The sequence below is a fragment of the Larus michahellis genome, chromosome 12, assembly GCF_964199755.1.
Source record: "Larus michahellis chromosome 12, bLarMic1.1, whole genome shotgun sequence".
In the NCBI taxonomy this organism is placed as follows: Eukaryota; Metazoa; Chordata; class Aves; order Charadriiformes; family Laridae; genus Larus; species Larus michahellis.
Window position 1 is genome coordinate 3,556,840 of NC_133907.1, and position 142,377 is coordinate 3,699,216.

The following is a 142,377-nucleotide window of genomic DNA, read 5'->3' on the forward strand; positions in this document are numbered from 1 at the left end:
TCAGCTGGCGAAGCAGGGCAGAGCCTGACCTCCAGCTCCATGGATGAGTGCTTCGCTGGGACCCCTGCTGAGCCAATGTGGACCTTCAACATCAACTCAGAAATTGGTGTGATTTGCCTGGGAAACCAGCAGTCATAGAGCAACTGGCCTTGACAAGATGAAGAGGAAATGTATAGAAGACGTTTAATGGGTCGCAAAAGGAGGAGGGGGGAGAAACCCAGCCTGGAGTGCTGCATTTATATCTTTGGAGGGGCCCTTCTGCAGGAAAGGAAGAAGCAGGGCTGGGGAAGGGAGACTTTCCCAAGTTGGGCTTCATTTCCCAGCCACCAGAAGCCATTTGGGAATGCTCTGCCCTGCAAAAGGTTATTTCCTTGTCCCTGGCTGGGACTCGGGCCCGGGCTGGGCTTCCAATAAAAACGGTGATTTCTTTAATGTCAGTGAATAGCTGAAGGCAGGCCGGCTGGCGAGGCTTTGTACATAGACGCACTGGGCTTGGATTATGCACGCCTAATCGCCTAATTTTCTTCGAGTGATCTGGATGCCGTACTCTTGGGCTGTGGAACATTTTATAAATAGCTGTGCTTGGAGTTAATATGATTTACTGGAGAGAGACCGGTTAAGCAATTCCCCACCTAAGTAGAGCAGTAATGAACAGGCTCTGGAGAAGATGCCTTCCCCACCGGCCTCAAGAGGGGGTGGGCAGGGAAGCAGGGATGCAGAGGGGTGATGTTTATTTGTGTGCGTGCACAGAGTGCCATTGATTTTTAATTGTATTAAAAGAATTGCAGTAGCCACAGGCTGCCTCTAGGACTGGACTTTTCCCTCAAATATGTACAGTGAAGCCATGGCCTCCCCCCTCCTGCTAATGCTTGCTGCCGCGGCAAAACCCCAGGGCAGGAGCGAGTGGGGACACAGAGCCCTGTCCCCCCCGACCCTTGCAGACCCCTTCCCTTTCCTCTTCCCTTTTCCCTTCCCCTTCCAGGAAGCCAAACCAAACCAGAAGATGCCTGTGCTATCCCGGTCCCCACTGCTCCTGGCCGGGGAACCTCCATCTCTGCGGGGGGGAGGTATCAGCAGAGCCAGGCTGACCCCTGAGCACTGGGAGCATCCCTGGGCCTGTCCCCATCCACCAGGGAGGGTATAGTGGCTCCAGGCTTGGCCAGAAGAGTCAGCAGAGCCTGGAGATCCAGGGGAGTGGGGGGTGATGAGGGTAGGGACCCCACATACACGGCTGCTGAAGCCCTTAGTCAAGCCCTTAACCGAAGACACTGTGATCTCAGTGAAAACGGCAGTGGGGTCTCCTGTGCAGGGACCTCTCTCCTCCCCATCCCCAGACAAAACCCATCCTGGGACAACGTCGTGAGGCTTGGGGGAGCATTGCTGCGACCAGGGGTGCTCCCCGGGGAAAGAAGGGGCAGAGGCTTAGAGATGATGAAAGCGACTTTCTGCACTTAAAAAACGGAAAGAAGAGACAATATATAAGGCTCAAAAGAAAAGGCAGTGGCGGTGCAGGGAAACTGTGAAAAGGCTGTCCTCCCCCTGGCTCTGCGCAGCAGCTGGGGGAGCCTGGGGACAGGGATGAAGTGTTCGGGCCTGAGCCACCCAGCCTGGGCAGGCAGGGAGAGGGCAGCCAGCCCTGGTTGGGGCCAGCGTTTTGAGCGTGGAGGTGGTGGCTCATTGCTCACATCCCACCCGAGAGGTAGGAGACACCCCATGCAGGGACAGAGGGAGGGTCCCCCATCCCCGCCAAGACTCACCCCTCACCCTGGTTGTGCCAGGGAGGGGCCACATACCCCCTGTTACAGCGTACCCCCCGTTACAGCAAGGCGGGGGGCCCCCCGGGGCAGCCCCCGCTCTCCCCACAGCGGGGGGATGTCGGTCCCCACTCCCAGCCCCGCTCGCACAAGCGCAGCATCCACGCTGCACCGCAGGCACACAATAACCAGGAGCCTTCCTCCCCCCACCCCATCTCCCAGCCCTCAGCCGTGCCTTCGCGAGGTGACTGGGAAAAAATTAGGCTGGAAACCGTCCTGGTGATTGATACAACCAAATAAACATCTCTAGGGAAAGGGGAGAAAGGGGGGAAAAAAAGCCTTTCTCCAGCGCAGAGCACTGAGAGGGGAAGCAGGTAATTAGCTATGTGATGGAGCAATCCTCTCCTGCAGAGGAAATTCCTGACACCAGAATTCTGCCCTGCGAAACCATGCGTGACCCAAGTGAGGAATTTTATTATTTTATTTTTTTTTCCTTTCCCCTTTTTAAAATTAAGATCATTATATGTTTTTTTAAATGTCAAGCCCAGGAATAAGTGGAGGGGGTGGGGGTTGGGGGAGCTGCGGGCATTCTTCACTTCAGAAGCTTGAATGTTTCAAAGTTGCTGCTGTGCTGTTAGCTGACGGCTATTGTGTGTGTTTAAGGCTGGGGGGGGGGCGTGAGGAGGGGGCTCGGACCCCCCGTTGGTGTGGATTTGCTGTCCAAAGACCGTTAGAAAGAGGCAAGAATGAATGAGATTGAATGGAATTGTAATGCACAAGGCCCTCCTCCTTTCTCAAGGAGCTGGGAGGCCAGGAAAGCGAGTCGTGGGGAGAGCAGGCAGCTTTTCCTCCACATAGGAAGAGGCTTTGCAAATCAGCAAATTGTATATTTCTAGGGGAAGAAGGGAGGGAGGGGGGTTATTTATTTTTTTCTATTACAGATCTGGGGGAGGAAAAAAAAAAAAAAAACCCTGCAGCAGCCAAGAAGACCAAAAGGAGACAGAGAGAGGAAAAGAGGGAGAGGAGACTTGATAGAAAAATCTGATTCCCAAACCTCTTGTAAGTGTAATTACTTTCTAAGAAAATGAATTGCTTTCTAAGAAAAAGAAAAAAATGTAGAAGAATGCCTGAAATTATAGCAGGGACCAAACTCTGTTGATCTCTTTTCTACGCAGCGAGATTTCCAGGGCAGAAACCAGAGGCCTAGAATCGGCAAAACCTTTCTCTGAGATTTGAAAGAGATCTGGGCTTCATTTTAAAGAGATTTTGCTTTCTCCTCCAGGCTGCGGGGCAGGATGCAGCATCGGGATGCTCAGGATGGCGACGGGGCACTGGGCGCTGAGCGCTGCTCTGGTACCTGGGCCACATCCTGGTGCAGACAGACAGACAAAGGCTGTTTTGTTATTGATTTATTCAGCAAAAATGAGGAGGGAAATGAAATATTTCGGGTGTTTTGTGAGCGCTCTGCAGTGTATGCATGCATGTGTGTGTGTGTACGTGTGTGTCACGCTGCCCGGGACAGGGCTGAGCGTAGGTTTTCTATGGTTTGTTGTGCCGCAGTTGATTTCGGGTTCAATCTTGTGTATTTTTCTAATGTGGTCATCTATGCATGGCGGAGTCGGAGTTTGGAAATGGAAGGAAAGTGGAGGCATGTTGCTTGTCTCTGGGATTTCTTTGTTCGGGGAACAGTAGGTGGTAGGTTTAAAAAGGCAGAGAGCAAAAGAGGGGGAGAAGAAGAAAGAAACGAAAAAGAAAAAAAATGGCCTTTTGCAAATCATCTGACTATTTTCTTCCGGGATGTAGAAATGCTGCATTAGAGATTAAGGAAAGGCCGTGCTTGAGACAAAATGTCTCACTGGAAGTGTTAATAAAATAGCAGCCAAACCCCAGCCTGCTTTTAAAGCCTGCAACTCTGGCAGAGGCTGCAGGGCCGTTGGGGGGGGGAGTGAGCTGGGGGGGGGTATTTCATGGTAAACTTTGGAGGGGTGAACTGTTGGTGGGGTTTGTTTTAAAGCAGAAATAAAGCCCTGCCGTATGACATCGCACGGGGCTTCGCATTGACAGGAGAGGGTCAAAATCTCCCATTCCCGCTTCGCTCTGGGGTGGGGGGGAGTAAAATAAAACCCGCGGGCTCTCGGGGGGGATTCACCGTGGGGGGGGAAGAGGCTGGTGAAGGAGGGCACTCTGCCCGCACGGGTGACAGACAGACAGAGCCCCCCCCGCAGCCCTTCGGCTGAGTAAAGACCTCTCCGGACGGGGGCACGAAGGAAAAACACCGCCTGCTCTAGGGGGAGAAACAATCCCCATCACACGCCACCCCCCCGGACTGAACCGCGCACCGCCACCGACGCTCCGCTCCTTCAATACCATGGACAGCGAAAGCGGGGCCGGGGGGGAGCCCGGCGCTGCGGCCGGTACCGGCGCCGGAACCGGGGCCGGGGCTGAGACCAGTAACGGGGCTGGGGGCCAGTGCCGGGGCCAGTACCGGGGCCGGGGGCCGGCCGGAGTCGGTACCCAGGCCGGCGGCCGATACTGGGTTGGGGGGACGCCGGTACGGGGCGGGGGGGAGGCCGGTACCGGGGAGAGGCCACCCCGCACAGTCCGGGCATCCCCGGAGCTTCTCCCGGAGGAAAGCAGGCCTGGTGGGAAGCATCCTCGCTCGGGGCTGGGTGTGGAGGCCGGGTCCGAGTCTCCCCCGGGGCTGGGCCCGGTGCAAACGGTAAACCCTCGGGATAAGGAGAGCGGTTTCCTCCGTGTTAATTTGTTTAGGTTGTTTTCTTTTAAATCGATAAAAGATTGAGAGCCTTGGTCTGTCGGAGTAAATAGGTCAATATGGAATAGGCTCTAAATAAGCAGATTTATTTTTTTGTTAAGTTTCAGAAGACGAAAAGCTAAGGGAAAATTCCCTTCACTGCGTAATGTCAAATACTGATTTTCCCTGGTTTGGTGCTCATGTCCTCAACTGCAGTGTTATAAAAGAGGAAGAGAAAAACCTACACAAATAGGGATGGAGGCTCACAGTGCTGTGGCTGCCTTTTAAATATGGCTCTTGAGTTCGGAAGGTGATATTTCACCTCACTGCAGTGTATTCCTGTTCATTCGCCGGTAGCCAAACGTGGCCCACCAGCTTTTTACGAGCTGCTATTTGGAGGCAGTTTCCCCCTCGGAGCCTGGTCTGGTGTGGCACAGCTCTTGGGGAGGGAGACGCCATCCTCAAAACAATTGTTTTGATATAGTGGGGAAGGGAACAGATCTCTCTTCTAGAGGTTATTACCCAGCTGTCCTGGAAATGCTCACGCTGCTGGGGCAGAGAGAGACTTACAAAGCTGGAGAAAGATGCCTTCCATCAAAACAATTGCATCCTGCCTCCCCCCACCTTACCCCCTTCCTAAGAAGAGGGAAAATACCACAATGCATGGAAATACACACAGGCAAATAAATCCTTGCCTGAAAGCTGTTCTAGAGAATACACATAGCGCTGCTGGCCATAAAAGTTACTCTAGACGGGGAATAAGGGTGTGTAGAAACCCACAGACCTGCACCTCCCATCACAAAAATCAGTGTGAGTGTGTGTGTATACACTTTTTTTGGGGGGAAGGGGGGTGTCTGGAGGGGGAGGAATGGGTAATTAACAGTGAAGAAGCGGCTTGCTTACCGAAAAATTAAACACACGCAAGGCTTCTAAGCAAGAACCTCTTCTAGCTGGACGTAGCCTGCTTGTTGTTAAAGATGTTTTCTCTCCCTAGAGATGAAATTCGGGTGACCCTAGATAAATAAATAAACCCCAGTGCCCATTTCCACTCTAACAGCTGCCCCATGATCAGGTCTGTAAATTGAACCAAGAGCCGCAGCAAACCCATGTCTGACTGCTTTCCAGCTCGCAAAATGGATGTGGTGGAAGGATGTAGTGAGACACCAGATAAACTGCAAGCGCAGGATGCCCGAGAGGGACGGGGCGGTGGGGACAGCCACCTGGATGCCACGGCATAGGTTAGAGCAGGTTGAGGGCAGCAAATCTATAGGTGCTTTCAGCGTTTTCCAGGGTAGAAGTCTTAAAAAAAACAAAAAAAAATTACTCTCTCGGTTTGACACTTGGAAGTCAAAGCCATTTCCTTTCAGGTCCTCACTCCTGTGAGTCTGTGCTTGTGTAGTATTAAGAAAAATCTAGCATTAAACCCCAAAATATAAAATTCGTATTGTATATTTAAAGGGAACCTCTTACTTTATATAACTCAGGACACATTGTCTCTTCTTGGAGAGAACGGGGGTGAAATCCTACACATTTCTTAAATTAAAAAAAAAAAAAGAAAACACATTTTAAAATTACATCCATGTCAGCTTTAAAGAAAATTATTGCTGATGTCTCTTTGAGCTTGGAAATATAACTGTAGGATGCAGCTTTCCCCTCCCCCTCTGCCCCTCCACCCCCTCCCTTCCCAACCAAAAAAAAAAAAAAAGAGAGAGAAAAAAAAGAAAAGAAAAAGCAACAGAATATATAAAGCTCCTCTGATTAACAGTTTAGTTGCAGAACCCTATTTATAGGGCACGCGCTCTCTATAACGCCTCGGTCTTCCAGCCCGTAGCAGCACATTATTGATGCAGCTGCAAGTGCTCAAAGCTTAAACAATATTTTTTTCCGAAAGCCCCAGCAGCCTGTCCGGGAGGAAGGTGGGGACGGGCTGGCGATGGAGTCCTGAATGTTACTCCTCCAGTTTCAAGGACATCTTGCTGATGAGGATTTGGTTAATGGAGGAGAACTTATGTCCTAGCGGTGACGTCATTGGGTCCCAATGTAATCCTCTTGTGCTGAACCCAATCAGCAGATGTGCTGAGAGCCGGGATGCGGAGAAGAAGCTCTAATCCCTTAGACTGGATGAGATCAGCTGAAACAGCCAGGACTAGACCCCAAACCCCTCTGCTAGGAAGATCAAGAGAAAAGGGATAAATTGAGAGAGACGCCTCATAACCCCTTTAAAGAGCTTTGGAGAAGAGAAGAGAAAGATGGGTGGTGCACCAAGTTCATCTTGCTTTTAAAGCCTAGCGGGAGCCTGGTTTTCACTCTGATGAGGTCCTTCTGCATTGTTCCAGGGCAGGAGGAGAGAGAGAGGAGGAAAAAAAAAAAGGGAAAAGGAAAAAAAAAAAGAGAGGAAAAAAAAGTCTGAAATTCAAAGATAATGAGAGACTAGGCGCCTTTCTTATTCATCTCCAGCTTGCCTACACAAAAACAAGCGTCCTGAGCCACGGGAGGGCGTTTGCACTGGATCTGAGCGAGGCAGCGGAGTTTGTGCCGCCGGAGCCGCCGAGCGCTGCTTCCCCTGGAGTGGGTAAATCTGCTAAGAGCTGTAATTACGGGGTTTGGGCGACAATGGTGGGATAGCGACCCAGCTCTATTGCTAACTTGGAAGAGCATCAGGATTTTTTTCTCCCCTTGTGCAAGCGACCTTAATGGGCTTGTGATTATTTTTTTTCTTTTCTTTTTTTTTTTTTTTTTTTGGACAAAAAAGAAGGGGAGGAAGGGGAGGGGGTGAGGATTTTCAGACGCGGTATCTAGAGAGAGAAATCGTCCTAAATTCATAAGGCGCCTCTAAGTCCGACGGCGATCAACGAAACCGGTTTAATTGCTTTACCCCTTTTCGATCCCTCTCAATTTATTTTTTTTTTGCATAATTATTTTTTTTAAAGTGGAGCGATTATTGTGCCGAACCGCGGCGGAGCGGAGAGCTGGGAAACGCGTGTTAAACCTCCGCCGGTTTCCCTTCGAGAGGAGAGAAATCGGCTCCTTTGCCTTGCGAGCAAAGAGAAACGCAGGAGCGGGATTTTCCTTTTGCTCTGGGGAGGGAGCGGGGGTCTCCTGCATGCCCCCCTAACCCCGCCCCCGGGCTACCCGGGGCTCGGACGGCGGCGGCCCGGCGGGGGGATCCGCTCCCGCAGCCCCGGGACCGGCGGGGGCTGTGAAGCATCTCCGGGCGCTTCGCCGCGGCTGCTGCCTCCGTGCCGGGACGCGTCGCAGGGAGGTTTGTTGCGAGCTGTCCTCGGCGCTATCGCCTTTTATTATTATTATTATCATTAATTATTATTATTATAACCAGCCGCATTTTTATGTCTAGTAGGGCCGGAGCTCGGGATGTGTCCGTCTGTCCGTCCCTCTGCCCCCGGGGCTGCTCCGCGCCCGGCGCTCAGCATCTGACCGGCTGCGATGCAGCGGGGCGGCTCCGGCGGGGGGCCTGGGGGGCGATGCTGACCCCAGCAGGACGAGGAAGGGGCGGGGGGGGGCGGGGGTGGAATGGCAGCGGCACCCGGCCTCAAGGCACCCCCCCACACCCCCTTCCCCGCCCCACCGGCCCCGGCCCCGCCGCGCCTCCGCGGCCGCCCCGGCGGAGGGGGGCCCCGGGCGGCGGGGAGGAGGGCGGCCGGCGACCCCGGCGGGGTGGACCCTGCACTGACGGCCTCTCTCTCTCTCTCTCTCTTTCTCTCTTCCCCCCCACCCACCCCCACCCGCCCCCTCTCTCCCGCAAGCCCCGCTCGCCGCCTGCCCTGCTCTGAGCGGGGACAGCCCGAGCCCCTCTCTGCGTGTTCACAGCGGACCTTGATTTAATGTCCATACAATTAAGGCACGCGGTGAATGCCAAGAGAGGAGCCTCACAGCTTCATTTTCATGGAAATTGGGGACATAAACCCTCTAATTACACTTAACAACAGCCACGGAGCGATCTATGGAGCATCCTCGGCCTTTTGACAAATAGGAGTAACAATGCCGGCAGCGCCCGGCGGGGCAGCTGTCTGCCCGCATTACCGGGGCAGGGGGGGGCGGCGGGGGGGAGGCCCCGCTCCGGCCCCGCCGGGGCTGCCGGGGGCTCCCGGCGTACAAAGGGCAGGAGGAGCGGCAGGACAATGCGGGCAGAGCCGAGGGGGCCGCAGGCAGACAGCGCGCCGAGCAGGGGGGCGGGGGCGAGGGGACGGAGCGGGGGGACAAGCGGCCCCACGCTGCAGAGCGAGGGATCCCCCCCTCCCATGCAAAAGGCCCCCCCCCAGAGCAAGGGACCCCCCCCTCCTTCCCGGTGCTATGAAAGGAGCGCTGGGCTCCGCAACACCGTTCAGAACCTCCCTGAAAAAACATCCCTTTAGAGGATTTTTGGGAGGGGAAGTGCTTTTCGCTTTATTTTTTACTTGCTTTTTTTAGTTTTATTTTTGCCGTTGTCCCCTGCAGCCCTGCTCCCGCATCCCTGCACTGCTCCTCCCTTGTCCGGGGGCTCGGCCATGTGGCCCCCGCTGCGCTGCGGAGCCGCAACACAGGTCCACGGTCCCATCCTGCCTGACCACCCTCACAGCCCCTTTGCAATTCAACTATTCACGGAACTAAATTATGAGCCTTTTTCCCCCCAAAAGGTCCAGCAAGGCGAGGGGCTGCGGCACCATAGCTGCTCCCAGTGACACCTCTGTCCCCATCGGGCTCCGTCACCGCAGCCTGCAAGGTGGGATGCGTCCCCTTTTGCGGTCTCCAGCAAGCCTGCAGTAGCCCACATCGGTTCTTAGGTTAGGCTTTAGACCTCAATAAATCTCTGTTTTAAGACTCGTGTTTTCAGCTTCCTAAAGACACGCCAAGCCCCGAGTTCTGAGCCTCCTGAGAGCTGTGCTTGGGCAAGGGAAGATTTAATTATTTGGCTGCAAAAAGCCATATAGCTGGATTCAGCCGCATACACACAACTCTCTCCACCCCCTCCCCTCTTCATCTCTGCTCCACTTTTATCAGCATTGCGTCTCTCCAAGGAACCGAGTCCATAGACATCTCCATCCTCCATCCCTGCAGTGTTTGACGTGGGACACACGACCTTGTCTGCAATGGAGATGTCGGTAGCAGAGCACTTGCCTTGTTTAGGAGAGGGGAAAAAGAGAAACCTTACTGTACTTTGTGGGATTGCTTGATTTCATGCTCGCCTGTGAAAACCAGGCACTTTTAGGTAGGGCTCCTGGGGGAAGCAGGACAAGGAAAGGGAAGAAGCAGAGGACGCGGGCCTCGGAGGAGAGCAGCGTGGTGTTGAGGAAGGTAGCCGCCCTTGCTCTCGAGGCTGTTCTGCAGCAGATGCGTCGCAGCACCAAGCAGTTGAGAATGGGGCATGCCTCCAACCCTGGCAAGAGGCAGGAGTGAGGAAGCACGCAATGCCCATACGGCTACATCGAGCGGTGCAGCAACCCATTCCTCTCCTGCGGACCTGATCCTGAGCGTTGCTCCAGCAAGGCCAGGTACCGTGTAACTGCAGAAGCTCACAGGGCAAGAGGCTGCGAGGTGCAGGAGGGCCCAGCTTCATCAGAGGGCCCTAGAGGCACAGAGATCCTTAAGAGAAGCTGGATTTTTCCCCTCCCTCTTTCCCAATAGATCAGCACAAGTACCAAGCTGTCGGAGACCTGCTTGCTCCTACGTCCATCAAGCGCTCCAAGGTCACAGGACACATTTTGACCTCGTTTGCCCCCACCGTAAGTCAGGGGCGATGCAGTGACTGGATTCACTGCTGAGGGAAGGGACAGCCGTACCACTCTGATCTCTTCCACGCAGCCCTGCGGGGACAGATTTCCAGCCATGGGGCAGTTCTGCTCTTGAACAAGTCCTTGGTTCTTTGCAAAGCGGGTAGCGAGGGATAAGAAACCAAGCACAGGGAGCCAGACCCCAGTAAACCTGAGCCTGGCGCTAAGAGACAGAAGGGAGCAAGTCACTCCAAGGTGATCTGCAGTGCAGCAGGCAAGCTGCTGGCTCCCTCCAGGGGCCACCAAGATGCCAAGGACAGCTCTGAAGGAATGCAGGTAACTGGGGGGCTGTGATGCGTGGGGCCCGATGTACCACACCGGGCCTGGTCCCCAGACTGGGGCACGAAGGGAATTGAGAATCAAGATCAATCATGCCAAGGCAGCGCAAGCCAGATGCTCATCCTGGACCAGATCCCTCTCCAGCTTTGCAGGGGAGGGAGTTGCGCAGACTCTGCAGCAAACAGGACTGCCTCAATTCTCTAATGGTCTCTCCTCTCTTGGGCTTCCAATGTGCCCCTTTCTTCTTAGTCAAGAGGGGATTTAGGAGGTTAGATCACTTAGATGTAACCCTCTTCCCCCACACAAAGCCCACTCCAATGCAACCATGCGTATTGCTCTAGCGTGCCTGGCAATAGCAGTCCCATTCCCCGGCTGCAGCTGGGGCTCCACAGGAGAAATGCCCCAAACATGCTCCCCGCTGTGTGCGCATGAGCCAATGGCTGCAGCATGGCCAAGGGGGGCTGGTTCACATACACCCCACCAGGCACGGTCACGGGCCCCCAGGCTCTGGGGCTGCTGCATGGCAATGAGCCTTTCACCCCAGTCTGAAATGAAGGGAGACAAGCGCGCGAGCCAGCAAGAGGCAGATCAGGTGGATGGAAAAGAAGAAAGGCTGGTGATGGGGCTGGCCATGGTTTCACTTTGCGTGTTTTCTGCTCATATACTGACCCCTATTTATTTCGGTAAGTCAAGACTCAAACACCTGGGAGCAGAGCCCTGTGTGTATCCATAAAACTGCCCCCACCTTGCCTCCTCCATCGGGTTTTCTGCTCAGTGGTGGGATCCCACGTTTTCAGGGATATGGTCCCACTTCTGCGTCAAAGCCAGCTCCTTAGCCTTGGCTGCCAGTGATCCCAGCTGGCTCGGAGGCTTGCTTTGCTCAGGGTCCAGCTGGGGCCACCTCTTCCAGGAGGTCACACATCCTGCAGGCTGGTTAGACGACAAAAGCCCCCAGAGCAATAGCATTAGTCACACAGCAACCACAGCACCACCACCAAGTCAGCTCCAGTCCCAGGCACCACCTCCTCTTCATTTAGGAGACCCAAGATCAGACGTACCCCTGTGCCGGTCATGGCTTTAGTGGAGTCAAGTCCAGTTTCCTGATGGAAAAGCCTTGGGGAATACAAGCTGGGCTTTGCAACAGTGGGTCTGGATCAGGCTGTTCCATGATGGAATCACCACAGAGGACAAATTAACATCTTATTTCCCCTGTACAGTTCCCCCACTCCCAGGAGAGCTACACAGTTTCCCCGTCGCAGGGAAAAGCACACCTGGGTCCAAATTGCGGTGAGAAGGAAGATTTACCTTCAACCCTCTGAGCACCCTGTCCTTGTAGACGTACACAAAGCACCAGTCTCCACTCCTTATTTATATGACAACTCGTCAGGGAATAACTATGACTGCCTCATCCTATAAAAGTCAGGCATTAAGGACAGGTTAAAAAATACATATATTTGCTCTCAAATCACCACATGGCAGATGGAGCTGTCTTGTCATCCCACTGCGTGTGCCAGGGAGGCCTCGGGTTTGAGCTACGTCGAGAAATACAGGGATTGCTTGCAAATACAATAAGGAGAAACAAATCTGGGCAGGTGCCCCTTCTGAAGGGAAGGTTTGATGATATGGGTGGGTAAATCTAAGAAAGAAAGAGGTTAGGGGAAAGATGATAACAGTCAAGTGCATAGAAGGCTGCTGTAAGGGGAGGGAACCAGGTGATTTCCATAGCTGTGTAGGTAGTAATGGGCCCGACCTACAGCAGAAATCATTCAGGCATTAGGAAAAGAGCTTTCAGGCGGCAAGGACAGAGAAGCACTGGAAGAACGTGGGAAGGAGGAAAAATTCCTGCCCAGGGAAGATACTGGAGAAGCACCTAGTAGGAGACCCATAACAACACTGGTCCCTCCAGCCCTAAGCAGAAGGTGCCATAAGGAGAAGGTGGCATCACACGTCTATTTCCCCCAGAAGAATGCAAAAGCCCAATGACCTTCATGCCTTTTCCTAAGCCCAAAGGGTTCCTCTGTGTCACCACAGAGACCTGGAAAGGTACCACTGCTTGAGTGACGACAGAGCACAGTGTCTATAAAAGCCCAGGCTTGTCATCCTCATACAAGAACAAGGTTGAAGCATCCCCATAGAAGCGATCAAACTCAAGGTGTCATTTTTTTTCCCAGAAAGGTAGAAATGGGATGTACCTTCATCAATCCTATGGAAATAATCCTATTTGGGATTACTTCCTCACCTGCTTTTTCCCAAACCAGCTCAAAACCAATTGACAGCATTACCAAGGTACGACACCCCCAGGTGACATCCCAGAGGTACTATTTTCTTTCACCTCCTAATAGCTCCTTTTTGATGAACCGCACACTTTCCTGGGTATGTTTGCAGAAATAGAGGAAAACAGTGATAATATGATGTGTACAGGATTATATATATGCATTATATAGCTGTATCTGCAGCGTTTTGTCCCCCTGAAAAGAACACGCACAGGGGACTTGCAAAGCCAGACAGGGAAAGATTCAAAGCACTCACTCCGGGACCCTGAGCTCTGCCTGCCCAGCTCTCCAGGGAGGGAAGAGGGGTTTTTTTTAGGCTATCAGGACAATTCACCTCACCTGTAGCACAGCTTTCCCAGCCTGGGCTGCCAGAATTTTGCTACCAGCAGGTAAGGGACTCTGTATGTGCCCTGCAGCAACAGCCTGTATTTTAGAGCAGCTTTCCCCGTGCCATTTGCAGCATGGCTGTAGGACTATGAGAGTCCAGGGATCGTTTTCACAGGCTGCTCTCATAACCCTCTAAGTAACCCCATCATCAGCTGCTGCCCAGCTTAAGCAGGCAATACCTGTTTAAACTTTTATCACCCTTTTTACAAAGACACAACCAAGATAAAACCAGTTCCTGCAGAGGCAGAGAAAACAACAGCGGGACAAAGCCATTCTGCCTCTTGCAAAGGCCCAGGTGGCCGCAGGATGGCACTACCGCCACTTCTCCTTGAGGGACACCACGGCCTGTGCCAGGAACTGGAATCAGAGAGGCAGGGGCTGCTGCAGGCAGCACCGGGGTTGATTAACAGGGCTGATTAACTACCCAGAGGTTTGACCTCTCGGGTGGGGTTTCTGTCACTGAACCACCGACGAATGATTCAGTATCCTGGATCTGTGCAGGTGCTGAGCTACGAATTTAGTTTCAAGGCTGTGGCTTGAATTTTCATTGTGAATTGGGGCAGCAATTCTGTCTCCTTCTGCCAGTCCAGCTTAGCTTTCTCGGTGGCGAGAGCCACTTCTCTGCTCTGCCATTTGCAGTAACAACCAGAAGTGATGTTCTACCAGATTCTCTCACCCACAGCTTTTTAGGCCATTGTGCCTGTCCCCCATCGGCTTTGCCACTCGGACCAGCTCCGAAACCCTCTCGGCCAGGAGGAAAAGTGGCCGAGCATCCCGCAGCCAGCCTGTTACCCAACACTTCTGCCTCCTGGTGCCTTCTGTCCCCTCTGCAGAGAGCAAGAGGCTGCTGGGGAAGAGGCAGGCAGCTCTCGCCCAGCTTTCCTTCGGGTGGGAGGCATGGCTGCTGCTGTGCACAAGGTGGCACTAGCTCTCCATCTTAGCAAGAGCCTGCAGGAGCGCTGCTGATGGCGAGATGCAAAGCAGGTGTTGGATTACTCCTCTGTGTCAGAAGATATGCGCTCCGGTCCCTTCCCTGCATACCCTGACCCCTCTCTGGATACTCCAAACGCCAGCCGACCTGCTCATGCACAGGTCCTTCATCTTACAGACAGCACGACTGGATGCCAGGGCCATCACTCCCACGGATGTGCTGAACATTGGCCAAGAGCTCGTGTTGAAAATGTCAAGGCTGGACGTGTGCAAGGAACATAACCTTTCCTGCTGGTCTGCAAATCAGTGCTGAGACAAAGCAGACCATGTGAAGCCCTTTCTCTCCGTAAAGGTGCAAGGCTACAGCCTTCACCTAGCTTACCCTTAGCTGACCAACTAGTTCTCCCTCCTTTCACTTATTTCCACAGGCTTGCCAACTGAGAGCCACATGAACGTGTTCCTTCTCCCTCCCCAGAGCCCCAGACTCAGCCCAAGCCTCCCCTTCCCCAGCCCTGTCCCTCCTGAGTCAACTGTGGTACGCAGTCTCCAGGGAGACTGGATGGCCTTTGACAACTCCACTGCACAGTGGTAACCTGCAATCTGCGCCCCCCCGCCTTTGTTCCAGGAAAATTTCCACGAAAATGTCAGCTGATTTAGAGATATTCATATTTTGTGCAAAGAAGTGATCAAAGGCTTGCTTGCAGCTGCTGAGCTTCATTTTAGCTATTGCACAACAGAAGCAGCTTGTTCCTAGTTCACCTTTCTCCCAATAGCATCTCCAAATGAGAAGTGAGATTTAAATAAGATCTTCAGAAATCATCTAATGTGATGTGTCAAATCTTGCATTGAGAGCAAAAAAAAGAAGTAGAAGCAGGCGAAAGGAGTGGGAATGGTCACATGGGATAATTTGTCAAAAGCTTGTACATCAGCTCACTGGGGAGAGGACCTGTATCACATGCTTGTAAGTGGGCAATGTCCCTTTTAGAGGGGTTACTTGTAGCTTGGTACCCTCGTAAAAGACATCCCATGGGGTCCTGCAGCAAGAGAGGATGTGCACTGTTGACGCAAAGGCGCAAGGCTGCCAAATCTGGGGGCAACTAAATTGCAGGCTCAGACTGTAAGGCAGGAGAAGTTGACAACCTAAGTGTCTGGAAATAAAATAAGGGGGTCGGGGAGGAATTGGGATGTAGCAAAGAAGCACTGGAAACCAGCCAGTGGAAGCAGGAGGACATGGCGGGGCTGATTTACTGTGCTGCCTGCAGTCTTACACTGCACGCTCTGCTGGCGGCACAAACCCTTCACACCAAAGACTCCCCATCTTCCCAGTGCAACTAGAAAGTAATGGCTAGACAAAGTCAGGAATTTACACTACCAAAATCCTGATGCAAAACTTTACCTCCTGGAAGCCCATCATTTCGCAGCTAAATTCAGGTGCAGACCCCAGAGATAGAGAAAAGCTTTTGGCATCATTACAGGAAAAGATCTAGAAGTGCTGTAGGAAGTTACGTTCCAATTAGCTTCACGTCAACGGTGGGGTAAGCATTACAAAGCATTTAAAAGATCAAATGCAAAAGCACAGCTTGAGTAATAGGGACCAAGGTGGTTTCAGCTAGGAACAGTTGTGGTTAATCTGATGGAGCTCTTTGAGGCTGTAACTGCTACAGGAGTCAAAGCGGAGGAAACAGGCAGAGCACAATTAGGTTTGCAGCATGCAGTGGACAAGGCTTTGCAAAAGAAGCTAATGACTCAGATGGGGAGTCCCAGAATAAGTGGATGTGCTGTGGCTTAATGCTCTGGAAATTGCCCAGAAACAAAGATGCAAGCAGGAAGGTATTAATGGAAACCTTCTATGTCAGAAGGAAATGATTCCTGGGACGGAGCAATACAGTCAGCTTGTCTGGAGCAGAACAAAAGGCAGTAAGGTAAGACAGAAAGCTCCCTAGGGCAGGGAGCTGTATTTCGGTTCCGAACATCATGTTCCATGACCCGTCATGCCCCAAACGAACAATTCTCTCCTTTTTTTTTTCCCAAACAGAGCTGCTGGAATTCTGCTTTTTGTATTTTCTCCCTCATTTTTCTGCTCTAATGGTGTTGGGTTTGGTTTTGTTTTTAAACAAAATCAGAAACTCCTTTCAGAACAAACAGCGTCAGCAGCACGCACAGGCCCCATCTACGTGGGGATGGAGCAGTCGTACAGCTGCGATTGCAGCACAGGGAGCCCAAGCCGAGCTATGCCAGATGGTGCTAACAGGGAGTTATGCCCCCCGCATCCTTCCCTCCATGCACTCTGCAAATCTGCAGGCGAATGGGAACAGCAGGTGAGGAACAGAAAGGCCTCATTTGGTTCCTATTATCTTTGGTAAGAGTTTTGCAACTGATGCACATGGGAACAAATTCCAGGCGAATGGCACCTAAAAACCAGCTAACTGCAGGGCTTTGTAACCCAAGCGCAGGGACATAAGAGAAAACTCCAGTGTTAGTCATGTTGGAGTAAAGACGAATTTTTTAGCCGTACTCCTTGAATTCACTGCTTGGTTGTTATACTGATGAGACAGACTGATTCTCAGGTCTAGGTACATCAATTCAAAGGCCCCAGTCAGGGGTTTCCCAGCCTTCTGGAAGTCATCTTACTGCAACAGCCAAGATTCACGTTTATCAATCCATGAGCTACTATTATCAAGCACGGTCTGTGGTCTATGGTCAGCTAAGAAAAAAAAAAGTAAAATACGCTTGACTACTGGAGGATTCATCAGAAGGGAAAAAGAAACCCATCCTGATCCTAGGGCTGCAGAGGCCACACAAGTTAACGGATCTATTTGCCAGAGAAGGCTGCAAAGCACGGCGGGAGGTCACCAAATAACTCTGTGACGCACTCATACAATTTACTACAAACCAGCTTATTTTCATGTGAACTTACTTCTTGATTCAACAGGTGTTTAGAACGCTTGGAACAATCTACCAGTTATATCACCTCAGAGTGACCCATACATATCTATAAGTTTAAATGAATGCAAAGGCCCTGCCCTGTCACAAACACATCTACAAAGGCATCCTAAATACACAGTTGGACCTATGGAAAGAGGCAAAGCACTGACCAACTCCCTCTGGCTCATCCAACTGAGCTCTACTGGTGGCCACTGAAATGGCAACGCTGTTAACTGTATCAGCAACGACCAAATTAGCACCGCTCAGACGATCCGGATCTCTGCAGTCGGGTTCTTGGCATGCAGTTTGCTATTGCATTTTCTCCAGCTTTTCTAATTCTGATCCTTTACCCTCCACTAGCTGTACTAACTGTACAGCCTAGGGCGCAGATCCAACCACTGAAATAAGGCATTTTGGTTTTTACAGTTAGGGTTCCATTAAAAAAAAAAGCATGGGCAGGACAGTAAGAGGAAGGGGAGCAGCCCTCAGTGACAGATAGCTGGTGCCTTTAAGCCAGCTTTACTACTAGAGAAAAGATGTAACACTGAATAAAATCCTTATCTTATCAGTGCTTTTACATTGCAGAAGAACCACAGAGCTCCACAAACCACTGCTTTTTTATTTATCTGCAAATCCTTGCAGGAAGGAAAACCCATCCTTGCAGAACCCCCTTCTCACGGGTGGGCTGTAATCACCCACCGTGGGATGTGCTTTTACAGCACGGGCAACTGGGCAGGCGTCACACCACACCACTCCTCTGGCAAAGGTTTTCTAAAAATGTGAAAAAGGGGTTGGTTTCCCTGTTTGTATCTCTGAAAACAGTCTCTGATGTACACTGCGCCTTCCAGACCTCCTCCCACCTCTGCTATTTTATTTCATTTTTAATCATCCCACTTTTCTCTTTGTTATCATCATTAACACTTTTAATGCATTTCTGATAAGAAACAGGGCGAGATTGCCAGCTAGTGGAAATCAGCAGTGTCTGGGGCCGTGCCAATTCCCTTCAGCTCAGACACACGGCAATAGAGTTACCACCTTTTCATTCGCATGGAGAAAAAGCAGCACTATTTCTCACCGTACCTCTCTTTGAAGCATACAGATACGTATAAGTGTATACATATCTCTACTTACATAAACACTCATATACATAAAAGCTACTATCTAGTAGAGAAATCCCAGTGTTCATTCCTGAGTGCAATTTCTTTGAAAAACTAATGGTTTATTATGTGCAGAATGTTCTTATTCTACCGAGGATGAAAAGCGCCTTGTAGAATGAAGCCTGAGAAAGCGGCACTGGAAGTGATGACATTAGATCACGAAGAAAATCCATTATAACTATCCAGGACTGTGGGGGTCCTGTTTGTACAACATGTCCTGCGGGCAGAGGCGTCAGAGAGGTACTGCCAATAAATCCCCCTTTTTCTGTGACATGATGGCTCTTGTAACTAATCTTTCAAACGGACTGAACATTTGCTGCAGTCACCAGGCTAGAGGTGCTTTCTGCCTCTGGACAAACTTTACCAGCCTGACTAATGGCGCTGCGGGCTTCCTGGTAGTAATTCAAATGGCTTCTTTATTGCTATATGAGCAACAACTGGCACATGCTTTAATAACCACGAGCCTCTTGGGAAAGCCCGTGTGTGCTTCCCACTGTAGGTGTGTTGGTGAAGCTGATGACCACATACACACTGTGCCATCACCTATTTTCCCTCCCCTCCTCCTATCTTTCCATTTATCTCTAACATAACCACACGCTCACACTTTAAAAACCAAATAAGAACAAAAATCACAGCATTACTTTCACATTTTCCACCTTTCCCTGCATTTTCCTCAGGTTTAGCTTCCCCAGCCCCCAGTGTGCCCTTCTGCTCACGCTGCAGAACTGCTGGGGAGGCTCTCGTGTGCCCCGCTTCTCCACAGGCTTCTCACTCCTAACGACACCTCAATGCCCGGAGTATTTCTGAATGAAAAACCGCATATGTTCAATGACTGAAAAGCACAAAACCACTGCTTCATAAACGCCTTGTATCTTTTTACTTACCCTCTTCATTACCTCTATGGGTAACTTACTTTCTAGAGCCTCAGCCCGTCAGGAGGAGGTGCTGAGAGGGAAAGGGCTGTGTGCTCTCTCCAGTCGTCACACGGGTCATACTCACCGGAGCAGATGGTCATTTTGTGTATGGTTCTGAGGATGGTTATCCCTCACAACGCACTCTCATTTCACCAGGAGCCTTTTGAAATTTAGCAGGAGGAACCTCTGTGCAATTTGCCATCTGCAGCCTCACATCCTTGACTGTATTTATTATTTAAAATAAACCCTAACATATTAATAATAATAATAACAACTTAAAAAACCAACTAGTTGAAGATCACCCTGTCTGCCAGTCTTTTATGAATATTCTCCTTCTAGGATTTATCTTTCACTATTGCATCCTTTGAAACAACTGAATTAGCAACATGCAGTGTTTTCCCATCCTCAGCAAGGTCAGGAAGTTAAGGAAAAATCTGAAATGATACCTGGCTCATAAAATCCCTCTTTGTCCTCATCTAGCATTTTACTCACTATGGGCAGATTACATTTCCCATAGGAGCTCATTAGTGCTGCTCTTTGCTCAGCATCAGGAGATCTTTTGGAGTTGTCTTTACTCCCAGCTGGTAAAAATTGCTTTTTGTTTCTTCTCCTGACTTACTGCCCACCGCCCCCCAGGTCTGAAGTGGCATTTTTGGACCAAAAAACCCACCGTGCTTCTAAGCTTGATGATGACAAATGAATGAACTGTTAAGTTACGTGAACCAAGTGTACAGCCAAGGAACAATGAAAGATAGCCTTGCCGAACTAACAGGTTAACACTAGGAACTCTTGTTCCTCGTCAGAGCAAACAAGGAATTATTACAGTGTTAGTGATTTAGTTCTAATTTCTGCTTTACAGAGGTCAAACACATAAAATTAGAGGACGCAAAGCAGTCGTCTTTGCCTTCACTTTTAAAATGCTGCAGGCCTACGGGAGTGATGCAACATGCTGATACACCTCCTTAATTGTTTCTTTTGTTCCACATTTCTATTAGCTGATCTAGCATTAATGCAAAAACCATAAATCACTACAACACCCTGGCTCTAAAGACTGAACACCGTGCAATAAGCTAGCTTAGTTAAGCAGGTACTACATATAAAACAAGGTGTAACTAAAAAGCACTGAATTTGGTGTGATTAAGTATATCGCCACCCAACTGCTGCACACTATTCAGTTCCAGTACACTGCAATTTAGTATTTTGCTTTAAAGGGAGATCTCAACAAAGTTAAGCAGCCACTTGCATGTGGACCAAAAAGGGTAAAACATGAAAAACCTTCCCACAACTTGTCAGTGGCTTAAGCCAGAAAACCTGCTTTGGTATCTCAGAATCTAACGCTGTCCCAGAAAGGGAGTCCCTACTGGTAACTGCTTCTCCTCGCCAGCGAGCAGCCTCCATCCTCAGCCACCGCCGACCGCCTCGTTAGCCTGTCACCCCTAGTCACTGCTCTATCTCAGAGCACCTACGGGAAAATACAAAATATCTCCTTTAAGGATTAAATCATGCAATCTTTAAGCAGAACAGTTCAAAAGACCAATGCAACGACACGGTTTTGTTATCGGTCCTAACCTGCACCTGCCTCCCAGGCTTTGTCCTATCTCAAACCTGAGCAGCAGAAATGGGAAGGAGCACAGCTTTTGTGAATTCCAGAGCACTAGAAAGGCTTGGCACGAGTCAAACATTGGAAGAGAGGGCTAGAAACTTTACCAGACAGTTACACTTAACACATTTCTATTCTTTCATGCCAGATAGTGATAAACGCCAGGGACGTATTTATGAAATAAAGTTATTGGAGGCCAAAACATCAAAATACCTTGCCCTTCCGCAGAAGTGTTTTTGAGGGCTCCTGATAATCAGCTTATTTAAACGCGGCCAAAAGCCTCTGCTGACAGATTTTGAGCTTACAAAAGCACTGGTTTGTTACAGATCTCCGAAGAGTTCTTCCCCTTGAAAATGAGACTATCCACACTCACATAACTGTATTGTGCCAATATTTTACACATTTATATGAAACAGATTTATATTAGAAAAGGATTTCCATATGCACCAATGGGGTAAAAAAGCCAAATAGTTGCCATAAATGCCCAGACCTTCCAAAATTCACTCTCTTCCTGAATATGCCAATTATCCAGAAGTTTCACCCCAAAGGGGGTGAAAAGGAAGCCCCTCTGCCAGTAAGTCTAACTTCAAACTTGGTAAATCTGGGCCTACTACATGGCACGTGCACTAATTAGAAGGTAAATCTCCAGCCAGGTGTAGACATCGATCTGCTTTGCTGCTTCGTTAGCCTAATGACACCCACCTCCCGCAATGGTTCATCAGAAGCAGGGTAAATACTGTTTCAGCAAAGTGCGTTCGGTTGCAAGAATCAGTTTCTGATGTTCAGTCTCTTTGCCATCAGCGTTTTTAGGGAACTAAAACATGCTGCTCCAGGGGAGCCAACATCAGCAAGAACCTTTATGTCAGTGGGTTTTAACTTCTTAAGAGGGCTTGCAGACCACTAACTTTCAGGGAGATGCTGAGCTCTCTCAGGGAGTTGGATGTTATCAATAATCCACCTGCTGAAGTAACAATTTGTAGATGCAAAACAGCAGTTCACAATAACGCTGTAAATGGGAACATAACAGCACAGCAATACTTTAACGGAGGGACTACACAGAAGATAAAAAGGATGAAAAAAGCTCCCTAATAATATACATATGGATTGATATATCATTTACTGACAAAATTTACTTTCTCCTTATTTTTACCTCACAGAATGGGGGGGAATCTCAAAACGGTTGCTTGAGATATGTATTACTGCTCAAGGCGTTGCATTAGTAATCTAAAAATACCTGGAGAACGCAGATTTGGCAAAACAAGTATTTACACCTCTTTCATCCTTTCTTCATTATTGAAACCACAGCAAAACACCAGATCCTACTGATTTAGCAGCAGTTGGACAACATTAGAAACGCCTTTGGTGAAGACTTTACCAACTGTCTGTTGTCATGGTAACATCCCAGGTAAAAATAATTTCTTGAATAACTTATAAACAGACAGATGGCAGAAAACCTCCTACGCTCTTCAAATTAAAGGAGATTCAGTAAAAGACAGTGTTGATGCCAGCCCTATAAAGTCCTGCATGTTGAAGAAAGCACGTCTCCAAGGTCTTCCTCGCACTGTCAGTAACTCACCTCAGGAATGTGAACAAAAGGGAGATCAGGGATGTCACAGAAAGCAAAAAGATGCTACAGAAGTCAAGTCAGCACTCTTTTTATGTAGGATTTCCCAAGGGATTACAAAGGTGCCCTGAAATTATGATCCTCCATAAAATAAGGAAATTAATCCAGTATCATTCCAGGGGACAAAAGCTGTTCTTGTAATTCCTAAAGCCCTGCCCTGCTTGTGCTCTTGCTAGGAAATGAAAAATATTATTATAGACTGTCATCACATCGCGTACGCAATATGCAAACCAATTTAAAAGGATTTGTTTCAACAGTTTTCTGAAGCCAGGAAAGCCGTGAAATCCGTAACGTTCAGGCACAAGGCGACCCCATTCACCCTAACATTAGGTCACGGTGCTGATACGTGTGACCTGGAGGTAGCGCCATGGGAACGATGCCAGCTTTGAGACGGTCCACGGGACTGAGCCACGTTACTCCCGAAATCCACAATCTCCCTCTGCCAAGTCACACCCCAACCCCACCACACACCACCTCAACATTTTGACTCAACTCTCTTACTCCTAAAAATAGGCTGAACAAGAGCTGTTCCTTCTCAAAGGAGCCGTGGACAAGGGGGGCTACAGCCAAGGTGGTTTATCACAGGAAAAGCCACAGCTCACACTACTCCTGGGCAGTAGCACAAATTCCAATTAAAAACCTGCACTTTCCCAAAAATAGCGAACAGCTTTCTCCTAAAATGAGCAGATGCTGAGCACTGTTGTCAGAAAAAGCCAGAGCTTTTTCCAAGTGAAACAGATTGTTCGGTATAAAGAATTCAAAGTAACTGAGACCAGGAAAAGGAGCATTTGATCAAAACACACTTTCCCCCCCATTAGATATTATTTATGCTTCATTTTTGCATTTATCTATCACTTTAACTAAGCTTCCCTCACCTCCCTCAACTACTTTTCTCAACAGGTGTATAAGAAAAGGGCAGTAACATTACAAGAGTTATTTTGCTTTCGATACTTTTGTAATATCTTTGCCTACAGTTGTTTTTTTAATGCTCACATTTACTGGAATTTCCATCTTGCCTGGCCAAATAAAATCACTCAGTATTAAAAAGGAAAAGCAAAGACACGTTCTGTTACAACTTGCTCATGTTCTCTAGTGCACTATGGTCAGTCTAATGATAAAAATAAACACCACTATTTTTTTTTTAAGCTGAGATCTCACTAATATCTTTGAATAAATCCATTATTAAGTTCTCCAAATGAAAATGAAGTATTTTGTGAAGAAACACTCACATCTTTTAATATTGATGGTTGTTCAAAGGGTGAAAGGAAAGAAAAAAATTAGGATTTTAAATTTTACACCCCTTATTTCCACCTCCCAAGAATGAGCAAGGTAAAAACCAAAGTCTGACCTTAATTTACGAGCCCGTTGTGTTACAGCAGAGCAGTAACCACGAACATGAATTTGTTTATTTTTGTCTGCCTGTGTCTGTGCTTACATCTCAGTGTAATTTAACTTTTCTCTACAAGCTCAAGTCGTTTAAAACCATCCTACACCGCAACAAATATAATTCCATAAAGATTAAGTATTCAGTACTATTCCTTTTGGTGTGACTACCAGCAAATTAATATGGTTTTTTTTCCCCTGATGATGTAACACTGCCAGGTTCAGAGCAGCACCACGTCCTGCCATCGCTGACCCTCATCGAACCAGAGAATTAATTTCCCTTAACTCTGCAATCAGTACTTGGTACCACCAGCTACATTTGGCTTAAAAGTGGAAGGCAGCAGGGAAACTGTCACACACACGCAGAAACATCAAACAAAATCACTCATTTAAGGAGTGAATCTAAGCACAAATTCCAAATGCACACAGATTCTTTCAGAATTATTACTTGGGTTGAATAAAGAATAAATAAGACACGAAGTTATTCTACAATGAACGCTGGAAGAATGCTTTCTTCCCCTCGCAGTGTAATTTGAACACAACAAAACGAAAAAGTGAGGCTTCTCCTTAAATTGAAGTGGCATTTGATTGAAAATTAGCACAACCAGCAGCCTGCACGTCAGTTATCTTAACATTCAACATGATCATAATGAAAACAATTACTTTATCCTGTTTTCTCCCCCCACTTTAACTCAGCGCTGTGGCTGGGTGGTATGGCACTACACTATCTGCAAGGAATCTCCGCATGCTGAAGCTGTTACGCATTTTTTCTACTACCCACAAAGCCAGACAGCAGGTTGAGACACATCGTAACTTTTCTTAAGGATACAGCCAAACCAGTTTCAGCTAAAAGTTCTCCATTTGTTGGGTTTTTTGTTTTTTGAGGGTTTTTTTTTGAAAATATTTACCTGAAGTCTATAGGTATATCACCGCAAAAATACTTTTTTTTTTTTTTTTTTTAAGATCTAAAAAAAGAAATAAAAATTGGATAACTAACTTCTCTCTTCAGGGTCCAGATGGAGCTGAATTCATTTTGGCTCTGGACTCACCACTGCAAGTGTCCCGCCTTAACAACCGAAACTAACAGCAGGTGCTTTTATTAGATGGCAATGTGTTTATGAAATGCAGTATTGCTTCAAAAAGTCTGTTTAAAAATGTTAAGATATCAAGTCAAATCACTAAAGCTAGAGTTGGGAAATACAGCCAACACTGCTGTTAAAGAAGCTGTTCAGAGCTTTACTTCTATTTGGAAAGTCCTTTTCTGATCCCGGTGAGCCATGGCTGTCATTGCCTTCTGAAGGCTACAGGGCAACTTCCAACTCTTTCTTCGGGTTCTCTCCCATAGAAGGGGAAAGGAAAGTAGAAGTGACAGCCACTGTACACACATGTATTTCCTTTGAGGAACGGTAACATTCAAAGCAGCTTGAATGTCTTCTGCAGAGTCCCACGAAACCCTTCTGCAGTCATCAAGTGTGCTGAGCACAAACATCCAAGTTATTCAATCCAAACACTTCTCAAATTAGACTTAATTCACGAGTCGCCATAAAGGGTGATTATAACCTAGGAAGACAACTGAAAATAAGGGAAAAAACGAAAATGACATCAAACTTGCTAAATATGTATTGTTTATTAAGGCTTGTATTCTCCTAGAGGAAAAAGTTAATCTGATGCTGTCCATTACCCTTTACAGGCAGTAACAGTCCAGAGACAGAGTTATACGTTCTAAATACAAGTCTAAATGATACAGATTAAACTTTATTTAAATTGGAGGTCCTTTTGGAGTAAATAGTATTCAGAAGATACTTGCTTTCTAATATAGTAAAAGATCCTCTACAATAAACACGTGCAGATTCAGTGTGCTAGAGCAGCGGACATGAGCACCATTTCCATGCTTAATTGGAACTCCAGTTGGTGACAGGTTCTCCGACGGTCCCCTCACTCCACAAAAACATGACAGCAAATTCAGTTTCTTAAAACAGGTTTTTTTTACTCATCCAACAGAAAAAAATTAGACATACACACTGTCAATTTTAGACATCTGAGGCATAATCCATCATATTATCCGTACTATTAGTTCCTACGTTAAAGCTCAGCATTATTGGTATAAAAACTTTAAATGGCATTAGGATTTGGGGGGCGGGAGGGAGTAATGAAGGGAAGGATTAAAAATGATCTGCAATTAACTAATAACACCTGAAAGCTGAAACAGGTTTAAACACATTGTCCAAAACCCCTGCAATGTTGATAGCATCACATTATTATTTAATTAAGCTACAAAAACCGTAAAGCAGAATTATGGCTGAGAGAAAGCATCTCGCTCACTCTCGGCAGGATATGGTATAACAAATGCACACTGAAGCACTGGTTAACAGAATGTGGAAGGGAAATATTTTCCAGAGAAACAATTTCACTGACAATTTGATTTTCTACTAGACAGAAAAAACCAACATGGCGCATTAGCGATTTTAAAAGTGTAATTGTACAGATAAATAAAGAGGCATAGCAGCTGCGCAAAGTGATCAGAAATTTAGGGTTTTTTCATTTCAAAATTCTGAAGTGCAGTATCTTAAAAGTTGGTTTTTTTTAAATGATTAAAAAAATAATATCAATGCATGGTTTCTTACTTCCGCCATGGAAAAAAAAAAAAAAAAGGGGGTTTGGAAGGAGGGTAAAGGAAAATTTGTCATGTATTCTCCATAATCTCTATATCTGGCTAGGAACATAATTTGTGCCAAAATAAAGTCTTTGGGAAGCATTGACACTTTAGTATGCTCATGTATAGGTCCACATTAGGTTAATATAACTGTTTACCAACTTAAAAAAATAAAAACAGACACACCTTTATTAATGATTTCTACAGAATTTTACATAGAAAAAAAGATACAAATTAATGCAGATCCACTTGGGCAAAAAAACCCTACAATGTACTTAAAGATGCGACAACTTAATTTCCCCTGCACGAGAAGATATATTGGAGCTGAAAGCTTTAGTTTGTCCTGATGCCAGGATACAGCACCAGTATACTTAAATTTTGTTTCTCATAGTCGAATTTAATATCAGTTCTAGTATATATATCAAACTGTATATGTTTATTCTTATTGTTTGTTTCGATTCTGACGTTCCTGCAAAGACAAAAAAAGTTAAAAGTTAAGAAAGATTTCAGTCAAATGAAAAAGCAAAAAGTTTTCAGCAGTAAAACAGCACTGATGTGATCCCAGACAATTATACACTTTGTTAAAACATTGCTGCTACATTTTATAAATACACTGTATATACCTGACAACCCAAGGACTCGGTAACTTAATATTAAGCGCAGCTTCAAGTGGAACTGCTGAATGAATACCTACAGTCACTTCAAACTGACAGCAGATGAAGGTCACAGTAAGAAATGTATGGAATATCAACATTCCTAAGCAGCAACAGGACCTGCAATATTCTACTTTCTGTATTATTGCAGTTACTGCCGTAGCACAACCCATACAAGAGCAGAAAGGAGACGGTAGACAAATGAACTCCACAGAACTGGTATAATTTTGAAGCACTCAGATGACTTTGGAGTTTTAGTCACATTCAATAAAAGCAGGATTTAAGCTCTCTAGAAATTCTCTTCCTATCTGTTGAACTATTCTGGGGAGGCACTGTGAAATAATTGACAAGTCAGAGAAAAAAAAAATAAAACCACCAACAAAAAACCCCCCAAAACCAAACATCATCAGGTGGAAGAAAAGTTATGTGCTTTTGCATGGTCTGGTAAAAGACCAGCACAGCTAGACTAAATAACCTGAGACTTTCTAAAAGCGTGCCAGCGCAGAAGCCAGCAGGCTCTTTGGAGACTCTCTCAAAAGTTTCCACTAACCACAAATACTGAGAAGAGCTAAAGGCAACCTGAAGGCATCCCTCAATTCCTGTAAGTCTTCATCTGACCAACTTGTGCTCTCCCAGCAGCAAACAGTCATGCCTCCACTCCGATCCCGAGCAGAGGCTCTGCACAGGGCTTATGCAGTTGAGCAATGTGATAACAAAAAACGAGGGGACTTTTTCAATAATTGTTTCAGGTGCCCCATAGGTTGCAAACATGCAGAAGACAGCAAGACGAGCTGAATAAAATACACTGTTGTATCTTTTGCTCAGGGCATTTTTCCAGCCAGGATACCATGCAGACTGAATAGAAGAGGTTCAGCCTCACTGTTTTCCATTTCATCCTAATGCTGTTTAAAACAGACTGCAAAACAGGCATGTAAAGACTCTACTGTGTGTACTGTACTCGAATGCATCAATATGCACCAAATCCTATTTCAAACAAGAAAATTGTGAAATAGCCTAAGCACAAACAACAGTCAACTCCTAAACTAACACCTTCAGATTTTACTTGTTTTGTAGAATCTTTCTGTATAAAATTCATCTCGGAATTGTTTCTCTTGTCATGTAAAGCTTATTTGCAAATATACCAAAGATTACAAATGTAACAGACTGTATTTGCTACTTCAGCTGGTCACAGCATAAAATCAGAAGAGTTATTTTTAAATGGAGTATATCAATTTCTGCCTCCAGGCAGAATAATAATTTTAATATTTCCATAATAAAATTAAGTCAAAGTCTAGTATAAATTCTTAATCTATGATTTAAAACAGAAGACAGCAAAATTTTTACCAAATCAAGAAAATAGTGTAGATTTTTTTTAAAAAAAAAAAAAGTATCTATATTCCCCTATCTTTTAACTGGTGACTTATGATGAACTGTCAATGAAAGTAATTTCTGAGTGGTAGAGTATCAGAACATATTAAGTGTTTTAAGTTCTTAATGAAAAGAACTTACAGCTGCCTGACATTTCAAACAAAAGGTGGTTAGAAAGAATCTAAAAGTGAATCATATCAGCCCTTTTTTCCAGGCTTCTAAAGAAGCAGTTGTTCCACTCTACTTCCATTTCCAAGGTGGCAAATCCCCTTTACTCTGCTTCATTGTCCTACCATGTGCATCAGCCCGTTCTTTCCCATTGCCACCTCGTATCACTTATTTTTAGTTTTGTATGTAGTCATCCGCTGACCCTCACAATCCCACTTTCTCCGATTCGCATGGACTAGTTCCACATAAGCAGACAACAGGCTAGAACATGAGACTTCTACCTGCTACCCAGAAAGTACACCCATGGCATTCGGACTCAACTCAGGCTTTATAATTCCTAATTTATAATAAAAAGTGCTATTTATTGAGCAAGTTATTAAGCAGTTCCTCCTACCTTGCTGGTTGCTTTCTCTCTCGGGGACTAATCTGAGTCTTCCTTTTAAAAAGTGTCTGAAACCATATAAACTGATGGGGAGGAAACTGATGTAACAATTCTTCGTGCTCTTGAACATGGCTGCTTTTTAGAAGCTCTAACTCTCAAACTCTCTTCCTTACTGCTATTTAGCACTACTGCAAGCAAGAACAAGCAGTTTTGTAAGCAACTAACAAAGCTTTGGTCATTTTGGTTCTGAAGATCCATTCGGAGCCTTCATAGTTTCTCTTCTCCAGGGGAATTCTCTGATATCTCAGAGGGGAGCTCCTGCTGCATACTTCTTCATGACATTAATACGTATAGTCTTCAGACACAAGAAAAACTGGTTTTCACAAAACCTGCAGAAGCTTCCATTTTCGAGATATGTCCCTGTCAAACTTCTTTTCCCTCCACCTCAGTCTGAAGTAGCTGTCAACCTTCCTACTAAACTTCATTTGTTAAGGTCAGTGGGATGAAAGCATTCATCTTCTGACACAAAAATTTAAGCGTTATCTTTGTATGAGGAAACACAATTAGTATTAATCTTAAAATATAAATGTTTTTTTAATTACAGTTTTGGAGGAAGGAAAATATTCTGTCCTTAGGGGTTCTGTGTCAACGAATGTGTTCACACAAAGCATACTAAAAGGAAATACACAATGCTAGAAGCAAACAAGTATTTCTAAGTGCCAACACGTGCTAGCTAACACTTTACAATATTAATCACCCAAAAGGAGAAATGGTAAGCTTGGTGATTCAAGAGCTTTCTGATATAAGACTACTCAGCTCCTCCAGCACAACACCAAGGTGTAGACCTTGGAATAGCCGAGTGCCTTGACACACACCAGAGGTGACAGCACAGCAGTCCACCCCAGTCACTACGGCCATCCAGTTAAATACAGATCTATGAAGACGAGCTGCTGACAGTAGACCAACCCACCTGTCCTACCATGAGAGATGCAAACAAAAATAACAAAACCTGCAACAAGTTTATTTTCTTTACAAGCTTTTAACTTCAGAAGACAATTTTGTTAAGACTATACACACACGTTTCTAGAGATCGTTAATAATTAATGCCACATTATACTCTATTTTCTTTTTAAAGACGCTCTCTCACACTTGTTGCAACTTTTTCACGTTTTAAGAGCATGAGCTTTGATCACAGAAGTTGCTCTCTTTGTGGACACTGTAGCGGCCCTGGAAACTGCCTGAGAAATGCTCGGAGGCTCAGGAGACATCTCATGCCGCTCACTTTTTTGCAATTTCATTCCAGACACCAATATCCTTCTATTACTCCTTTCCCAGGTTCTGGGTCACCAGACCAGCCTTAAATAGTTTATTACTAAGGCAAATCAAAAGCTGGACTTACATCCCAGCATGAATAAGTCTTCCCTCAATTCTAGACGATGATACAGCAATGCTGGTAACATTGATGAATTTTTGGCACTTTAGTGAATGTCACCCAGGATTTTACCCGCCCTAATCCTCACTTGATGATCTGGTGTTAACACAGAGGTTCCTGGATCAGTTAAACGCAGGGAGCACACACTAGTGCTCACACTGCACACATTAGTTAAGGAAACACCGGCTAGCAACAAACTGTAACCATCGAAAGGAAGGAACTGAAATGCTGGTGGGTTGCATTGTACGGATTACATGAAGTTTTTCTTCCCTACTAAATATTTGTGTATAAATAAAACTAAAGTATTGAGGCCTTCCACGTGTAGACTTTTAAGAATTCTAGCCCTTTGTAATTACAACTGTGGTGAAATGGAAGCACCAAATTTCAAGAAGTAATTTTACTGCTAGACAGAGTATAATGAATGAAAAACACAGCAAACTGAAAACCAGTTAATATGGCACATATACAAATAACCATCTGAAAACGTCAGTTAGGTCATAAGGTACATTAACTGGCAGTAAGATTCTTCAAAAATTATTGTTACAGGAAGGTAAACTTTGCATAACAGGAAGGCTTTAACTTACATAGCACAAACTGCTCAACAGTAAGAACTTTACGTGCGTGCATATCCTGCAAAGAAACTCTTCCAGTAATCAGAGGGACTTCTAAAATTCATTTAGTCAACGAAGACAAAAATATTAACTTTCTAGACAAGTTTTATAGAATGCAACCTGACAAGCAGTATCTTGCTTTTCACTCCCTTCCTATTGATCTGCTTTACCTCTCTAGCTCTGTTATCTTCCCCAGTGTACTTCAGTTGTCTCTATATTGTCCTATTTTCTAAGCTATTCAGAGAAGTCTAAGAAATGTTAAATTAGCCTTCAGAGTTTATTTTCTGAACATGTCATACAAGCTAGAGCCTTGGTTTTAAATGAGGCAGAAAAACTGCATTATTTTGAAAAACTGATCCTCTTATAAAGCAGTGACCTGGACAAGAATATTGTATCAGCACTTGAACTGAAAGCGTGAAACAGTTGTGCATATTTAAACAACCCAATGCAGGATCAGCTCAAGAGGTGACCATCAGCCCCTCAGCTACTACAAAGCAAAGCCAGTTCGGCATTCAGTGCGTAGCCATCTGGATCTTCCGCAGGCCAGTAAATTAACTGTTCCGAGACTAGCTCTCCTATCACTTCCCCAGCACTCTCACTCCTCAAACACGCACATTATCCTCCCCTCCAGACTCAGCAGCGAATCACCGTGAGACTCAGCATTAAAAAACCCCAATCAATCACCCTCCTACATTGTAAACACTGGACAAAGGAACCAAGGCCTTTGGACCTATTCAAGATTCTCTCCTACATAAGGGAACACCTCTCTTCACGATACAGGTTACATTGAATATTGAATTACTAATTGTCTACTGAAGCAATGAAGTGTTGAAGTAAAGGCTTTTAGGTTTTAGCTCGTGGAACTTCACAGAGAGTACACAAGCTTCAAATCTTAAGCTTCCCTTCCCTTCTGTGTTGAGGTATGCTCTGCACATAGTATCAGGTGGCTAGGAATAGTTGATCTAAAAAGTTAAGACACTGATGTCCTTTTCTCTTATAATTTAGGGGTATATTCCATGAAGCCAGTTTAAAGCAATTTTATCTGCACTTTAAAATGGCAATATACCTTTAAAATTGCAACTTCAATTTAAGCTCCAAGAACATGCATTAAGTCTTTGCTTCAAAATGTTTTTTGAAGCAAGCGTGAGCTGCACTAAACCAGCCTGTCAAATAAATGGTTTAATTGAAATGCTGTACAAAAAAAGTCTATGAAACACTCTAAATAACAGGCAACTTTAAGTGTTAGTTAGGAACTACACATCCTGACACCTATTATTTTGTCAGCCCATTACTTCCAGACTGCCTAATTAAAGGCATTCTTGAAACTGAGGTCCTGGGATAGATAGGGACAGATGTCTCTTGCAGTAGACTTAGAGCCATGAAAGCGAATTTAAGTTTTTACTATGCTTTCCCAGTTAATGCCCAAATTTCTCTTACTACACCTTCACTCAAAACTTCTTCTCAAGAATTAGTAGACAGACTAGACCTAGGAACTGAAAACCTTTATTCACCCAAATAATAATACACATGACTTGAGAAATGCAATCTTCCTAGCACTATTCCAGCAATTCTATGCAACTTTTTTTTTTTACCAGAGAGATAACTGAACAAACAAGATCAGGCTTCTTGCTCTTAAAGGGGACGCACAAATTTCAAATGCCAACACAGGTATCAATTCTGATAGCCCAGTTCCACTCAAACAGCATTAAAACACCTCATATTTATAAGGCAAAAAACTTAAGTGGCAATCATTGGCAGAATTAAATTCTGAAACAGAAGCTATTTCCTAGTTCATTAACGATTTTAAGATACAAAATAAATCAAACTCAAGAAAACTGGACACAATGTCCTCTACCTGCATTATTGCTTCACTTTCTCCTTTGAAACCTGTTAGCTATGAAATTCTCACAGACAAGTAAGCATCATTTTGTTTTTGGTGTTGCTAAACACATATAAAACCATCAGGTTGATATGTATTAAAAACATTTCGAATTCCTACTTACATTTTTTCCACCATAGCAGCCTTCACATTTCATTTTCCCCATATCTGTGTATAAAATAAATTTTTTAATAAGTTTACCTTCCGCACCACCTCCTCTTCTTCTTGGCGCTTTTCATAATGAGAAAAGTCATCAAAGATGGAGGTCGTGTGCTTGTAAGTAGCAATAATTTTAAGCACTTGTTTTGCTTTTTCTAAGGGCACCTCCTGTGTGTCACGGGAGTTTGTAACGGGTTTGTTGTCATTGTTCTCCAGCCTGATGTGTCGGAGCTGGTTGTTGGGCACATCCTTCACAAAGATCCACTTGACATCAAATTTCCCCTTCCACTTGTCCTGAGACCAGACACCTGCACTGGTGCCATAGTCCACAGGTGATTTCATCTCTGCTACTCCACAGAAGTGTCCACTGCCATTGACACTGAATAGCAAGTAGACTGGACCCTTGCTATTCATGGACCGAAAAGCACTGTCCAGGCGTTTGTTGCCATGTTCCGTACTACACCAAATAGAATACTTAATGGAACGATGAATATCATCCTCAGAATAGCTCTTTATTATGAACACACGTCCATTTTTAAGGTTCCATTCAAAATCTTTAGGGTTATAGCTGTGAGCAGCTTTCAGTTTTTCAAGAACAGGATGGGACTCGCCACTTGGAACAGGGTTAGGCTGGGTACTGCCAGCTGAGTTGCTCTCGTTACCAGTTCCTCCACTTTGACCAAAAGCTGCGTTTCTGTTGCGGGGAGCTACCCAGCGATTTTGGGGTGGCTGCTGAGGGGTCTGATACTGTGGCTGAGTCAATGGAGGAGGCTGAGTTGGAACAGGCTGAACAATTTGTTGCTGTGGCTGTGGGACAGACTGAGGAGAAGGTATCTGTTGGGGGGCCGGAACTTTTGCCACAGGACCCTTATTGTCCCAAGTACCTATGTCCATATTATGCTTTATAGGTGGAGGAGGCAACGCTCCTCCAATTACAGGTCCGGTTTTTGTTTTCATTTTAGGCTGTGGTTTTGCAGGCTTGCTAGCTATAGCAGCCCAAGAAGTTGGTTTAGATACCGGCAAGTTTACATTAGATCCACCATTACCAGAAAGAGCACCAGTCATCCCAGCACTGTTGACAACAGAACCTACTGTTTTCACCGCAGAAGTTGTAACATCTCCACCAATCTTCAGTCCAACCATTCCCTGTTCAATACTGTTCATTCCAGGAGCTTTATTTAATGTATCATTATGAAATCCCGTTTGTCCATCCACAATGGTACCACCCAATGAACTAGGCGGGTAGCTGTAACTGCTCCCATATGCTGAGCTTTGAGTCTGCTGTCCTTGGGATCCACTTGTTCCCCAAGCTGAGAAGGCAGGATTTTCAGGGAAGAAGTTAAACCGGTGTTGATAGATATTATTTCCCAGACCCCCAGGCTGTCCAAAAACAGCATCGTGCATAAAATGATGATCTCCATTACTGAGCTGTCCATAGGTGGTGAGATACGGGATAGGAGGATCTCCTCCTGTAGACCATGGTGCTTCACTGAGAGAATAGGGGAACCCAATAGATGGTGGATAGTAACTGGACAGATAGGGATCAGTCATTGATGGATAGCTACTGTTCTGTTTAAGAGAAAAAAAAAAAGGTAACTTCAGATATAAAAAAACCCTTCATTTATAAATAGCCACAACACTGTTCATCACCAAATAGAAAAGAACAATAAAGACAAGGTAATTTAATTTCTAGTTACAGATCTTAGTTCACACTCCAAGAGATTCATGGCTAAAATGCAGTATCTGGGTAGTACCCCAGGACTAGCAGCTCACAACGAGGTTAGTACATGAGATTTTGAAACCGTGTAAGCTTATTTACATTATTAAGGGTATTTAGGGGCTTCTTCTAGAATTATTTAACCTACATAACCCCAAAATATTTCAAGGGTTATATCACAGTGTATCTTGTGCCTCACAGAACTAAGGCTATTTAGTATTTCTGGATCACTACATGGGAGAAGTTTTAGATGAAATTACTTCCATATGACAGCACACATAACAGAAAATACAACTGCAGTCCTCATTATGGGATTGTTTTGAGGGGCCAACAAGCAAAACATACCTGAAGTGGTAAAACAAGCAAAGGCTACTTCTGACATAGACAGAACCACAGTGAGATGCCACGCTAAAAAGCACGCCAATTTTGCTGTAAGCAGACCTAACAACTACAAACTGAAATTAAGGAGACTAGTACACTAGAGACAAATATATGCAAACATATCATGTGATATATACCATCCAAACTGATTGAGAAAGACCCTATTCAGCCTTTTGCAAAAGTTCTTCCTCTCTCAGCTGTAAAGTTAGAAATGTGCAAGACTGTTTCTGGCTATCCTTCCAAACAGGCCACCTTTTCCACTCTATGACATAAGGGAATGACCAGTTATAAACCAGCAGACCCCCTTTGAAATTCTAAGTTTTCCTCCCTTTCAACTGCTTCTTAGACCAAGCCGAGATGCCTTTCCTTCCACTCTAAATCTTCTGCTGACACCTGATTTTGAAGCACTCCGTATGTTTCTCATATTCAGTAACAAAAAAAAAGAAATACAGCATATTCTAAACTAGGTTTTATTCTTCTTTAAATAAACTTAAAGCGTATGTATTGGAGACCTTCCAAACTGACATTCTAACTGTCATTACCAGCAAGGGGGAGGGAAGGTCAACATCTACTGCTAATGAGTCAAACAGCAGCTAAGCCTTTCCTTACTCATGGAGAAAGATTATTTTAAGAAAAGGAACTAAGATATCTTTCAAATGTCAACATTTAAAACTTTAAAAAAATAATATCTGTAAAATCATCAAAACTGCACTGGAACTTCAGTCATTTTTCCAAAAATCAGATTATTTCTCAGCTCATTCAAAAAGTGAAGTATAAAAACTCCTTGCTGAAGATAAGCATAATGTTCTGATACAGTAATTTATATTGTTCATTTTTCAATGACTCTCTTCCTTTCCATATATGGAATGATACTATAAAATGCCTCCAAGTCTTACCACAAGTGGTGTTCTGCAACCACTTCTGAGATTTAAACAGCCCAAATCCAGGGTTATAGATTCAAAAGAAATAACCTCTGCCTCTGTTCATGCTGCCTTTGTTCACATGCAAATTCTATCATTAACAAGAGGTAGAGAATCCACCTTCCTATGAGAAGATCCTCTAAAATGCATTGAATTTTCTGAGACTCCCAAGCTAAAATAATCGATATTTAGCATTTGAAAACATCATTTTTCTGAAAGACTTTGAGATTGGTATGTGTTACAGCTTAAAGTGTTAATATTGAGAAAAACGTAAAAACAAATGCAGATGGAAAGGGAGGAGACATAAATAGTTCTTTGGAGCTACTTATGCTCATATATTCTACAGATTTAGAATTTATTAAGACCAAAAAGAATAAGCCTAGAGAAAGCAGGTGTTTCGTCCTAAAATATTTCTGCTAAAGGATCCTAGACAATTCCTGAGACTGTCATCTCCTGTCACACACCCTGTAAAGTTTCCACAAGGATTCTAATAAGATTAAAAGAAAGTTTCATCCTTACAAAACATTCAATCTATTTTGACTGGCTTTATGTCAGAGTGCGTAAAAGAAACCCTGACAGAAGTCCTTCGCTGCAACAGCAGTACATTTATTGCAACAAGCTTATCCTTGACCTTTCCGCACCCTTCCATATTTACTTTTTTTTAATTAAAAAAAACCCCTCTAAACCCAACCATTCTATTGATTAGGAAGAGAATCCTTTCTCGCAAAGCATACTGCTCGCTACTAATTCCCTGTTACTTATGAATAATCTTCTGATTCTGTATGACGTTACATGGGGATGCCTTTCCCGCTCTGAAGATAACTTTGTATGTGAATACTCGATTTCACTCAGTTCCCTTTAAAAGCATTTCTACTGTGCTTTATAACAAAAAGCTATCCCGTCTCCAATTTGATCTGTATTAACTGCCGCTACTTGGACACTAGAACCTTTATGGAAAGAAAAGGCAGTGTCAGTACTTAGGAGCAGCTTTCAACAGAAAGATGGAAGACATTTATATTTCATTTGATTATTCAACATATTCAAGACTCATTTTAAAAACTAATTTCTGTTTTTAGAATATGAAATTAACACAGTATTACCAACCTACATTTGATCTTTGATGTCAAATATATTGTTGTATCAGCTGGGTTTTTAATTTCTTAACATATTTTAAAATATCCAGTTGATTTCAAATCTTTTTTTGTAAGTCACTTATACTTTACAATAATTTTAACAGGCTACATTAATCTGACTGAGTAACTAGATAATAAGGCTTTGTTCAGAAACATGGTTGTCTTCAGTACAAAATCTCACAGTCCTAATTAATGCTACTGTCACTTTCCACTTAAAACTGTAAGACACCCTACACAATTATTTCTTGCAGCATACCAATTTCTTACTGCAGCACAAATAAATCGGTCAATGGAGCTACACTTCCATGTAAGAAAACTTTATTAGAATTACGGAAACTCAACGGTCATAGCAATTTTTCCATTTAAACCTAATAATTGGTCTTGTTGACAGCTGAGACAAATTTCTTAGAATTAAACTACAATAGATGGTTCTACATTTTTTTCTATATGAAGTTTGATGTTCAGCATATTTCACATTAAGAAATCATCTCTTTAAGTAATTAAAAATTACATACAAACGTGATGAAGTAGAATTTAAAAAAAAAAAGAGGTGAAAACATCAATTTCTTTCAAAACTAATTTTGCATTATAAAAGAAAATTTTACTTCCTTTTTTTCCCCAAAAAAGTCCTGGTTTTATCCCTACTACAGTACATTAATTCCAGAGAAGAGGGAATGCTTCCCATTGAATCATTTTAAGTCTGGAGAACACATCTATGCTGTAGAGGATTAGAAGCATAGCTTGGAAGCCAAAACCCACACAGTGCAGAGCTGAGTAGACAATTCATGCTATCACATGCACACTTGTCCTGCCTTTCACAGTGGTATGTCTCGATTGCTTCCAGGATGGAAACGAGCTCAAGTACATCTATGTTGTGCTAAAATTTGTGCCCTTCCTGAAAACTGCTATTATCCAAAACAAACTCATAACGCAGTTCCATCCATCTGACTGCCCTAACAAAAGTGTTTAATACACCTTGAAGATAACTGATACACAGTACCTGAATTGATACTGTTTGCTCTAGCATTCAAGATTAAATCAGTTTCCACAAATGAAACAGAACAGCACATTATATGCCTTTATTTTTTAGCATGTAGAATAGCTTTCACTTGCAAGTAAGTTCGCTAATGTCACCAACATTAACAGTGGCATTTATCAGCTTCAGTCTGGATTATAAATTTCCCTTTTAAAACATAAAAAGAGTTAGCCTTTCTTCCAAGAAATAATAATGCGCTTCAGTAGGTCTCTCTCTGAAATGGTATTTTATATTTGTGAAAGAAAACTTTTTGCATCTCCAGTTTCTATACATTCTGTTCACTTTAAAGATTTGAATGTTAAGTCAAAAATTATTTCAATTAAAAGTTATTTTCAATTATAATGGTATTTAAGTCATGGATGGTCATTTAACATACATTATAATGAACTGGATTACATTGAGAGTTTACATTATAGTGCCTTACACTTAAAATTTTTAATTATGAAGATATTTCAGAGGACATGAAAGAACAACACTATTTGCTGAAGTGCAAAAAGCAAGTGAGACAGCTCTACAAAGCCATCTAGAAAGCATCGAAACCAAATTTCAACTTCACTTATTTCTAGGATTATACAAATTATACTAATCAGGAGACCTCAAAAGCAGAACCTTCAGACTCCCACATGCAACCCATCTATCAAAGAACTGTAAGATCAAATAGTCTGTCACAATCCAACTGTATCAATAACCTGCAATTTGAGGAGCAATCAGCAGACACTAGTTGGAGCATTAACTTCATTTTCACTTGTGGCCATCTGGATACGCAGAGTAATATTAGCTTTGTGAGCACAAATGCTAGTTGTATTACCAAGTAACACAATATGCTAGTCATTTCTTTTTCCATTTCTATTTAAGGAATTTGCTCCCTCAACACAATCCTATGAATTGAGTGCCAACAGCATGCCTATGAAAAAAAAACAAGTTAAAAATACACTAACCTGATTTGACTGCCCAGAAAGGTAAGGTTCAAAATCGTTGTCATGAACTGTATCCTTCTGATGTAATGAACCATTTTGTACTAGAAGAAAAAGGTTACAACATATTATAATACCGCTTAATAGCATTTCAGTAAAGAGTTCTACCCTATGTTATTTTATGAAAAGATGTATTTCTTCTTCACAGCATGAAGACTCATAAAAAAGTCCAAGGAATAATATTTTTCCCCAAAACATTTTCACTTTGTATTATTGCTTATAAAATGGATTTTGAGTAAATTTAAAAATTAAAAAAAAAAATCGAGTCAAGAGTGAATACACAATTCATGTGAGTTACCTCTGAACAAAAAAATAATTACTGACAAGAATTTTGTGAAAAATATTGGGAAAAAACATCTATTGTTCTGGTCCATAATTAGAACTCCCAGAAACTAATTCACAGTTCTGCCAGCACGTGTTATTCACTGCTTGCTTAAATTAAGTTGGCTAAAATAAGATGAGGTGAGGTTACATTTAGTTACGAAATAATGACTGGTAAGTGCCTTGATATCCTGACATTTTCAGGAAAATTTAAGTCTCAACTTTCTCATGTGCAAGAGAGATATCTGCCATAATCAAACGCCTACTTAAGCAGAAATTAATGTCTGAAAATTATTCAAAACACATTACTGAAAGATATACAAAATTAAAACTGTTATTAGGTCACTTCAAATAATTTCATTTGCTGTAAATTTAAGAAAACAAGGTCAAACACATTATGCGATAATTGCTTTGTTTACCTTTTTCATGGAACAGCTAAACTAAATGAAAAGTAACACTACACCAAATAGGATGTTTAGCAAACAAGCTTGGGAATTTACCAGAATATTTCTGCAAAGTTTGTCAGGGAGAGTAGAGGTAAAAGACTTATTTACAAACATAGGAAACAGCATCAAACTTTCTCTAACTAGAAGTAGCTGAATTTTTACGGCAGGTTAAGTTATATTAAAAAGCATAAGTTGAATATTGTTAGTTTCTAAGCCTAAACAGTTACACACATATTAGAACTCACAGTAATAATCAAGGTATTTTCTTAGATGACTTGTTATTATGTTCAATTTCAAATGAAGCAACAGAGTTATCAAAAAAGGCTTATTGTCTCATTGGAAGTTAACTATCTTTTATTTAAAATTCCTTAAATAATTAAGTTTGTGAGCTTATATATGACAGCTAGAACATCTATCAGTCAACAGCAAACTAGTAACACAATTGTATTCATAAAGCAGGAAGAAACTATGCAAAACCATGTAAAAATATATATTGAATAGGTATATCCTTGTGACTTTATGTAGAAATCTGCTTTATTTTAAGGAAAGGAAGAGCATTATTATGTTTATACTAACCGATAGCCCTTCCCACTGTAAACTCAGTAGCATGAAGTGGGATGCAAGCAAGCTTGTATGAGTAAGAGTTTAATGCTCCTTTTGAAACAAAGCACAAGTTCCTTTGTTCCAGATGTTATCCATACGGACTAAGAGCAATACCTTTCTGCTCACCTACAGCTACCTGCGTAATTCATCTGTTATAGTAACAATTTAAACGACCAGATCTCAACATGATCCTCACCTTTATTATCCTGTCCTTTCGGTCTCTGGGAAGCCATGGCACATGATTGGGTAAATGAAAAAAAAAAAAAAAGAGAGAGAGAGGAGAAATAAAAAAGTTAATTTTAGAAAAACGCTTATATTGTCACTGCAAAACGCACAGCTTTTGAGAAGGGATAGGAGGCTGATAAAAACGGTTAACAACACACCAGGGCTTGTTTAAACTGGGGCTGAGGAGCATGTTTCACGTATCGCTCAGCATTGGCCTTCCTTAGAAATGGCTCCGGCTCTCCAAAGGCAGTGGGAACGTGCTGTGCCCACGGGGGAAGCGAACGAGAAAAATGAAGCTCCAAAGAAGCCGGGAGGGAGAGAAAAAGCCTCTCCCGGGCCAGATGCAGGCACCGGCCTGCAGGGGAAACCCCCCGCCGGCGGGCGGGGAGGCGGCAGGCCCCGCGCTCCGCTTCGCCGCTTACCTGAGGGTCAACGCTTGTGGCAGACATAATTCATGTACAGGGCAGCCGTGGTTCAGCAGAGAGGCCCGGGGGAGAAGGCAGGGCCGCTCGGCGCGGAGCTCCGGGGCCTGGTGGAGGGGCGGCGGCGCCTCTTCCCTCAGGCGGCGGCCGGGGAGGGGAAGGGGCCGGGACCGAGGGAAAGGGGCCGCTGGCGGGCGCGCCGCCGCTCGGCGCCTCCTCGGGGTGCCCGGGGGGACGGTAGGCCGGCACCGGTGCCGCGCCTCGCCTCAGCCTGCCGGCCCCGTCGCCTCACATGCCCCGGGCCGCGCCGCCCGGGCCTGCCCGCCACCGTCGGGCCGCAGCGAGGGACGGAGCCGCAGCCGCCAACTCCAATGGCGGCGGGCGCCGGGCTGCGGTGACGTCAGCGCCGAGAGCGCGCGGGGCACGCCGGGATGGCGCGGGCGGGGAGGGGGAGGAAGGCGCGCGGAGTTGCCGCGCGTGCGCGGGCGGGCGGCGGGCTGAGGGCATGGGCGGCCCCGGGCGGCCCTTCGCGCTTCCCCGGCCCCTCCAGTCGGCCTTTGCCGTGCTATGCACGAGCTTCCTGCTCCCCCGGCTCGGCCGTGCAGTCCCAGCCACCGCCCGAGGCGCTGAGGGACGCCGGTCTCCCCTCACACCGGGCCGCAGGCGGCGCGGATCCGGCCCTTGGGCCTGCGGCTGGGATCCTCTGGCAGAGGGCCACCACCAGCCTGACTGCTAGCAGCAGTTTTTTATCAGGTCAATTCATTTTATTTTATAGAATCATAGAATGTGTTGGGTTGGAAGGGACCTTTAAAGGCCATCTAGTCCACCCCCCCTGCAGTAAGCAGGGACATCTTCAACTAGATCAGGTTGCTCAGAGCCTCATCCAGCCTGGCCTTGAGTGTCTCTAGGGATGGGCCTTCCACCACCTCTGTGGGCAACGTGGGCCAGTGTCTCACCACCCCCATCGTGAAGAATGTCTTCCTAATGTCTAACCTAAACCTGCCCTGCTCTAGTTTTCCTTTTCTGTTTTCCTTCCAGCTGCTGTTTCGCAGAACTTGGGTGAAATCTTGCCCCCCTCAGCATAGGTTATGTTGATTTCAGCAGCGCCAAGAAGTAAACCAGTGGTTTTCAGTGAGACTTGTCATTTACCTATGCACCCTTCTGAGGGAAGGTGATGAAGCAGTATTGAATAAACTGCCTGAGTTGGGATTGTTCTGTGTCGCTTTATGCCAAAGTTGCATCTCTGTAATTTTTAGGGAGGGCTGGCTTAAGGAGAAATTAGATGAAATGAATGTGTTCATATAGCAGGAAGAGACTATGCAAAAGCATGTAAAAACATACATTGAATAGGCATATATTTGTGACTTTATGTAGAAATCTGCTTTATTGTACATAAATAGAAGCAATGAAAGCAATGCCCTAATATTTTATTAGTATTTGAGTTCTGCCTCATTAATGATTGTATTTCTGCTTCTTGTACATAGTGGGTTCTGGTTTTTTTTTTGTTTCTTTCTTTGTTTTTTCTAAATGGGTGGAATATCTAATGAGCGCAACTATTACTACTTCTTAATGGTTTTTAGGTCCTGCTTAGGATCCTTTGGTCAAGATGCAGTTTGTAGGTGCTGCACAGAACAAAAGGGCAGTTCCAGCCCTCCCCAAGGTCCTGCAGTTTATACTGTATTATGTATACTGAAACTCGTGTGACAGTCTGCCTCAAATCTATTTGAGTTTGTGATGAAACAGAAATCAGCAAGGTTTTTCTTTCTTACCACATGTATTATGGCAACACCCAGAGGCCTTGCTGTACTGCTGACTTATAAGCATAGTAAATGATAGTTCACGTAGCGCCCGAATAGCATATGGTGGACTGGGAGCCTCTTAAGCCACAAGAAAAGAAAATACCATTGCAGTGCTTCTAAACAACACTGGTACCAGAGGATAGCAACTAAATGAGATTTGTAGAATATAAATTCTTTTGACTTCTTTGGAAACCGGTGCAGTAGATGGGTTTGTAACAAAGAATTTTCATTGATTAACAATAAGTCACTAAGATTATCTTTTAACACGTTACATAGGTGTCTGAGATCTCTTTGGAAAATAGAAATAATTGGCCAGAAACCTGTTTTTTTCTTGAAGGTATCAAAATACCTGCAGAGATTTAGTTTGGTATGTCTCTTTTGGCTTTGAACATACCTCTTGTGTAGGTTTCTTGGCATAAACACGCACCATTTACAGTTTCTAGGTATGAGCACTATAAGAACATATTTGAGAGAAAGATGAATCAAAATCAGGTCTTCACCATGTGTATAATGTGTTATTGCCTGAGGTAATAATTGAGGCCTAAACTGGGCCTAGTGCCAACTAGTGTGATGGTTGTATACAGTCTTATTGCTGCCTTCACGAGTAGCTAGAGCTCTGACCAAAGTAGTTAAGGCTCTGCCATACCAGATGTACTTCCAGATGTTACAGAGCCTTACTTGTAACATCTCTATGCTTAATTGTGGGGGTAAAAGTGGCAAATTCTAGTCCTCATGAAAGATACTAAACAATGCAATCATCCTTTCCTTTAGATAGAGTTAAAACTAGAGTCTTCTCTGTGTTCAGGTGTTTGGAAATTGTGAGTTTGAGTTTGTATTTATTATTCTAATAAAACATCTGAAATGAATAGTCTGCTTTCTTTTTTGTCCTTTTTCTGATCAGTCATCCAGAGGTAAGGAAGAAGGAATATGGCATTAATCCTCAGCACCTGGAGATGCTTTGGGTTCTTTGTTTGGCTTAGGTAGCAAGTAAAAATTGGCATGTTTTATCTTAATTCTGTTTGCCATACAGTATAGCTATGGACCAAGTCACTAGGTTTGTGCTCTTGAGAGTCCCTGTATGAGCTGGAAAGGCTGTCTAAAGAGCAGTGCTTCAAAAACAAATGTGAGAAAAAAGTGAGCAGCATGGCTAGAGAGTGGAACATCTGTCTGGAAGGAAAAGGGAGAGGCTTGTCCTGGATACTTTGGTGATGGGCACTGCTCTGAAGTCCATGTGATTCTGTATGTTCACTAGTCTTGATATAGAAACGATGTGACTATGAATCATCCTAACCATGAGTGTATGTAGGCAGAATGTTAGAACTGTATTTGCTTCAGCATCCTAAGGTATAGGGGAATACAGCTGTTAGGCTCTACCTGTTATTTTACATTCAAAGACAGAGCATGTCAAGCATGTATATATATGTATGTGCCTCAGTCCATGTTTGTGTGAACATTTTTTTTCTTTTGCATTAGGAAAATGTGAGTTACTACTTCTTTCTGGTAACTTTAAGAATGGTCTTGTCTATCCAGTGAGAAGTACTCAATCTTTTAGAAACAAAGCCAGTAAGATGAGAAGTCTCAGTTGAAGCATATGGGTAAGAAGCATTATTCAGAATTATATCAAGTCAGGATACTCTTGGAGTGTAACACTGTAACCTAGCAGGTGACACAGTTTGGTTTTTTTTGTTCTGGCTTTGTTGAGAGAAACAACTATGTTCTTCCAGTATAAGAAAAAGTTACGGATATCTTTTTCTTCCTTTGTGAACTCTGAAATCTCAGAAGAGTTCATGTGAAAATTACAGAATACTTTTTTTTTTTGTTTTCAAATTTAGATTTTATAGGGATTTTCTGCAGCCCTATCTTCTATGAGCAGGGGCATAAAATCAAACATTCCCATGCTGGAATCATCTCCCCCCTGCGCCCCCCGCCCCTGTGGAAAGTAACCAAAGCAAGGATTCAATTATAATTTCCATCATTTTAGGGTGCAAAATAAAAGCAGACTCACAGACAAACAGTATCTGTTCTTCTCTCCTGTTTTTTGTCATTGACACATTGTTTATGAAAACATAAGAAGGGAAATCATATGCAAAGAGTGTGGCCTGTGAACAGATATCATCTGACATCATCATCACACATGCTGTTCTTTGCAAGGCAGCTTCATTGGAAAGCTGTAGCAAGGAGCTCAACTGAGCAACAACCGATCACAAGGTCTCACCCACGTCTCCCTCTTGGTCTTCATCATTGTCAGCTCTTCCGTGCTGCTATCATGTAGTTTCCATTAAATTGTAAGGTCAATCTCTCTTTGCTTACTTATTAGAATACGGTCATCCCTTGTTCACTTCAGCTTTTTGCAGTGTCCTCCAGGTTGGTCTGTTGTCTTTCTTCCTCATCTCTCAATCTTGCTATTGATTATTGATACAGGGACAAAATAAACTTATTCTGAGCCAGTTTGCATGGAGAAGAACAGATAATTGCTAGTGTGAATAGCTCAAGAATAGATCTTCCTGCCTGTTGTCCAAGCAATATTCAGGCAGCTAGGCACATCTCTACAATAAAAACACGTTCCAAACTGTCGCAGAATTTAATTGGAAAATCAGATGTTCCATGTTCCTTGATGTCTGATTTTCCACCAATTAAAAAGTAGGATGAGCTCCATTAGAGTCATAACAATGCCTGACAAATCCTTCTAGAAAGGTAATTGATGACTGAATAGTGGAATGTACCTTAGTCACAAGCTGATAGCAATCTCTTCTGAAGAGCTGTTAGTTTTACTTGTGAACAATTTGGAGTGGCAATGCCACCCAGTTCACATGAGGCTACATGTCTCCTGTTCCTGTTCCTCCCGCCAGGCTTTGAGTATGTAGATGGAATAGAGCACAAGCATGAGGCTCCTCCATGTCAGAATTAGAAGGAATCGGGAAATGATGGGGTTCAGTAGGAGGGAGAGGCAGGAACAAGAGGAAGGAGAAGCACAACTGATCTTTGGCAAAACAAAGGGAGGAAGAAGGGGAATATCATTCATGTTTTCCATGCCCACTGTGGGAATTGTACTTAGCCATCCAGTTCTCTCCTAATTCTTATTCCTAATCTCTGTGTTGCTGCTCAGCCCTCTAACCAAATAAAGACAAAAAAAGACCCTTGAAAAAGAAACTCAAATTTTCCAGCTCCAAAAGCCATTTGGAAAAAACAAAAAGTAAACTGGTTTTTTACAAACAGTTACCTTTTGAAAAAGCATTGAACCGTTTTCAACCCACTATCTTCTATAGCAGAAATATTTTTTATAATAGGCTGGACGCTGAAATCATGAAGTTATGAAACAATATAAAACATAGTAATGGCTTGTGGCAGAAACACTTAAATTTTCCTTGTTCCAAGGAACTAGCATGTTAGTTTGCTTTTCTTTCAAGTCACAGTAGGATTTTAAGGTCAGTTCTTCTATTGATTTTTTTTAATATCTGCTGTGCTTTGCAGATTTTTCTTTTGATATGTATTGTGTTCTGTTCCTGTGGGCCGGTATATTAATAGTGTTTGATTCTAAGCACTTTCATGAATCATGTTGCAAGATACATTTTAGCTATTCCGAAGCATTGCAATACAGAAAGTTTTGAGGCAATTCAGATGCTGTGGTAGTGGAAGCCAGGAGAAAGAATTAGGGAAGGAGACTGAAAGGTTTGAATCCTTAGGAGATCACTAAAATAAAACCCTATCATTTGTCCATGTTGGCTTATTTTTAATTGCTGTCAGCACCAGACTTCATGTCACTTCATCTTCTGCTACAGTCATCTCACTACTCCTTCTGAGCTTTCCATTGTTGGTGAAATGTTTCCCCCAAAATCACATGAGTGTATTCCCACAGAAAACCACCCTTAAATCTGTCCTGAAGCTTGCATGATGACAGAACATTATGTAAACCAAAGAACCCTAATAATCACTGACAGAATCAGTCAAATTTTGTAAATTAACTTAGAATTAACAGCCTTTCAGGTCCTCTGAGCTTTTATACACCTTTTCCCTCTTTAACAGTCACCCTGGAGATCCCTTTGAACAAGTGGAATCATAGGGGCTTGGCAATTCGGTACAGCTTTACCACAACACTGTGGGGCATCACTGCTACCCCATGCCATCGGCAGATTTTTTAAGCTTTGCGTGAAATCGTCCCTGAGCTGCTTGCAGGCTGCTGGTGAGCCAAGGCATGGCTCTGGGGAAGGCAGATCAAGGAGCCTGCCATGTTCCCAGCACCTCCTAAGATCACATTTGAGAGCAAGGAAGGTGGTTATAAGCAGTACCAGATGAGGTTCATTGCTTGTAAAATGCTTCAGAAAATCAGAACTATTGAACATTCTTATCTATTGACAGGTGATTTGCTACAACCCATCAGCTGAGTCCCCAGACAGCCTCTGTAAGAGGGATTTGGTTAGCTCTGTATCTTATGTTTTCGGGACACATTCTTCAAAAGTCAATATAGACTTATAAGGAACAGGATCTGTGGAGCACAAGATAATGTGCAATTACATATAAATTCATTATGGACAAAAAAAAGAACAAGATTCTCTAAATTTTGTATATAAGCACTGCCCTCTACTGCTCAGGGATTTTCTTTAACACACATTTAATTAAAAAAAATTTCAACACTGTTCTTTTTAATTAAAAGGGCTCTGGATCTTTTTTCTTAAAAATCCTAATTTATCATTTTTTACAAACATAAAACATTAAAACAAACATAAAACTAAACTATGTCGAGGACATAGTTTAGAATAAGCTGCATGTGTCTTCTCAGGCAGAAAAGTGGTAGAGAAAAACATATTTTCAAGTAATTGCACCTTTCAAAACTAGCCTTAACATCCTTCATTCTGAATTGTGACCACAGGAAGGCAAAGGAATAGAAAGATTTCAAATTGTCAAGATGCAATGGTAGCAAAAGATTGTTTAATCCCAAAGTAAAGACAAAGCAATCTAGTCAAGCTGTTTTGAGTAAATTCTTATTGCTATTTATCTGTTAATTTTATAGTATATTTTCTGAAAAATTGTGAGGTGCAAAACGTGTGAGAGCAAGTTGAAAAAGCCACAGAACTAGAGTCACAGCATGACTGCAAGGGCTAAGAGGGCTGTTACCCCCTTGATAGGGAACTGTTGGCGTACATGACATACTCCAAAGTCATAACTTTTATCTAGACAGTCTTCTTTTAGAATATGACTGTGTTAATTTATGTTATTATATCAATAGTAATTAAAGAAAAAATCATGGATGCACTAGCAAAGGTTCCATAGTAAAATAGGACAATTGTGAGCATTATGTCATAGGAGTCATATAGTACCTGGCTGGTACTATGCTGGGTTTCAACAAGATCCCAAGGCTTGGTTATTGTTTCTTTCTTTTTTTTTTTTTTCTTAGGGGTCCAAACAGTTATTTTCTGGAGGAAGTTTGAGCCTTGTCTCTTTGCCTGGTGACTCCCACTTGTAAAGATGACATTTGGGCTATTTCAGCAACAGAGAATTTCAGCACAAAACCAACCAATCAGGGGAAACGAAGCATTAGAAATGAGCTCTGTCAGGTGGGATCACTTACAGCTTGGAAGGGCCCCTGCTTCTTTGAGAACGACCTCTGCATTGCCTGGAAGAGAGGAGGGTAGCTTGAAGCTTGTGGAGTTGGGAGAATCTTAGTTCTTGGAAGTGTTTTCTTGAGGTTTTTTTAGTATATTGCAGGTAAACTTATTTTTATTTATTTTATTGTGCTAATCATAGGGAATTGTTGATATTTGCTGTAATGTTATTTTGGAAGTGTATTACTATGTAGGGGTAAGTAATGAATTGTGGGAGAATGTTGGTGTTCAGTAGTGTTGTAACTATTAAAGATATCAATTAGGTTTGGAGAGCCCTCTTAACCAAGTTAATGGATCTTCTGGAGAGTATATAAATGTCTCTAATGCAGGTGGACCATAATGGGTTTCTTAATAAACAAAAGATAAACATATTTGTCCTCCTATGTTGCATCTCTTATTTAAAAATAAAGCTTGATTCAGCTGTTAAGCTTTTGGGTTGAAAAACTAATTTTCTTTCTTTGTGTCTTGCTGTGAAGCTTGCTCCGATGAGTGCTTCCTAAGTGTAAGTAAGCTGAGATAACTTGGTCACCTTCTAAGAGGTGGAAAACAGCTTTTGTTGTTGTTCAAGAGTAATAGCTCTTCCTTTTGTTAGGAGCCAGGATGAGAGCAACACTAATATTGTGGAGCTATGTCTGATGAACAAGTCTCTGTTCTGAGAGCAAAATCTGCTGTGCATGCTAAAAAACTGCATGCTTGTAAGTTTGCTTAAGCTGCAAATTCTGCTGTGTATCAATGACTAACAGTTTGGGTTTTTTTTCTTTCTGTATGAATTTTTCTTTATACTGATGATGTAGTTCTTGAGCAGCTACTTTATTGTATTAAATAAAGCATAGTTTCTAAACCGAACTGTTAGAACCTTCTTTTCCTACAACTCTGTTTTCTGTGACTGTGATTATAGAAGAAAATTCTAGTCGCTAATGCACTTTCTCTGCCTTGCTACCTTTGACTGTCAGAGGCATGTGGTTGAGCAAGCTTGATTTTGCTTTTAAAATCTCATTAAATGTGTTCTCCTTACGAAGGATGGATTTGTTAACTCTGGCTACAGGTCTTGCAACTACAATACCCTTTAAGTTTTTGCCCTTAAATGCACTGCAGCACTTAACTAAGAGGAATAATACTTGAGAGATGCCAGTGGCCTGAGTGCCTCTTAACAGTCTCTCTGACTGTGTTTGCTGCAGAGTAGCTGCTGTACAGGTGGTCTCTACTTGATTGCTTCTTACAATGTGCCTATTCAAAAGTTCACTGCAGTAGTTATCTATTACCTTAATAATGTTTTGTACCAGCTTTGAAATACCATATCTTTTTAGGTGTGTGTGTATGGTTTTTTTTCTAATTTAATATTTGCCTGTGTGATGTTCTGTGTGCTCTGGTAACTAGTAGATAGTTAGCAGTTCCTTGGGATGAACTGACCTATTGAGTTAGGTGGTGAAGGGATTTTCAGGGCACTTGCTTAAAAAAAATGGATTTGATTGCACCTACCACTTAGTCACATGCGTAGTGACTTCACCCCAAAGGAATTCCTTTGGAGTGATTAGTTAAATGGATCCTGATTCTCAGTTGTGTAATTGTATGACCTTTTGCATGTGTATTTGCCAGCCATATAGAAAGTATTAGAAGCAGCATCTGAGTTGCTGTTCAGCTTACATGTGCAGGGAAGGGCTGTTACCCAAAGTAATATGAGGGCTTGGATAATTGGGCACTCAGTAACTTCTTCATTTTCACTCTTCCTCTTGCATGGAACTAGCAAAGGTAGAACATGTCTGATCCTTGATTTAAGGACACCTCCTTATAGAAACTGGACCTAATTACTTTATAAGGTATCCTGGAGAAGTTGTCTTCTATAGTGATATTTCTGTATATTCACTATTTAATTAGCATAATGAGGTTACGAAGAATCTATTGATATTCTGTGTAGTGTTTGGCTGTAAACTGAATGTTATGAGACATTATTTGTTTGGGTGTGGCTGTTCTCTACTTTGTTATGACATGCCTTCTTAAATCTGTTGGCTGGGGGGGTAGAGTCTTTTAATGTTAATTTAAAGGCTGAGCAAAATGACTGGGGATTTATCTCACAGATCAGATGCCAAAAACTGGATTGGTTCAGCTAGGGGAGGCCGCATAGGTTTTGCCCTCCCCCTCCACTATTTGTTCCCCCAAGCATCTTTGCTGTAAATTGGCAGAGGGGCTCAGAAAGTGCTAGTCTCTTTCCTTCAGACACTAGTGAGGACTCAGCAAAAGTTCAACAGCAAAGTACAGGAGCACCAGATCTCTGATTGGGCTGCAATTCCGAAACAAGCTCAGCTTTGTCAATACCAGGAGCTTTCCGGAATACACGTGGGGATGGGGAACAAATAATGCAGGGTGAGCGTGGCCTGGCACCGGGAATCCAGCTGACTGCTCTGGGTTATCTCATCCTCTCTTTCAGAACGAGAACATGGGGGACGTGACACCAGCAGAGGAGACTGAGCTCAGGGCTGCTTGCTGCCAGCTGTTTGAATCCAGCATGAGGAATGAAGCAAGAAGATTGAGGACTTTTCAGCAATGGCCAAGCACCTCACCTGTGTCTGCCCGAGATTTGGTCAAGGCTGGCTTTTTCTTTGTGGGTCCAAGAGATGAAGTACAGTGTTTCTGCTGCGGTGGTGTCCTGAAGGACTGGGGACCTGGTGATTGCCCAGTACTAGAGCACTTGAAGTTCTTCCCTTCCTGTAAATTCATTGGTGGTGAGGATGTTGGGAACCAAGAGATGCTTCCTCTTCAGGAAATCTTTGACACTGTGGATGGGCAGTTCCTCAGTCTTTTGCAGGGGATAGACAGTGAAGACACAGCCCTGCCCAACGAACCAGAATACCCAGAGATGGTAACAGAAGAGATGAGACTATCTACATTTCGAAACTGGCCACGATATACTGACATGCGTCCTGAGCAACTGGCTAGAGCTGGATTCTTTTACACAGGTAGGTACTCTGGGTAAATGTTTTCAACTCTTATTCAAGTTAACTTTTGAAGGTGTCACTACATTTTATTGCTTGCACAAATATTTGCAAGTATGTGTAGTGTAGTTAGAAATGACATCCTTCAGTCTATGCTGTTCCACTTGCTGCTCGTGTAGAATTCACTTCTATGTTAATTCCTCTTTGGGTACTGAGTGGTCTGCTAATAAGTCAATTCCCTTAACCAGCACGAGTGGAAAAAATGATGTGTTTTAAACAGGAGTTTTACTGGCAGAAAAGTGTGTGCTTTAAGATCCATTGAGCCTATTTGTTAGGATTTGAGCCACATACTTGGCGTGTCATGTTTTGTATAAGCTGTGTCTTGCACTGAAGCCTTCTCATCTCAAAAAAACAAATCTGAGTGAAACCTGTAAGGAGTCAGCCAATTTGGTTGTCACTGTGGCTTGTTGCTTTAAGGACCCTGGACTTGTAATACAGAAATAAAAAAGATACCTTTTTTTTTTAAGGAAAATGGGCAATATTTCTTGTTGTCACATGCATGTGAATATCAATATAACATCATTGTTTCCCCTTGAGAATGCTTTGCTGGTTAGATAATAGATTTGAAGAGGTACTCCTCCCTGGATTGACAAGTCAGAGGAAATATTTACAGTATGTTAATGCTTGACTGTAATTAGCTATTGGGGGTGATACCTCTGTTTTTTGAAAGCTAATACTGTAGTGATATTTCTGTGTGTTGCAAGTGTGACTTCTTCCATATGAAGGAATCTATTTGTTTTGTATTTGCACATCAAACTGAGACATGGAAGGAAGTGACAGGCAGGGTCCATAAATGAAAGGTTCCTTAGCTAAAACAAACCTGTGCATCCTGAACACCTCACACTCTCATTGATGAAGTAAAATTGAATTGCCTTTTTCTTCACTTATTTAAGTACTATTTGTTGGTAAAGATGGGAATGGAAAAAAACAGCCTTGAGTGTTGTGATAGCTGGAAAAATCTGAGATGCAACATGGTGAATAACATGCACATAGAATTGTCTGGGTTGGAAGGAAGCTTTAAGATTGAGTCCAACCATCAACCCAACACTGCCAAAACCACCACTAAAGCATGTCCCAAAACACCACATTTACCCGTCTTTTAAATACCTCCAGGGTCGGTGATTCCACCACTTCCCTGGGCAGCCTGATCCAATGCTTGATAACCCTTTCAGTGAAGAAACTTTTCCTAATATCCATCCTAAACCTCCTCTGGCACAACCTGAGGCCGTTTCCTCTTGTCCTATGGCTTTTGCTTGTTAAATGTAGGAAAGTCTGTCTAAATAACTGACCTGTTCTTTTAGCTTGAGTTAGAGGAAGTGACTGGTTGGTTTGCCAGTATGTCTCTCTATTTCTGCAAGATTTTCACTCAAACTGCATAACCTGGATCTTGCTATAAATCCAGTTAATATTAAGAATCTGTACCTGTCTACTTGGAGCACAGTAGCAGGTACTAAACACCCACCATGCCTAAATGGAAGAGCAGTATAGGCATATTAGTTTATCTGCTGCTTTTGTCTTTTTATTAATCTTTAAGGCACACAAGACCAGCATGGCCAGGAACACAGAATAAACTATAAAGCACCTAAAAACCTGTGTGTTTTGTGTTGGACTTGATTTATCACTTGCAGAGCAGCTGTTTGAGAGTGCAGCACAGAGACTTACTCTGGGGACTCATGAGGCAGCAGTGGTCTGACATGGCAGTCTCCTGCGGTCACCTGAGCAGAAGTCTGGAACTGAGCACTTGAGTTAACCCAAACAGTTACTCTAACACGGGAGTGTTTGGAAGATGATGTATGTGACCTAAACTCACCATCAGTCTTTACAGACGTTGTTTCATTGCCCTTAGGGCACCCAGTCTTAACTGCTTTGATTATTTTTTTTATTTTTTTTTCACCTCTGTGCTTTCTGTGAAGCAGATGGGGAGCCTGGGACCACATTGTAGCAAATTCTTATACCTATGAGGTGGAAGCTGTGTACATCAGCTGACTGTGCCTGCTGCTGTTTGTGGCAGATTGTGGTTGGGGAAACCAGAACATTTGTTTATAGGTATAACTAATTACAGCTCCAAATGCAGGTGAGAGGGGATTAGATAGGTACGTGCATACAAGGGAGCTATGGTGCTCACGTGCATGCTGCCTGTTAGCTTGTGACCCAGTTCTGGAACCATCTCCGCCAGCCATTGCTCTGGAAGTTCCAACTCTCATCAGATTTCCTGCCCTTATACAACTTGCACAGCATTGGTAAACTGTCATGTGCTCATCTGTTTTGTCTGGTAGCTTGTGTCTTGTGATTAATCTCTCCAGGTTCTTATCTGGGGCTAGTAGAACATGCAGCATCTCAGATGTTGGCTAATCTCTTGATGTCTTTTTCAGGGCAAGATGATGTAGTGAGGTGTTTTTACTGTGATGGAGGTGTGAGAAACTGGTCGTTCAGTGATGATCCTTGGAGGGAACATGCCAAATGGTATCCAGGGTAAGTCAGTCTTGGTTGACAAACGTTCCCCATAGCAAGACCAAAAGATATGCTGGAATAAGCATAAGATATGTGAAATAAGCATTCCACACTGATTTCTTCTTTTGCAAGACAGAAGTACCTCCAGTTGAGAGACAAACAAGTCACAGGTGTACTGGTAATAAGCGCTGCTTCTAGGCTCTGTTATTCACTTAGTTCTAGATTTTTCTACCTAGCTAGAGCAGGTGAAATGCTAGTCAGGTATGTTCAATCACATTTAACTGCATAAACTGTTGCAATAGTTGGTAACCTTGTGGAAATCCCTGAAATCTCAAGAGAAAGGTTCTGAATTCTCAAGGGCAAAGTTGCACACAAGGGACCGTCTTTAGATCCTAGTAGTGGGTCAAGACAGAAAACTTGTTTCTAGGTCTGCCACTTAGTCTGTACTGTCTTCCAAAAGTGCCTTCCTCCCACTCTCCCCTTAGGTGTGGAAGAATCAAATATTCACCTGAAAACCTAATCATCGTATCTTCAGGTGCCTCTCCTCTTCTGTTTCTCCCTTTCTACTGTCCCCAAAAGGCAGTTGATGTGTCTGGTGTCTCTCTGCCTGTCTTATCACTTACAATAGTTTGCTGACTCCAGGACAGTCAGTTTCAGTCCCTTTAGGCTTCTTCTCAGGCATTGCCATGTCTTCTATTCCAAAGGCTGATTTATCACCAGAGTGTTCTGTGTTAATGATGAAACCTACTGGATGATAGCTGTCTAAGCTGTAACTAGTTTTTTAAAACAGAAGTGACAAAGCCTAAACATTTAGACCCTCTTACTTTAAAAGCAAAAGCAAATGTTCAAGTTCAGGTAGATTTACTGTCTAAAAATTCTATTAAACTAATTTTCTTTAACATGAAAGGGCAGCTTTGGTTTCTACTACTCGGAGGTACAAAAAGAAAGATATTGTAAATGTTTTTCTGTAACAGTTCTTGTGGTTTTTCTGTGAACTGGTCTTGTCACACTTTCTGTGATTTGTTCCAAAGGATGTTGTGACAGAGCTCATCTTGAGCCAAATATGAAGACCGAATTAAGGGGGCCTCTTATTGCCTTTTGTGCAAGGCGCAGGTGGCGGGGAAAGACCATGATACTCCCTCCTCTTTAATGAATAGAGCAGTTTGCTTATAACCCAAGAGCACACTCTGCTTCTAAAATTCAAGCTAGTACTGCTATGTTCACATGAGATATCCTGTACTAATGCATTTAAATCTTTCTGCTTATAGGTGTGAATTTTTATTGCGGTCAAGGGGAAGAGAATTCATTAGCAGTGTTCAGGAGTCCTTTTCTAGCACCCTGCTATCTCCAGTGAGTCAAGAATATTTTGTGTATAGCGGATGGGGGTTTGGTAGATAAGGGGGGGTGTTTTGAACATGCGCTTCTCTTATGTGACCATCCTGTGACATTTTCAGAGAGATTCCTGGGATCAGACTGAACAAGATTCTTCTGCTTCCCAAGGTCAGTGCTGTAATTACACAGTGTTTTGTCTACTGCTGAAAGTGGTGTAGTCTTACTACTTGTACCCCACCCCAGCAACTGTGTGCTCTGTAGACATGGTGTTTGTAAGATGTTTTCATGTTCTACAAGCTATTTCACTTTATTTTTAGGAAATAGTCTCTAGCACAAGAAGCAAAATCGTTTGCTCTTCTGAGACCTCTTAGTCTAAGACCAGAGACATTTAGCTAGTCTAGATAATCATGTGACTCTTGGGTGCTCACCTAACCTTCCTTTGACTTGTCCATGCTCTTGATGTTGTTGTCTGTCTGTAGAGTCTTTCAGACTACAGCATTTTAAACGTACTTGATAGGAGACCAGAGAACAGCTAGAGGGTCTAATTGTTCATGAAAGTGGTGATCCTGGGAATCTATTCCCCTTCATCAGTTGCTCTCAGAAATTTAAGTAGGTGAAATTTGGCTCCCCATAACTGTGGCAAACTGATTTTTCTCACTTTCTTGAAGAGCCTATCCAATAGGATGAGCTTAAGAAAGATTTAAGCTTTTCAACAGGCTGCCAGATAAATTTCCCACTTCTGTCTTTACTGATGAATGGTTGAGCTAGATTATGAGGTAGGAGAGACTTCAATTGGGATGTTTCTCTTGATCTTCATAAAAGTGGTTTTAAGACTTGAGTTCTGGGACATGAAAACAAAGATAAGGATTTTGAACTGGGGCCAAACGTGGGAGACTTGGTTCACTCATACAAATAGAATAAACAATCCAAAATTAGTCTCTTGGCTTTTATGAAGCTGCTTTTGATTACTTTCTTGTGAATTATGATTGGAAGTAAAAACTGTAAATCTGGATGTTGATCTAGCTATGTGGATAGCTTGAGGAATGTTCTAGCATATATTAATGCCATTTTATATATAACAGCTTCAGGGAGTGCTGTACTTCTTGCCCAAAGTGCTGCCTTTTTGGTAAAGTATCTGCTTGCTGCTTTACAGATCCTCTGAGGAATTGGGAATTACAGGCTCTTCCTTGTCTGGATCAGTTGACCGTAGTGCAGAATGTCCTGCAGATGGGCTTTGACCCCATCTGTTTGGCTAACCTGGTAGAGAATAGATACACACTGACTGGGACTTTCTACCTTTCTGAGTCTGAACTGATTTCTGATCTGCTTCAGTTAGACTGGGAAGAGAGCAACAGTGCAGAGGAAAGCAGAGGTATGCCTGACTCGCACACTCTTGGTGGATATTTAGCCTCTTATTCATTTCATCTGGAGCACTGTTGTGTCTTATGGGTCTGCCTTCTCTCTTCCTAGGCTGGAATTAAAAGTAGTAATGTATCCAAGCCTGCCTTTCTTGGAGAGGCTGAAGAATGAGATTTTGCTTTAAAAAAACTTGAAGGAACTGTGATTACTGGGGTATCGTAACTGTATCTACACCACAACCTGCTGGAGGCAGATATCCTTGATATATTCTGCTGCGTTTAGACCTGCAATAGTGGACAGCTGCACAATGTAGAGCTTGTGCACAAAATCACATCTAGTGCAGACAGACAGAGGCAGTTGTCTGAAACACAGGTTCAAGGATGGATAAGAACTCCAAGCCTATTTAAAATTGAATCAATGACTTCATCAGAAATAGCCATACTTCTTTTTTTGTTGGGACAATATATATTCTTCTTAACTTATTTATGTCTGTCTTGTGTAATCTGTTTTGTGGAGTCTGTTTGCCAAGCAAAGTTTATCAGAAGATGCAGTTCCACAGAGGCTTTCTCTGGTAGGAAGCCTGCTTTCCAAAGCTCCTGTCTGCATATCATGGTCTGCAATAGCTAAGGAGGGGGTGGGGGGAAGTTTCCACAAAACCAAAAGTGTGATTCAATAGTAGCACAGCAGCAGGAATGAGCAGCTGATGGCTCCTGCTGTCTGATAGATAAAACAACTTTGCTGGGGAGACAACATAATGGGGATATGTCTTCGTAGGGAGGTTAACATACGTAGTGACTAAAGCACCACAGAGAACATCAGCTTCACCAGGCTGAGTGTGTGAAGTTGAGTGGAGTAATGAAAGCTACTGAAACCCAGGATATTTCATCTTTTTAAACAACACTGTCTGAAGAGGGAGGAAAGGGGTACTGTTTAATGCCATCTTCTTTCCTTGTTATACAGATGCTGTTCAGAGAGAGACTGAAACATCAAGAGAAGAAATGCAATCGGTGCAACAAAAGGAATCAGGTGCACTGGGCTGATAATGGTGGTAAAATTGAACCTAGGCATAATTGGGATGACTTTTATAGTAATGGTATCAGTGGTTATAGTATTCTTTTTTTTTAACCCTGAAGGGGAACGTGTGCTTGCTTGAATGGTAACTGAACACAGACACGCTTATTCAGGAATTGGGAGTTCCACTGTGAAGCAGACTGTTGTACAAAAAAAAAAGGTTTATCGGGATAACTTACACATTACAGTAAAAAGATGTTGATCTCTGTCCCTGCTCAGTCCAGCATGTGTAGATATGCTGAATCTTGTGTACATAAGCCAGAGTCTATGGTAGCTGTAGTTTTTCAGCTTAAATAAAACTTGCCTGAGAGGTAGCTTTGCCATCTTCATAGTCAGTCTCTGAACAAAACAATGAGCAAACTGCAGTATGACTTCCTAAGATGACAGGACTGGCACTCTGGAGCTGTTATAATGCTAACAGTTTGGGCTTTTTTTTTTCTTTTTTTGGTAAAGATGAGTCTCGGATGAGCACAGAAGAACAGCTCCGACGCCTGCAAGAGGAAAGGATGTGCAAAGTGTGCATGGACAGAGATGTGTCTGTTGTGTTTGTTCCTTGTGGCCACCTGGTAGCTTGTGGAGAATGTGCCCTGAATTTGAGATTGTGTCCTGTTTGCAGAGCAGTTATCCAGGGAAGTGTGAGGACTTTCATGTCCTGAACCTTGATGTGCCCAAGGGGAAAAATAAGTTTATACAACTCACTCATAGCGCAGCTGAGGAAGAAAATAAGTAAATAGTTTGATGCTGGAGCAATCTTATTTGCAGAGTAGTTTGGCATAAGCATAAAAACTTACTAAGTGTGCCTCCTGTGCACAGTGTTTCTAGTAAGAGTTGCTGGTTTGCTGTACTCTTGCTGATCTTGCTGTAGGACTGCTCCAGAAAAACTCTGCTGGTTTCTTTTGTCCTCCAAAAAAGTTCTGTTGACAGAGATTGTCCTTCTCCAAATTCTTGCATTCTCAAATGAATCCCTCCTTTGTGTTGAAATCAAAGGCTGTTTTCAGTAGACTGTTCCCGATTCTCTTTCACTCATTTAGTGGTTGTTTAGAGACTATTCTGCTAGGGTTGATGGCTTTCTTCAGTAAGTCTGAATCAAAATGGGAGTATTATTATATAAAATGCATTCCGTTGAGACTAGAATACTCAGCAGCAATGTATTGTGGGGGAGGGAGAATCTAACTTTTTCTTCTGATCTCTTTGCTGTCTTCCCCTCCACCCCAGTTGAATTTTTAACAATTGACAAAATGTTTCAGTAATACTCTAATATGCATAACTAAGTGAAAAGCCTGGCCTGTAGTAGACCCTCCAAGCTCTTTACTTTCAGCTGACCTCCCCAGACAGAAAGGGAAAGGCTCTTTTGATAGTCAGGGTCACTAGATGATCTCCTGGAAGCTTCTTATGGAGCCTCTTCCCTGGCTGTTTGGTACTATTCTATTAGAACATAATTATGGAAACTTACCTCTTCAGGACTTCTGTTTTCTGGCTGAACTGATGATTCTTATTTTAAATGGAACATTCTGTCATATAGCCAAAAAGACAAAAGTTTTGTCCATACTATAGCTTGTTAACTGCAGGGGAAAGGAAGTATGTTTTTTAAACTAACTGGTTTTTTCATGGAATAAAAGGGTTTTTTTTATCTTACAGAGGCCTGAGTATCTGATTCTAGTAGAATGCCCTACTGGGGGAGGTGGTGTCCTAAAATGTTAGTGGCATCAGGTTGTAGATCACTTGAATGTCTGTCCTTCAGTACTACATGGACATGAGTGAGAGACGCAACTGTTCTTACCATCCATTAGCTTCCTTTGGAAGTCACAAGACAGCACATGGGCCCTCCAGACTCCGTTAGCTGCAAAAGAAGGGGCAAGGATGCAGGAGGGTAAGGAACTGATACATGAAGCTGTGTAAGCGGGGGATAATTCTGCAGCTGAACTCCATGCAGAGTTTTGGTACGTGGCTCTTAAACACATCTGTGGAGACTGGAATACTGACTCTGGACTTGCTTCTGTTTGGTTCCAGCCCTGGATACTAAACAGGGTTACAGGCTTTTCTCTGAGTAACTTTGTGATGTCAGTTATCCCGTCACCATGTGGGAGGGCAAGATTTCTTCATCCTTGCTTCAGAAGAAGGTAATATTAATGCAGCTCTTGAGAAAGATGAGAGAAATTACTAGTTGAACAGTTTAAACTCTCCAGCTCGTGGAGGAATTCTTGGGTCTTTGTAAGACAGCAGCTTTCGTAGGGAACAGAATTGCACCACCATGCCAAACTAGGTGTTGTGTCTGGGTTCAAGCTATTGTTGGCTTTATTTTGCTTCTGTAAATAACAGCAAAAGCATACAGTTTCAGTAGATTTGCTAATCTGAGAAGGGGAAACAAAAGCCAGTTCAGTGTTGGAATAGTGTTATTTCCTCCTAAACTTCGGCTCTGTGTGGCTGCAACCTAGCCTGAGCAGCAACAGGGCTACAAGGCAGTAAATGTAACAGCTATTTCTGGGGCTTCTTTTATTTAACGCTTTGAAAATTGTGGCTTTTCCACATTTGGCCATTTTCTATGGGAGAATGTCCCTTCAGAAACAAGTACATGTTGTTGGGTTTTGTTTTTTTTTTTTTGACTAGCAGGATCTCAAGTGATGCCTAGCCCCAACAGAGGGCACTCCTAACCTGGCAATAAGGGAAACCACTCGAGCAAAGCCTTCAGCTGCTCCTTACTCTCACAGCACGCTGGAGATGCAAAGGACTGGGAGTCTCTGCCCTAACAGAACAGGCCATTGTGTGACCTTGCAGTACTTAAGAGTAGGTCTAGCAGAAGCAGACCAAGTGGAAGGGTTGTCAGAGTATGAATGGTTCTGCTACTAAAAACTAGAGGAGTTAATTAAGTGTGGAATATGATCCTTGGTACCTTGTCTGTCTGTCTTATCAGGCTGATTTTGATGATTATGTCAGTCATTGATGCTAAATATTATTTATTTAATTGATCTTTACCATTGTATATTAAAGTCAAGAGGCATGCTGTTAAGTGCATAGTTTGATGATTAGTCTAATCTTTAGAGTACTTGGCAAGTGTTTTTGCCAAGTTCTATTAGTAAATGTGGCTTGGTCAGTTTGAGAAGTATAGCGTTAAAAACATGAAGACCTCAAAATAATTCAGAAAGTTCCTTCTGACTTCATACTACCATCTAGAAGAATTCCTTCTGAAACTACTAGTGAAATGGTTCAGCTGTTCAAAGCTGAAACTGTCCTTTCTCCACCATCTGTGCTGAGTTTTGGTTGTTCTCAATCAAGGCCAATAAAGAATGCTGGTATCTCATGGACAACATTTCTCTCTGAGGAAAAAAAATCGTATTAACCCAAGAAGTGTAAAGGCAGTGTTTTATGATGAGGAAAGGGAAGATTAATTTCAAAAGCCCCAAATAAATGAAATCTTTCATGGAACAATCTAATTGCCTAGAGGATACGTATTCTTCCATTCCTTGTTTTTTTTTTTTTCTCCTCCTCCCCCTCCAGGGAACATCATGTGAGCAAGTAGGAATGAGTGTAATACAGAAATGAACTGAATCAAAGAGGAGGTGGAGAAAGTGCTGAGTGATAGTGTATGCACACTGCTACGCATGCTTTCTAAATGGTGTAGCTTGTGTGCCGCTATGATATTTTTTTAACTTGTAGTGGCACAGTACTGACTAATATGGGAGTTAGTTATGTTTTGTCGGGCAGAGCTGTTTTAAAGAGGGTTGAGCTTTTTCTTCCTCAAGTGATGAAACTAGTATCAACCAGCAACTGTCAGTTGTCTGTTCTGCTCAGTCAGAAGCTGTGGCTTCTACTGGCTAAAAGAAGGCAAAATACCTACAGAAGACAACATCTTTACTTGCAGCTGCACCTGATCAGAACTCAAGATGTTAGGTTGCAGTGGGTATCTGGAATGGATGTTGCACAGAATCAAAAAACGTTGTCTTAGTGCTTATACTTCTGGGTTTATAGAAGAGGATTTTGCTTCCTGGGCCCTTTGGAATGGGACAAAGAAAGGTGCATCATTCTGTCTTTGACTTAGCACTTAATGTTTTTATTTCTTTTAATTCTCCCCTCACACTTCGTCTCCTGAGCGCGGCTTCTGTCTTGACTCTTCTGAAAAGCAGTACTCAAAAATGCCAAGTAATCTCAAACAGATTAGGCAAGACAATAAAGAATTACAACAGCACTTGGAACGTACCAGCCAAAGAATGCCACGGATGGGTAACAAGGGCACATTCTCTGCTTGACACATAACATGCTGGGAGATATAGCTAACAAAACTGACACTGTTTTTTTTGTTTGTTTTTTAATTAATTGCTGCAGGTCATTAATGCAACTTAATTACACTTATATTTCTCCTTTCCTTCAGCCCACTCCCTCCCCTCAAAATTATCCTGTCATGAAAACCCCCTTCCATCGGGATGTTCCCAGGCTTGTGCCTGGAATAAGCACAGCTGCTTGGTGAAGAAGGCAGGTACAAAACCATCTGTGATCCATGAAGAACTAGGCACTTTCCTGTGTCCTGCTGCAGGCTTCAGCTGTGTATATGGCTACACCAGTGTTAATTTAATGTAGATGGGCAAACCCAGAGTAAGCTACAGCTGCTCTGAGAATGGCTTGGCATATTGAAATGGGGCTAAGCTCCATGCTCAGTAAAGATTTGGTGCTTGTACTAGTTTTTAGCTGTTCAGCATTATAGGAGTTAGGTCACAGAACGCTGAAATCCAGGACAAATGCCTACTTCTAGGGTGCTGACCATGTCTAGAGAATGAGGAAGGGAGTCCTGGAGGGGCCAGGGGGGAAAAAGGGAAGAGGTCTCATCTAAACTTTAAAAAAAAAAAAAGGAAACAAAAAAAAAGCCTAAATAACTCAAATGCAAATAGCCCCCACCTAGTTCTATACAGGCAGGGAGGAGATGAAGTTGTGTTAGGGGATTTAGGCTCTTCTCAGAACAAGGAAAAGGAGAAGGGGTAGAAACTAACTACAGAACATATGAAATGTCCCAGGGTGTTATGCAGTGCTTCCTTCTTTATGGATCCATGGCACAAGGAAGCAGCTCTGACTTCAGCTGTATCTCTTGAGAGAGGCTCTCAGTGAACTTGCTCTGCCTGAGGTCTTCAGGCCTGTGTCATGTAGTGGCTAGTACCAGCAGGCTATGGTAGGAATGGTTTGTCAGGGCACTTGCAGAATTAAAAACCCACTGCGTGGCCATTCTTCAATGTACATTCATTGCATTTGAAAAGAAGATAAGGAACAAAAAATGGAATGGAGTTCACCATCCTGCATTTCCTTTGCCAAAGATCCAGGCCGCAGGGGATTGTTTCCTGCGGCACCTTTGATGGTGGAGTGCAAGGTTTATCCATCCTCTGGCTCCTCTTTACTTACGCAGGCCTGTAGAGGGGGAGAAAAGGGGAAGGCAGGGCATCAGTGTGGAGCAAGTACCAAGTTGCTTACTTAAGATAACAGAAATGGTGTGGAAATAATGAGGACCTTTTCTCTTCTGCCCTCTCCCCTGCCCAGTTCTGGACTTTAAATATGATTGACAGATGAGGAATAGGATTGAGAGCTCAGAAGTAATGTGGTTAATTAGTCTTCAAGTCTCAAAAGAATGCTAGCTATATACCAATGTGAATATACTGCAGTTAGGCTAAGCCAAAGTGTTAGATCTATGTATACTCAGCATTTGGAGCTGCATATAACTTGGTTAGGAATTTTAAAAGCTAGGTGTCATCTCTAGAATAAAGTAGCTTCTTGAAACTGCGCTGATGTGCTCTTTGTGTAGATGCAGCAGTATAAGCAGATCTACTTTTGGAGCCAGCAGTAAAGATGAGTGAATGTTTTCAGGTGAAACATCACCTCTTAAACATGCAGCTTCAGGTTGATCAAAACAGTTTGCAAATTCATGTTGATATTCAGCAAATTGTTTGTTTGGGAAAAAGTCTACCTAGAAAGAAAAAGCAGAAGCATTTTGTTTTGTGTGGTTTTTTTCTCTCCTCAAAATGAAGTGGGATTTTTATTTTTATTTTTTTTTCCCTGTTTAAGTAGAAGTTTGCTTTGTAAAGTATTCTGGTCATCAAAGTTTGGAAGGGCTGGGGGGAAAACAATCCTAAAAGAGTTCTCCCCTCCCTCCCCCAGTGTTTCAGTCTGGATTTTGATTTTCTTTTTTGAATTGAGGAATGTTTTTTGTGTACTTGTACCTGTGAGTTGATATACTGAAAACCTACTTTCAACATATAAGTGGTCAACCTATAAGTGGATGACTGTTATATGGAGTCTAGTCCATTAATGCTGCATGCTCACAGCTGCTTCATACCTATGGCTAGCAGACAGACTGTACCACAAAAGAATTGATTAGAGAGCGTTAACGTGAGCAATCACTAACTGGAGCCTTAGATCATTCAATTAACCAATACCTCCTGTTGCTACCCTGTCAATACTGAAGTCTACATCTGATAAAAGTCACACCCTACGTTACCCTATGGTCCTTTCCACTGGTAGATCTGAGGCAAGCAGTCAGTGAAATCTGAAATAAAATTAAAGCTCTTAAGCCATAACTGTAACGTAGTACTTGGGGTGCCAGATCACAGTGAGTGTTATGAACAGAAGCCTCACAACTGTGCAATTCACTGCTTAGTCTTAAAGGCAGCGAGATCTATTGCCCATCCCTCTATCTTTTAAATAAATAGAGGCTACTTCCTGTCATCTGGCGGGTTCTTGATTTAGCACTGAATCATGTACAAAATCATGCTTTGAGACCATTCTGCTTTATAATTGAGATTGCACAGTGCTGCTTTCTAAAACTAATGCAGAGAATGATGTCAAAAGACTGAATGGATGCAGCAGGCAGGAAGTGCTGACAAATGATCATGAAGATCTGGGCCTCCTCCTGTCTTGGCAGGTATTGCAGGGCACATGGAGATAATGGCTTTAGTCAGACCCTTCAAAGCTGTCTTGGTTAACCCTCCCACAGTTATCAGTGCAAGAATGCTTCCTTGCCTCAAATGATGAGAAATCCTTTACTACAGGTGAACAATAAAAGCAACCCTGATGTCCTGTCCTGTGCAGCATAAGAGGAGACAGTGGTGCAAGCAAAGCACAGCCTGAATTTGAGCTTTAGCTACAGAGGAGTAAGAGCTCAGCCTTTCCTTCCTGAAAACTCATTGGAAATGTTCTCTTTTGGCCTCAGGAGAAATACTTTGGTTTTCAGTAAGTGACTTATTATCCTTTGGCTAAGTACTCTGACACAGAAACTCATGCACTGAAGACTTTAACATATATTCTATCAAGATTCCTAATATATTATCGTTAAATAATTAGAGCAGTGCCTTGATTGGTAAGCAGCAATGAGATTAAGGGAAATTCTGTTACATAGTAAAACTTCCAGAACAATTTTTTTTCAAGAAATTTGAGTCTCTCTTACTTAAGCTTGTGACTCGAAATAGGAACTATCACAATCAAAAAACCCCTAGAGTCAATGAAATGTAGAACAGAAGCAGTTGTGGAACCTGAAATAGAAATAACTGTATTTATAGAACATAATTGTTGCTGTGCAAGTGTTGGAGGTGCTAATTAAGATGAAGCACACTTAAATCGTGCCATTGTAAGCAACAATTTTTGTTGTTGTTGTTGGCTTTTTTAAAAAAGAAAAGTAACACTTGACTTGATAATTTGTGAGGTTTTCCACTAACTGGACACTTACAACTGATGTCAAGGAGGTGAGTAGATTACCATGATAAAGCTGGGAGATAACAGGTACTTCCATACCACAATCCAGTTACCAGTAGTAGTTTGGATAAATGTTTTTTCCTCCTAGTAAGAGGTAAAGGTATTTAAGAACTTTGTTCAGTGCAACGGCTAGAAGCTGAAGACCAGAAATGGGGTGTACATTTTGAATACTGAATTTAGTAGGCAATAACCACTGAAGTAGGCTGCCAAGATACACAGCAGTCTCCCTTTAATATCTTTGAAATGTGACAGCATATTTAAGTTATCTAATTCTTAGGCTGTGTGCTTGATACAGGGGTTATGGGGTTTGGTCTTGGACTTAACCTGTGCTCACTGGTCTAGGTCTCTGCCATTGTTCTGTGGGGCCTCCTTGAAAATTCTAAATTTAGAGAAATGAAGAAGAGAGACTAGGGAAAAATGCAAGCCAGGATAAGGGAAAGAGCACACTGGAAGGAGAGGAGAGTGTGATCTCATCAGAAAAGGATAGATAAAACTGGAGTGAATAGGATAATTCCATTAGGCAATGAAGGAAAGCGATCCTGTTAAAGAATTGTGGCAACAGGGCAAGTGTGTTGTCAAGAGAGCAGCTCACTACTAATAACAGGGTGATGCCATCCTAAAATGAAAGTTCATGGCTGCAGTTAGCTCCAAGTCAGTAGTTGTAGCACACATTTGGTTTCATTCAGCATTTCCTTCAACCAAAAGGAGTTAAAACCAGGAAGTCCATGTTCCTGATCCCTAGCTGTTCTATAAATTTAAACTTGAAGTTGGATGTATTTTTTGCTTTGCATCTTCTTGAACAGTACATAAAAAAGAAAATGCCTTCAGTCATCATAAAATGATTTTCACAGCTGGACAAGAGCATCTAGCACTTAGTGCCCCTGACTGCGAAACTCCATGGCATCATTAGTTGAGAATCAAGTATCCGTTCCTCCTCTCACTCCTGTTCATACATGTGGGTAAGAGGCAATAGCTAGGCTGAAATAAATAAGCGAAAATTGCTATTTGGTGGGTGCTGTGAAATTTATAGAGGGTCACCTTATCTACTGCCCAGCAGCACTTTTCACATCCCATTATCCAGAAAGAAGTATTATATTGTGCTGGCAGAAGCTATCACTAGATAAGTGATGGTCTTAAGAATGGGACTGAAGAACATCACAATTATTTGCATACTTCATTAGTAGCTTACCATCTTACTGAGACCCTTGTAAGGAAGTTTTACATTGCTGGGTTCTGTTCATATTATAATCTCCCCATATAGAAAACTTCATTTATAAGTACTAGCGTCTTTCATTTTAAGAAAAAACCAGCCCCCACCCCATACGGTAAAAGTGTGATGTTTCTTCAGCACACTGCTGTATCAGGCTAGTAAATCAGGGAGCTGCTTAAAGCTCCACAGTTTCTGCAGACTGTGGAAAATTCCATCCCACTGTGACAAAATGAGAGGGAAATCAATATTTAATCTCCTGTAGCATCCCTTCTAATAATGCTATAGAACCCCCAAAGTTACAGGGAATTTAACTGCTTTGCAAAACTTACTTGTTCTCCTGGTCTTGTGCTGCAGTGACAAAGTGGGCAGTAAGTCCACACTACATTAGAGGGGCACATCTACAAATCTATCTGGGGCAGTTTTTCTTCCCTCCTCCCCACTTTTCTCCCCCACCCTCGCGTCTTTCTTTTAGACAGGACTCTCTGGTAACATTATTCCCCCAAAAAAATCTCCTTTAGCAGCTGCTTTAAAACATTTCTGTGCCTTGAGCTGCCATCTTCCAGCTTGATTTCAAAAGTATCAAAAATTCAGATCTTATTGCTACTTTGAACAGATAATACTGGCTTTTATGTTTGAGAATCTCATTAGAGAACCAGCTTTTAAGTGGACTGTGTGAAAGTGCAAACTTGTGCCTTCAGCATTGAGAAGGGATTATCAGAGGGCAGAAGCTGGAGTTCAACAGTGGATATCGATTAGTGGTATGAGAGGAGCTGCTGTGGACAACACCCCTTTCTGCTCCCTGCTCTCAGCTGAACTCTTGGGATGCTCCACACATAGAAGCCTCTGTTCTTGTAGGCAACAGAATTAAAAAAAAAAAAAAAAAACCTTAAGGGCAAACTTGTGCCATCCTGCATACAAACCATCTAATGCTCGGTTTAATTTTATTCACGGGTGTGTTAGTTTTGTACACTACAGGTTCCCTAGAGTACAAGCAGATGCAGGGAGATCTTGTACCCAAGACAGGGTCAAATTTTGTGGTGCCACCGTGAGCGATTGTTGGAGGATGACAAAGACATGGCCACTGATGAAAACTGCATGGGTGGAAAATTGCAGAGTTCAGTTGCGACTGTCCATAGAGATAAAATATGGCTTAAATAACTAGATGTTGCATAGATTTTACCTCATTGAAGATCCTTCATTGAGGCTCTGCCTAACAGACTACAATATAACCTTGAGAAAGAGGATCATATTCTGCTGTCGCTATGGCTTACTCTCAGCATCTACTGAGGCTGACCCTTCCTTCCTTACAACTCCTACCTTTAATTGCTTGGGCACCATTCGCTGCTGAAAAGCCTCTCTTTGCTTTCTTCAAGGAAAAGGCATCCAGGAATTTGTTTACAATAACATCCTATAGCTGGCCCCACTGCTTCCTATCAAACAGCACTGCCATAAGCCAAGTATGGCAATCCCAGCTTCACCCTGGCAACCTGGGGCTAAGCAGAGGCAGTTTCACCCCGTCTGGTGTCCATTTGTTCATTCCTTCCATGCCTGAAAAGCCTGCTGGAGAAATCAACCTGCAAGGAGGTAAAACCCCAAACCTGTGGCACTCTTGAGCCATCAAACTAAGAGGCATGCGTAAGCCTCTTAGCACAGGAGATGATACTTACAGGTATGTCTGCTTGAACAAAAGGTTGGTGGGTTTTTCATTGACATGGTAGAGAGGAAATGGATCAAATCCACCAATGAAATCAACTGAAAAAAAATCAAAACTCAAATAAATAAACAAACATGGCCAGAAAGTTGAAAGGAAATGAAAGAAAAAATTGGTGCATGTCGTGACATAACACAAAAAATTGTGAGAGAACAGAAAAGTGATTTTTCAAGTATGGATTGCCTGGGGGAAATCTCTGCCTATACAGACCTCTTTTCCAGGATCTCCTGGGATGGGCAAGTGTGCCAAGGCGGAGATTCAGCTAGCACAAGACTTAAAGCAGAGAGCTAACAGAAGACTCCTGAAAAACAAGAGGGCCTCCCTCAGCCTCCTTGGGTATTGCCACCATGCTGTGACTTCACACGAGAACTGAGCTGACAAAGCCTCAGCCATTCAGCGATGTGCTGAAAGAAGGAAGCTGGGGAATGGCTCGTGAGTGAATGCCAGCAGAGAAGTTGGCAGCACAGCAATCCCCATGAAGACTATATAGTGAAGTGGGAATTTTCTTGCCCCACTTGTCTTTCCTGCAAGACAGACAACAGCAGCTTTGGAAAACTGCAAATACCTCATTATCTTCAGCTCTGATATTTTTCACGTCCCCTCTGCCAACTCAATTTCTTTCAATTGCATACAAGTAGGAACAATGCTTCCCTTCTCCAGTATTCACATAAGGGCAACGTAACTAAACAAGGAAAGTTTTAAGTGACAATTCCCTTAGTAACCACAGAAGAATTTTCCAAGTCTCCCTCAGTTCCCCTGAAATTAGGCCAAGTCTATGTTACTGAAACGGCCAACGTAGTCAGGGCAGTAGGGGTATGATGTGCTGTGATTTGTGACTAACCCAGTAGGCCTTGCAAAAACCTTTAAAATAGATCCAGCTTTGACCACTTTTTGGTGCCAAGTTAGTGCATTTTGTTTGGAAGTGTGAAAGCTATCTGGTCCCAATGCCATTTAAAAATAACTGGAGAGTCTTATTAACTATATAAATGCCTGTTTATTTTTCTTTCCTGAAGGTGGCACTATTATTTTAAATTTTAGCTAAAAAGTTTTGGTATTTTTTAGTGAACAATAAAAAAGTGTTTACTAAATATATTGGAAGTGGAAAAAAAACTCCTCTCAGAATATATTTAGAAACCCAAGGACAATATAGTCTCACAAATTCCATTTTGATGGATAGCTTCATGCTGCTACTGTGATTTTGGAACAACTGTCAGTCAATGGGCAAAATCTGTAGAGGTTTTAAGTTAACTGGGGGGATAATTCCCAGTAGTTCCAGTGAGACTTGACCTTTTCTCAGCCACTTTTGAAAACGTTTGAGTATTTTAAAATCAAGACAGGCTGCAGTTTTAAAAAGCAGATACTGACTATGTAACCGCAGTTGTGGAATGTATAAATTGGGAAACCTTAAAGAATTGCAATTTCCAGTAACTGTTTAATACTTTGAACAAACAAGGTATCATCTGAGCACCCAACCATGGAAACACTCAAAATCCAAGTCACTTAAAAAATCTTAACTGTGGTTCATTGTTGCAATATATTAAAGCGCATTAGCACATCTAAAATATTCTTGCCCACAATTCAGCATTAGTAGGTCCCTACTGCTGTGTTTTCTCATGAAAATCACGTTAGCATGAGCTTCCTGATTAATGTGCCTCAGCACTTATAATTACTTCATGCTGCATATCAAAGCAACATTTAAAGGAAACCACAAATGGAAGAGAAAATTAAAACCCAGCTCAAATTTGTTCAGGTCACTGGAAGGATCTACCACTGTGAGTGTGAAATATTGATGGTTTGTCATTGTTAATTATTCAAACTGGCATTTTAACTCCAAGCTGGGAAACTGGGAGGGAAAAGGAATTTGTTAGTGGAAAAAAAAATACGTATCCTGAAATTAAAACTCTGTGTTTCTAGATAATGTTTTCTTCTATGTGGTTGCCTCTCCCAACAGAACTCTCCTATAAAAATGAGCTCTATCAACTTATTACTTTACAATATTCAAAAGGGGCTCAGAACTGAAGCTATTTAGCTAATAGAAGAGCTATAGGGTAATTTCTAAAATATTACTTACAGCATAGCACTTCTGCTAAGTGCACTGCCAAGCTCTAAACAAATGATCAATAAAGTCAGTAGAATGACTTCAGCCACACAGGAAGCAACAGAACAACATCAGGACAAGTCAGATAAGCAAATGCATCTCATCTCGCTCCTATGAAATCAACATTCTTCACATACTTTCAAACATTCAGTTCAAAGCTGTTGTTTTTCAGCTGAAATCCATGCCAGCTGCTCTTTAAAACAACAAAAATGCTTCCAAAAACCTAATGAATGTCTTAAAGAAGTGATACTTGGATGTAAAGCCTTTGGATTGGATCCCTACCTGGAGTAAACTGGCCTAGACCCATTGATTTCAGTAAGACTTTACTGATTCAAACATGCTGAGAATTCCAACACAGAAAAGCAACACTGCCAAAGAAATCGGATTTCATATTCACTTGAACCCTATGTGTCTGTTCTTTTGTTTGCAAAATTCTTGCTCTCGAAGGGAGTTTTAGAAGGGCAATGTAATCCAGGACCAGGTTATAGATATCTGGATAGAAGCCACAGACCCAGCCACCCATGAGATTCCTCTGAGTCTTTGCTCTTCTCTGACACGTCATGACACTTAAGATATTTGTATACCAAACATGAGAGAGTCAGCTCCTTCCTCCTTCTTGTAATTCAGATATAGTATTCCTCTGATGTTAAATTAAGTGGTCAGGTTGGTTCTTGGCAAGAAGTCTCATGCTCTGCTTCATCCTCCCCTTGTGGCATATGATACTCAGCAGGTGGCCTACTTGAGTACCAGGCTGTACTCTCTGTTGTAGGTACTCCTAATTACAATGGAATTATTTCAGTAGCATTAAGCTATATAAGCTTGAGAACAGAAGAAGCTGCCCGGTTTCTCTAAAGCCCAGTCTGAGTGAGTAGCCAACACCAAGCTGTTTTGGGCTGAAAGAGTAGCAGAATTATAGCATCTAACACATGGTGACATGGGGGAAAAACCTCACAGTAAGAACAGCTGTTTCTTGGTAGGTAGTGCCATATCACATAGACGGAGAGACGGAAAGAAGTCTGATGGCAACTCGGTCCTGATAGACAAACATCTGAGAGAGAAATAAAATTTAATAAAACCTTTGCCAAGGGATCTGTTGATAAATACTTACAGCTGTCTTCTTCTTCTGTAAAAACACTAACAACGTAACAGGCGTAGACAAAGCCCACTAGCTGGAAAACAGAGAGAATAAACCATTTTAGCATCAATCTTGCGGGACTGGTCAAAACCCACTTGGCATGACTTCAACAGCCAACATTTACTGTCAACTTGGCAGTATTACTGTAATGGTGGAGCCAAGTCATGTTTTCTTAAGGTAGGGGGTGCAGGTGTAGGCTTAAGGGAAGACACTGCTGGGAGTGTACTCAAAGGTCCAAATAAAAACTTGCAAGACCCATCCTCACCTTCAGAGTGGCATCCTGCTGTTGCTAGAATGATTGGCAAGAAGATGGGCTTGCTTTGCTGGCATTGAAACTACCGTGCTAAGTTTACTGTCTGTAAGAAGGTATGAGGATGCTGGGGAGTGCCTTATCTAACATTTTAGACAGACAGCTACGTACCAGCCAGACACACAGACATTCAGGGGCAGGTTTTATTAACAGAGGTCCAGGGACAACAACTCATCAGCTTTATATTCCTGTCATAAGGGGTAGGCAAGGGAAGAGAAATTACTTTGGTGCAGGAGCTACCAACAAGATACGAGTAGTTTTTATGCTGATGAGATACAAACTTAGTTAACCATAGAAATGGTGATGTACTGGCAACAACATTCAGAGACACTGAAATCTTTAGTAACTTAGGCCTGGAGATCAAAAATTCATTGGAAAAAAATCCCTGTCTTACTCTAGCTCTGCAATTTCTAAGGTTCTTTCTATCTGTGCAGAATAAACACCTCTGCATGGACACATCAAGCATTGGGCCTGCAAAGTAAATGGGCCAGAGCATGGTGAGAAACACACAAGACGTTAGCAGTGGTCTTAATTCACAAATTGCATAGGTTAGCAGTAAATTGCCACCTTCTGGGAAGCAGACAGAAGCAGGGAAGGAGTAGTAAAACAACAGGGTGCCTCTCAAATAACAGCCATCCTGGCATGATGTGGCCCTCATGTCAACCCATTGCTCAGAGCAGTCTTTAGAGCAGAAAACTAGAGTGAACATTAAAACAAACAAATTTAAAGTAGCCTGGTGGGTCTGTCCTTGGTAGTTTGCAGAAGCTCTAAAGCATCAGAACTGTCTCATTCAGCTTCAGCAGCAAGTTGTTACTCAGCCAGAATAGAGTAACAAACTTCTGGTACTACGGGAGGTAAGCATTCTAGACCCAGCAGGGTTTTGTTTTGCTTTGCCTTCTTCCTGTTAATCAAATATCCTCTCCATCCTTCATTTTACATCTTTACATAACACCCCACTTAGCAAGATCTTGGTTGACAGTAACTGTATTAGTAAAGTTATTGTGAGACATAATTGTTTTCCACTGTGAACTCAATTCTTTTGAACAAGAGTTAGAATGTAACATACAGTGACTCACTCTAAGGGAAGACAGAATGATGCATGGTAGAGCTTGAAAAGTAGAGTCCATTCATTTTTAATATGACAGAAAAATACATCACACCAGAAAACAAAAGGCAAGATAATGAGATTTCTAGTGGGGAGTTATAAGGCATTCATGATTTCTCCAGCTCTCCCCAGCAAAACACACCTTGTTGGAAGGAAATGGAATGTTTTTTTTAGCATCACTAAACCTTGTATTTCCTTTACAATTTTCTGTAATGATCTGAAAGACAAGCCACCTCTCTCCTTTCCTCTTGGGTGAGCCTTATGGAAGCATGTCCCAGTACTGCAGTGCAGGGGACGTAGTTCTGTGGACTCACTCATTCCCCTGCTGTGCATTTTTGAAATGCTTCATACTAAGTTTCTATGAGCTACAGAAGATTTCATGCAGAAAAAAAAAAATATAAATAAATCCTTCTGGGTACGATGGTAACTGCAAAGCCACATGCAATGGCCAATCAAATTTTACCTGCTGACTTTTAGAATTGTCTCTGAGTACAACAGTTGCTCTTTGATGTCAGACACACAAAAAAAGGCAAAACAAAACAAAAACCAACAAAAAAAAATCAGAATAATCAGAGATTTTTTTTCTCTTCTATTGCTTGTTCTGTACTAACATAAAACCTGGGATTTTTTTTTTTTCCTTTCTGAAGTTTGGGGCAGTTTTGGTGGCCGCGCAGGAGGACAGCGGCCCCGGCCCAGGAACTGGCCGTGGTGCTGACGCAGCCCCGAGGCCTCTTCCCGCTGCCTCGCGTCATGAGCAGACTTGGCTGCGAAATCAGCAATTAGCGCTCATCAGCTGGGCTGTGGTAGCTAATGACGCCAACACTTATAGATGCTCTTGGGAAAACAGAGTGCTCCTGGTTAAAGCCGTGCCAGCATTCAATGAGATGTCTAGCACCCGTCTGCGCACTCTGGTGTCCAATGTAAGTGCGTTTGCACTCAGCCTAGGATCAAATTAGGAGTGTGGTTACATTCTTTGTACTTGCTCTAGCATTTCTATAGCTTGAAGGTCTAGTCTTTTACATTTTATAGGATGTAAGGTCAAATCATGCAATTTACATACTCACAAGTATCCAAGCAGGAAAGATACACCTTGAATGCATGCCCTGTTTCCAAGGGAACTCTAGGAAGGTTTTCTCATTCCCCAGACTTTCCATCAAGCCTCAGAGTAGGAACTTTAGGATAATAGCCATGCAAAGTGGCAGCCCTGAATCCATTCACTATTATTATACTCTATAACATATACACACAAACCTTATGTGATATCTGTGTCAGGGAACTCCTGATAGTATTAACAATGAAAATTACTTATCTGCCCAGTTTATGGGCAGAGTGCATGAAAGATTATCAGCTCTACTGTCATGGGGAACCTGTTAAACCTCTGAAAATTGTTCATGGTTCAGAAGCATCAAGCAAGCAGCAAGATTGACTTGGGCAGTTTGTTTTGCACATAAATTAATGCCTCATAACCCTCAACCATCATTCCTCTCAGCCAGTACATTTTTCCTTTTATGACTAAAGTGACCTTTTGCATTCAGAAAAAGCAAAACAACCAACAAAAAGCTAGTGAATTAAGGGAACCTAAATCTCTAATTCCAGCTCCATTGGAGTGGAGGGTTTTCTTTTTCATTTCTTCTGTTTCCTGGATTTGTTTCAAAAATTACCTGCTTAGTGTTCAAAATTTACTTTTAATTGACTTTATAATCCATTCCTTCTTTACATTAATTTCATCAATAAAAATTTGTTTATTTAATGGCACTTTTTTTTCAAAGAAGTTTTGCTAGTCTCGTGACCTGGCCAGAACAGGAGAGTTTCAGTGGCAAGGAAGGAAGAGACAGAGAACATAAATATGAATTGCATTTTTATATGGACTGACCTAAAATATAATTAAATACATCACCTCAGGGATGAAATGAACTCCTGGGATGCCCCATGTCTTCCGCATGAATTAGGAATGAAATATAGCTACAGAGGAGAAATGCCACTCCTGTTGTCCACTCCTTTTCACTGGAAGAGTCTACTGGAATGTGGGATGAGCAGACTCCAAGAGACACCGGTGATTCCCTTCTGACCACATCCTTGATGAAGATGTATCAAGCCCCCAAAGATTAACAAGTTTAGCAGCAATTACCATAGAACAGAAAACTTCAGAGACCAAGAATTTGGAAGTAATTTCACTCTTGTTCCAAGTGCCATCTTGGTTGGTGATTTCAATATGAAAGAGAGTTTTAAGCTCTCCTATCCCAGGGAAATACCAATAATTCTTAGATCTTTGTGAATTACATAGGGGAGGTGGAAGAGGAGGGAAAACATCAGTGATGTAAAATGACACTAAGCTATTGCTCTAATTCCCCAAAGAATGTTCTTGGGCTTTAGCCTCTGCTGCTGTTTCTCCACTTGTTCTGCATGTTCAGTACCAGCTTCCTCCAGGCTGCAGAAGTATCAGATTAAGCTTTTTATTAGGAACACATGTTGTAGGCAGGTGTGTTCAGTCAGCCTGTCAGACAGCCTGGGAACACACATGCTGCCAAACAAAAGAGGATAGAGCTGGGATGTCCCAAGCATTCTGCAGGTAAATCAGCAGAGCAGGAAAGACAGGAAGAGACAAGTGTGCCCAAAGGGAATGAGGAAAACTAAGTCTGTTCATCCCTCTGCCCCTCATTCATCTGAGGTTAACTTTTTAATAGTGAGTTGAAAAGTGTTCATAAAATAGCAGTATTGAACGAAAGTGCTGGAGCCAGAAAGACTGAATTACAGCAGGATCTATAGAAAGGGACCAGCTGGCTGCAAGTGTGCAAAATACATGAAGGATGGGAAGGCAAATTATAGGAGGTGTTACTGTTGCTTGTGTAAAATCTTAGCTTGAGTCTACATCTGTCCCAGTGAGGTTTCTGAGCTCTTCAACTCTTCTCTCAATACAAAAACTTGCCATTGGCTTTTCCACCACCGAGAATATGGGCAGAGTCTCCTCCTTCAGGACAGATGTATTCTAAATTTCACTTCTAATCAGAGCTAATGAAGTGTGTATGCTCTAATCAGTGCGAGAGGGGAGAAATGAAGAGATCTCTGCTACAAGAAAGCAAAAAGCCAGCTTGTGAGAGCTATTGTGACCAGAGAGGCAAAAAGAGGTGAAGTCCTTTGATTCCTTGACCTTCTTTACTCTTTGGATGCAAATACGACCACTGAAAATCTAGCTTCTGCCAACAGCAAAGCATCTCTTGCATGTTGCTTTTCACATAACATCTGCTGTCAAGGCTTGCATTGCCTCCTTCCTGGGAACCTTCCAACCTGTCAGTCTGAGTGAAAACAGCAGACAGGCAGGCAATGAGTTCTCTCGGTTGGGAAGACATTTACAATTTCCATCCCATTCAATGGGGCCTCAGGAAAAGCCTAACCCTCCCCACTCCCAGAACTACCATATGGACAGCCCAGAGCTATGCCAGGTATTTCAGAACTAGAAATCACTCCTCTCCCTGCTGGATGGCGAGTTGGGGAGATGCAAGATGAATCCTTGCTAAGATAAAAACAAAGCAGATTTCTTTTCTTGACAAACTAGGTGCTGTTGCATTTCCTAATTGGCTTGGTAGGATTAGTTTTACAGTGACATTTCTATACCAGTACAGGCTTTAAGATGTTACAGTAAGCTTTTTCCTCCAACGTGTTCTGTGCTAAAGCACTGAGAAAGATTTTCATACTGGGCCCTACAGCTACTTGTATCAGGCATGGTGACTGATATGCTCGAGTTTGATCGCATTCCAGATTAAAGGAGTTGCTTTTGCCTTCAAGGAGTACAGACGAGCTCTGAGCTACAACAGACTGAGACCTTATGTATCTTCAGATGCATGCCCAGGAGCAGGATAATACAGTCAGCAGGAGTCAGGATGACAGCCAACACTGTGCTCACCATATGGGTTCAGGTTTGCTTTCCCTCTCCTTTGGCATGCAAGACTCAATTCAGTGAGCTTTACCCCAAGTACATAATACGGTGCACTACAGTTCCTCAGTAGTCTCAAGGAACTGGTATTTCCAGAAAACAACCACATTGTCCACAAGAACATGGATTTCACACTACCGTATCTGGAATAAGAAAAACACAAAACACAACCCCTGCCCCGAACCTGACAACTTCTAAAAACCATTAGGCAAAGCAAAAAACTACAGGAAGCACGATTTTGGCTGTCCCTTGCCCTTTTTAACAGGGAACAGACTATTCTTGTCTCAAATGTGTGGCAGACAAGGAGGGAAGTAGGTCATGTCCCTTGCTGCATCCCCTCAGCCTTCAAGTTCCTCGTCATGTTTTTTATACTATCGATCTGGTCTCCCTGCCTGTTGGCAGCACAGCACCTGCCAGGCACTCTGGGAAGGACAACAGCCTGTAATAAAATCTGCCTTAAAATGAGATAAAGAGAACAGAAAAAGATACTGGCAGAGATCAGAGAGTTTGACCCTCAGAGACTAAAAAGGGAGAGAACGGGCTGACTGTTTTCAGGCAAGGTCTGAGTGAGAAAGTGAAAAGGCTTGCATTCTGCCTTACCTCAGCAAAGCAGAGACGAAAAGCTCTATTTCTCCCACTACATGACAAAATTATATGAGCATTTCAGAGCTGGCAGGAGTTACAGGCCTGGGGCTTCAATACTCTACCTTTATTACAGGACAAGCAGAAATTTAGTTCACTCTGCGTAGCTCAGCCCATATGGCTTCCTTGCATACAAGTATTTTAGCATCGTTTCCAGGGTTTAGAATTCAGAAATTCACTGCAAGTTAAATTTCAGGGAGGAGGAGAGAGAAAATATTTACCTAAATCCTGTTTTGTCTTATAGTTCCCTCCTCTGCCTCCCCATCTGGCCCTTTGTAGGCCTTGCAGATGCACAGAGAATATTGTCATGTGCCTTTGGGAAGAAGCAAAGGAGAAAACCCAGAGACACAGACTCATATCATATCCTCTTAGCTCAGGGCCATGTGCCTAAGTGAGTAAGCTGCCATAAAACAAACTCAGGACCATTTGTTGGCTGAAGCTCTAGCCTGGGGCACAGGGGCTCCTGCCAGCTCAGGCATTTAGGAAGGATGCTAACAGTGACATATTTCTGCACTTTAAAAGTCTGGGATGTTGTGATTTTAAAATCTGTCAATTGTTTCACCCAAGTCAGGAGCAGCACCAGTTCAGCAGCATTAATCCCATTCCAGCTAACGGCCCTTTATAAAAGGACAACAGGCTCAATTCTTCTGGATAAGTTGGTTTGCCTTGCTCACGCACATGGCTCGAAGCAACTCGCAGACAGCTTAGTGCGGATCATTTTCCCTGAAGGAGAACTAACCAAATATTAACAGCCAGCACACACACCAGGGAGTCCATCCAACTCAGGAAACAGGAGCTTCTCTGTCTGCCTCTTTTTTGTGACACGGCAAGAGAGCAGTCAGAGTCTTCCCCCCTCCCCGCAGTTCACTGGGTCACACAGATCATCCCAGCTAATAGGAAATGCAGGATCAAGACAGTGGAAAGTTGTACCAAAAATGTGCAGAGAAGTACTGAAACTCCAGAAGCTTGGAATTTCTCTGTTTGTTATCCTGTAACATTTAATCGGGGCAAGTTACCCTTCTTTTTTAAGCCAAAACTGAAAGATGAAATGTGAACGTTTCACCAGTCCACATCCATTTGTACATAAAGCCATTAACCACAAAGTAACAAGCCAAAACAGATTAGAAAGATGCAGGCTGCTAGCTCTAATGCAGCTACAAAATGCAGGAGTACCAATGAAGTAAGGGGCACAATGGACATTTTGTTTCAGTTAATTTCACAGACAAGTGAGAAGCAATTAATTAACAGTGAACATTAAGGACATTGAATTACTGCAGAGTATTTTAAAAAGCCTGTGGAAGACGCTGATGAGGAAAGAGTTGATGGAAACATTTAGTGCCTATCTTCGGTGTCAGCAGAAAGAAAACATGTTGTTTTCTGCTTCCTTAAACTTTATTTAATATTCTGGAGATAAGGATCTTCTCCCTTTTACTTCCTCACAACAAACGTGCAGATGCGTGCTCCCCTACCTATCACTAAGTCACGTGGAATAAGAGAAATCCTTCTTCAGAAGGGTGTCTGTCCTTGTCAAAACGTGAATTTCCACACCCCAACAGGGACACAAAATGATTGGTTATTGTATGCTCACATGTGATGCATTACTTCAGGTGTTCAGTTGCTGGTATCCATTTCCAGTTCTTTCTAGCAATATTGTTCATAACAAGAGAACAACAAACAAAAAAAACATTTACAGAAGCTTTTGCAATCAGATGAAACAAAACGGAATGGAAAATATGGACCAGTCCCTGTGCCTGGAAAAAAAAAACCAAACGGCATCTCCTCAAAAACTGCTACCCCGTGGCAGTCTCAGCGATGTACTCACCGCGATCAGGATCTGGAAGGAGCTGTGCATGACCTCGATGTACCGATACTCCAGGGCACAGCCTATCACAGAGATGTAGGAATGGCTGTCCAGCCCTTTGATGCCAGACATTGAAGCCTCCTTCCTTACACAGCCAGGACCATTTTCACTCCACCATGACTGGTGCCGGGAGATGTTGAATGTCAAGAGTTCACTGTCCTAAAGAGAAAAGTTTCAAAGAGATCTCCATTTACAAGTGTCTGCGATGCTGTCAGGTGGAGGCCATATTAAGTCAATGGAAAACCTCAAGTTTCTGACATCCCCACCCTTAAAAATGCTAGCACAGATCAAAATACATTTGCTTCATATTCCTTATTACAAAGTATTTCACAGGCAGGCTTCTGTGGTGGGAACCATTTCTGAGACAGTCCTGCAGCACTCCAAAGCTATTTTATCATCATGTAGCCCATTTCGGAAGCAGGTCTGGGCAGCTTCTAGAGCAGAAAGACAATTTCTAGGCTTCAGACCCAAGAACACTGGGTTCCTGCACCCAGAAAAGAACCCTCAAGTTTTGGGTTTGGGAGATTAATCTTGCAAACTTAGAAGAAAAAGTCAAAAAAGGCAGCACTAAGCATCCTGTCACAGAATCATGTGTTACGAGTATGCTCTTCCCAGCACAGAGTACTGAGAAATATGAACTTCATAACCCCAAAGTGAGTTTCAAAACCCAACAGATCTTCCTCTGTTCCTAGCTTTTAAGACGTCTAACAAGTTCCCTTACCATTTTTGTCTGATTTCCTTCCATGTTCTTCACATATGGCACATCCATGTCTTTTGTTGACCTTACTCACTGCCGGCCTCAGGTCAGTTTACCCAGCCAAGCTGACCTCACAGTGATGGTTGCAGCTTCTTGCAAACACTTCCCCAGCAATTCCTTATCACCTCTACCCCGAGAGGGGCTTTTTGTTTTGCTCTTGTCTGTGCTAGTTCAATAACGTAAACCATGCCACTGTGGGGGTTACGCAGTGAAACGCCACACAAGCGGTGCAGGAGTTTGGTTCGCAACTAGGAGCTCATTTAAAAATGACAACACTTTGCTCGCACTTGAGAAAAGAGTGGTACTCGCTGGAGTACCTGGGAGAGCTTTGGGATTTTGAGCTTACAGGACATGGCAAACACACCCCCCCCCCCCCGCAGATGGTAAAAGACAAACTCAGAAGTGGCTGAATGAACTCATCCCTTCACAGATAAGTGCTAAATGCTGGGCGCCCCAGCAGTCCTCTCAGGTCACTTTGATGTGGAATCAACTCCTTTCAGCCACAAAACAGGGCAAGGGATTGGAAGTTTTATTCTGAAGGATAGATTATAAAATGGATCAGGCAGAGAATCTGCGTGTCTCTACAGGTTAGAAATAGGTACTGGATATAAACACCCCACACACACACACACACCTAACCGTTACTAAAAGTTTAAATCTATCCATACACTGCTTCATGCTGCTCATGCCAGGGTCCTACACAGTCCCTGTAGGAAAGAAGCAGCTCCCAGAACAGCAGAGCTTGGGGTATTTACACTTCCCAACATGGGAAACCTCACGCGGCAGCTCCTTCGCCTCAGCTCCCTGTAGAGTCAAGAGTGAAAAACAGATTCAGAGCAGCTAATCCAGGCTCCTGCTCTGAATTACCCTCTGGAGAAAGGACTTGTCTCTGCTGCCAGTACAGGGAGGCTAGCCAGGTAGTCCTGCAGATACACTTTTCTGTGTCTGTCTTTGTATCCAGGGGCAAACTTGAGTTACAGGGACAGAAAATTTAAATGCCAGCCAGAAAACCTGTGAATAGAAACCAACTGCACCGCTATGCACATTGTGTAGGTACCCTCCACTCCACCACACATACTCAAAAACAGTTTGCAGAGCTGATATTAAAATATGCTGCAGGAAGCACATGTTAAGAAATGTGGACAATTAAGTGAGAAGACAGCTGCCAAACTCCTGACATAATCACCACAACAGATGGGATGTGTTTTACAGTAGATGGAGCAGGACATGGAGATGAAGTATGGCACCAGTGCGAAAGCAGCCTGACTAGTAAAGACAATAGGGAAAACTCTATTAACACTTGGGAGTTTAAAGGGAGCTGTCTGCATTTTAAAGGCTACAGGGAATAATTATTAGATTGGCAGCTACAGGATAATGCACATAGTGCAAGGTGCTGTGCTATCTTCATTTCTAGAGACATTTTTCTCTTCCAGCTTCTCACAATTTTGGTACAAGAGTCTTTGGCTTGCCCCCTCTGCTGGGCACTGCTCTTCAGTGGCCCACAGACATCCCATATATCCAGCAAATTGCATCTTTTCTGCAAAGCTTGTTCTTTCTTCCCCAAGTTTGCACGTTTCAGACACATGAATCTTCCCCAGCAAAAGCTTTTCCTCCTGGAGACAGCCATCCCTCCAAGTTTCTATGCTCTCCTCCCTCTCACAAGCCACTTACCACTTTCTTAGGGAAGAAAAGAATCACGTTTCTCCAAAAAAAGACTCAGTTCCTGTTGCTCTGCCTGGGGCTTCCCCCAATTAGCACAGAAACAAAGCTGTTCCACAGGGCACTGAAGGAGCTACTCTTAACCTCGGTCCCCAGGGCTTCCCTCTCCCAGCTCACAGATGGTGCCTTCCCAAACCTTCTGCCTCACTGATGCAAAGAGCCCCTTCCATGCCTGCTCTACTCCTTACAGAGGCATCTATGTGTATTTGGCAGAAGTAAGAAACAGGCTGCTTTCCTTCTTGAATCTCCCTTTTGTCAGTCCTCATAGAATTGGCTCTGGCTTAACTTTGCTGCAGAAGCTGAACTTGCTTCTGAATTAAGCCTGAAAAAGCAGAACACTGCTGGGCTGGAGGTAGGCAGGTGGAAGAACAGTAGGTCCTAAGCACCACTCACTGCTTTTTGCCTACAATTATACTCCAACTTAGCAAAAAAGGAAAAAAATTATACTCCAGTTAAGAGCAGATTGGAAAAACTGAGCACATTTGGATTCTAAAAGCACCACAATGACTTGCACAGAGGAGCCATCCCTCTTGCAGATGTAAAATGAATACTGATTGCACACTGGAATTGTGGATGCCCTCACGTTCACAGAGACACCTTTCTGAATAAGCATCTGTCTGGAGTGCTGCAGGGCACGAGGGCAGCACGAATGAAAGGGTCTCAACATCCAAAGCAATGCTTGTGTCCTCGGAGGATACCTGTGCTGATGGGGCACAATAAAAGAGCATTCAAGAAAATCACTTAATTGACCTCCAGTTGCTCAGCGCTTGCTGGGAGACTGGGAAAACAACCCCAGGATGTCTCCTGTGGTTTGCCAGCTTCATTTGCGAGGAGATGGTTGAAGAGAAGTGGAACTACAAAATAGAAACAGCACACTAAAATCAGGAGAAAAGAGCCAGTTGCAAGCAAGTTTAGGGAACAGCTGTTTCCCAAAACCTCTCTGCAACACATCTGAAGTCTAAACACACTGAAATACTCCCCAAAGTGGTACGCAGGTTGGAAGATGTTAATCAGCCCCAGAAGCGAGCAAGCGCTGCTGTAAGGGAGAGTGATCTGTGTGTAACCACACTCCCCCTTGCTTTGTGACAGGCTGCTATTTGAAGGGCTATTGCTTCCTCTTTAACCTTCAGCCTGAAGAGAAATATGAGCAAAGAGTGATACAAGCGCTTTCTCGGGAGCATGTTGAAGGCCAGCCAAAAAAAAAAAAAAATCACATGTCACTCTGAACTGTTGTAGCACCTGGTTGCCATCCATTTGCCATCAGTGTGAGCAGGAAGGCAACAGCACTAGAACTGTAGTACCTACATTTTACAGAGTCTATTTTCCTTTCACAGCCTCACCCCTCCGTGTCCCACAGGAAAACTCACACCTACGTCTGACACCCACAGAGACAGCTGTGTTCCTTTCTGAAATGGTTTCCTGAAAGCTGTTCTGAAATTATTTTCTAAGGGATACTATCAGAGATAGATTTCTTGTTTTTCACAGCCTTCTGAACTGCCTCCCCCCCAGATTTCCTTAATTATCAGGCAAAGCAGCACTATAATGGCTCTAGAAACAAATTGAGCCCTGTATGGGAGCCCCCAGAGCTTGGCAGCAGCAGAATTTTAAATCTTTTCAGTTGGAAACATTTCTTATCAAAATAGGAAAATAAAATGTTTATCTTTTAGTCATGTGTGCTGGGTAGCTGTATCACCCCGAGACAACAGAGAAGCACTTTCATTGTCTCTCAGCAGGCTTGTTGACAATGCCACAGCATTTAAAGGCCAAATCCCAGGCTTCCAGGTTCTAAATTTAAATGGAGGGACAGTTGTAATTAGGCATGCATTTATCCACCCTCCTCACAGTATTTTTTCCAGGTACAAAGTCATCCCAAGATGCCATCCAGATTCTCTGGAATACAAATAACCGCCCCATCTGACTAATAAGGGCTGCTTCCATTTCAAGAGGAGATTTAGACCACCACCACAGCTCTGGATTCAGATCAAAGCACTGGGTAGACAGACAATATAAAGAAAGGGAAAAAAAAAAGTCACTATTCCAAGATGAATAATTCCAGAGGAAAAAGACAAAGGAATACATTGAAATACACAACAGCAATTCCTCAAACCTCTGAATGTTTCTCAAGTACATGATGAAGAGTCAATCAGCACAGCAGCTGGACAGACAGATGCTCATATGTCTTACCAGCAGGATTTTAATAATTAACTCAGACTGGGGGGTTGCAGGAGGGACTGTTTCACACTCGAGTAGAGAGGGAGCAGCTTAACATGTTATTTCAAGCACAGCCTAGAAACTTCAGAGATTGCTCCCAACAATCCACCTAACCAAAAGGCCAGATGGACAAAGAGAAAAGAGGGAGGTGGAACAGGAACAGACCAGAAGAGGAGGAATAGCAATCTGGAAATTCAGCTGTGATCCCCACCACAGAGCAGCGGTACAGCACCTTCAGAGGCTGCATTTCCCCCAGATGCTGCAAGTGTGCTCAGAACTGTGAGCAGAGCAAGTCAGCAAGGCAACGCTGCCAAAAGCCGCTTGGAGGCACATCACCATCTCACTGCCAGTGCTGAGAGGCAACCCTTCAAATCCAGATTGCTCTATCTCTTGCCTGCTCATTGGCAAAGCGCTTACAGGAAAGCTGGCATCATCTACACACTTAGGGAGGCCCTTGCAGCAACAAGGAAAGTGCTTTCTTAGACACTTATGCTGATCCATTTGTGTCTGGCCACCTAATGAAGTTCTGCTGTGCCATATTTCACACTCCTATTCCTACTGAGAAAAGATTGCAAAATGAAAAAAAATTACAGGATAGAAATATAGAAACCAGTCCAGTTTAGCTCTTTAGGAAGTAGAGAATAGATTCACAGAGCAGGAAAGAGCATTTTCCTTTTGGAAAAAAAAAAATTCAGGGTAATTATCACTAGTGGTTAGGAGGTAGCTGGTTAGTAACTAGTTATAACTACCCTGGGCAGGGCTGGCCAGAGCAGGTTTCCATGGCCAGGAGACAGCAAGCACTGCTGGAGGAAGAGCACTTTAGGAAATGATGTGAAAGACAGGAGGAAAGAGAGGGTGGGAAGTGATGGGCAGACAACCCAACGGAGGAAAGAGTCAGTGGAGAAGTGTTTGCATGGGAAAGGAAAGCGAATAGCCAGCCCCCAAACTGCAGATCCACAACCATGCACCTACCAGCCTGTATTCTACTGACAACATGGAGTTTATAACTAAGAGATAGTCTCTTAACCCCTTTGCCAAATTGCTTGTGGGCTGACATGGGACCTTACCTCACAGACCCCGCAGCCGTGGCGCCCCTGGTTTCTGTTGTTGAGATCAGCCGGGCACAAGAACAAGCGTCCGTGCTCACCTCAGCCCTGAGCTGCACCAGCACCTCCCTGCGCGCCGCCGGCACTCCCTCCCCACTCTGAGATCAGAGCTACCCACCACAGCACAAAGTTATTTGCAATAAGTGCACATAACCATTTCCTCATTTTTTCAATTCTTCAGGATTTCCTAAACTTGTTACAGCAGAAACACTTGGATCCTTTCCCCCCATTTTCACCCTACCCGAGTTATCACCTGTCTCAGTTGCACTGGGCTGTCATTACCAGCCACCAAGTTAACAAACTCCATTCTTTCTAGCTCACTGCCCTTTCTGCATTTTGTCATTATAAATTAGCTAGCTGCTGACAGAGATCTCCCTGGCAGGCTGCCCTTGTCAGGAATACAGAGGGGCGAGCACAGCGCTGGCAGGAACACTACTCTCCCACTCCCCCCCGGCTCTCTCCCACAGGCTCACCAGGAGTCACAAGGGAAACCACCTGAAGACCTTCCTCAGAGCTATCAGCCCCTTGAGGGACTTGCACAGGAACAGCCCTGTCTGAAACACTCCCCAGCACATTCGTGCTTAGTCTAGTACTTAATGAGTTAGTGTTTACCTGACCAGCTCCATCAGCCTCACTCCACCAAAGCTCTTCTTCTAATATTTGCAGTCTACCTGCTTACTGCCAGGCTAATTACAAGCTTTGACTTTGACTTCTTATTAGGAACTGAAGGACAGCTTCCTCCCAAGGGCCCTGAGGACACACAGAGATACCTGTTCCTCTGCGGCACCCCTGGCTGATTCTGCCCTTGCCCCCTCCAAGACCCTGTCCAACACTTGCTCATCCAAGCCCAGGTGCCCTTCTGGGATCTGATCCCAAGACAGAGATCGATAAGACTCAGCAGATGTCAGCTGGTGTTGGATTAGGTTTCTAGAGGTTGAGCAGGACAGCAATACTACTCTTGAGTGCAGCCTGCAGAGCACCACACTGTCCTACAGAAACCTTAACTCCTGTTCCAAGTGCATCTTTTGTTCTCATGTGGAAGTCAGGTTTCATTTGGCCATTACAAAGACCCAAATAACTTCAGTTAAAGGGGAGAAGGTGGAAAGAAAGCAGCATCATGAGTTTTTCTTACAAGACAGCCTTTTTAAATGAAATTAACTCTTTAAGAACAGAGGCAAGGCTGTAAAGGATTTTACCACCAAGCAAGCACAAATACTCTGCTGTGTTTGCCAGTTGCCGTCAAACTAACAGCATGAATTTCTCATTGCAGCTCTAGGGAGAAGTCCACTGAGTCAATAACAGCTTGTACTGCAGCCCAATTCTATAAAAAAAAAACGTCCCCAATCACAAGTGTCATCCTGTAGGCTAAATAAAGGTTCTTTGTGCGCTGGCTTTGCTAAAACAAGCCACAGCACAGAGCAAGGTTATGAGATGAAGCTCCTATGTAGTGGAGAAAGTGGAGTTTGTTGTGCTGTTTGAATTGCAGAACAGCAGCCCGGCGTGTTGCGGGGTGGGTTGGGATTAGTAAACACAAGTAATCAGCTGGCTGGAAGCAAACACTGGCTGTCAGAGAAGCTCCCAGAGCAGTTTATCAAGCCAATATTTCCTCTGCAGAAGGAAATGTTTAAGTAGTTACATAAAATTCTTTTTTTAGTTGGTCACAGCCAACATCGAGATCATCTCAGGCTGAGCTTCTAGATCATGAGTAATCACTGTTTTGGGCAAGAACTTTCTCAAAGTTTCTGTGGATAATTGAGAAGGGAATAATTGAGGAATTAGGAAGTTACATTTCCTTATCTGCAAAGGATTTATGCTGTCACTCATGACTCACTGTAGGCCTGATAAAGAAAACATAGCGCAGTTCCAATTATGACTGCAACTTAGATGTATGACCTGGGAATTTAGGCCAGATGTAGAGCGCTCCGAAATGAACCTGTATCCTATAATCGCTCAGAGTCTGCTAAGCTACAGGCACACTTAGTAATTCATTGCTACAGCTCAGGCTTAATTTAGGGCCTGCCTCCCATTTTTATTATTTCTGACTCACCCCTCATTAAGCAAGCAGCAATACTTAGCTTATCTAGCCTTCAAAGAGCTTCCCATATTAACCCACGATACCCCTGGCCAAGAGCCATGAATAGCCACCAATGTATTTAAGAAGGAAGAATTAAGACACGGAAGCCACATCATGTCTGAGGCCACATCCAGGGGAGATGCACCAGCCTCCCCAGCATCCCTCTGGTTCAATCTCTGTTCAACAGAGACAAGAGCCTCTTCCAAACAGCGCAATGGGAAATATTTTCCCTGGTGTAGCAACAACCAGGTACCTACCCCTGTTGCTGAAGTGCATTAGGTCTTCAGCAGACCTGGGAGGCAGAAAAATATCCAGAACCGGTCAGGGATGGAGTTACAGCAAAGCCCTTGGTCCAAGTCAGCCCAGCCAGACCGAGTCCTCACTGCCGCTCTTCCCCGGGACCAGCTCGCAGAGAGAGCACACCCACTGCTGCATGAGGGCCTTCCCCTCCAAGTCACACACCTCCTTCCCAAGGTGTTATCAGATCACAAGAGGATCAGCTGTAATCTAGTTAGCTCACAGCCTTTCTCAGCCACCTCTGCATCGTGGCTGAGAATTAGCCCTCCAACCCCACCTCCCCTCAGGACAGGTCTGCTGCCAGGCTTGCTCTCACCTTTAAAAAGCAAATACACTATAAGGGCAGGGCTTACTCCAGTCACCACCTGCACTGACCAGCAAAGGGCTCCAGGAATCAGTATCATCAGCCTCCCATTTTTACCATACAAGCAGCAGTACTCCTCCATCCATAGTAAGGCAGCCCTCTCCATAGGCAAGGGGACAGGACCCGCTCCCAGGCACCCCCCTGCCACCCACCTGAACACCACCACCCCCGCCTCTCACAGCTAAGCTCCATCCCATTGATGCAAAACCTGGGCACTCACCCATAAAGCTCCTACTTACCTTTGAGAGCCCTCCCACTTCTAAGTAAAAGCAGATGATGAAGATGTTCCAGGTGACCCAAATTGCAGTCCAGATGGCATACTAGAAGGGAATGGGGGGGGGGGGGGGAGAGAAAGAAGCAATAAACATTAGGAAGTCATTGGAATTAGTTTATATACATGTGATGCAGCTGGGGGCAGTTAAGTGCCCTGAGTCAGCAGTACAACTCTTTTCTCTTCCTCTGCTTGTTTCCCATATGCAGATGGTCCCTTGCCTGATTAGAGACACAGGGGCAGAAGTTTGGAGGGAGTGGAAGAGCTTCTGCCATGCCTTTGTCCGGCACCTAGTTCTCCCTTTCTGTTGTGTAGCATCTCGGTGTTACTCTGGTACCACTAATAATTATCTGATACCTTCCAAGTTTGGAGCAAGTACAGTGAAAGTGCAGCACACTGAACAATGTGTTCCTAAGCACAGTACCTCCTGCTAAAATTGTTTACAACGCTCATGTCTGATTTCCCAAGGGCTTTACTCGGTTCTTCATTGCTTGCCTTATCCCACCAGAGCCAAAGCTGTGAAAGGCTTTGAAAGGCTCTGAAAAAAATGGATATTACTTACCACCACTATGTAGCGAGGTCTATATTGAATCGTGCCAAACAGGCCGAGGATAACGATGATGATGTGGAGGAAGTTGGCGAGGATAGGGGCCCACTGGTATCCCAGGAAATCAAACACTTGCCTCTCTAATGCAGCAAGCTATAAGGGAGAAGGAAAATGAGAGTTACAGCTTCTGGGCTCATGATGTTTATTCTCAAGGTTTTGACATGCTCCCTGAGCAAATCTCTCAGCAGCTGAAGGTGTTACTCCATTCCCAAAGCAATTTGCTGCCTATGAACCAGGTCAGTAGGACAGAACATGTGTTTGCACACCCCCCCTTCCACTTTGTTCTCATCCCATCTCCTCCCATGGCTAAGCTAACGCTGACCAGTGAGCTCCAGTGCCTGTGTTGGGCCACGTCCTCTGTGCTTTGCAATGGGGAGGCGGCCCTGGCAGAGGTGAATGGCAGGACGGCGACATCTTAAATGGCTGCACCAGGACTTTCAAGAGCTCATTTGTCAGAGCCTTCAGCATCACTCCATCATTCCTGACACCTCTCATGCTTCTGCTCTCCAGCACACGTCCATCAAAGTGAGAGAGAAGAGGAAACTCTCTATTCCCCCTTAACCCCGCAGAAAATGCTGCCACCCAGCAAAGAAATTCTGCAAACACATCGGTTTTCCGGGAGGACAGGCTGTGTTCCTCTCCTGCACTAATGACATGATTCAAGGCTAGTACCGCGTTCTCGAAATAAAACTCCATTACTGTTGAAGTGCTGGGCCTGCTTTTCAAATCATATTTGCATAAAGATGAGCTTTTCATCCACAGCCATCGTCTGTGCATCAGGCAACAACTGGTAACCTGGATCTGAAGGGCTGTGTTATGCCTGCAGCTGAAAGAGCACAGCAAACATGCAATTGCGTGCTAGCCTTTACATCCCCACAGCCTTTAAATATTATGGCTATGGGCGAAACAGTGAGTGGAGGGGGCAAAACGGTTGCTGCAGGTTTTTCCCCAGTGCCCAGCCTTATGCAGAGACATCTTCTCGTTGCTTGTCTCCACTAACGCAGTGCAGCCAACCTTCCCTCATTGACCAGCGACTTCGCTGGGGCTGAGGCACAGCAGGAGATTTCCCTGCCAGGGTGAGAGTTCAAAGTCTGCTTCATTATCACAGTAGTATGCTGGGATTGCATTGTTGCATTTCATATTTATTTTGACTTAAATAATTACAGTATACCATTGATAGTTAATATTAATCTGACTACTAATTAGACATTAACCATGGATGATCCTAGTCCACTGTGTGTGATCAGCTATGTGACATCTTTTCCTGGCTTGGCTTTTAAATGGGAGCTGGGGACCAAGCACTGGAGCATCTGTAATGGCTCAAAGCATTTAAGGATGTGAGTGGTTGCAGGTCCCAGTCAAGCCGCTCGATGAGAGAAGCCACATCTATCAAATGATCATTTTTCCTCCTTCTTCCTGCATCGCTGGGGAAATCACCTTCACACCTCTCTTGGGCTAGGAAGGTATTGCAATTCTCAACGCTATCTTGGAAGTTCAACAAAAATCTGTATTGCAAAGAAATTTAGAGCAGCCCTGTCTAAGGGAGATCAACCAGCGTGGGGGTCAGCAGCTTTCCCCCTTGACATCACTCTTCACTGGCAAAGGGGCGCAGAGAGAGTGGGGAGGGAATGGAGACAGTCCCCAAAAATCTCTCTTCTGTGAAATAATTAGTCTTCCCTTTGAAGCGACACATACTGCCCTGTTCTGATCAATGTGAACCCCCTGGAAGATGCTGTGAGATGGGCTGCACGGCCACGCGCAGGGCTGTGGGGCTGGACTGGGGCAAGCGCTGCTCATTGCACCGTTCAGCCTGCTCTCCCCCCGCAGCACAGCGGATTTTCTGTATCTCCTCAGAAACAGCAGTAATAGGTTAAATGCTTAATCTTTTAGGAGGGGATTAACGCACGTACCTTAACGATATTTGGAAATTTTGAATCCTGACTGGCTGGCAATGGGTCACTTGACTGTGACCGCTTCATCCAATCAGGCATTTAATTGGCTTTGTGCGTTACATTAACGCGTGTGTGTGTGCCGCACAGAGCATCAATTAGCCGAGGGGACACAACGGGGGTGTGTTCCGCAGAGATAACACCCTGCTCAGCTTCGCCTCTTGCCTTCAGGCCCTGAAAAGGGGGATGAAGGCAGATCCTTCCTGCCCATGCCTTCTGCCATGAGTTTTCCCACTCCAGAATCAGGGCATCCATGTCTGGAAAAGTGTTTTCTTCTCACAAATGAATGTTTGCCATTAGGGCTGTATAGAAGGGGAAAGCTTGTCCTTCCACAGCTTCGTGATGTTTCCGGGCTTATTTCGTCCAGGGAAGACATTGGTCTGTGAGGTGAGAGGTACCCAACCATCCTGGAGATGGACCTGCCAATCTACACTGACTTCAGACTGGGGCACAGCTCCTAGAGAGGTCCCTGGTCCCTGCCACACTGGATTTTTCCCCATGATTCCAGAATCCCAGAATTTCAGAATCACAGAATCACAGAATGGTAGGGGTTGGAAGGGACCGTCATACTTCCTTCTTCCTTACTGCACTTGCCCTTGTCTCCAGGTTGTTTCTCTTCTGATTTATGTTCCTTTGCCACTTTTTCCATTTTTTTTATGATTTTGTGTTGCTGGGTGCAGGCGTGACTCAGCTGGCACAGAGATCGGCTGTGGCCGTCTGCTGGCTCAGTGAAGGGGAGCAGGAGCTGGGTCAGTATGCTCCTGTGTGATGTGCAAGCTCAGGCAAGCTGTTTCCTCATTTATAAAAATAAAACCAATTTTCTGTAAGATGTATGTTGACGACGAGCACAAATGCTACTGATGAAACTCTACCACTGTATTGCTGACACGCAGGTAGTGAGTCTGTGCTGCAATCCAGCCATCAGAAATGCAGCCTGAAGTTCCCCTGGGCTTGTCCCCATTCCCCCAGGAATGTAGCATAATTAAGGAAATATTTGCTAAAAACAAATAGATAAACAACCATTTCACTCATTACACTCCAGGTCTGTGTGCAAAGCTTACCCCTGAAACGCTGCTGAGATTTGCAGATAAACAGGGCTGATGTTTGGGCTAAGCTGGCCCCGATTTAGGGTTGGGATGTGAAGAATGTGGTGGTTCCCTTCAGTCCTGGTTCCTTCAGTCTGGCTCAGGAATGGCAGGGTCAGGGTTTGCCTACGGGCACTGAGGGATCTGCATCCTCCTACTGAACCTCTCCTGGATCCCTCTTGTTGAGCAGGGGAAATGCCATCTTTGTCTGCTGCTGCCAAGTTTCTGCAGAGTAATATCCTTGCTGTAGCTTCCTTTACGATGATTCACAGTATTCTATTGAGAAAGCCTATTATATTCTAGAGATATTGGTTGTAAAGCGAAATTTCACAGATTGTGGCACGGGTTTCAACCCATTCAAAGCTGACAGGACCTTTCCATCAGGGAGGACAAATTTTTCTTCTTTATGACTATCCTTATTAAAAACAGGATTCCTTCTGCTCCTTTTGCTTCTCTAGCCCATAGAACATTTTTACCTTTCGTTCTTTAAATTAAATGATTTGTTGCAGTACTAAAATGGGAACAGTTGTGGCAGACTTTTCTCTCCTGAAATAAACCACATTTCTGCTGATCGGAGTGAAACTGGAATAGCAAATAACCACGTGAGGCAATTGTTAGCCAGGCAAACAAAACAAGCCAAAGCTCTCTGTTGGGCCATTGTTCATTTATACGGCCGGGAAAGATATAAAAGGCAGAGAAGATGCTCTGCGCTTTACGGAGGGTCCTATCACATAGCTCACTGAGCAAAGAAAGGCTTTGCCAGCCAGCCCGACAGGACATGCTCAAGGTCTTTACACCATTAAAACTTCACCAGAGAGGGAAGCTCTACCCGAGCTGGAGGGGAGTGTTGCCTGACAGAGCCCATTGCAAAATAGGAAAATGGTCTTAGAAAACATCTCAAAATGCGCAACAGTTCCTTGTTGGGGGGTTCAAACCATTCCAGTTGCGTTTCCGATGGCTCTGGCAGGACAGTGTCACTGGCAGATGTCGACGCCAGCAGGATGCTCCAAGCTGATTCAACGTGGGCTGATGGCGGGGGCTTGCTTAAATTCTGGTCCCTCAAATTTTTTCTATCCCCTCACCTTTGTCTTCTGTTGCTCCTGTCATGCTGATAAGGTGGAGACTTCAATCTGTTCCCCTTGTGCCTCCATACTGCTAAAGAAGAATGGATGCTGACGAACAAGTCAGTTACCTGTAATTCTTTAACTCCCCGTCCTTTATAGCCTGCTATCAAGGCCATGTTATCAGCTAGATTTGCTCTTCTTAACTTATTAAGCTTTTAAAGCCTTTAATCTTATTCAGTTTGGATCTGTGTCTTTCACTGCATTTCTGAAATCAATTGGGACAGAAAATAACAAATATCGCTTTTAAGATGTTGACATGACTCGTACAGATGCAGGAAAGATGCTCAGAAAGCCCGATGGCAGGTACCGATAGGCAAAGAGGATGTCCTACACACACACACACGTCCATATGTATCTGTTTCTGCAAGCAAACCTGCTTTTACACTTTCCAAGCTCAGCTTTAATAAGAGATTTCTTTTTTAAAATTAAGTGTTAGAAATAAATTTCCAAGCATGCAATAAATGGCGCAAATGGTAAAGGCTGATCCTACTGCTATGGGCCAGCCAGGAATTAAGGGAGATAGTCCTGCAAAAAAATAAAGAAGAAGAAATGTTTTACCCAGAACCCTAGACAATTTTCCACTTGGCCTATAAAAAAGCAGCTTGCAAATTCAACTGCCTTTCCTTGTCTTTCACTGCTCTAAGGACACATAGCCTCACAGACTGCCCCGGCTCCTGCACTGCCCTTGTTCAGTGGCGTACACAGCTGCCTTGGACCCTGCAGCTTCAATCCAGACAAAATTTGCAACTTAAACCCCTATATTTACTTTCTCTCTAGCCTGAACTGAGAAAGAGCCCCAGCTGCAGCCCTCGCTCACCACCAGGCTCCCGTGATGTTCAGGGCTGCCTGGCCAATTCCCGACGCGTTGATTCAGCGTTTGATTTCCTGCCAACTGGCTTTGCTTTTTAAGAAGACGCTCTTTGTTTGTCTACTGTGCAAACACCATCGGAGCGGCCAAGACTTTCACTGAAAAAGGTCACGGGTCTTTTCTTGAGGAAAAACTTGCACTGATTTCCTGAGGTATTTTGGCCACGCAGTGGTTGATGGCTTGAGTTCAGGACAAAGTCACAGTACTGCTATCCCTATGAGACATCATATAAGGATGAAAATTTAAGTCCAGCTGGCTGAAACAGCAGGAAGAAATTAAAAAGTCTCAAACGTATAATTTAAAAATATATCCATTTAGGTTTTGAACACAAATATCTTTACTTTTGGTTCTTTCAAACAGTTTAAGTTTGGGAATACTAAACAACTGTCTGCTTTGTTTATTGATGTTATTGCATTGGTGTTATTGGTATTATTATTATGATGATGTATTATTATACATAGTCTTTCTATACAATTGGTTTGTGTTTGTAAATGGTGAAACAATGCTAGATCTAAAGAATCTTAAAGCCAAGCTGCAGCGTGGTGAAACTATCAGCAGTGAGCAGAAAATTCCCTTCCATGTGCCGGTGCTTATTCAAGGTGGAGAAGATTTTCTGGGCAGAAAAATTATTAAACAATAAGTCTGCTTTTGACACAGTGTCTGCATTTCTAAATAAATATTAATGGTTGTAATAGCTGTTTAATTAAGTTTATCTGAAAAAGCAGTTCACTGAGCCACTACTTCACATCCCCCTAATCGAGGGGCTTGTTCTGCCAGGTGCTGCGTCCTTGTCTCTTCTAAAGTCAGTCTCTCACGTGCTAATACCCGCTGCATTCATGAAATCTCATTTTTCTTCAGTAAGTGTTGTCAAGGAAACCTTCCTTGGGGCCTTGTGATCCACAGCTCCCTTCCCAGCATCCCTCGCTGAACAACAGAGGTCAAGAGACTAATTGCACAGGAGGTCTCTGTTTGTCACTTTGTCTCTCAGACATCTTTGGTCACTCTGGCCACTGGATACAATAAGCCCCATTCTCTGATCAGTTTGGTCCGTTTTCTCCCCAGAAGCTGCTGAGGAGAAAATTCACGCAGACATTAGAGAGGCCTCTAGCAGACCTTGTATCTTTAAATCATTTCTGTTTCAGAAGGAAACTCTGGTCATTGCGATGGCTTGGAGGACCTGCCAAAGACCCCCACAAGGCAGCTGGAGAAGTCCTCGTGGCTGGCGTAAGCCCCATAGCAGGTCACTGCCCTGCAGCAGGGACTGACTGCTCCAGGGGCATGACACTCCAGCAAACGCAGCTTTCCACCATGCCATAGCCGAGGATCAGGACTTCTCCCACCCCAGTCCCATCCTGCACAGAGCCTGGGCAGAACTAACCCCTCGGTGTGGTTCAGCACAGCTTCCCTGCTGAAGCCCAGAGCATCCTGCTGTCACACAGGCATTGAGTCCTCAACACCTCCTCCTTCCCCCTGGCCTGGCACCTTTGTGCTCTGGATTCTGCCCTCCCAGCATCATTTTGCGTGTTGGCAACAATGCTCTCAGGAGTGCCGCTGCTTTGACTTTGATCCCAATGCTTTCTGCTACTGATACCCTTCAGAAACATCCTAGCTGCAAAGATATGTCATTATTCAGTCCCACATGCCCGAATGCTGTTTAGCATTCCAGGAAAGGCACAATTCTTGCTAAACAGAAGGGATGAGACTGGCACTGGAGCGGTGCAGAAGCCTGTTTGTGTGCGTCTGGAGTTGAGGCTCAGGCTTCAGAAGGGCTGAGGTTTCCCAGTACATCACGTAGAGCCACCAGCCTTGCTCAGCTGAAGACATGGGCTACGCACAGACATTCATGCACACAAACCTCTTAAACCTTCTTTCTCCAAGGGTTGGGTTGGGCCACGTAGTGGGCAAAACAGCAGGGATTTGTGAAGGGAGAGGGAAGGCGCTGGGGCGCAAGGCAGTAGCTGGCAGTACTTCTAGCAAGACTCAGTAGTCCATGGTCCCCACCAAACGGCACATCCTGGGGTGCAGCACAAATGTGGAAGCCCCTCTCCTGCTCCACAACCCTCTAAACGGGGTGATCGGCAGTACAGTTAATTAGCTGGCTCTTGCACATAATGCGGCAGAGGTGAAAGGGGTTGCCCAGCATGGACTTTCTGGATGGTGCTCAGAATACAGCTCCCAGGAAAAAGACTGCTTCCTAGGAGGAACATTTCAGTAAAATTATGGCCCTGTATTGCCTAAACTTCTTGCAGATCCGGGTCAGTTACGTGCCTGGTGAGGCTCGTGCTCTGCACACCCCGCACAGCCTCTGGCGTTTTGTTTTCCTGGACCACATCTCTCCTCGGGGCTCGGTCAGGGATGCAGAGAGGTGTCTGTGCAGCAGCATCAGACACCCGAGCTGCTCTCTTCCCTTCTCTCCTGCTTGTGTCTCCTGACAGCATCTAAGTACTGCACGCTGCTGTGATTGCTGATTGCCCAGATTAGCAATCACGCTAAATTAATAGGCAGGTGCCTTTGTGATCCAGGCAAAAAAGCACTCTGACAAGAACGACAAACTTGTTTTGTTTGTAACCTACATCAACACTCAAACCTAAGTTTCCCAAACATAATTAAATTAATCTGTTGTGCCGCAAATGCTCTCCCCTGCCAGCTGTTTTCTCCTCCCTCAGTCTCACAGCTCAACTTTGGCTCTCCAGCTTTGTAACAGGGAGAGGGGGCACTGGAATGAAGGGGACGTGACTGTATTTGGAACAGACATAAAATACAATGAGTTTCTTCAACAAGTGCCTTATCCCAGGCTCGGGCTCCACACTTGTAGCAGTCCTGGTTTCCCTCGCCTCTTGGAGGACTTGCCACGCTATCTATCTTAGCCCACCTTGTACCGACGGACTGGGCAAACATCCTTGCCGCTCCCCACAAACGGCATCCTGGTGTGGCAGACAGCTTTAGAACTAAGGGGAACACCTTCTCCCACTAGTAGCACGAATTTCCCTGGTCAGAGAAGTATATTAAAGATGTGCCGTTAACTCCCCAGCCATTTCCCCTGGGAGATCTGCTACCATTTATGAAGCCATCTAAACACTATAAAGGCTGTGAGGCGGAGTGGTGTTGGAGATCAGCAGGAATTTAATTTTCTAATAGATTTATTTCCTACCAACAGGGCATTATATTCTGTGATCCCCGCCTCTGCTCAGCCAGGAAGGCTATCCAAAGTTTGGGCTCATTCCCGTGACAGGGATGCAGGGAAAAAAACTAAAATACTTAAAAAGAGGTTGTTTATATAGGGACTATACCCTATATTTTCTGGTCCTGCTATCTTAAGCAATGTCTGCTTAGCGAAAAGAGCCATCTCTGCTGCTGGAGGGAGAGCGCAAACACATCAACAGGGCTTGCAGAGAAGGCACAAGGCTGGACCAAAGCACTCTTTGGGCCAGGACCACCCAGCCTGTCTTCTAACGATGCAGCTCTCTGGAATCTCCCGGACGCGGGACCAGCAGTTTGGGAATAGCTCGGAGATCCCCATAAGCTCTCAAGTGCACTAGAAAGATTTATGTATAAATAAAGCCCATGAGATACCAGCTGGACTCACCCAGTTTAGACAAAATTACAGCTATCGTTGCTATTTTATAGGCACTTATTGCATACTGCAATTTTATTTTGCCTCTGGTTACCCCAAAGTTGAATTATGACCTTAAATATACTACTGGCAGTCTCTGAAAGGAGGAAGAAACTCTTGCTTCAGGCTCAAAAAGCCAAGCTCAGTTTTTCCTCTGTTCTGTCCACACACAGCTCAAGAAAGACTCACTGTGTGCAGGGGACACTGAGAACGCCCTGCCTTTAGCTTTATGAATGAAAGTGTCCCCTGCAAGTCTAATTCACGGCTGGCACCTGCGGCACTTTTTTACTCAGGAAGGGTCAGCTGTAGCCTGAGTTACAAAAATGCCTCTCTGACGGCAAAACACCTGCAGAAAGCCACCTGAAGCTGGTTTTATCGGCCCGGGGGATATGAGAATGAGAGTTTCTTAGTGTCCATGTACTCCTTAGATCAAGGTCCCTTTGCTCGAGGGTCCCTCTCCCTCTGCTCCGCACCTTCCACCGGCCCCGTCCTGCTCTGGCCGCTCTCCCCCAGCTCCTCCCTGCACATTGCACTGGGAGCTCTACCAGCTGATCCCCTTAATTAGGTCACGAACAGATCACGCGTAAAACGCTCGCACCAGCCAGATCCTCTGGAGGAAAAACAGGCAAGCTCTGCAACCAGGGTGAAAGCTTCAGAGAGGAAGGATGCCAAAGCTGAAATAACTCTTCAAAACTTTGTCCGTAGGAGCCCTGTTTCAGTTTCTGCTCAACACCCTGCTCGCTAACGCTGTGGCTAAGTGGTAGTGTTGCTTTAATTTCCTCTTGCTCCTGCTGCAATGCCAGATTGCTTGGATATTCGTAAACAGGAGGAGTTTAATGAAAATTATAATTAGAGCCCTGCGGTGCTCTTGCAGGTCGCCTTTACACTGGGCTGCCTATTTACATTACAAATCAGGCTGGTGTCACTGCGGAGTCTACAGCAAGAGAAGAGAATTCATTAAAAGGGAAGCACAGGGTGGGTGAGAAATAGGGGGAGAAAGAAAATGATATTGTTATTATTAATAATCTAGGAAATTGGGACCTGCCATGGTCTTGCTGCAACTTGGCTCCTAGAACGAAAGCCCATTTGTAATCACCCTGCAGCGGGAGGGGGGAGAGCACAGCCACCCAGAAACTTCCCCTGGTAATTACCATACAAACGGACCCTTCTTCATAGAGCAACTGTTTCTCATGGAAAGCAAAGTGGTGATGAAGACTTTCTCTCCCCCACCAGGACACAGAGAAGTGCTCTTAGCACTTCTGCTTCCTATTACCTGGCTGTGAAGTTGGGGGGGTCAGGGAGGCACCACGTGTGAGGCCAAAGGGATGCATTTCCCATGATTTTACAGCTTTCCCTTTCCACCCACCAGCAGCTACAGATGATGCTTTTTGCCCCACTGTAATCATAGAATCATAGAATCTTCATGGTTGGAAAGGACCTTTGAGATCATCGAGTCCAACCATACATACACCAAAAAAAAATAATAATCACAAACCACCACAAACAACCAACCTACAATCTCTGCCACTAGAGCATGCCCTGAAGTGCCAAATCTAGATGTTTCTTAAACACCTCTAGGGACGGTAACTCAACCCCCTCCCTGGGCAGGCTGTTCAGTGCCTGACCACTCTTTCAGTAAAGTAATTCTTCCCAATATCTAACCTAAACCTCCCCTGATGCAACTTCAGACCATTTCCCCTGGTCCTGTCATTATGCACCTGGGAGAAGTGGCCAACACCCACCACTCTACACCCTCCTTTCAGGTAGCTGCAGAGTCTCCCCTCAGCCTCCTCTTCTCCAAGCTAAACATGCCCAGCTCCCTCAGCCTCTCCTCATGTGCCCTGGTCTCCAGACCCCTCACCAGCCTGGTAGCTCTCCTCTGGACACGCTCCAGCACTTCAATGTCCCTCTTGTACAGAGGTAATGCCATGAGCAGCAGCTCCTTGAGAAAGACAGAAGCCGGCATTCAGTCAAGAGCTGGAGTATCTGCTGACGTGAGGCACAGCCGACGTCCAGCTGCAGACTCTGTAAATCCCGGGCCTGATGGAGCAGGAGAGAAGATCCCATGGGAACAACACGGAGGCATCTGGGCATCGACGCACTGACACCCAGCCCGGCTCTCGCACAGGGCAGCACAAACCAGTGTTACCCCAACTACGGATCAGTCTGCTGGGTTCGATTACGCTCTTACACCTTCCACCAAAGCCCTCCTGCACAGTTGTTAACTGCCTTCCCATCTATATCGCGGAATTAGAAATAACACCCTCACTTTACACAGAGGACAGCTGGAGACTTGGGCTGTATTTGTAAAAAGCTTCTTTAATATTTCATACTAATCATCCTGCATCAGCAGAAACCGCATCAGCATTGCAATACTGGTTTTATTGGATGGCTGCCTGCTCTTAAGAAGAGGTGGCATTTTACTCTGGGGACCTGCCCATGCTGATTGCGGCCCCAGCCCCCTCACCTTTCCCATCACTCTCACGTTCTCAAAACAGAGAGGGAAACTCACCCTGAACCGTGCCTGCATCCCCCCCAAATTCAGCCAAATTGTTGATGTTCCGACCCAATCCCAGCAATGCCCAGCAAAGGATGCCCAGTCACTCCACCTGCCAGCCCCCCGCTGCTGCTGCTCCGCTCAGCCATTAATCTTACCTCGCCCTCCGCCGGAGGATGTAACTTTAGTCTAATAAACAGCTGGGAAGTCAGGACAGAGCAGATGAGCTAATACTGCAGAAGTGATTGGGTTTATATATCAAAACTGACCCAGGAGACTTTCCCCTCTGCACGTCATGGCAATATGCAGAAAGTTTTCGGGCAAATCAGAAGCTGGAGGCACTTGAGGAGTTTGGCTGCAAATGGGCCAAGTGATTTGCTTGCATTTCATACGCGCTGTCGGCAGTATAAAATGACACATACTGCGACAGCCGAGCTTTAATCATCACTAGTAACACTCTGTTGTCTACGCTTTGCCAAAAAAAACCCACCCGAACATAAAAACGTCCTTATTTCAGTTAAAAAAAGGACAAAAGAAAAGTTTCCTTTGAAAAACTATAGTTGAAAAAAATATGTAGCCATTTTTCCAGCTGAAAAATAAATATCAGTGAAGAAATACTGACCCACTCTCCTCTAATGAATGTACTAGGAAACTTCTAGGCCTGTCATCAAAGCATGAAATGAAAAAGAACTGGGAAGAAAAGAGTATTTTGGACATGAAAAACATTTAGCGGTCCAGCTTCTGGTTCCAGTAAAATGCTTTTGACAGGAAGGGTTTTAAATTGGCACAAACAGGAAAACAACTATTTTGTTACAAACAGGGACTGTCAGAAGCTTTCGGGGCATTGCAGGAATTTGCCAATAACCACAATCCCCACAAACAACTTCCCTTCTACAAAGTGGCTAGAAAATGAATCAGTCACTATGGACTTTCATCTTCTGATTGCTTCACTGGAAGAAAATCAGTCGTACTTAATTAATTGATTAATTACCTTCGTAATTACAGGTAACAAATCTAGCTTCCCTTGCCCCTCTCAAGCCACTTCAGGAGGCAAAGCCAATTTTGTGCCACCCAAGATGACTTCTGAGCTGCCACCCGCGTCTCAGGAGCCACCGGTCCCCTCGGCACAGCCCCAGCAGCGTGGTCCCCGTCGCTCTCGGGGGCGAGGAAGGCTGGCCACCTCTTGGGTTTCTTCCCCGGCTGGAACCTCCCCAGGAGCATTACAGGCTGGGAAGCAGAGATCCAGCTCTGTTTTATTCAAGTCGATAAAAGCAAGAAAACAGAGACACATGAAGTGCTCAAACAGATGAACCAAGTAAATTCCTAAAGGACGGAGATGGTGAAAAGTTTAGATGCACATTTGAGGCTGAGGATCAGCCTCTCTCTTTCACGGGTTGATGAAGCAGCTTGGGACGCGCAAGCTGCTCTGGGTAGTCATTAAAGGGTAAGAGCACATCTCTGCTACAGACTCCACTGAGTGCTGGAGGTAAGCGCCGGGGGTGGAGAGTCTCGGGTTCAAAGCGTGAGAGCGAGCCGTGGTAGAAGTCACTAAACCCATGTTTTTCTCGTGCTCAGCATCCCCTGCACCGCTGTGTTTTCCTGCTATACTTGAGAGGAGTTCAATGAAACAAAAGATTCTCATTAGGGATTTATTAGCAATACAGTATCACGCTAAAAAAAAAACCTAGGGTTTAACAAGTTCTCCCACGTGTATTAATGGCATTGACCGTATCACTTTTTGTGCGGCATCCCCTTTGTTTCTGCTCTTCAATCCAAGTAGATGATGAAATGAGACCCATGACGTTCACTTTGATGGAGGCGAGCTGCTGGCTTTCCAACAGTGTAAATAAGGATTCAGTGCCTTTTAAAAAGCATTATTTTTAAAGGAAAGCCCTTTTGAGTGAGGGCTAGAATGGGGTTATTTTCCACATGACCAAGCGTCAAAAGGAAAACGGCAGCCCAGTCCATGCTCTTATCACCCTCCCCGAGTCACCCACTGGATGGATTTGTCACAAGGTGAAATAAGAGCAAGTCCTCAATTTATTATCATTTTCTACTTGTCCTCCTTAATGCAGTTCCTGCCAGGATGAGTTTGCTGTGGGAAAGTGGAATGAAACCAGGCCTTTCAGTTTGCTGCTAAATGGGACTGGGAAGCGGCTTTGGGGGGGGGGGGGAGGGAAAATCTTCCTCATTATAAAGGGAAAATGTGCAACGCAGTTTTCATCGGATGCTGCCCAGCCTCCCAATTAGGACGGCTGAGACAAACAGTGGCGTTATTATATGTAACTGTTTATCCAGTGTCACTCAGCCATTGTTTATTTTATGAGCATAATTTATCTCTTCTGTTGTGCTACCCAATTTGTTTGCATTTTCAGTCCAGTCGAGTGTCTCTCTTTTATTGTATACGTCTTTTGGCCTCCCACCAACCGACTCTCCAATTAAGTTTCCAAGAGTGTCGCACAATGGCCAGGCCCCTCCTGCGCTTCATTTTTCGCATGACGTTTGCGTCCCCTTCATTTCTGCGCTGCCCCCACCCCTCCCCTGCTGACTTCCAGCTCCTCAATGGCTCATGATTTATTCAACAGTGAAACCAAATTTCTCTTCTCCTTCTCTTTTTCCCTTTCTCCCCCTTTTAAAATAGAGGCTGGTCAATAGATGCCACTTTGGCAGCTCTGGAGAACAAAGTTCATTTGCGGCAGATCTTTAGCCAGTGCGAGAGTTTGGTGACCTTGCAGGGACTGGACCCCGAAGCGCAGGGCAGCAGCTCAGACGTGGGGCACTCATGAACCCTTGTGTCTCCTCCGGCCACGGACGGGGACAAAGACTTGCCCTCTGTTAGTTTTGTGTCACCAAAGCTTCATCCACACATGGCCCTGCCTCCCTGCTGCGACCGCTCCCCTCGGAGGTGCGAGACGATTCCTCACCCCTGGAACAACGGCATCTTTGGCTTGTCCCTACTCCAAACTTTCCAATCAGCTTTTTCAAGTCTTTTGATCTTCTCGCTCGCAGGTCTGTCGGCAAGGATTAGCTAAAATAGAAATGTGCTAATCCACATTATGGAAATGCAAATCCTTGCTGCTACATTAAGTAATTTCAAGGAAGTTTAATCTGGCAGGACTCCGAGGTGCACTCCAGAACAGTGACAACAATATCTGTGCATCCTCTCTTCCACTAGCGTGGAAACACTGCCGCGGTAAGAAGAAGCATTTTCCTCCTTATGGTAGCAGGCTCCAGACTATCGCTATTTCTGATGGGGTCCAGCAAAGCCCCACTGAGCCCTCAGCCCTGGGTTACAGCTGGGTTTACTGCTGCGTTCCCGTTGAGTCTGCCAGGATTGGGTTTCCAGGATTCCTGCTAGAAAATCTGTACAGAGTCTCACCACCAAACACTGGCGCTCCATCTGAAACGCCCTTTGTTTGCAGGTCAGTGTCCGAAACCGAGAGTGGGGAACTTTCCATGGCCATGGGAGCCACCACGAGGGAAAAACTTGGCAGTCGCGAAACCTGGGTTACGTCTCGTGCAAGGAAAGCATCCTTGGGCTAAGAGATCTGCAAAGGAGTTTACTGCCCCTCCACCTCCTGTCACTATGAGCTGCTTCAGAAATTCATCGCACTTTAAATGATTCACTCAAGTATCCATTCAGTCCCAGTTCATAGATTGCAGAGCCTTTATTACACAGCCATATATTTAGCACTGGAATAGTTCTCAGCAGTTGTAACGGCCCTGTCATCTAAGAAATAAAACAAAGAGCCATTATTCATCAGAAGGGAGACACAGTCTTTATTGTCTGAAGCCGTGGCAGAGTTTTTATATCACCCTATCTATTCTTTCAGGCTGTCACACAACTCAGTTTTAAGCTGTTTCAGTGGCAGCCCTGGAAGCCTGAACGCTTCTGTAGCTTCTCATAGCTAACTTCCCAGCTAATGTTGTTTTAAACTGGCAGCAGGACTGATCCTGAGCACTCCGAGCATGGCCAATGGCTCAGGAAAGTTAACCTTTCCAGAAAAGCCTGAGGTAGACATTAGTCTCTGGCTAGGTCAGGAATAAAAGCCATGTCGGGTTTTTTAAAGACATGAGGTAGCACGGCTACAAGGAGCAACGGATGAGTATGCATTTTGGGCACTGATCATGTGCAGAAGATGTGGGTTTGGGCTCTGGTCCGATGGCAGAGCATTATGTAGACGGTAGGCCCCAAGAGCACAGCGAGGTGTGCCGCCAGCTGTCCTGTCCTCGCGCTGGTGCGGCTCCTGCAGCCCTCCCATGCCTTGCCATGGTTTGCTTGGTGGGTGTATGTCCAGCGTGGAGCTGGAGGAACCAGCCTGGTTCTCTGTGTCTAGACGCCTGGGGTTAAGTACCTTGAGATGTGCGTGGCATGAACCACCCCCCACCCTGCCCAGCAGCCCTGGCTTGTTCCACATCTCTGGGAAAAGCAGGTGAGATTTTGGGCCAGAAGACCTCTTCTAACACGCACTTCTGTGGTGCAAATGAGCCCATTAAATGCAAAGGAAGCAGCACTCCTTCACAGAACCAACTACCGGCATCATCTCCTCAGGCTTCCGAGAGCATTTGAGAATCCGCCTGTGTCAGCACAAAGGCAGGACAAAGAGCCCATGGAGCAGATACCTGTGAGAAGGTGCCGTGCAGGGGCTCTCGCCAGCTGTTTGCGCAGCGAGGCAGGCCCATCCTTCCCTTGAATGTCTCCTCTCAGAATAACGAGATGGGAAACTTGAAGACCCAGAATCCTAAAAAGCGGCAGACATTTCAAAAAGAATTGCCCTTTCCCAGCTTTGTAATTTGTTTTGAGGCTGGCAATCGCATCTCCAAACCCCTGTGCTCACTTTTCTCCACATGTTCGGAAAGCAAAGGGCACGAAACAGACTGTGAACTCCCATCACACTTCTCCCAACACCCGCTCTCCTCCCTGCCGAACAGCCAGCAATCTCCCAGGCTAATTAACCAAACTGTATTCTGCACATATTTTGCATTTCTGAGTAATCAGGATAATCAGATTTCTCCCTTAATTCTGTATGTATACAATAGAAGCAGGTGTATTGCCTTTCCCACAATGATATCACAAAAGTGCGTTGTCTGCCGGAGCTAGGGTTGCCAGCCGCCTGTCAGAGCCCATTCTCATCTCGCCCATGGAAATCTGCTGCTAACGGATTACCAGTAGCCATGGGAAATTAGGAACTGGGTTTGATTTGGCTAAGTAGCCAGTAGTTCAGATATTCATGCAAGCTATCTAAATGCACAGTCTTCCAACCTGGCCAGAGATTTCTCTTCACCGTCCTCCAGGGAAGAGCTGCAGGAGAAGCTCTGCTGCGCTGCAGTTGAACAGGAGGTGTTCGGTCCAGAACCTCAAAGGTGTTTTGGGTTCCAGGGAAGCGCAATAGTCCGCCCAAGCCTGAGGACTCCAGTCTCAGTCATTCTCCACAAGGTTAACCAGCCTGTGGACCTAGACCTTATCTCTGTGAACCTGTTAGCCGGTAAACACGTACTTGTGGTCTCTGCTGCTTTCAAAGCCTCTAAACGAAGGTCAAAGCCAGTCAGACCAGGCGAGCGCTTTCTTGTCCTGTGGAGGTGGGTCTTTGGTTCAGGAGGAGTTTTTCTTCAGTCAGCTTCACTCAATAATTCCTTCTCAGGGAAGCAGAAAAGCTTTAAGTGCCCATGACTACATCCCAGTCCTTGGAGTGTTTGGATGTGGTGCTTCCACCAAAGTGGGAGTATTTCCCTCGTAGTGGGGTATCAAAGGTCCAGCATCTCTGAAGGGAGGAAAGGATGCTCCCAAGCCCCACAGCATGGAGTGGGGCACTCCTGAGTGTCTAGACCACAGCAGTAATATTAAGGAAAGATCCTGCTACATCCCTCCACAAAAAGACCAACCATCTGCTGAGCTTCATGTAGGGGAAGAGTTTGCTTGTAGACCTTAGAGTACAACCCAATACACTCCCGACAAGAAGAAGCCATTTTTAATGTGCAGGGCAATGCTTTTATTGTACTACTGTAGAAATAATGTCCAAACCTCCTAAATACGAAGAAATCCGAGTAAGGCTAGGATCTGATCTCCAGGTAGGTTAACCCTCCTGGTACTGAGATTGAGCTCTGGTTACTACAGAGGTAATTTTCAGGTGGAGCTGAAGATAGACAGTGACAAACTGTTAATTGTGGTGAGGCTGTTTATCTGTGATGGATGAACACACCATACAGAGCACTCCATGCAAGGTTACACTCAATATTTTATAAGTTCTGTGTGTAATAAAATGCTCCATCCCCCTTCTTTAGCGTCCTCTATCTCACCTTCCCTGTTCAGATGAAACGGTGCTTAGAGATGAACTATCTCCAGAGAACAGCACTTGGAAAATATAATTCAGCACCAGACGCTTTAATGGGTCCAAGGCTGTTGTCAGGGTCACCACAGACACAGGACAGGTCTCTGTTCCCCGGAGGGGGCTCACAGGAGGCATCTTCCCAGGCTTTGTATATTCGCTGTGACTGTGTACTCCTCTGAGCACCAGGATTCATTTTTTATTAAGTATATTTAGCTCTTGAGGAGAAGTGCAAACCAACTGTCCTCAGTAATATTCAATTCTTCTTCTTTAAGGTCTTGGATCAGGTGACTGGTTGCCCAAGTGCTCAGTAATGAAGGAGAGAGTCCATCCTGTATCATTCTGACCTACCGACCTTAGGTCAACAATGTCCCCGGTCACTCGGGGATGGCACAATGACAGGGAAAGAGACTTGGAGAACTGTGCTGAGAAACCAGATCCTGTCACAGAGGAATGCCCTCCTAGACCTGGGAGACCGAGTTCATGGGCAGCTCTGCGAAGCGTGGGATGGAGCAAGCCGGGATGAGGAGCCCTGGCTCCCCCTGCTCCAGGCATCCCATCTCCAGGATCTCATCAATGGGATCCTCAGCTGCCTTCTTGTCTCCTCAGAGGGTGGTACAATGGGGAGCACAAAGTCTGCGTGGTGAGGGGCTGCCCCAAAGTGCAGAAAGGACACGGAGGCTGGATCTGCCCCCCCCAGCACTCAGCCCTCCTGCCCCATTGCTGTGCGGTGGGACCGCCTGCTGCCGTGACGGGGTGCTCCCACACTTCTGAAAGCCAGGAGCTGGGCGGACATCTGTGTGCTTGCTCCACAGGTGCAGAAAAAATATGATGGCGGCCCTGGTTTTCTGGAGTTTTGAACATTGGATGGAAAAAGAAGTCAAAAAAAAAAAAAAGGAAAGAAAGCAGAAATTTTGCTGGCCTGAGAGAGCCTGGAGAGCAGGTGGGAAGCTGCCTGCAGGGCTGGCCAGTCGCTGAAAGGTGGCAAAGGAAGCTGGCACAGCGACTCCTGACGTCTGCCTTCTCCAAGCAGGTGATGAAGACAAGCTGTTGCCTTGATTCCCACAGTATATTTTCATTAAGCCGTGGCAGATGGCAGCGGAGGTCACTGCTTCCACACCATCATCCTTTCAGCCGAAAGGTGTCAGGGAATCTGACACCTCAATTACTAAACCGAGATTCACCCAAACAACATCCAGGGTGGAGGGTGAAGGAGATCAGAAAAGCTTCTCTCCTAATTTCCATGAATCCTCACCTTTGAGAGAAAATCTGGAACGTGAACTTCCCTGATAAACAACATATTTGTGTCTAACGTCCTGACACAGAAGCAGCTGTGCTGAGAACAAGCCACAGACACCAGGAAAATGGCAATTAAGTCCTTGTGGAAATGAGACCAAAAAGCATCCCTTGGAAAAGGCAGTTGATGTTAATGAGCTACAGAGAAGTCAAGGGGGGGCTATTGCTCTTGCCCCAGCAGAGAACTGCCGCTCGCTCCTCTCTAGTCTGGGAAACCCCAGAACATAAGGCAAAATAAAACTCCTGTTCTTCACAAGGACTCTCAGCCATGGGCCCAGGGCTCAGCTAACCCAGGGAGAAGCCAGAGCAACATCACCATTGGCTTCTCTGTGTTCAACGTGAAACACCAATCCGCCATGCTGGCGAGAAGCACCACCTTGTTGAAACCCCACCTTGGAGACTTCTGCCAGATATCTCAATCATTTCAGGTTTTTTCATCCCTACTATTACTACCTACTTTCCTATTATTAATTTAAAACTACCGATTCCCTGGCTTTTTACTACTATTAATCCTCGCTTTTGTAATCCCTACTATTATCCCTGTCATGAAGAAGATGAAATAAGATTCTGACCCTTATGAAAGCTCAATAAACAAGCAAAGCAGAAGTCATTTATCCTTACTCTGAAATCTCATGAACTTTAAGGTAATATTATGACTGCGGAATGATTATGAAATATCTCAGATAGGTTGGTATTTTTGTTGTAGAAGGAAACTCAATGAATAAACACCCCACAGAATTGCCAAAACCCACTGGCCTATGAGCAGATGAGTCAACTCAGCAAGGCACTGCCCTGCAGCAACCCAAGCCTGTGCTCTGTCTTTGAGGTCTTCTCCCCCTGAACCCCAACACGAGCTGGGTTTGGGGTGAGACACGATGAGGTCAGAAATATTTGCAAGATGAGAACTTCCAGAGTGCACAACGCCAAAGGAAAAAAAACCAACACCAAACCAACTTCTTTTTAGGGAGACTTTTCAACTGTTTTACAGAAGCTTGAAAACACTTCTGAAAAGTTCAAAATATTTGGGGTTTGGCACAATAAACCCCCCCATCATTTTCAGCAAACATTGCTAAATGCCAGACTATTTTCATTTTTTGCCCAGAAATGTCCTTTTTTTCCCCTCCTTGTGTTCTGGAGACGGGGAATGGGAGAAGAATGTACTACTTCTGAGAAAAAAGTTGCCACTTTGTTGAAGACTCTCTTTCTACCAAACTGAAACACAGAGACACAACGTATGGAGTCAGGTGTGCTCCTCACCTCTGCTGCAGCCCAGGAGGAGTGGGGACAAAGGGAACACCACAAGCATAAGGACATTAAATCACAAATTATCTCTTTGGGGTTTTTTTTTTTTAATAAGAAAGATAGGTTCAGTTCTACTGACCTCAAATCCAATGTTTTGTTAATGGGAAAAGGGAATGCTACAGCTGGGGCACTTACTGCTCGCTAAATCATATGCATTTTTGTAAGTGCTCGAAAAGCAATGGGCTATTCCAGGGTTTTCCTGGAGGAAAAGCGATCACAATCTGGCCTTTGTTATCCAGTTTGTTCTCCAAGAGTTTGTACTTGAGGGCCTCCGGAGCAGATTCTTGGAAGAGCTCCATTTTGCACCCCGGCCAAAATGATCTGAGTTTCCGTATATTATTAGCACACAATGGAGCAACGTCAGCTCGGGGCTGGCAGGCGCAGCGCTCCCTTAACCCCACGCCGGCCGGGGGGGAGAGGTTTTTTGGGGAAAAACGGCTCCTTCTCTTCTTGCATGGCCCTGGTGCTCAGAGAGAGGAGAATGGGGAAGGCAAAGGAGGAGAGAGCGGCCGGGAGAAATCAGAGAGCGGTCAGGCAAACGTACTGCGTCAGCCAAAATGAAGCCCTGGTTCTCCGAGAGGAAGAGTTGACTTCAACACCCCCCTGCCCGTAGCTGCTTTTTGGCTTGGCCTTTGCCAAATTTCATTCCAGCCCTGACGGCGTTAGATGGGTTTGGTTAGAGGACACAAAGAAACGTGGTTCCTGTGAGTCATTTGCAGCCTCCACCACCGCGATGGGAATCATGGCTGCGGGCTGCTGGGCAAGGCGCAACCCGAAATGTGGGGGCACATCTGAAACACGTACCCTAAAGCTCCCCTTCCCTGGGGCTGCCCAGAAGCTTTTGGGCTTAGACCACTGTGCTACAGCAGTACAGACTCCAGCTGCTCAGGAAAAAAAAAGAGAAAAAAAAAAAATCTCATGCAAAAATTCAACTTTTTGTAAGAAAAGCTCCACAACTCCAAAATTTAAAATGTTTGCCAGCACAGCAAACATTTGCCAGCACATTTTTGATGTTTTGCCAAAATATTCCAGCCAAAACTTGGGAGAAAAACTCAGAATTGCCTATGGAAAGCAGATACTTCTCATGAAAATATTCATTTAGTCAAATCCCCAGGTTTCTACTGAAAGTCAGCTTCAGTGGAAAATGCTGACGAGCTCTATTATTGGCACAGCTTTAATTTTCCTTTGTCTGGAACAGACACGGAGAAGACAGCATCTGTCAAATGTAGTCTTTAGACTTATTATTTAGCCTGGAGTATTGTTCAAGGACTTGAGGAAAGGTTCAAGCCATCACGGTGCTAGGTGCTGTGCATATGCGTGAAAGAGAGTCCCTTCCCTAGAGGGACTGTAATTTAAGCACAAACCAGGCAGGAGATAAACAGCTGGGGAGAGCACGAAGTCATTTTGGAGGGGTCCTGAGCAGCGTGATGAGCAAAGAGACACCGCGCTTCCCCCTGCACCTGCTCTTGCCTCCAGTGCTTTGTGCTGAGCCGTACCACAGCTGTGTGAGCTCAGACCTCCCTCAGGAGATGCGTCCAACTGCCCCAGCTCCGGAGGCGGCTGCAGAGGAGGAGAGAGACGGGTCCTGCTCTCCCCACCCTGCCTCCACACCAAAAGGTCCCTGGGATGGAGAGGAGAAAGCCAAGAAAGGCATCTCCGCAACCCCCCAAAGTGCAGATGCTGCAATCCCGCTTGCTCCTTGCCTTGGGTAGGAAGATGCTCTACCAGCCTCTCTCTTGATTGAGTCCACTTATTTTAACTCCTGCTTTTTTTTGGCCCAGATCCTGCAATCCCACCTGCCTGGCCGCCACACTGCCATCCTGCCCTCACCCCCGTTCATCGCTTTATGCCTCCATCAAACCGACACGACCGCTTTGGTTACAAGAGAGCAGTTAGAGAAGGATCTGTGCTGGTTTCAAATAGTTTCCAGAACTGGTCACCCCCTTCTGTAAGAGATTAAAAAGGCATTGCTGAGAAGGGAGCGAGGGAGAAAGAGAGCACGAGAAAATAAATAAATAAAGGTATATAGTTACTTTTGGTTAGTCTCAATACGCAGTCCCGTCCCAGGGCGCCTTGTTCTGTGCTCATTTGAAGTATTAGTCACTTTTTCCATTAGAAGCTCTTATTCTAGGGGGATTTATAATGTATCTGTAAAATTGTCTCCAGGCTTTGCTTGGCATCTGAGCTCTCAATCCACGGACAGAATGTAAAGAAACTACAGTTGTTTGATTTATTGGGACAGGGCACGGGGAGGGAGGGAATTTTTCCATGCTCGGTGGAAATAAATTCACATAGTGCCTTCAGCGCACAATCACTTACTGCTCCAGAAAATACAGCGTTTGGGTGCAATCTCACTCTGGCAAAGAGGACAGAGGCAAATCAATGACTTTTTAATATTTCCCTGCCCGAGACCAGCCCTTGTTTGTGGTTTCTCACCGTGACCCACCCAGTCACAGCCCCGCTGGGCGCGACAGTCCCTGTCATACCACTCGAGTTCGGAAATCCTGCCCTTGACAAGCCCTTTTCAACCCTGATTTCTACAGGGGACATTTCTTAACCCTCTGCAGAGTCTTTCTGACAGACTCATGATTTTTTTCCTGGGGAGGCCTATGCCTCACTTAAGTTTGGCTCATGTTTCTTAATATGCAAAGGCTGGGTGAGATGAGCAAGGGCTGGCAAGCTGCTGTAGGTAACATCAGCACCCGACTGGCAGAGGTGTTTGGGCAAAGCGAGAACTGGGAGGTGACAACACCCTGGGGACGCACAAACTGGGCTACAAACACCCCATCACCTTGCTGACGGTCCTCCTCTGTGCCATGGCTGAGGATAAGCTCCTCTGCAGGGCGGCCCTGGCCTGGGCTAGCGTTCGCCCAAACTTGTGCTGAAGACAGGGGTGGATGGGGAAGAAGGGAAGGGTTAGGGACAGTGACACACGCCGGGATCAGGGGGAGGGGGAGCCTCCCTGCAGCACGCATCAGCAAAGCGTGAGCCTAACGTGGACGCTTCAAGGAAACAATAACCTAAAATTGGAACATGGCAAATTATTTATTCAAACTACAGCCTTCCCTCCTCCCTTGATTAGCAAACCGCTGGGGAGTCAGCCCTGATTTTCCTCAGACAGAGCAGACGGCTCTCAGCTCTCCTCCTCTCTCTGCGCCGCCAGTGCTCAGCCCGGGGGGGGCTGAGGATCTAGTTGGTATTCGCATTGTGCAGCGGCTCCTTCAAGTCACACGTTGTTCTGCCCTCCGACCGGATCACAAACTTTTTCTTTGGGAGCATAGGCTGCAATGATGAATATGTTTGTTTTCTGCCTTTTTTTTTTCCAGGGGAACATTTAGGCAGCAGTGTGCAAACACTTCCCCACACGCTCACTCAGCTACTTGCACCCAATAATAAAACAATCTCCATGAAGCATTGCAACTCAGATTCCTAATCTGATTTTTTTTTGGAGGGGGGGGATGTGTTTCGTGTCTCCAATCATCATTTATAAAAAGCCCCAATGAAGCCTCGGGAAAGAGAAATGAGAACGTGTGAAGAAACATAGGGATGTGCCACGAAAGTGCAGTGGGAAATCCCAGCGCCGAAATTCTCTCCCCCTTTAAGTCAGAGGCAAAACCTCCACAGACCATAGAGGAGCCGGGATTTCACCCCTGGGACATCGGTAGTGGGAGACACGGAGCTTGGCAACATGCAGGGAAGACTGTGAAGGGTTCAAAGTATCAAATGAAGCAGAACAGAGACATGGGAGGAACAAAGGAAGTTCACATCGTTATAATTTATTGATGATCTTGGCCTGATCGCTTCAGCGTTTTGTCTTAACAGCACCCGCCCTGAGCAGCAGTGAGTCCTGCAGGTCACTTGGCCGAACTGATGTGGAAGTGATGTGACGATTTACAAAGTTAGCTTAAAAATATAAAAAATAAAAATAAAAAAGCTCCAGGCTGGATCTCTCACCCTCACCCAAGCACTTGCTGGGAACCGGCCAGGATCTCCTGACCTCACCCCCATCGGAGCGCGGCTCCAGGAATTCCCTCACCATAGTTCACATTTTTCCAGCTCTACCAATTCACCCAGCAAGTGCCATGGGAAATCGCTACGGCTGAGGCATCCAAACTTGCTTAAGAATGAGCCAAACTGATTCTTTTCTTCAAGGAGGAGGGTCTTAAGGAAAATAAAATGCTGGGGGTTCTTTGTCCCTGTATCTTGGATACGAGAAAACTCCCACGCTTGTCAGAAATAAGAACAGCACCAGCAGTTCATGGCTTTTTCTTTTTCTTATTCTCCCCCCCCTCAGTGTTTGTGAGTGTGTGCTTTAAAGCAGGATGACACAGTGATGGGTTTAAGAGACAGTGAGTGTCGAGGTACCAATTCCTAATGTAATACAGGGTACAGCTTCTTTCTTCTGTGATCACGGGTGAAAAATCAAAAGAAATAATCCAGGAGACTAAATACACTCCCCGGCCATTCAACTCGCTCATAAATATGCCTAGCGAGACGCTTTGTGCAAGCAAACCCCACCACTTCTATTCTGTATTTTGTTTAACTACGAGTCAAATCTTCCATCCGCAGCTTCCGATTGTGCTAGTCCGAGTCACCAGCGTTGCAATCCTCGCTCTCTTCCCTGTCAATTTTAGGCTGATGGTTTACATTTAAAAACTAGCAGGTTCCCATTTTTTCTCTCCCGCCTCCAGCAACGTGCCCGCTCGCAGTCCCTTCGCGGAAAATACTCCGCTGTCACAGAAAGCGACTCCAAAACAAAGAGTTTCACTAGACTCACCCCTTGGCACTCGCTTACTATTCAAGAGAACTTAGCAGGAAGCCTGCCCTTTCCTGCACGCTGCTAATGCTCCAAAATAAAGCAAATTTGGAAGAAGTAAATGAAATTAAATCCATAGACGTTGTCATTTCCTTTTTAAGGCTGGAGGAGCCCTGGAGCCTATTAGCTATTGACAAGAAGGGGACCCTCCAGATCCCGGCTGGATGCGCAGACACTCGGGGAACAACCAGACCTTTGTTTATCACGTTCTCGCGTAGGCAGATGTCCTGAGGACGAGGGACCCGTGCCCGCCGGGGACGGCACTTTCCGCACACCGGGAAGTTTATTCCTAAATAAATATATTTCTAAGCACCTTCTACCTAAGCGCTTCATCCCGAGGAGGTTTGAAATAATTCCTTCCAAGCCAGCCCAAACGCCTCCCGTGCAGGGGAGCTGGGGGTGGGGGGAGGGAGGGGGGTGTTTTGGGGGGTGACACGGGCCAGCCCTTTTTGCAGCTGGACACGCAGAGGCTGAAGGTGCCGCTGGGTTTCGGCACCCATGAAGTTTGGTTTGGTTTGGTTTGCAACACCGCCACCGAGCCCGCCGGGAGCCCTTTGACGGAGTGATTTTTTTTTTCAGTTGTATTTTGCACAAACTTATCAATTGAAAACTTTAAAAAACAAACAAACAAAAAAAAAAACCACCCCAAAACAAACAAAAAACCCACCAGCGTTTTCCCGAGTTTTAGGCACCAGTAAATCCCCCCGCGCAGCAAAGCGTCTCCGGAGCGCAGCCTGACATCGCTCCACCTCCCTCCTCCAGACCAAGTTGCGGAGGGATCGGAGCCTTCACCGGCCCCGGGGGCAGCGGGCACCGAGGCGCTGCGGGGGGGGCTTTTGTTCCCGTCCCGGTCCCGGCGAGCTGAACCCGCGGTTCTCCGCGGCTCCCCCCGCTCCCGGAGCGCCTCTACTTACCAGCTGCAAAGTGCAGAGGAAGATGAGGGTGCAGCGCCCGGTGCAGCATCCCATGGTCCCCGAGCAGCGCGGGCAGGGGCAGCCCGGCTCCCGCCGCCGCCCCGGGGCTCCTCCGCGCCCCGGCCCGCAGCCGCCGCTCGCCGCCGCCGGGAGCGGGGAGGGATGGAGGGGAGGGAAAGGAGGGAGGTCGCGGCGGCTGCCGGAGCCCCTCCGGGAGCCGGGGAGGAGGCAGTGGGGCCACAGCTTAAAAGGGCAATGCCCCGCCGGCGGCTGCCGTCCCGAGTGCGGGCAGGGTTGGCGGGGCGGGGGCTCGCTGCCGCCGCCGGGACTCGCCCACCCCCGGAGCCCTGGCTGGCGCGGTGGGATGCTCCGGCCCCCCGGGCAGAGCCCTCCCCCGGGAGGCTGAGCCAGGCAGCGCAGCCGGGGGCAGCTCCTCTTCCCCTTGCCGGGCTGGTGGGGCAGCCCCCGATTCTTTTTTCCAGCCTGGCGGAGGGATGCGCTGGGCAGGCGAGCCGTGTCTATAGGACACGGAGCCTATAGAGCATCCTAGGTGACGGGAATCAGGAGCTCCTCTCCCCCTTCCACACATGCCCATCACCTCCTCCCCGTGATGGTGTGCACACCCTAAAAATCACACAGCCTAGAATGAACCTAAAATACAATGGTTCTTCCCATAAAATTTATCAGTGAGAGTGCACATGGAAGACAAATTCAGAAAGGGGCATAAGACAAGGAATTCTTTAAAATGCACGTTTGTGGGTATTTGAAAACATATTCCCAAGCTTGTGAATGAATCACAGCTGACTAGTAGCAGAGGGATGTAGGGCAGCATCTCTCTTCCAAGAAGAGCTTCTACCTGAGCACCACAGAATCATTTAGGTTGGAAAAGACCCTTGGGATCATCAAGTCCAACCATCAACTCCACTCTACAAAGTTCTCCCTTACACCGTATCACTTAACACCACATCTAAACGAGTCTTAAACCATCTGTGAACCACTCACACTGCACCTGTGGAAAAACAAGGCAGTCTACTTCAGCTGTGAACAGTAGAGCAAATCCGTGAGCACTCAACTACCTTCACACACCTGAGTCCTTCACCTTGCCTCCTCTCCAGGAGGAGCGAGGTGCAGAAGACATGGGATCACATCAGCCCCCCCTGCCGTACACGTTTCTGGTGGGCCGGAGGGGCAGGTCACACACCCCGCGCTGTGATTGGGACAGACTTGTTGCTAAGCTGAACACAACAGGATAAGAAGCTTTGGGAGAGACTCATCTGATGACGATGTCGTCTCTTTGCAATCTCCAGTGACTCCGGTAGCTGCACGACAGTTTGCTCTCTTACTCTCAGGCTGCTCCTTCTTCCTCTGAAGCAAGCCAGGGTTTCATTTCTGCCTCCAAAGCAGGGTGCGACTTCGTACTGTGAGTGACCAGTTCCACTTTCCTTTTAATTAGGCACGCCACACTGCTTATTACAGTGGGGTGAGAAGGAGACGGTAGCTGAAAGGATAGAGGATAGAGGCTCTGTCATTGTACTCGAGGAAAGCATTGTCTGACTGTACCCCAAGGAAACAGGATTAGTCCTAAAGTGCTATGAATGTTAAATACCTTATATTAACAACATTATTGTTATTCAAATCAGCCACAGGGAGAAACAGAACAAACAAACAAGCAAACTCTGAATACCTAAGATTAGGAGACAGACTCTGAACTGATCACAAATCCTACTGGTTTTAAATGGTGAAGTGTATTGATTATCTGACCTGTGCACTGTGCATAACCAGGGCATCAGTTAATGCAGTCAGATACAATAAACCACATTTTATTATAGGTGAAAGGAATACACCCAGAAAAGAAACCAATTTACTTCACCCAAACTATGGACTGAAGAAGCTTTGGCAGTATTTGTATTCCCAGGAAGATGGTTTGGGGAGGCTGGAGGTAATAGGAACAAAGACCAGTTTATTTTTTAATGAATGCAGATGAAAAATTCCTTGCAAACCGTGTAGGGAGGTTTCACTCTGCACTGTAGGGTCAGGCAGGCTAACATCCGAATTCAAACAGGAGCTGAGGACTGCGAGAGCAGGCTGGGGTTAGGCTGGTTTGTGTTCTGTGCTCTGGAAGCTGCTGGGAACAGCACAGGGAAGGCCGGGCTGCAGCCGCGCAAGTTAGTGCCGGCCTTTGTGCCATTTCTTAAGGCTTCCTGCATCTCCTGTACCGCCTCCTGCTTCTAAAAACCTCCCGTAAGCACAGCTATTTTCCAACTCTATTGTACTACAAAGGAGACATCGTGTGAAACAGTAAAAGGTGTTGCTGCTGACATACTAAGTTTGACATAAACAGGATATTTTCCGCCTCCACTTTTATCTTGATAAGCCAAGTAAAAGGCCACCGTGTGTTGGCTGGGACTCCACACGCATCTGCAAGAAAACACACTGCTTCTCCTTTGCTTATTAAGAAGGGTGAAACCACAGGGATAATGTAGCCTGTATTTCAAAGAGAGAGACTTAAAACTCCCAGAGCCTGATCTTGTAACCTTCATTTGTCTGATTTCTTATCTGCATTGGTACAGCAGGAGGCCTGGACACAGAGGGGATCTGCCTTTAAATGTCCAAGTAGCCTCACTGCTTTTAGTGGGGCTACTCACATGTTGTAAGTTGGACGCTTGCTTCAGTACTGGGGTCTCCAACCTCTTCTGATTGTGGACACCACTGGAGGTGCATTGAGTTTGAGTCCGCTGACAACAGGTTCGGTTTTTTGGTTACTCTTTACAGGCCAATTAAAAAAATCTCCTGCAGAACTCCAGAAAACCCTTTATTTCCCTGAGATGAAATTTAGCTGAATTTGGACCTAAGTCAATAAACCACATAGATCCTAATTAGGTTTATTTAATTAGCAGGTAGATTAACAAGGCACCATCGGATGAGGCAGCCCAGAGGCTGCAAACACACAGTGCCATCACGGGTGTGCAGGATACCACCAGTGGTCCCCCATGTGCCACTATGCAGTGGCACCTGGCTTGGCACGGCCACTGCAGCCGCCAGCATCTCCTAAAAATTGCGCAAAGCCCTGACCCGTCTGAATTCCTGCATGGGTGCCGCAGGGCCACACATCTACCCTGAGACTTTAACTCATAAAACCAACTAAAACTTTAAATTAGCAAAAAAGAAAGAAAACGAAAATTGCTCAGTATCCTGATTTTCTTCCTTCCTGGAATATAACCTTGTCCTCAGCTTTTGATGGGCAAAATGTTGCTTTGAGAGTCCACACTGGATGTCAAGAAGGATTTTTCCTGATTTGGTTGGGGTCTGAGGGATTCTCAGCAGGGATGTTGATCCCTGATGGGAGTACACAGAGCGAGGCAATCGCAGGCAGCTCCATCCCTCTCCATCAGCCAGCCATCAGGAGAAGGCCAAGACAAGGCAATCAGCCAGGGGGTCACTATTGCAGTCCTCTCCAATGCTGTGCCACAGGTATGTTGAAGAGATCCTAGATATTTCTTTTTTTCCTCCTTTAATTCCCAAGGATGTCCCTTCACTTCAAGAGCTTGATGCACATGCTGGTCAAGTCCTGACTTCATGGCGGGGATGAAATCCATTTGGGAATCATCCTCAGGTTCAAATGACACCCGGAGGCTGAATGCCCCCGTTCTCAGCCCGTGCTTGAATCAGGAACCTCCCATCCAAGTCTGGTGTGCCAAGGGGGTTGCATGGATCCAGCTGCACTGCTAGGGGAGATTAACCTGCAACGATGGGACCTCGTTACCTATTCCAAACTGATACATACAAATTATTTCAAGATGTCAGAGGTTTACTTCAGAAGAAATAAAGAAACAAAGTTAGCATGCTTGAAACAGAGCAGCGGCATGTTACCACAGCTCATTATCCCTCATATCCGCAGCCGCCTCCTTCTGACAGATCAAGATGAGCAATAGAGGCTAAAAGTATTAGCTGGGGACACGTCTCTTCACAGCCCAACCCCTGTAATTGTCACAGCTGCTGAAAGCTATAGATGGTCTTACATCCCACGATACACGTGGGGTGCATTATTCCGCTCAGTTCATTTACATTCACCTCCACTCCATTTTAATAACCTCATCTGGGTCATGGTGCCTTTACGGATGTCTGATCAAACGCAGCAGTGTCAGAGCACTCCAGCCTTATCAATGCCACATCCAAAAGGTAAAAACGTGCCTGTCCCAGTGCTGTATGGCCTTACGAGCTCATCAGCCAGCCCGCTGCCCTCCTTCAGAGCAGACAGCAGCCTTCCCGAGGTGGCACATCACGTCATATTTCTCTATCACAAATTAGAAGTAAAACCCGCTGCCAGTCGTCTGACTGATGGCAGCTTTCCACTGCGCACAGCAGTATTTGGCAGGGGACACATTCAAAACGATCAATTGGAAACTCTTCACATAAGAGGTGGGTGAGCTGTGAAGTCTCCTGCCATAGACGCTGTGGATGCTTAAAACACATATGGGTACAAATGGATTAGGATAAATCATCTTCCTGGGTGGGAGGAGGAAAGGGCAGTAGCCTCTATCCTGTCTCCCCAAAAGAATAATTGGATGCAGTGACAGGACCTGACTGCTGGTGACCAGAGGTTGCCACCGCTCACCTTGGGCAGCCAGGTCTGGCTATAAGAACTGGATTTTGTGATATTCCCATGTGTCTTACTGAAGACGTTTTATGTAGAAAAGGTTACTGAACCAGCTAGAAAAAAGAAGGAGATCATGAAAAAAGGGCAAGAACTTTTGACCTTCTAATTTTAAACTTGTAATTTTTTAAAACTCCCATTACCCTGAGATAATAACTGGAGAGTTGTTACAGAGCTCAGCTGCTCCGGGACTGAAGCCAGCCAAAGCCAAGACTATCAAAGCAGAAGACCTAAGAGAGGTGGCAATAGCACAGACACATCCTTCCTCCCTCCAGAGGGAAAAGAGAGGCAGAGAAGCACAAACCGAGCAGCACCGTAGTGGTACACCCTCAGCAGGTGATGTCCAAGGGATGTCCAAAAGAAACACTCTTCCCCTCCTTTTGCAGCCGGGTGAATACATCACAGAGAAAAACAGCCTTGTTTTTCAGCAAAGCACAATGTTTTAAAAATTGTTCTCATCACTATACAAGAACAGAAACAATCTCAATGACTTTTATGCTTTGAAATGGTTCCCCAGCAGCCCAGGGCAATCTGTAAAATTTATCAGAACTGGTGTGTGAAATCTGTCATTTTCTCTCTGATCCCTGTGAAGTCTTGGATGTTGGGGGGAGGAGGCGCCTAATCAGGCTTTTCGGCATTTCTACACCACTGTCTTCTACATTCCACATTTGTAATTCCCTAATATTAACTTGCTGAGCTGCACAACAAATTCTCATCACTCTTTGATGAGCAAGTGGAGGATGGCAGAGGTGGAAGGCAGATTCACTAAGCTCTCTGGTCCGTCAGAATAACAGCAAGGCGAGCAATTTGGCCCTATCTAGCAGATACAGCTGCCTTGTTCGTATGATCAAGGGCTTGTACAAAGGAAACATGACTGGTATCGTTCCTCTCTTGGATCAAACACACAGGCACCCATTTACCCCCACAGTGGGGTCAAGGTTCAAATTCACACTTTTACAGCTTTAATAAGATACCTTGACAATTCTGCCATAACATCCCACAAGTGGCCTTTCAAATAACTCTTTTTCTGCTTCCCCCTGATTATAAAGGAAAGACACAGAGACAGAAACACCCTGGAACCTGCCAGCATTTTTGTTAGTCTGAGGGGGATGCCTTGTGCCACAGACCATCACAATGGTGGCTCAGCAGCACTAAAGAGCCTCCCTGTTCACCAAAATTCCCAGTCTGTCTTATTTACAACCTGGAGGCCGAGAGCATGAAACAAATACTGAATTCCTTTGGGAAGAGCTGCTCAAATTAGGGTGACAGCAGCTCCGGGCACTGCACGTCAGCGTTCCTGGGTAAAGGGCGCAGGTGCTTCCATAGGCCCAGCCTGGGGTGAAGAGGAGGGAGTGCCCGAAGGGTTAATTCAGGCAGGAAAAGCAAAGCTGTCACAGCTGACATCCCAGCATCTCAGCCCATGCAATCCGAGTAGCTGGCATGACTGCAGCCACGTTTCCAGCTGCAATTTCACGAGGCACTGTAACCAAGAAGTAATTCAATGCAGCTGCCAAGGTCCCTGGGTATTGATACCAAGTGATTATTCAAGGTTTCCATGCAACAGTTGCATTTCTCAAATGATATGACAGAAAAAGAGCCAAAAGGGTGAGAGCCGTCTCCAATTTTGGGCAGTGGCTCGGGGCGCTCCCGTTAGACGAGCTGCTTCCCCGTTTGCTTAGGAAACATTTTTTCTTCTCAAATAATTAGGAATTTCCCCAAGCCAATTTAACAAGTCTCATGTGATACAGTGGAGAAGAAATCAGTAACAAGTTTCTTTTAGAGTGTCTTTTGAAGAATATCTACAGCAGCGCGTGCACAAGTGTGCAGTGGCAGGAGCTGGCGTGTATAAGCACTGCCCCGAGGTAGGTGGTGTGAGAGGCGCCGTCAGAAGCTATTTGAACACACACATACACAAAGCAGAGCTACTTTTCTGCCATGTTTTCGGGGATATTCTTTCCAGTCCCAGCCAGTGAGAGCTAATATGTATTAAGAAGTCAGCAGTGTCAGGTGCCACCAGGCTGAAGGAGCGTTTTTTACACACATTTACTTTAGAAAGAATTAATTGCCTTGGAAATAAACCCCTTGAACCCGCCTCCCAAAGTTCAATCCGAATATCCACAGAATAGATACAGGCAGCTCACAGCACTTCCAGGCTTTTTCCCCCTGCTGGGGCCATGCTAGATGACCACTTTGGTAGCTTTGATTGACAATGACACAAACTGAGATGTGACACACACGTGTATGACATTAACATATAATTAAAGCTGCGTGTAGTAATAGCTGCTTGTTAAAGAAAAGCTTTTACTTTTCAGTTTGCTGTTTTAATATCAGGGGCAAGGCTTCCTGCTGTCTCATGTGACGACTTTCCAAATTTTGTCACATTCCTGAAATGAAAAACACATGCATGGGCAGAAGGTCTGATGGGGGTCTCTAAATACAAGTAGCTGCTTAAGCTTTTCTTCAGCTCTAGCTATGAAGTGGGGAAACATAATGAAAGGACGGCTCAGTCACCTGATTGATAGTAGAAATGCACGCATTAACATGCACTCCCAGCTGCACGGAGGAGTGGGCTGGGTGAGCTCAAATCAGAAGTGAATTTCCTATAAATATGCAGTGGAACGATGGGGGCTGATTACTCTCCTCATCTTGTCGGTGCTTTGAAGAGCTGGACATGAAATCCGGCGCTGGAGGCTGCGGTGTGTGATCCGTAGCGTAGACGGGACTCCTTGTGTTAGCCGTAGGACTAAACTCCCGCCTGAGCTCCAGCTTCTCTTGCCTGACCACCAGTAGGGCTGTACTGGTAATTAGATGTAGTTACAGATTTTGCCAGTGTCAAGTTAACTGAGGGAATAGATCACAAAAGCCCTTAAACACCGGTTTCTCAGCTGAGAAGGAAGGACAAAGTAATGTTCCCTTGCAAAATCAGAGACAAGTGACTATTTTATTAAGCGCATTGTGGCATTTCCATAACCTAATGGCAATATTCATTGTGGCTTGGTAAGGTTGCTGTGCTGTGCCTGCCAAACGCAATGAATATCGATAACCCTGAATGCTGTAATTAATAATAAATAATTTTTATTTAGCATAATAAATAATAATAAAAATCAAACAGGTAGTAACAACTGGGCTGATGTTTCATCCCATGGCAGAAAATATTTCACATATTACTTTTCTAATATTTTTTGGTTTGTGACATAACGTTAGTAGGAATCAGCTTCTGTCAGGATTTGCAAAAATAAGAGACCCTCTGAAGGCACTCTTAGTTCTCAAGCCCATTAAGTTAAAAATGTGATCGAGTCTTTGGTGGCTCGGGTGACAACCTGCTTACTGTTCACAGGGTGCTACCAGAGCATGCAACACATGGAAGTACCAAAAAACCCTCCAGAAAAGGGTGTTATCACATTCCTGTCAATTAACGAGACTACTCAGGGAGCTAAAAGGGCTGAGTCTGGGGTTTTATTATTATTCACGCAGTCATAGTTTCATAAGTCATAAGTAATGACAATGCGGAACTTGAATGGTGACATTTATCATGCAAACAGGTCTATTCCTCGCTCCTCGCTCTTCAGTTTTATTAAATAGATTTATCTAACAAGGGTTTCTACGTTTCTTTTTGTTCCCCCTCAATTTAAGCACTGTGACACCCTGCACATTACTCTGATATAGTGGCTAATCTCAGGTGTGTTGGGAGAGAAAAAGGCAATAAAAATCCACGGCTGCTCAGTCCACGACAAGTGCTGTTAGTACCAAGTATTGTATTCGGCTCACATAGGTCCTAATAAACAAGTCAAGATAGGGTTTTGTTGTTTCTCTTTTTCCTTTAATATTTGAAGAGTTATGAGGAATCCCTCCCAACCCCACGCTCACACTGTCAGCTATTCTAGAAGTGAATTTTTCAGGTATTTTTGTGGAATTTAAACTGAGCGGTAATGCCACTTCATTTATGACAGGGACTGAAATATTTTATAGCCAAAATCGAGTCTTATTAATAGATTTGAAAGGGCTCAGGAAATCTGTAAAAGAGGAAAAAGTGAAAATGTGTGCTCTTCGGTTTAAATCCTCTTCCAGAGACCTTTTTTTTTTTTTTACCTAAGAAGTTTCAAAGCCATCATTCACAATCATTAACTTACAAGCAAAATTGCATACTAGGTGGGTTATCTTAATAAGCTTTCACTTGCTATTAGCCTTCCTCACTGCAATTATGATGCACACATTTAAGAAATCTTTGCAGAATTGGGCTCTAGTTGCTTCCTGTGCTCTCAAATCGGACTAACCTTTATGTATTTGAGTATTATCCTTTTGTAGCCAAGTAAAATTATTTCTATCTGAAAAATCTCAACATGGAAAACAGCTCAAAGAGACTGTGCCCGCCTCACATTTTATTATTTCATCCTGTAATTTGTTCCTTATCGTCACATTTCATATGTCCTTGACAGTGGGCATAACAATTATAACAATGGCAATTGTGCTAAAAATACTTGTAATTTAGTTTCAAGCTAGAATCAATTCATAGCCAGAGAAAGGGAAGCAGTAGGGAACACAATGCAGGATGCCTTTGTAAATGTTTCTTGTTGGCATTATCTGTTTATCTTAGAATAGATATTTGTCACACATTGCAGAGATGGGAAGAGAGCTATGCACCCATCCCAAATTCCGGGAAGGGAGCAAACTGGACTTGCCAGAGAATGGCGTGCGTTTATTCACTTGCTAAGAAAGGCAAATGTTTGTGGCTTCCCTTCATTCCCACTGAAAACCAGATAGTCCCATCCTGCAGCCTTCACTCATGGAGGCAAATCATTGTACATCATCTTGGTTCAGGGCAAATTGCAATATTATTACTATAGTGAAAATGTAAGGACTATTTTATGCTTTCTTGGTAATGACAGTTCTGATCCCAGAAAGACAAAGCTGCCCCTGCAAGAGTTTGCTGCGGAGATTGAGTGTGAACACGCATGTTTGGTAAATTAAGACCACGGGAGGCATCAGTCTCCCAGCCCTGCACCACAACGGACGAAATTGTTGCCCAACACTGCTCCCCTGAGGCTGCGAGCACAAGCATTGAACGTCCAACGCGCGCCCTTCCAGACCCGCTGCACAACCACCGCCGACACCAATCACGGGCCTATCTACCAATTATACAGAAAAACTAAGATTAATATTCTCATTAGGCCTTATAAAACAGCGTCTGTAAAATGGGAACCTCATTGCCCATTAGCTCATGTTTACCAGAAAATAACGGTGCTTATCAGAAGAGACCGCTTTCTCCTTAACTGGAAGAGCAAATTATTTAAGCCGAGTTTGCTTTATGTTTCATACCCCTCCTTCAGTCCTTTGTACGCACGCACATTTAAGGGCCCATTATCTTCTCCTTGATGCAAGGGGGTGATGTATGTAGCTACCATTAATGGTAATGAAAATGGCTCCTGTTAATCTCCCGTGCTCTGATAGTAAGATAATAGCCTCCTTATTAAGTACGAAGGCCAGCCTCGGATTTGCACTGAAAACGAGCAGCATATTGTCTCTGTGGGATTCATATGTAAATGCTAAAGCAGTGCTCTCTGACTACAGTTGATGATTAAAAAGAAATTAGAGATAGCATAAACATGCCTCCAACCACCACAGAGCCGCTCCGGGCCTTTTTTCCATCCCATCCACCCTCACCTTTGGAGAGTAACCTCTGGAGAACAATGGATGGAAATTGTCCTCTCGGCAGTGCATGCTTGCAGCCCAGGAGAGCAACTGTATCCTGGGCTGTGTCAAAAGAAACGTGGCCAGCAGGGTGAGGGAGGTGATTCTGCCCCTCTGCTCCCCTCTGGTGAGACCCCACCTGCAGTGCTGGGTCCAGCTTTGGAGTCCTCAGCACAAGAAGGACATGGACCTGCTGGAGCAGGGCTAGACGAGGCCACAGAGATGCTGGGAGGGCTGGAGCAGGGCTAGAAGAGGCCACAGAGATGCTGGGAGGGCTGGAGCCCCTCTGCTGTGAGGACAGGCTGGGAGAGTTGGGGGGGTTCAGCCTGGAGAAGAAGAGACTCCAGGGAGACCTTATAGCGGCCTTCCAGTACCTGAAGGGGGCCTGTAAGAAAGCTGGGGAGGGACTGTTTGCAAGGGCATGTAGCGACAGGATGAGGATCAATGGTTTTAAACTAGAGCAGGGTTGATTTAGATTAGACATTAGGAAGGAGTTCGTTACTATGAGGGTGGTGAGACACTGGAACAGGTTGCCCAGAGAGGTGGGGGAGGCCCCATCCCTGGAGACACTCAAGGCCAGGCTGGATGAGGCTCTGAGCAACCTGATCTAGTTGAAGATGTCCCTGCTTACTGCAGGGGGTTGGACTAAATGGCCTTTAGAGGTCCCTTCCAACCCAACACGTTCTATGATTCTATGTTCAGCCTGGAGAAGAGAAGGCTCCGGGGAGACCTTCAAGCCCCTCCTAGTCCCTAAAGGGGCTCCAGGAAAGCTGGGGAGGGACTCTGGATCAGGAAGGGGAGCCATAGGATGAGGGGGGACGGTTTTAAACTGAAAGAGGGGAGATTTAGATGAAGTTATCAGGAAGAAATTGTTTGCTGTGAGGGTGGTGAGCCCCTGGCGCAGGCTGCCCAGAGAAGCTGTGGTTGCCCCATCCCTGGAGGGGTTCAAGGCCAGGTTGGACGGGGCTTGGAGCAACCTGGGCTGGTGGGAGGTGTCCCTGCCCAGGGCAAGGGGGCCGAAACTGGATGATCTTTAAAGTCCCTTCCAACCCAAACTGTTCCATGATTCTACGACACCAGGCCTGCAGTTTCAGACCACCCCCCGCCAGCTCAGCTCACAGAAATAACTGACTGAAAAATTTGATATAATACAACTTTATGGGCAACATCCTGTCAGAACTGGCTCTGGGGGGGCCGGGGATTCGGCAGAGGCCCGGGGCCGGGGTCCCCCGGCCCCGGGGCCTCTGCCGAATCCCCAGCCCCCGTCTCCGTTCCCTGCCCGGCCCTCAGCGGGTTAAGGCGGGTTCCCATGATGCCTCACGGCCCTGCAACGTCGCCGGCCGCGGCGGTGGCAGCGACTGCGCCGTGAGGCGCCGGGCGGGACCGGCGCTGCCGCGTCAGGGACGGCTGGTGCGTTTACCGGTTCCCTTCATCTTCCTCCCCCTTCTTGTTTCCCTTCTTTCGGGGCGGTTCGTCCCTTCCTTGTCAGACCCAGCCCCGGTTCTTCCCTCTTGGCCTGTCACACAGCACGGTTCCCTGAGGGAAGGTGCCCAGCTGGCGTGGCGGAGGCCTGAACTTCTCACCGTCGCCTGTCCCCCTCCTCCCATTTTATCTCTTTTTTATTTTTATTTTTTTCTAGAAAGGAGAGACCGGTGCAGTGACCGGGAATCGGGCCATGTTCTGAGGGAGGCCTCCAGGACTCGGCTTGTGTCCGGACGCCGCAGGTGTGCCTGAAGAAATCGCCCTCCTCATCCCCTCTGGAGCTCAGGGTAAGGCGGCTGCGCCTCTGTGTACGCAAAACTGCACGGCTTTAAAAGTATGCAACAGTCTGTGATAGGTATTTGAAAGTGAACTTAGTCTGCTTCACGGAGACGGGATCACATTTGGTTCACAGTGTTTTTTTCAGCTGTCGAGGCCTCTGTGGCCTTTCTGCCCTGGGAAGACCCACAGGGAGCCTTCAGGACCATGATACCACACAGACCACGTCACCCGCTTCATCGTCATACACTGAATTGCACAGCTCCTCACAGGCTGGCTGTGTGAATTTGCTGCTACATCGGGGGAGCAAAGTCCTATTACAGCTCATTTCCACTTTCAAGTGCCTTGTGCCGCTTCTGCCTTTTTTGCTTGATTGTAGCAAGTTAAAAATTTCTAACATGGAAACTCCTATGGTGCATGTCTAGTTTTTGCTCTGGAAACAGATTAGGAAATGAGAGTGTGAGATTGGTCTCAGTGAAGCTGTCTGTTTCCACTTTGGAACCCTTAGTCCAAAGTATTTATATTGTCCAATGAAAACTTATTCCTAAACTAAACGTTTTCTTTACTGCTCATGTCCATCAGGTCAGAACAATGCATGTTTATTTAAGGTGTCTGCACAGTTGTTTTTCATTATTTACTTCTGAAACAGCACAGTGGCACAGCACTGTGTCCAGTCAGCTCAGCTTCTGCATGGTAAACAATGAAAATTTCATAGCTTACAACTTTCTGGGCAAATACAGTTGAAAATAGACTAGGCACCTCTAAAGACATTACCTATTAATAAGCTTAGAGTGTGACTCTTTTTCCTTGTCCCCTTTTCCTTTATTTCCAAGTGATTTGTTGAGGAAGAGAAAGGTGAGAAGCTGGTGGCCTGAGTTACCTCCTCCTTTTCTTAGATGAAACGGTGTGGATGAAGCTCTGCCTTCCCATCACACAGATGTGGTTTGGTCAGGGAAGTTGGTGCTTCTGGACTGGGCATGTGTTCAGATTGCTGTTGGCCAAAGTCTTTTCTTTTAAAAAGTTTTTATAAAAAAAATAAATCAGTTAATGGCAGACCCAAAGGGTATTGCTTCCTCTGTCAGCGTGGAGTTGGAGATCTGAAATTCGTATTGTATGTAAATGCTGACATGGTGTGGATATTGGCTGTTGTGGGACGGATGTCTCTTTCTGCTTTATAGAAAATTCCTGGCTCACCTGGAATTGGAATGGGAAAAAGCTTTCCTGTTCAGCTCCAGCAATGATTGTTTGCCACTGAGGCTGGAAGGCCTTTGCATATAGTCTGCCTCTGTTTGTTATTCCGAATGAAAACCTGCTTTAACAGCTTGGGAAAAAGGAGGAAAAAATGGCAGAGGAAGGATAGCAGTAAGGGCAAGCCAAAGAGAGGGACCTTGGAACCTCTTGGTAATGTACAAGAAGTCGCTGGGGAAATACAGCCCCAAGGAAGGAGAGTTGGCATGCAGAGAGAATATAACAAAAACATCGAAAAGGAGGGCCTGAAGTATGCACAATTGTCTGTCTAGCTATTACTGCTAAGTTATTTACTTAATTTCTGTACTGCAGAAGGAGAATTTTTCCTTATCTTGCAAGTGACAAATAGTGGAATTGAAGATGTGGACTTCGATTTGTGTAAATGTGTTTATGGTGTCTGTCTAGGATATGAGCAAACATGTTTTATGTGTAGTGCTATCTCTGTCCTCACATGTGCATGAGTAAGTTATATAAAATTAAATCATAGAATCATAGAACCATAGGGTTGGAAGGGACCTCTGGAGATCATCTAGTCCAACCGGCCTGCCAGAGCAGGGTCACCTTAGAGCAGGTTGCACAGGAACACATCCAAAACGTTGTTACTGGAATGCTATTGGAGAAAGTGTTTCATTATACAAGGGGGCGCTTGGCACACTTTTGTTTCCCTTTTCTGAAAGTTACACAATTTCCATTTGATTATTGATAAAAATAATTCTGTTTGGTTTTAATTTGATGCAGAATGGCTGGAAGGTTTTACTCACCAATAATTGCAGTAACCTTTTCAGTCTAAACCACTTTTTTTTCACAACTTATCTGTTTTTGTCTAATACAAATTAATTAAGATTGAAAGGTAGCATATTCTAAATGTCAGTGAAGACACTGTCCCTTAAATTACACAGAATTAAGTGCTTGTCAACAGGATGTTTACCAAGGAATAAGTGCTTTAGATAAAAGACAGTGAGTTCTGCCACAAATCACTTCTGCTTTTAACAGTGATAATACGTAGGTGCAATATTGAGGTTATTTCTTTCTGAATCATGTTGTCTTAGTTAGTGGTGCATATAAGTGTATTTATTGTACTGCTGTGGTTGCGGTTCACAGGAAGGCTGTTCGGCTTTAGAGATGCCTAAGAAATTGACGTCACATTCATACAAATTTAATCTTTTCTTACCTGTAGCATTTTTCTTTTTAAAATAGCCTTCCTTTTCTAATTTAAGATATGTTCTCTCTCCATCCCCTACTGGGTTGCGGCAATTGTATGTAACACTTAATCATTTGCCTTCTAAAATTATTGCAAGATTGTTAATTCTATTGACACTTGTTCACTGTGCTATTTGACTAAACAGTCGTAAGTCTTTAAACTATCAAAGACTTGCATAAAGGCATTTCTGCCTCTCAGACCAGTATTTGGTGAAGACATCAACCTGCTATTTTTTTGCTTTGTATCTTGACTGACCAGTAAACTTGACATTTAGTAGTTGGTGCGGTTTCTGGTCAGCTTGGTGACTTTTGTGTCTTAGAAGCTGGTTTTCTGGAGTATAAATGAAAGGATGGACTGCAAGTAGAAAGGAAGAAGAGATGTTATTTGTTTAAATTTAATTTAAATATTGTACTACTAAAGTAGTTGGACATGTGAATTCATTTTTCTACCTAAATTGCAGTCTTCTGCTGCACTCTGCACTGTATTTCTTTTAATCATGAGTGTCTTGTGTACTTTCAGTTTTTCCAGGCTGTGTACTGTGTGTGAGTCACATTTTTTCTTCCTTAATGTGAATTTTATCTGTAGCTTGACACTGCTCCCTGCTGCTGCATTTCGTAGTTTGTAAAAATTAGAGTAAGATGATGTGGTTTGCCAGTGAGACATGACTGCTGGAATTAGAATTCTATTTTGTGTAAAAGGTCCCAATAATTGCCTTATTTTCTTAGAATTCAATTGGTGAGCAAGCTCAATACTTCTGAAAAATCACGATTTTTTTGTATCTTCTAGTGAAGTGCTCTTTTAGCAATGTGTTTGACACTCTCTATCTAGTGTAAGAGCTTCTGCTATTTTTTGCTTAGGACTGTTTAGTCCTATGCATGTGATCCCGTGTAATCATACATGATTATAAAGCACTTTCAGAAGGGTCACGGGTGGGTCTGGGAGCAGCATCAATAAGAGTCTGTTTTGATAAAACATGCCATAGAAGAGTTTCCATGTTTATGACTCCCCACCCCCTTTTCAGCTATGGTTGAATTACACCTTTCCAATGAATGAATTAAGATGACTAAATCCCCCAAAATGTACAAAGTAAATGGAAGAGTAAGGTTGAGGGTTTTATGGTGTTTTGTTTTCCCCCTGCAATTGATTGTGATTCAGTGATTTAGACTGCAAGCTCTTTTTCATAGAGGTATGCTTGTAAGGTACTGAACAGCTTACCAATACGAAATCCTTGAATATGACTTAGGTTTTTTGTTTTTCTCCCTTTATAGAATCATGGCAAGTCCAAGAACAAGGAAAGTTCTCAAGGAAGTCCGAGCACAAGATGAGAACAATGTGAGAAAATTATAATCTTCTTTAGATTAATTTTGTAGAATTTAATTTTGTTTTTACCTACTCCAGATGTATATTGCAGTCTACTACAGCTATTGTCTTTATAGCACTAGTATGGCTAACTAATGGTAACATATAAATTTAGATATCTTACTTGTGTTCCTTCCAGTAACTATTATTCGTATATGTATTATAATACCTTGCTGCATATTTGGCACAAGTCTTTCAGAAGTTCTCATGATGATAATGCTGTAACCCCTGGAGTCTGTTGAACGAGTGATATCTTGGGCACAGCTTAATTAAAATGGTCTATTTGAAGTAGCTTGATTATATGCTACCTGAAATGTGATAGCCCATGGACATGTTAATTTTTATTTATATCAATGCATTAAACCTTGGATAGTGATTCCAGTCATAAAAACATAAGTTGTTGCACTGTATCACACAGTGCAATAAACCTATTTTTAAGAAAAACTTCTGTTTAGATCTGCTATCATTTACTGCCAAACTATAGTATGACTGAATAAATGTTCCAAACTTAAAATGTTGCATCTTTATTTTGCCAAGGAAACCTCAAGAATTCAGTGTGGTTATTTTCTTCTCCTTCAAGGTAATATGGAAATGAAATCAAGTTGAATTCTTTGCACATTAGTTCAGTTTGCTCATCCGTATTTCCTCACTGGTTTTTGGTGCTCGGTACAGTAATTTTTATAATCCAAGTCAGGCAAGTTAATGAGTATTTCTTTCCATGCAGCATAAATAAATATTTGAAGGAAGCTTACGCTGTCAGGGAAGGTGTTTCCAAACACTAAAAACTCTCCCTTCTGAAATTATTTTCTGCATGTAACGTTTTCATGATTTGACTTTTTAAGCTGTACTGTGAAAACTTCACAGACAAGTGATGGCTGAGTGTTAGAGATAATTGTTTTTCTCTCGCAGGTCTGTTTTGAATGTGGTGCGTTTAACCCCCAGTGGGTGAGTGTGACCTATGGAATTTGGATCTGTCTTGAGTGCTCAGGAAAACACCGAGGCTTGGGAGTTCACCTCAGGTCAGCCTTTCAAGCAGACGATGGACTGAGTTGGTTACCTCAGGTTGCATTATGGCTGTGAACAGAATGTATTGTTTTGGAAGGGTATAGAATGTCTCAATTCCAACGTTTCACTGGCAGTTTTGCTTCTTGCTCCCCTCCAAAGTGAGCTTTACTCTCTGTGTCTTGTCTGTAATTAGTTGGGGCGTGTGCTGCACCAGTGCAGCTATGTTATGCCCAGTTCTAGAAAGCAGTGTCTCTAGCTACATCTTGAGGTTGTGTGGTGGTGTTTGGTAGTACTGCACTACTCTATTCTTTTAATCTTGTATAATCTTTATTGATTAAAAATTAAGTAGTGCTAGAGCAGCTTGAGAGTTGAGCAAAAGAAGTCACAGTATGCTTACAGAATGTTTCTGTAGTGTATGCAAGTGTATAAAACAGTTTTATTCTGTTCAGGAGATATTTTTTTTTGTAATATAAATTATAGTTTTTGTTTTTTCCAAGAAACATGCTCAACTGAGATGGGAATCCATGGAATACTAACTGTTACGTGTTCTGGAGACGCACAGTGTGTGTATATATCATAGAGGCAGAGCATGGGATAGTTATTAAATGAGAAAGGGAGAGAAAGTCCAGGAGGAAAATCACCAGAGCAAGGAGGCCGTTCAAAAGTATGTGCTTTGCTTTTCAATGGGTGATTTGAAGCTCATTAGTGAGTAGAAATTGCATAGGAAATGAGCGTTTGGAACTATTCCATATGTTACATGAAACTAAAAATGAAATTACTGAGATGAGGATATGGTGAAGGGTATTTCTTTAGGGACAAGAAGGAAGAAATCGGTCGAGATACAAGTTTTAAAAAGTTTCCTTGAGGATGATGTCTCACTTTTTTTGCCCCAGTGACCTTGTATTTAACAATAGGGCACTGCTTGGGTTGTTTGTTTGTTTTTAATATAGTTTAATGAGCAGTATCAAGAATTTATGGCTCAAAGCAGAGTTGAGATGCTAACTGCAGTCGTTAATGCCATGGGATGAGGTCAAGGAGTAGGCTATTTTAAACAGTTGAGCTGTCAGTACCTGGTGGTCATTATGAGCAGATGCATGGAGTGGGACAGGAGGTGTCCTTGCAGGTCATTTAAGTGTAACTGTGAAAATAGACAGGGAAAGAAAATTGCAGTGTAAAGTAGTATGGGAAAAGTGTCTTTTATATTGTGGGTTAGGTTAATTTCTGGACTTGAAGAAAGCAGCTTTTTCCATCACTTGCATTCTATTGACTGCCTCCTTTAAGTGTCAATAAGTGGCATGATTTTAGCTTATTTCAATGAGGATTTGACCCCCTTCTTATGATGATCCATCTTTCTATACTTGGAGAGTCTTCTCTAACATGTTTATACTCCCAACCTTCGAGATAGGTTGCAATAAGCTTCTTTTTTTGTGTGTGCGTCCCTGCTGATATAGCAGGAAATCATAACAAGCTGTGATTTTAATTTTTTTTTTTTAAACTGCTTTTCAGTTTTGTGCGTTCTGTAACTATGGACAAATGGAAGGATATTGAGCTGGAGAAAATGAAGGCTGGAGGTAATAGCAAATTTCGAGAGTTCTTGGAATCTCAAGATGACTACGATCCCTGCTGGTCAATGCAAGAGAAGTACAACAGCAAAGCTGCAGCTCTTTTTAGAGATCAGGTAAGTTCAGTTGTGTCTGTCTTCTCATCCCCTGCTATCTGAAAATATCAAAGTACTTTGTAAGCACTTGTTTTTGAAGTAGGGGGAGGGAAGGTAGCAAGCCTTTGAACCTCTGCAGTGGTTCTTGAAAGGTGTAAGTCTTAGAGTGCTTCTTCCCAGCTCTTCTAAGAGTTTTCTTTAGAAACTTTCTTTTCTGCATTTAGCTGAGGCGGCTCAGATTTTCATTGCTGCAATTTGTTGCAACCAGTGACTCAGTGGAGCTGTCCCAGTCCACAGTAGACAGTTTATTACTTCAGCAATACTGTTTTATCCAAAGTGATTGTCGGTAAATCTTTTGTGTAGGTAGTAATAAAATGGCAAATTAATTTGCCAAATACTGGCAGGCCTATAAACAAATAAATTAGTAATTGTAATGGCATTATCATTTCCTGGAGGTTTGGAATTTCCAAAAATGAAATGACAAACAACTTGAACTCGTGAACTTAGAGATTTGAAAGGGTACTGTATTTTTATGCTGACCGTGCCATGGAGATGGTAAGAAGGTACGTTCTGCGCTCACTGGGATATCCCTGCAGCTTTGAAGTTTTTTGTGTGTGGTTTTCTGTGGCAAGGCCTTCAGAAATTTTATATTAACTTGCTGAAGTTGTGACTTGGATTGGAGGAGCGGTATGGGGTGAAGAGATGAAGTTCAGGTCCTTTGTTCGAAGGAGGCAGAGAGAACACTTAAATTCTGTGTATATGTTTCATCCACACTATGCTAGAGTATAAATCCACCTCTTTCTGTTCCTCCGTTATTCTGTGTTTAGTGCTTACATCTCTTTACTAATTTAGTTTTTCTTCTTCAAACTAAATTTGCCTGTTTGAAGAAGTTGCCTAAAATCAGTTGCCTGAAACAAAGCCAGCATTCAACAGGACCAGCGTATGACTTGTATGAAAACTTTGACCTAGCATTCTGATTATTCTCCTACTACTCCTAGGTAGCTACAGTAGCTGAAGGCAAGGAGTGGTCCATTGAAACTTCTCCTGCCAGGAACTGGACCCCACCTCAGCCTAAAACATCTCTCTCTTCCACTCATCGGTATGTAGTCTTGTTACCTAATGGGATGTTCATGTTGATGTAGCAGCAGCAGGATCAAAACCCAATGTGTAAATGTCTGCTGGTTTTATACTGTTTATGGCATTGTCTGAGCAAGCATTTCTTTTGCTGAAGTTAAGGAATGTGAGGTAGCAGGGCTTTAATTTCTGTAATAATTCCCACCTCCTCCACCTGAATCTTAAACCATGGCAGAGACAAGTAAGCAAGAGCAGAGGATGAGCCACGCTGTTTTTATCTTGACTTGTAATGCACCTGAGACTAGTCATTGTGTCAGTCACACAGCGTGTGTCACAGCCTTGCCTTAACTGCAGTGCTCTTCCAGTTCGTGACTGAATGCACAAGAAGAAGAAACAGACTTTTTCCTTATGGGGCTAATTACTAATGGGAGCATCAAAGCTGGACCGCAGCAGTTTTGTTTTTCTGCTTTGGCATGCAGTGTTTGTTATTCTTTGCACTAAAGAATCAAGTTAACTGAAAAAGCAATTGTAAATCAAGTGAACAAGCGCTTCATGCTTGGCCATCATCCAGCAAGTTCAGGGGCTAGCTGGAGTCTGAGTAGCACTGTCTGTGTGTGTGTCTACTGTTGCTTTATTCATTAAATACTCCAGTGGCTTTTAGTGGTTGCATTAGAGTTCCCTACTTGACAGACAAAAGAAATAATCAATTTTGCACCTGAACTATGATGATATATGTCAAGCTACGCTGCTGAGCTAGTGGTTTTTGCTTTATGGAGTTTGATTCTTAAATCTTTCATTTCAGTAGTTCTGCTGGACAGTCTCAGGCTGCAACTGCCTCTTCTGACAAGGCTTTTGAAGACTGGTTAAATGATGATGTCAACTCCTACCAAGGGTAATGCAATATTTATTAACTTTTTGAGTGCCTGACCCTCTAGCATAACACAGACCAGGCTGTTTTACTACAGCTACACAACTGTGATCCTGATTTACTAGTTAACAGTGACATCTTGTTTGCTATTAAAAATATTTTGATAACATATGATAAAGGGTAAGATGAAGGAAAGTGCCTCTTAATGCAATTACGTAACAAAAATGTTTGTAACTCAAAATGTTAGTGTGGTGGGCTACAGATTAGGGATTTTTTAGTGTATATAGTATCTTAAAGTGATTTTAGTTAAACTGTGGTATTTATAAAGATAACATTGTTTTCTTTTTTCTTTCCTTTTCTCACTTCCATGTATCGCTTTATTAGGATTTTACTTAGACTTCTGATATCAGTGATCTGTTAAACCCAGAGGGTCATTAAGACCACATTAGCTTGCGTAGGGGACACTTTAATTTGCAAGGATTCACCAATGTATCCTTTTTGGTGTTATGTCTTTATGAAGTAAGTGGCTTTGTATTTTGTGTGCTAGGTGCTTTAGGACTTTTTTCCAGGTGTATTTTAAAGTCTGTTAAATGATTGTCATTCTTGCAGGCTTTTCAGTTTTTGTTCTACGGTTTTAACGAATGCATGCTAATACAGTTACTGTTTATTTATTTTCTTATGGTAGTGGCCAAGAGAATCGCTATGTGGGGTTTGGAAACACAGTAAACCCTCCGAAAAAAGAGGATGACTTCCTGAATAATGCTATGTCTTCATTGTACTCGGTAAGGAAATGCTTGAAGCTTGCTGTGACCTGAATTACTATTTTCCTCTATTTTTTCCCCTGTTATGGGAATATAAACAGAGAAGAGAAACTATAGACTGCAATTAGATACAGGAAGATGTAGAGTATTGTTTTTATTCTCAAAAAGGGAAGAAAATACCGGTGGACTTGAAAAGGCAAGACGAAAGGAGAAGCTTTGGCAAAACTTAGGAATTATGTCTGGTATCAGTTCATAGAAATAAGGAAATGAGGATATAGCAGTGGATTAAGAACTAATACTCAACAAGGTTTGGAAGGTAAAAAAAAGTTATTACCTGTTGGGAATAGCAGTTAGGCTGGTGATGCTCTAAACAGATTAACCATATTGGGTATGTTCAGTGGAAAGCAACTGAAATGTGTGTGTTCATGGGTGCCAGAAGCCCTGAGCAGTGATGGAAACATTTGAAATATTTGTGGCAGGGTGTGAAGAGATAACAGCATATGGTTGAACAGTTGTCACGATTAAAGTAGAGATAGTGAAAGATGCATTGTTGAAGGAAAATGGGAATAAAGTCGGAGCCAGTCAGGGACATATTGGTGCTTTGATAGGCTGCAAAGTAAAAGTGTTGAACAATATTTGGGATTTGGAGACACTTTGAAATACAGTAAGGTTTTCTTCCAGGATGAGTGGCCAGTAGTCTTCTGTAGAGCCCCGTCAGTCTAAATATCTACACCAGGTTCCATTGTTTATTTGGTTTAAAAAATATATAATAATTTCACTAGACCATAATAGAAAACTTGAACTTTGAACTGTATTCTAGGTGGTTCCACAAGGTGCTTAACGTAGGTCTGCTGAATATTTTCTAGGTGTGTCATAAATTATAGGCCAGAGAGTTCAGATTAGAAACCACATCTCTAATGTACTGCAGATGTGTTAAGACAACACAGGAGGGATGGCACCGTGTTGTCCAAGTTACTGTCAACCATTATTTGAATACATGATCTCATTGAAACTTATGATTAAAATGCCCTCTTGTGACCACAGATACATACTACAATTTTAAGTCATTTATTACAGTGAGACCGAATATTTGCGTGCATAGTCATCCTAGTGAGGAAACCAATTTTTCTTCCAGTGCGTATGATTGGTTTTCCCCACCCATACTACATTTATGTATAGACATTATTTTCTGCTGTTATATATCAGGAATGTTTTCTGTAGAATTCACACCGACTACACTATCCAACTCATTCTGTAAAGAACAGATGTAATTGCAGTTTAGGTTTGTCTTGAGGCCCTTGAGGCTCTGCTTAGCATAAAAACTATGAGACACATCACTTTGCCTTTCTTGCTATTGGTGACATAATTATCTTTCAATGTGTCAGCACAGAACAAGAAGGACAACTAATGAAGAGACTTCAAAAGTATAGGCAAAAATATTTTTTGCTGCTTTTTTTTTAAAAAATGTCCCCTCAACCTAAATATGTGGTGGTTTATTTGTTTTGCTTTTAAAGATAAATTTTTTTATCTTTAAGGTTTTAGTGTCTTTTTTTGTTCTCTTACTTGCCTTGACTGGGGGAGGGATTTCTTTTTTTTCATGTAGCCATTTTTAGTAGAATAACACCTGAAGCACTTGGGTTTGTTCATATCGCAGCCATTTTGATACAAATAGCGGAAGTTCATTGCTATGTTACAGTTAAGTGGGAGACTATAATTTTTGCTTTTACTAGCAAGTAATTCTTATGCCTACAGGACAAGCTGTACTGGAGAACATTTTGACTTAATTTGACATGTAATAGTGAGCACTTGGTTATTCACTCTTATTCACACATAGCTTACGACATTCTGCTTTCTTTAAAGGGATGGAGCAGTTTTACAACTGGAGCAAGCAAGATTGCCTCGGCTGCTAAAGAGGGTGTAAGTAAACAAAATATATTTCAGTGTAATTCTTGTAAACTCAGAGATTCTGTTAGTGTTCTAATAGAGATGTACCTTTAAAAGTATTACCAAGACAAACTAAACTGTGCTCTTTGTGTATCTTTGCCTATAGCATATGAAATAGATGCACAATGAATGCAGATCTCTGCCTTAACTATTTTTCATGTTTCTGGATGGACATTTTTGTAAATTTATCCACTGGATGTAAACATCAAGAAAGAAATTAACTGCCATTTTTATACTCCCTTGAGAAACAAAAAAAAAATTATTTCTAAAGCAGAAATTTCGGTCTACGCCAAATAAGGCTGAATTTCATTCTTCAACGGGAATATAATACCAAGTTACAAATTGCTGATGGTTTTATATTTTTTCTGTCATTTGACTGCTCTGTAACTACAGCATTTTTCTGTAAGTTTAAATAGAAATCTTGTTGGGCAGAAATTGTGCCCGGAGGGGACGCTTTGGGAAAAACTGAGGCATGGTCTTCACGCTTTGCGTGTTCTTCAAATTTGCACACTTAGGTGACAGTGATTTGACTAACTGTAGACTAAAACCAGAGGAAATAAAAATGTATTATATTTTACATAGATGATGATGGAAAGAGATTAAATATTTTAGTGAAAATAATGCATTACAACTTTTTTCAGTTTTGCTTAGTTTCATGAACGTAGCAGTTACCTCTTACTTTGTGTGACATCATGAGGCAAAAATATTGCGACTCATCTGCATTGGCTCACTAAGGTCTACTCTATATTGAAGACCCTTTCTTACCCTTTGTTGTAAGTTGAGAAAGACCAATGCTTCTGCAGAGTGATCTGGAACGGCAGAGGTGGTGATATGGGAATTCATTGTTGCACTGAAATTCTGTCAGAGATCCATTCATCTTTGAGAGGATCATGCATCATTTCTAATATGTGTATTTAAAAATCAAAGGTTTTATTCCTAGTAAACTTGGATGTATTTGCTTCTTTCACAGGCTACCAGATTTGGATCTCAAGCAAGTCAAAAGGTGATTATAGATTTAGCTCTGTCTTATTGACTGTAATTGGCTTTAAATGTCATGTATTTGCCTGCATCGATTGATTTAGACTTAGAATCATAGATTATCTCAAGTTGGAAGGGACCTATAAGGATCATCATGTCTTCAACTCCCTGCTTCTCTCAGGACTTGATCATCAACAGACCAGTATGTTTTTCCTTCGTGGTGAACAGTAATTTTTAGGTTCTAGCTTTTATTTCCATGGGAATTGCAATCAACTGCAGTGATCAAATTAAGCAAGACGTAAACAGTGATACTCTGCTCTGTATAACTGTTGCACGTATTGGAGAGGCAGTACAATGAAATGCTTTAATTCATGCTTGCAAACTTAAAATACTCTTATTTTTGTGAACCTTAAACGTGGTTTACCTTGAAGTAGTTTTCTTGGTGATATAATATAATGCAAGCCATCTTTTCATTGCGAAAGCCTAATAAGATATTACAAATGTGAACTGGTTAATATTGTTATTAAATTGATTTGCTTTTTTATTTAAAAAAGTAGCAATTACAAAAGCATTTTCTCTTTCAAGCTGGGGTTAAAACAGAGACAGTCAGACCTGAGTTACAGAGAGCTCTGACATACGCAAGATCTGTTTGCATGTAAAAGTTTAAAATTCAGATGTAAAAATGTGGTCTTTTAAAAAAAAAAAAAAAAAAGTATTCTTAATGTACCAAAGTTCTGAGTGAGAGAGGGCTTACATGTATTAACATATGATACAGAGAGTTTTACTTTGAACTATGTCTTGTATTAGCCTGGCATGCTTTCTTGTATGCGTAGGGTGCTATTGCTCAAAACAGATGTGGAACTGCAGGTGTTGGTGTTCAAACAGATGTATGCAGTAGGATGTTAATACTACAAATAGCCAACCTTGCGCATGTTTTGCAACAGAAATGTCTTGTTAAAGCACCCAAACCTGATACTTAGAAGCTTTAAAGTATTTGCTGCTTGGCTTATGTAAGAAAAACTAAGTGTTCTACAACTCTTGCTCTTTCACTCCTTCCAGCAGTTTCCCTTTTAGAAAACTGTTCTTCCTTTAGTATTATTAGGAAATGTAAATATAATATTAAGTGTAAAAGCTCATCATACCTACTGACAAGAACCACAGCAACATGGTGCTCCAGAGTCTAAGCTGTGTTACTGAAGCTTAAATTTTGTTCCTGAAACATCTGATCTTTTGCTCTGTAGAACAGATTTAGCATCTTTTTGATGTAATATATTGGTTAAAAGTACATTTGCTCTCCAGTGACCAAACGTATTCACTGTTTGTCTTGTCAGTAGATGTTAAAATTGGTAAAGGTTCATGCTACTTAACTTGCTTGAAAAAATGCTGCCAATTTTTTGCTAAAAGCTGCTTCTACCTTCCTTGCTCTTTCTCTTTTGCTGTCTGGGTAAAGTTTTGGGGCTACAAGCAGCAGCCAGAGCCGGTAACGCCGTCCCGTGTATTCTTGTGCATGGACTCCTTGTCACTGTTCGTGCTCAATATGTGCATTTGCTCTTGAGCTGTCTTTTCTTTTTTTTACCAAGTCAGACCTGTTTAGAGTGATGTTTTGTGTTTCATACAGTAATGTTTTTTCAAACCTATTTAAAATAGGTTAAATTGGATAGAGATATCCAAGGTCTGTACTCTCAGAAAACATACTGTACTCTTGTCCATGCTCTTCATAAACACAGATGACTTCAGGATTTCTGTTTGCATGTCTGATCCAGGGATGCAGTATACCAAGAACTACCCTGGGATGTTGTTTGGAGGCAGACTCTTTAATAATGCACTGTTATCTAGTGTTTGTAATGGTGGTTAAGATGCTATCCTAAAGTCAACAGTAGTAAAGATGAGGAAGCGATTCAGATGGAAACACAATTGTATCCAAAATTATGTGGTTGAGTAAATGGGATAATATGAGAATTCTTCTGAATTCTAGCAAAGGCTTCACTTAGCATACCTGAACTGTTAGTCTTACTGCATTACACTCTTTATGAACATAAACAGTCTGCCAGATTTAGTAGACTCTGAAGGATTTTTTTAAAGATGAAAAATCCCCTTTCTTGTTTTTTTTAAGCACTTTGTAGCCTCACTTCCAATGGAAACAAGCCTCATGTGATTTGCAGTTATGTTTCTTACTAGGTGCAAATGGGGTTACCTTTTGCCTTTGCCTTCTCAAATAACCTTTGAGCTGGTAAGGAGCAGAAGTATTGGAGATGCTGGTGGTTGGGTAGAGGGGAGATCCTAGTAGTGCTCTGGCGAAGGGAAAGGCCTTTTAGACACCTGGGAATCTGTGGAGGGAAGATGCTCCAGGTGCTCCATCCCCAGGAAGAACATGAATGAAGGCTCACACCCTAACCAATGTTAGCACTAAGATATAAACTCTTAGGAAATGAAACCTCATTAGTCTCTGCTAACGTTTAGGACTAATGTTTGTCGCGCAAGCACATTGGCCCTTTTGGATTAATTGGGCTAATTCAGAAGGTAATTGGTATAATACGGCAATTCTGAAGAAAAGTTTAAATCAATCAAAGCTTATAATGGAAGTAAGGAAAGGAATGATTTCACATGAAACATTTGCACACCTTGCTGTCTGTGTCAATATCATCTTACAAAAGTAATTTTGTGACTTACGCTTTGGGCTTACATTTTTGTAAGATGCCTCTGAAGTGCAATATCCTTGTGCATCTTGTTCTGGATTGCAATAGATTTCTGAAGTTCGTTGTTTTCTCTCCCTGCAAACCTGGACCTGTAAAAAAAGATTACAAAAATCTTCTGTCACAGCTAGGCCTCTTGTGTATTTCTTAGAAACAATTAGGCTGTTATTAATAGATGACAATAGCAGCACTACAAGACAGAAGAATTGGTGAAAAATTGGCCAGAAAGATCTAAATCTACAAGTAATTCCATTAGTAAGGAAAAATAAGAGTGGATGAGGTCAGTTCTTCCAAATACTCAGCTGCAGGCATTAGCAAGGTGCCTGTCTTCCAGGCTGTTGCTGGTTGAACTGTTGCTTCTGCTTCCAGTGCAAGGTCAGTCTTTGCTTGGGCTCTGGGCATCTCCAACAGCCTATTGCCATGTGCATCTGTTTTTAATTTATTTTCTTTTAATGTTTTCTGCAGCACTGTACTGTGTGTGCTTTTCAGCTCATCCTGCTTGTATGAATCAAAGCTTAAGGTTTCACGTGTTTTTGGAGATACTGCTGAAAAATTAGCCTGCAGAAGATGTTGGCTGTGTTTGGTTTTGTTTTCTTTCTTTTTTTTTTTTTTTAAAAAAAAAAAAGGAAAATATAACTGACTTTCTTTTGTTTTGCTTTTAAATAGGCGTCAGAGTTAGGTCAGACATTAAATGAAAATGTTCTCAAACCTGCACAGGAAAAGGTAACTTGGAAACT

At 44.1% G+C, this 142,377-nt stretch overlaps 4 protein-coding genes across 17 annotated transcripts in view; 2 read left to right on the plus strand and 2 right to left on the minus strand.

Moving 5' to 3' along the window:
• Positions 1 to 25,354: 25,354 nt before the first annotated feature.
• Positions 25,355 to 41,446, minus strand: YTHDF1 (YTH N6-methyladenosine RNA binding protein F1). Of its 2 annotated transcripts, none has more exons than XM_074605010.1 (5): positions 41,230 to 41,446; positions 40,779 to 40,803; positions 39,177 to 39,256; positions 33,094 to 34,620; positions 25,355 to 26,868 (listed from the first exon to the last, which is right to left on the minus strand). In XM_074605010.1, exons 1-5 carry the CDS (start codon positions 41,254 to 41,256, stop codon positions 26,842 to 26,844), a joined length of 1,686 nt encoding a protein of 561 aa, XP_074461111.1. In that variant the 5' UTR covers positions 41,257 to 41,446; the 3' UTR covers positions 25,355 to 26,841. The 2 variants fall into 2 exon arrangements, with proteins under 2 accessions (XP_074461111.1, XP_074461110.1); XM_074605009.1 differs by having other exon boundaries at positions 33,017 to 34,620; positions 41,230 to 41,409.
• Positions 41,447 to 41,671: 225 nt separating this feature from the next.
• Positions 41,672 to 59,466, plus strand: BIRC7 (baculoviral IAP repeat containing 7). 4 transcript variants are annotated; one of them, XM_074604910.1, is made up of 8 exons: positions 41,680 to 41,982; positions 51,054 to 51,582; positions 53,991 to 54,090; positions 55,338 to 55,419; positions 55,524 to 55,569; positions 56,555 to 56,773; positions 57,721 to 57,786; positions 58,285 to 59,466. In XM_074604910.1, exons 2-8 carry the CDS (start codon positions 51,063 to 51,065, stop codon positions 58,485 to 58,487), a joined length of 1,236 nt encoding a protein of 411 aa, XP_074461011.1. In that variant the 5' UTR covers positions 41,680 to 41,982; positions 51,054 to 51,062; the 3' UTR covers positions 58,488 to 59,466. The 4 variants fall into 4 exon arrangements, with proteins under 4 accessions (XP_074461013.1, XP_074461011.1, XP_074461010.1 ...); XM_074604909.1 differs by lacking the exon at positions 41,680 to 41,982 and adding an exon at positions 48,600 to 48,731; XM_074604911.1 differs by lacking the exons at positions 41,680 to 41,982; positions 58,285 to 59,466 and adding exons at positions 48,600 to 48,731; positions 57,894 to 58,145.
• Positions 59,467 to 61,850: 2,384 nt separating this feature from the next.
• NKAIN4 (sodium/potassium transporting ATPase interacting 4) lies at positions 61,851 to 115,087 on the minus strand. Of its 3 annotated transcripts, XR_012589609.1 has the most exons (8): positions 114,753 to 114,940; positions 88,918 to 89,055; positions 88,324 to 88,404; positions 79,518 to 79,715; positions 71,681 to 71,741; positions 68,431 to 68,515; positions 63,685 to 63,772; positions 61,851 to 63,219 (listed from the first exon to the last, which is right to left on the minus strand). XR_012589609.1 is itself a non-coding variant. In XM_074604913.1 (7 exons), the coding sequence occupies exons 1-7, from the start codon at positions 114,804 to 114,806 to the stop codon at positions 63,210 to 63,212; spliced, it is 627 nt and encodes a 208-aa protein (XP_074461014.1). In that variant the 5' UTR covers positions 114,807 to 115,032; the 3' UTR covers positions 61,851 to 63,209. The 3 variants fall into 3 exon arrangements, 2 of the variants coding, with proteins under 2 accessions (XP_074461014.1, XP_074461015.1); XM_074604913.1 differs by lacking the exon at positions 63,685 to 63,772 and having other exon boundaries at positions 114,753 to 115,032; XM_074604914.1 differs by lacking the exons at positions 63,685 to 63,772; positions 68,431 to 68,515 and having other exon boundaries at positions 114,753 to 115,087.
• Positions 115,088 to 126,730: 11,643 nt separating this feature from the next.
• ARFGAP1 (ARF GTPase activating protein 1) overlaps positions 126,731 to 142,377 on the plus strand; it is a 23,987-nt gene continuing 8,340 nt past the window's right edge. For 2 of the 8 annotated variants that reach the window (XM_074604848.1, XM_074604852.1), the window contains exons 1-11: positions 126,731 to 126,863; positions 130,570 to 130,633; positions 131,570 to 131,679; positions 133,172 to 133,343; positions 134,321 to 134,421; positions 135,199 to 135,288; positions 135,950 to 136,046; positions 137,886 to 137,942; positions 138,940 to 138,972; positions 140,398 to 140,427; positions 142,307 to 142,363. In XM_074604848.1, the coding sequence (XP_074460949.1) occupies positions 130,574 to 130,633; positions 131,570 to 131,679; positions 133,172 to 133,343; positions 134,321 to 134,421; positions 135,199 to 135,288; positions 135,950 to 136,046; positions 137,886 to 137,942; positions 138,940 to 138,972; positions 140,398 to 140,427; positions 142,307 to 142,363 (807 nt within the window). In that variant the 5' untranslated portion in view covers positions 126,731 to 126,863; positions 130,570 to 130,573. The remainder of the gene's footprint in view (positions 126,864 to 130,569; positions 130,634 to 131,569; positions 131,680 to 133,171; positions 133,344 to 134,320; positions 134,422 to 135,198; positions 135,289 to 135,949; positions 136,047 to 137,885; positions 137,943 to 138,939; positions 138,973 to 140,397; positions 140,428 to 142,306; positions 142,364 to 142,377) is intronic. The other 6 variants (XM_074604853.1, XM_074604855.1, XM_074604849.1 and 3 more) reach the window with 5 other exon arrangements.

Excerpts from the sequence above, each read along its gene's own strand:
- YTHDF1 (XM_074605009.1), bottom strand. The coding sequence starts at position 41,256 with ATGTCTGCCACAAGCGTTGACCCTCAG. Across the intron at positions 39,257-40,778 it reads GAAAGGACAGGATAATAAAG|TACAAAATGGTTCATTACAT; the intron begins GTGAGGATCATG and ends TTTTTCTTCTAG. Across the intron at positions 34,621-39,176 it reads TTTCTGGGCAGTCAAATCAG|AACAGTAGCTATCCATCAAT; the intron begins GTTAGTGTATTT and ends TCTCTTAAACAG.
- BIRC7 (XM_074604910.1), top strand. The coding sequence starts at position 51,063 with ATGGGGGACGTGACACCAGCAGAGGAGACTGAGCTCAGGGCTGCTTGC. Across the intron at positions 51,583-53,990 it reads AGCTGGATTCTTTTACACAG|GGCAAGATGATGTAGTGAGG; the intron begins GTAGGTACTCTG and ends TGTCTTTTTCAG. Across the intron at positions 55,570-56,554 it reads AGATTCTTCTGCTTCCCAAG|ATCCTCTGAGGAATTGGGAA; the intron begins GTCAGTGCTGTA and ends GCTGCTTTACAG.
- NKAIN4 (XM_074604913.1), bottom strand. The coding sequence starts at position 114,806 with ATGGGATGCTGCACCGGGCGCTGCACCCTCATCTTCCTCTGCACTTTG. Across the intron at positions 79,716-88,323 it reads AAGTGGGAGGGCTCTCAAAG|GACAGTGAACTCTTGACATT; the intron begins GTAAGTAGGAGC and ends TTTTCTCTTTAG. Across the intron at positions 71,742-79,517 it reads CCTTCCAGATCCTGATCGCG|CTAGTGGGCTTTGTCTACGC; the intron begins GTGAGTACATCG and ends TCTGTTTTCCAG.